The 127721-nt window shown below is 39.1% G+C and overlaps 3 protein-coding genes across 6 annotated transcripts; 1 reads left to right on the forward strand and 2 right to left on the reverse strand.

Moving 5' to 3' along the window:
- Nucleotides 1-4759: 4759 nt before the first annotated feature.
- LOC124160944 lies at nt 4760-27067 on the reverse strand. 3 transcript variants are annotated; one of them, XM_046537080.1, is made up of 8 exons: nt 25981-27054; nt 24088-24263; nt 21001-21242; nt 17931-18083; nt 16708-16866; nt 10898-11100; nt 7643-7805; nt 4760-4930 (listed from the first exon to the last, which is right to left on the reverse strand). In XM_046537080.1, exons 1-8 carry the CDS (start codon nt 25993-25995, stop codon nt 4788-4790), a joined length of 1254 nt encoding a protein of 417 aa, XP_046393036.1. In that variant the 5' UTR covers nt 25996-27054; the 3' UTR covers nt 4760-4787. The 3 variants fall into 3 exon arrangements, with proteins under 3 accessions (XP_046393036.1, XP_046393037.1, XP_046393038.1); XM_046537081.1 differs by lacking the exon at nt 24088-24263 and having other exon boundaries at nt 25981-27049; XM_046537082.1 differs by lacking the exons at nt 7643-7805; nt 10898-11100 and having other exon boundaries at nt 25981-27067.
- Nucleotides 27068-29231: 2164 nt separating this feature from the next.
- On the reverse strand, nt 29232-51417 carry LOC124160945 (chitinase-3-like protein 1). Of its 2 annotated transcripts, none has more exons than XM_046537084.1 (10): nt 51182-51417; nt 45293-45350; nt 42136-42351; nt 40771-40868; nt 39495-39620; nt 37653-37780; nt 35187-35268; nt 32566-32754; nt 30562-30693; nt 29232-29971 (listed from the first exon to the last, which is right to left on the reverse strand). In XM_046537084.1, the coding sequence occupies exons 2-10, from the start codon at nt 45345-45347 to the stop codon at nt 29831-29833; spliced, it is 1167 nt and encodes a 388-aa protein (XP_046393040.1). In that variant the 5' UTR covers nt 45348-45350; nt 51182-51417; the 3' UTR covers nt 29232-29830. The 2 variants fall into 2 exon arrangements, with proteins under 2 accessions (XP_046393040.1, XP_046393039.1); XM_046537083.1 differs by lacking the exon at nt 51182-51417 and adding an exon at nt 46753-46871.
- Nucleotides 51418-58264: 6847 nt separating this feature from the next.
- Nucleotides 58265-83236, forward strand: LOC124160946 (probable chitinase 10). The gene is made up of 10 exons (XM_046537085.1): nt 58265-58348; nt 59924-59991; nt 61477-61695; nt 66392-66480; nt 69479-69595; nt 71548-71675; nt 72153-72243; nt 74072-74260; nt 80423-80554; nt 82023-83236. Exons 2-10 carry the CDS (start codon nt 59943-59945, stop codon nt 82155-82157), a joined length of 1149 nt encoding a protein of 382 aa, XP_046393041.1. The 5' UTR covers nt 58265-58348; nt 59924-59942; the 3' UTR covers nt 82158-83236.
- The last annotated feature ends 44485 nt before the right edge of the window (nt 83237-127721 follow it).

Genomic DNA, 127721 nt, shown 5'->3' on the forward strand with positions numbered 1-127721 from the left:
GATCGGTCCATCCCTAGTTTAGTGGTATTCCTCACAATTACAAACATTATAGTGCAAAACATTGGAAAAAAGTGGATCGCATTGAACTCATCACCGCGCCGCGGATATTTTTGAAAACCGATTAAAATGCGGAAACAGGAATCGTCCTTCTATGGGATGGAATTGGGTCTTCTCTATGCAGTCCCCTTGGTTTTATCCATGTGTATAAAGCCTGAATCATGCGATCATTTATTTCGTCCCTCTTCGTGCCAATTTCCGCGATCGCTCTTTGGGGATGGGGGAAAGTGATCGCTCGGGATATCACTTTTTTGAATCGCAAGGTCATTATATCCATTACTCTTTGCATTACTCCGTCCGTCACTTTTCGTCGTTATCACAGCTAGTCGTTCATGTTTACCTATTTCGTTCCCACGATAGTCAAACGTTGCGTTGCAATCGACCTGTACGGCCCTGACGTCTGATTGGCTGATATGCGGTTTCAGGGACGTGCCGAGTGGTGTAAAAAGTGATGGGTATCCTCATCACTGCAGCCATGGGGAAAAACAATCGCCAACGACGATCATTTCCGAGTGATCACTATAGATCACAGATGGAAGATGGGACTTTCTAGTCCCAATCTTGCCCAATTAGACGTATTTTTATTATTATAGTGATCGCTGGAGTGAGCACTAGAATGGCCGCTGGAAAGCACTCGAAAAGGGCGAAAAAAATTATCATTTTACGCAGGCTTAACTCGAATCATTGTTGAATTAACGTGCACCCGTTGCAATTCGATAGTTATTATTCGTGTGGTGGCTAGAGTGTTGGCTTCCCACCCGGCGGGATCGGGCTAAAATCCCGGCAATGGCAGAGAATTTTCAGAGAGTGCCTGATCCCTGCTTGAATATTGTGTAGAGGGCTGTTCAAGCGCTACACTCCGTCTGTCGGATGGGACGTTGAGCTGTGGTCCCCAGGACGCCTTTCGTTAAGAGAAGGCTAATGCCGACGCCGGGTTTCTCTCCACCCTTTCCTTCTTACCCTTTCCGCTTGGGCAGTGGACTCATCTGTCGGTCGCCTCTTCCAAATACATTACCGTAGTAGTGCTGTCGAAATTCATCGCAATTTACCACCGTGTAAGTGTGTTTAGACGCTAGTGACATGGTAAGTCGTGGAGAAATTGGCAATGGCGGGCGGATGCAGTTCCCGCCGTGGATACGGGGACCTGCGATGTCCTAGGGCTGAGGGCTAATCAGCTCGTCCTTATCTCTACCTGCGTCTTAAATTTGTTCACACCGTCCTATGTACCCAAGTGTACTGTGAGCGAATGTTTCCTAAAGACGAAGATAACAGCATTTTATCTCGGGAATACGTTTAGTCCTTCTATTTATAATTATTAGTGAAAGACAGTTAATTTTTAAGGTAGATAATAATAAAATTATTGATGTTTTCCAGGTATCAGGTGAACTTAAAAGACTGTTGCTTTAAGTTGTAAATTGACCTGTTTTATTTAAAACATAAAAAAACATGCCCATGTAAATGGGTTATCACTTCTTTTGATGAGGGGTTTTACTTTTTGGGCCCTTTGGCCATCTCCCTCGTATAATTACGAAAGAATATTCACTCTCAAATGTGTAATACCGGCTAAGTTAGGCTCACATACGCTTTAGGCCACGCTCCCCTTAAAAGAGGGCTAAAATTTTTAATCTTCATGCTTTAGAAGATGTACGACCTCAAGCTTATCTAATGTTCTTTAGGATTCTCATGAGTATTTGTCATTGTATGGTAATTTTTTAGTCTATTTTCTCTATGCTGTGACTGGAATGGTTATCCAATTTATATCTTCTGATGAAGTCATTAAGACAATCAGGAAACGATTGCAATAATCAATTGGTGCTCAGCAGGTTGTTAGCGACTTCGAAACATGTATAAACTTGTATAGTCAACTTAGAAAACATGAATAATTTATAAAGTAACTTGGAAATTATTCTTCGGGTATATATATATAGTAAATTCTCAGAGCATTAGAACTTCATGATAAATAAAAATCATGTATTAAATTTAAATTCTGGCGTCAACATTTTTTTTTTTAATTTTACAATTTGAGCAACTTCATTATTTACTATTTAAATATTTCTAAAAATGAAATATTTTTGAATGCCCTTATTTCTGAATAGAATAGTACGAGATAAATAATTTTAATTTTACCATACATAATCATTATAGTTTAAGTACAACGCGGATGTGTTAACGTCTTTAACGAAGTGCCCAATTATTATTTGAAAATTTTTTATGGTAATTTTTAAATCTATTCTTCCACCACGTTTGATCGGCCACTGTGGTAAAAAATCACTCGAAATAAATTATTGCAAGGAAGAAATAATTTGACATCGAGGGGCCTTCCTTTACGGCCCTCCTTTCTTCCCCAAAAAAATTTCAGAAATGGTATGTCCGGAAATGGATAGTGACACTATTTTGGCACTTCAAAACCGGATAAAATTTAATAAAATTAACAATTTCGTAGGAAAAAATGCTGTCGAAAGTCAGAATTTTTTGTAGCTTATAAAAATTTAATAATACATTATGGCTCTATTATCTATTTAGTGAATTAGTGACTTGATACTAAACTGTAATCCGAAAAGAACGTCTAAAATAATCGTTTCGAATAATCCTTAAAAAAAAACATCAGGACCTCTTTATTCTTCTGGCACCTTTATTTTTTATATGATCCTTTTACACTGAGTATGTTTAGAGTAAAAAAAATGATGAAAAGGTAGAATAGAAAGAATTACGACCGCGACTGGTCCGCCAGAGGAAATATAGGGACAGAATTTACAGATTAGGAGCTTTTAAGACCATACTTTTTATTATCCCGATAAATTGCTACACACTCTACATCTCGCGGTCAACTGCCCGCTGCGAAGCCGCTTGCTCTCCGAAGTCCACCTTAGGCGTCCCCTTGTGATCGGCACTCACCTCTTTCATTCGCTGTCATTGCCGTGGCGTGAGGCTCGTAGGTCGCTGATGTTGCAGTAGTTATGGGTGGGAAAGGAGCGACCGGAAACCGAAAGAATGTTCAGGTGCAAGTAGAGGAAAAAACGGAGAGAGCGAGGGATGCTTAGGTTGGCGCTTTAGAACGAGACAAGCTAGAATCAGGCCTCTTACAGAATTTCATAATAACAAAAAGAAGTTTGGATCAAGTAATCCGAATATTTTTTATCACACCTTTCATATGCGCTTCAGGATAGACGCGAGCGTCGCGTCGTGGGGTCCCCTAAGCTCGGGGCCCTCGGCGTTTGCCGACCTGGCCAGACCGCCGTGCTCTCATTGTTATATTTGACCCACAGAGGACTTCGTGTTATAGGTATTAATGTAGTTATTATAATCCTTCACCTTAAGTCTATCTTTTATTTGTTTTTCCTTGTCTTAAGACCTGTTTACACGGTCCATTAACCCGTACGAGTTGTTGTCTAAAGGTATGAACGCGTTAATGAACAGAAAAATTACGCCGTGTAACCACGCAACTTGTTCGAACGAATGATCGGATAATAGAAGCTGTTTTAATTCGGTTCATGCATTCGTACATGTTCCGTTGGGGTCCACCAAAATCGTTCACGTATTCACAAATTAAATCGTACGTGTTAATGTAGCGTGTATCCAGGCCCTTTACCTTACTAACCCAGAGCTGCTGGTGGGAGAAATTGAATTTCGAGAAATTATATACCTTTTTGATGTTGCTTAGAAGGTTATAATGGGTTAAGGCCTGTCCTCATGGTACATTTAACCCGTACGAGATCATGTCTTAGTTAATGAACGCTAAAATGTGAATGAACACCGTGTAAACACCCAATTTGTGCGAATGCATGTACAGAAAATAGAAATTTGAAGCCTATTTACACGGTACATTAACACGTACGAGTTAATGCCTGTTTGCATGAATGATTTTTGTGGACCGGAACGGAACGTATACGAATGCATGAACCAAATTAGAACCTGTTCTATTTTCTGTGCATGCATTCGCACAAGTTGGGTGGTTACACAGTGCATTTTGGCGTTCACACTCGCGTTCATACATTTAGACATTAACCCGTACATGTTAATGTATCGTGTAGCCGGGCCTTTAGAATAATTTGGTTCACGAATTCGTACTTGTTCCGTTACGGTCCATAATAATCGTTCCCGCAAACAGGCATTAACACGTCGATGAAATCGTCTCGGGTTTCGCACCGTGTGAAGCTGTTTAAGGGCAACGTTACGATGAGAAACTCCCTCATCGTCATTAGAGCTAAATGCCTGTTAACACTATAGATTAACACGTACGAGTTAATATCTGTTTCCGTGAATAATTTCTGTGAACCGGAACGGAACATGCACGAATGCATGAACCAAATTAGAATAGGTTCTATTTTCCGTCCATGCGCTCACGAGAGTTGGGTGGCTACACGGTGCATTTTGGCGTTCATTCACGCGTTCAAACATTTAGTACGAGTTAATGTACCATGTAAACAGGCCCTATGACACACTGCCGTGTTTGGTCCACGCTGGATTTTTACATTGAGCTAGCCAAAAGGACGGTTAATACCCATTGTTGGCCAGCCGTTTCAAATTGTCTCAGGGGGGTTGGAAATTTAATTTTAGACTTTATCTCGTACGTTTTAATGTATCGTGTAAACAGGCCTTCAGTCTCCGTCATCATGAGATACAACACAAAATTTATCTGTGGACATTTTACTAGCTGACATTCGACGATAAACTTAGTTAGAAAATGAATTAAATGCTTATATTGTTTGGTTCGGCCATTTATTATTAATTCAATCCTCAGTAACAACTTCTGTCTTTCCCATCGAGGAGGCTCCTTGAACACGAGAGTCAACTTCCCCCAGCCACTCTGAGATCCATGTTGAGAAATTGATTTCGCGGGTGAATTTATACTGGTAGTGAGTTTTCAAAGCACCTGGGAATGAGATGAAAACATAAACATATAACAGCGACAAGGAGACTGTTGCGTTAAAATCATGTAGGTGAAACAATTGATTTCAGCGCAAAATATATTTTTATATCAATGAGGTGCCATCGTGCAAGTTATGCTCGATATCCGACATGAAATATAGTTTCCTGCGTCACTCGATAGAGTCATCCATCGCGAAGGTAGGCGAAGTTTGCACTGGAATTAGAGGTTACAATTCTACACCTACATCTGCGAGGTACTGAGCAAGCTACCGTCAAGGTGTGTGGCATGGGGTGATTCCAAACCAGGCATGTCGGTATATTTTTTTATAAAAATATTTTAATGTGGAAAATTTTGTGACTAATATTAGGCGGCCGGATGACACAAAAACAAAACATCAAACTGTTCACAGAACTTGAGTCGGACAGTTTGTAGATCGGGAGGGTAGCGGGTGCGGTTGCTTAGCACGCAGTCGTAAAGTTTTCTTTCAGATTAGCAACACTACAGCGTAGTGCATAGTCACGCATTCGCCATGGTGATGATTCGAACTACTAAAGGCCGTATCACACTAGCGACTGCGGCCGCCGCTGCGACCGCGATTTCGGCTGCGGCTGCGACTGCACCCCATCACACATTGCGGCCGACGCCACGATCGCGCATGCGCACGTATGAACGTTTCTGCTTGTGGCATGTTTGTTTACGAAAGCCCAAAGAATGGATAGAGAGCAGCAATTGTTAAAATTGTTCCTAAAATATGTTAAAACATACTTCATTTTCATTCACCTGTGTACTCGGGTGCAATATCCAATATACTGGGCTTCCATCTTCACTTTAAAAATCCGAAATTATCTCAGCGTTATCTTATAACCTTCTTGAACTTCCCTCGCTACGGTAACCAAAACAAACAAACAAACAAACACGTCTGCCGCAAGCGCGAGAGATTGAAATGGAGCTCTCTGATTGGCTGCGACTGCGACTGCGACTCAGAAGAATAGCCGATCGGCTATTCTTCGGAGTCGCAGTCGCAGCGTCGACTGCCTCGCTCTGATTGGTCGACGGGCCAGTCGCAGTCGCGGTCGCGGCCGCAGCGCCGGCCGCAGTCGCTAGTGTGATACGGCCTTAAGAACGAACGAATCTGCTGTCGAGGTGGTCTTATATTGTTTTTATTATTCATTTGTAGCTCTCAGTTGAATTGTTCCGTGCATTCGGTCGTTGCATATCACATCTCAATTGTGGTGGCTGCTTCTCGATTTTACATAATTGGATAAATATTACTTTTAGAATGGTGCGAGTATGAATAAAATATCACACAGAAAGCCTCACCATTTTGAACCGTTTTTCTGAACCTTTAACTGCTTGAATTTAACGTGCAAAAATGTTTTCTTTATGAAATATACCCAGAAACGCTTCAATTACTACATTTTAATATATTTTTTTGTTATATTTCAATTATTAAGGAAACATTTTAGTATGTATCACATATCATACGTTATGGTTATGGACAACTTTTGCTTTAAAAGGATATGTATCACAATTATGGCAATGTTCCACAAAAGGCTTCCTTTTCACGTACTCAGTGAAAACTTCTCAATGGCGACCATACCTTTACCAATTACATACACTCGGGTTAATCCTCTTACTCGTTTTTCACGCGGGGAGCTGACTTCCTTCAACATAATTAGAAGCTAAAATATGATTTGATGCTTTCCCGACGAATTTTGTAGGTAAACTGTTCTCGGGAATCCCTCCGGTTTAATTCTTTCACAACGGCCAATGTTTTAAGCTCCTTCTCGACGCTCATCATCAGGGCTAATGCCCATTAGCCCTGATGATGAGTGCTGTCGTGCTTTCCCGGCGAATAGACTGAGTGAAGAGTTCTCGGTATCGCCACCGGGTCAGGAACTACATAACTGCCGACGTTTCGATGGTCGAATCGGGCATGGACACGTGAGCAGTTATGCAGTTCCTGACCCGGTGGCGATTCCGAGAATTCTTCACTCAGTTTACCCACATGATTAAAAGCTGATCACCTTTCATACCTACTGACTGCTTCGAGAACCACTTAGTATAAGGACGGGTTGTATTATACGTAAATCATGTGATACACCATGTGTTAGAGAGGAAGATTTGTTCCCTTCAGAAAAAAACCAGCAATGAGTGCAGTGTGTCATTTATGATACACAATGCAGAGAAGGATTAAAAGTTTTCTGGGCGAGGGTCTCATGGTGTGGGCAACCGTTGCTTAGAAAGTATTGTTTCATAAAATACAATATCAATTGTTCTAACTGTGGGAGATCTATGAAACTTAAGATTATCGCTAAAAGAGCCTTAATCGTTAAAATTTTTAAATTTGTTAGAGTTAATAACGCGCGTTTAACGTTGGTCAATGTTTGAATTTGAGGTTTATTTGGAGGGGTTAAAAAAATCTACACCTTTATTAGTGAATGCACTAATATCTATATTTACCTAATGTGATAAAAATTAACTAGCCATTGTTAGTGAACTCAAAGTAAAAATTCAGGAAAAGGTAAAAAATTTTACGCTTAGAAAAAATCCCTAGGATTTTGCTTTTTATCGATAATATACGTACTACATCAATCGGAAGAAAATATGCTTTTGTTAAAATTCATTTTTGCTATGGGATCATGGAATATGTTCACTTTCATACTTCTTATACTTCGAATCGTAGATTCGCTCATAAACTGTAGGCATACTTACTGCTAAGTAATGCATGTAAAACGGTTTTCTGGAAGGGTGACTTATTTCCCGGTAGTCCAGTGAGACTGAACATCGACGCAAAATTTTCAGAAATTGCGTATTGAAGCATGTTTCGGGTGAACCTTTTAGCATTTCGGCCGCCTTTTTTGCTCAGCAACATTACCTGAAATTAAAATGAAAATCTCACTATCATTTCATTTGGGAAAAACTTCAAAACTTCAACAACAAATGAATGTATCCATATGGTCTCTGAATGTTTTTTTAATCACTCTCCATTAGAGCAATAATTATATTAAGGAATTTAAATTTACCCAGAAATGAGATGAAGTAAGCTGGCTAGTATAGGGATTCGTTTCAGGCTTAATGTGGTGGAATTCTAGCATATTAGTAAGCTTGGAAAATCTAGAAAAGTATTTTTACTGTCACATTTTGAAGATTATAAAAATATGTTGAAACGGGTATTGAATTGAGTTTGAAGTATTCGTGGAAAATTGCCAGTAACTTTTAGTATACTAAGTTGACTAACTATTCATACATCTAAAAAAGATGGTAATGCAATGGTAATGATGATGAAAAAGATGATGATCGCAGTGGTAAAATCTCTGTGACAGGATTAAGATATGATTAAAACTTAGGCTAATTTCGATGTGGACTTCCGTGAAACGTTTGTACGTGATATAAAACAAATTATCAGCAATATGGGAGAAATATGTCAATGTATTTTATGGAAAAGCCTTACGCAAAATATTTTCCATAAAATCAAGGAGAAATAATGGATCTAAGACAGTTGGGTTTAGAGATATAAGGAATTTTGTGATTCACTGCGCTTTAATCTAACAAAATTGTGAGAAATGCGCATAAATCGCACAAAAAACGTTTAACGCGAAACGGTCTCGTGAGTTATTTAAAAAAGGTGTATTCATGTTCTAATACCTCCAATTTTTTCTCTAGACTGGAAAAATATATAGAGTGTTATTTTAAAATGAGCGCGCTTTTCTTTGTGAGCATGTGACAGAGATTGCTGAACTATCCCCTATGAAAAAATTGTATAAACCTGTTTCAAAATTTTATACAATTTATACAATTGCCATGGCAATCGTATAAATTGTATAAAATTTTGAAACAGGTTTATACAATTTTTTCATTGGGGATAGGATAGATAGAACTCTTTCGGCATCGTCTATAATGAGAACTGTTTACGAAGATGTTTGAAATGACGACGTATTCCTTACACGAACAGCGTGCAACCATACGTTTTTTGAATTATCATTGCATCACACCATATGTAATTCATCGAGAGTTGAAGGAGACATGTGGTGATAGAGTTATGGATGTTTGGAAAGTGCGGTCATGTGTGTGACAGCTTAATGAAGGCAGAACACTGTGTGAAAACAAATCAAAATATCTAGGCGATTTTCCAGTCGTCAAAACAGACTCCTAAAGAAGCGATCGCCGCGTCCATCGAATCATGTCGTCGGCACTGTGAAAAATGTGTACGTCCGCAGGGAGATTATAGCCAGAAATAATACTCCTGTTTAATAGTTTTTGGGTATGTACCCCAAAAAAATGGGAGGCCTTAGAACTTAAATGCATCTCATATTATTAATTTTGAGGTGAAAATATCTGCGGAGGAATTTTTCTGAAGAACAGGTACCCTAAGTGACAATCATTTCTTGGATGACCCGAATGATCTTGAGCCGTAATTTGAACAGAAGAGAAGAAGCCAAGGGTAGCATTAAAATAGAGACGCAAAAACTCGTAGAAGTGGACGAATTCTGTTATTTGGGAAGCAGGATAACTAGCGACGATGAGAGAAGTAAGAAAGAAATTATCAGCAGAATAGCACAAGGTAAGAGCACATTCCACGAAACGAGGCTTACTTACAACGGGAAACTTAAAAATGGAAGTATATAAACAATTTGTTATGACCTAAATTTGGATTATGCTCCTATATGGGAGTGAGGAATGGACAATGACAGCAGCGAAGAAAGCAAGAGTAGAGGCATTCGAAATGTGGTGCTACAGAAGCATGATGAGGATCAAATGGATCCACCTTGTTAGTAAATAGAAAGTCCTAAGAAGAGTATGAGAGAAGAGAAGCCTCATGGAAACCCTAATAAGAAGATGGGACGACCTTATAGGCCACATCTTGAGACATGATGGTCTGATGAAGACAATCTTCGAGGGACATGTGCACGAATATCACAAAAGAGGATCCTCAAATCGGCCTCTAAATGTGTTGTCACCCATTGCGTATTTAAACGTGCTTACAAAAGTCGCCACTACTCTCGCTGAAGACAAAGTGATCCGAGTTTCACGGGGAATTAAGGTATAATTAACGGTATTAACCGAAATTTAAACACAACATTATGTGATCTATCCAATTCATTACTTTTCAATGCTATTGCCACTGTTGCATTTAAGGTATTTGTATGCATTCGAAGTCCTAAAATTTTTTAAATGCCGGCAATAGGCCGAGTGGATGTGATCAATACAAATATGATTTAAGGGGTGAATCATGTGCAGTAACTAAAAGACCAAGGTTAACATAGTAAAAACATCGTTTTCTTTACATGGGGCCAAAGTTATTTCATTCACTGCCCGCTAAAAATTAAAAAAATGAAATCACCATATAAGATGTTAAGACTTGCCTAAGACTGGCTTTTCTCAAAAGATATAATAGAGCATTTACTTTGGTGTTATTTCTTACAAACACTCATGTATTATTTGCTGCATTTTTATTTTCTTTTTTTGGCATACATTTTTTGTTATTTGATGGTGGCTCAATTCTGGTCCTATGACCTTGGATAGCACCTAAAGCTCTTTCTCTTTGTTATCTTCTTAATCAGCTGTAAAATCAAAATTTAGGAGTGAATAAGTTATTATTATCATTCTTCGTAGTTACAAATATTTTAATGCAATATATAGGAAAAATGTGGATCGCATTGCACTCATCACCGCGCCGTGGACATTCTGGAAAGGTGAATGATATGCGATCTAAGTGGCGGCAGAAATTCTCCTTCTATGGAATGGAATAGGGCCTCCTCTATGCAGTCCCCTTTGACAATTAGATAGCAACGGAAAAGAAAGGCCTCCAACAAAATAAATGGAAGGTGTAAAGAAGGATGTGATGGAGAAGAAATATTTCTGTTTGAAAAGATTAGCTGATAGGAGAATTGAGTGGAGAGCGGCTTCAAACCAATCTTTGAACTGTTGACCAGTGATGATGATGATGATGTTGGAGGAAATGCTTACCGCGCTGTCGGCAAACGGTGAATAGCTCTGCATTATGCTATCCAATTTTTCTAAATGGGCCATTGACTTCACTGGGAAGATATCAGTTCCATCGAAGTATACAGCATACGTGGCATTAAATCTCTCCTCCCAAACTTCAAACTCCAGCTCCTCAAACTTATTTAAGGCGTTCAGTATAACATTCTTAGTTTCGGAGAATTTATCTGTGGATCGAAAATCAAATAAATCTGATTCATGTATCACCAATATTCAGGAGCAGACGATATCCATAGGATATCTAAATAAGGTTGATATATCCAAAACATATTTTTATAACGTGATCCATATTTTGACAACATTACGTTGATATCCTAATTGTAACACCCACGAAAAGTTGTAAAAATAATTTTACATAGATATCCAAGTTGTATTATTCGTGATATTTAAAAAACAGTTAATCCAAATAGTATCCATAGGTAGCATAAGCTCTGTATAGAATTGAAGAGCAGAAATGTTTTTGTATGTATGTCTGGGGATTAACAAAAACCACAATATGCACACCCATTTTCCATTTATTAGATATTGTGAAGATATCTAAAAGATGTTGTAATATGGACCGACATGACCACTGTTGGACATCGCTGCAACGTTATTTGGCGGTTCTTTTGGATACTTGACATATATCCAAATTAATTGGATTAACATGTATATTGCGCGGATGTCATGCGTTAATGCCGAAAATGTTGTCTTGATGGTGTTAGGATATGATTGCTGTTTGGGTTTCGAAATGCAGGTACGATTTCCTATCCACATATTCAAAGGTACTGAAACCATTACCTCGGCTTTTCAATACATCATATTACTTTGTAAGAAGAGTGGGAGAGAAGAGGTGTCTTTTGAAAACCTTGGGTAGAATACGGGACAACCTAACCGTCCGCATCATAAGACATGATGGCAAAATGAAAGTTATCGTAAACACATGAGATCAATGGCGCAAGTATGGGGGAATTAGGGGAGAGCCCCCCCCCCCCCGAAAGCCTCAGAAGAATAATAAAAATTATTTAAAACTATTGTCTTGTTTTGACACATAATAACTGCATCTGCTTAAAGTAAAATTTTAAGTGCCAAAATGATGTAAATATATTTCCAGGCATGTCATTTTTCAAAAAATTTCCCAGACCCCTCGTTGCACGGGGAGGGTCGCCACCCCGGGCTATCCCATGCCCCCCCAAAGCCTATTCATAGTTGCGCCACTGCATGAGATACTTGTAGAAGATGAATAAAGAAGTAAAGCATAAGAATCGTTAGCATGTTACAAGATTTGCTGATTCGAGAGCTGAGGGGAGAATCACGAAAAACCAATCATAGGATTCATGGCCGCTGATGAATAAGTAATCAATGTTAAGAATCATTGCCGTAAATATAAGCATGAAAACTTAAATACCTGCCGAGTTAGCTTGATCTGTTTTGAAATTCTAAGAATTTCTGTGGTGCATTTCCAGGCAACTGTGTGGACAAGGGTAGTGGCATAGCCAGGAATTTTGTACAGTGGGCGGGGGGGTCCAAAACCAGGGGGAAAATTTTTGAAAAATAGGGTACTAAGTAGAGGGTTTAAACTAATTTTTTCACTCTTCAAAATCGAAAAAACTTTATTTGTTAAAAAATATATATATATTTTTTTTCATGATTATGAATTATATATTGAAGAATCATGAATGTAAATTCATGATTCTTCAATATTTTGTTTTCTTTTATGAAGGAAAATAATTGCGTTTTTATATTTCGGGGGGCGTCCGGACCCCCCTGGCTACACCACTGGACGAGGGTGAAATTCAGAGTAAAAATAACCTACTATCGGCGGAGAAAAGGTAGAACGCTAAACTTTAAGCACTTGTACGAAATTCTGCCGAAGCTCTAGAGGGTCGTGTCGTATATCAATTTACTCAGTGTTAATTAGACTTCAACAATAAACCATTAAACATTGTTTGAACGTAAAGTTTGAGTTTGTAGGGTCGAAAGAGTGAAGAATTGCACGCGAAAAACTATGAGAACGGCGAATCGGTCGTCATCAAGGAGGTTGTAAATATGTGAAGGCGCTGTTTCCGAGTTTTTAGCGTGGCCAAATAGGGTGGTTTCCTATTATTTTTATTGCCTAAATCGAGAGATTATTACTCCTGGAGTACGTATTTCACGATTTTAGATTTTTAAATGACGATACCTATTTTTCGCGATTAAATGAAAAGTGAAAAATTTCAAGCGCGCGAAAACGCGACGCGTAAGTAGGAATGATGGGAAAAAGTCCGTGCGACGCATTTCTGGTTCCCCCTCCCGCCTTGTGAGGTGGCCTTGATCGAGGCTCTGAGCGCTGATAGGACGCAGGATGCTAGCGGGTAGCTGAGTACCTTGCTGGCTGGTAGCGCTTGGCTTAAAAAAGGTTTATTAATACCTTATCAAACGAAGAAAACTTTCCGACCTTAGCCAGTTTTAATAGGTGATTATTAAGACATGTTTCCCTGAGCTCTGTGCCTCATGCATGCATTGGTAACCTCAGACGATGTATGACTCCTATCCTCTCGTGTAGAAACTAGGTCCCTGTGATGTCACGTGGAGTGGAATCGCATGGGCGCCAATCTGGCCGTTTTCAAATGAGGAAAAAAAATGGACCATAGCCATTCGTCTAAACCGGTATTTCTAAACCGAAGTAATTTGTATATTATGAATACAGTAATGGTGGGTAACGAATCGCAATCAATGCCTTTCGTTTTCTTTGATGAAGGAAACTACCCTATTCCGCCATCTTGGTTTGACAATTTTTGGACTTGGTATTTTGAGGTGGCTAAGTTTTGTTCTGAAAATGAATTACATTAAGTGAAAAATGCTACCATAATCATTAGCATATAGCCGGTAATTGTCATCGGGTTTTTCCCATCATTCGCGATGGGTACTTCAATTAATGTATAAACTCTGTGTCTGTTAGCCACTTTACTTGTGGGGATATCTTTGAAAACATGCTTTAATTGCTAGATTTCCGTGGCCTATAATAAAATAAAATACCGGTATAAGTGCAGGTAAATGGCTAGTTTACCCTCGTAAAATTTTATTTTCAGCTGAACTGATTGTAGAATATAACCGTGGTGGTTGATAATACGTTTTCCCTGGGAAAAATTGTTTGAGTCATAACTTAGCGAAGCCTAACAATGAAGTAAGAAATTAAGGTTTATATTTTGCGTTCCATAGTTTATTAAATGTGTTAACGAGTTATGACAAAAAATTTCACCAAATAGTTAGTATTAGCCCTCCTGGGTAGCACAAGCCCTTATAGGCTTGTCCTACCCAAGTACCCCACACTTCGGCAGATACTTTTTATTTATTATTATTAATAAAATATTTAGTTACAAGTCGACCATGAAGTCGGGTGGTAACATAGATTTAGGAAGTGCATTAAGACACAATAATATACATAACCCAAAATACAAAACAAAATACTAAGTAGAAAAATTTTTTTTAAAAGCCCTCAAAATACCATTTTTCACACTCACAATACATGTCCTCAAAGCACCAAATTTTTCACCAAATATTTCACACAATGAATATCCACATAGCACCAAATCAGCAAAAAAACAATACATGTCTACATACAACATCCTTGGAAGATACGTAAGAGATATTGTAATATGGACCAGCACGTCCACTGTTGTAAATCGCTACAACGTGTTTGGCGGGTCCTTTGCATATTTGATAGATACAATGTTAATTGGATTAACATAAACATTGCACGGATGTCTTATGCTAATGCGGACAGTGTGGTCTGGAGGTTGCTGGGTATCGATTGCGGTTTGGGAAATGTATCTTACAGGGTATACGTTTATAACTGCAATCATTACCCTGTAGCCAATATAAATCCATTACTATTTTTTCAACAAATGCATTAAATTGTGGAAATCCCTCTGTTTTTTTTCCATTTCGACACGTTTAATGTGTTGTGTTGAAAGGACCGCGCATAAATATGCTTCTTATTAAGTAATACGGCTTTCTATGACATAAATCATTCATAACTGTCGTAAAAAATATTGAAAACAATAAAGTGTTGACTTCAGAAACAGCAAGATACCAGCCTAGGCATCACAAATTGGAATTTATTTTTCAACGTTGTAGTCGTGTCGATAGGATTCGATTGCTTAATCTATTCACGCCAAGAAAACTTTGTGCTTGAGATTGTTAAGATATTTAGAAACGTGCCTTCTACCCAGTGGGGAAAGTTTGTGCAGATTTAAGTTTGAAGTACTTAATCGTACGTGCAGAGTTGCATTAATTCCGATTGAATGTGCTTAGAAGGTTCACAGAAAGTGCAAGGAAAGTGCACTAACTTTGAACATGATCAGTGGCGCCGACTCCATGGGGCCTGAGGGGGCCCTAGCGTTCTCAGAAATTCGTTATGGGTGTGAGGAAAAAATGTGTCAGGCTTGTCGATTTTCCCCGGAGTGGCTAGATACCGAGATTCAAGTTATCAGGGCTCTAATTTTTATCATATAAATCTTCTAAAATGCTTAAAAAAACTTAAAATTCACTACTTATAAAATTTCTCGGGGATGGATCCCCGGTTTGGGCCCCCCAATATTTTTTGTGAGTTGGCATCCCTGAACATGATCAAGGTGAACATTCTAAGCATATTCACTGAGCGAAGTTAGGGAACTACGGCAAAGATAGAGGATTTAGGACATTATTTGACTGATGTCCGCGGGTTTTTCGATCTGAGATGCAGGTAGAGCGCGGAAAACGCCTCCCAATCCACATGAAGTTCGAAGACAATTTAGATTCTCCTTCCAAATGCCTACTACAACGTTCGCATGAATACTAACAAATAAATTACTAATTTTACGGAAATTCTGAATGCGAAGACTTAAAAAAAAATTGAACCACAATACAATAAGTTACGTTTTATATTTGCATTTTTTATCTTTGTAAAAAATTGTTCATTTTGCTTAACACAATAATCGAAAAAAATGCGATAGGATTTGAATCCACATCCGGCAAAGCTGAAGATACAGAAGACTCGGAGTTGAGGTCGTGGAACGGCTCAGCCGATTTTTAAAAATCACACAACATATTGCGCAACCTTCCAACACTGTCCACACACGATCCAGTTATATTGCACAAACTTAGATATTGTACAATAATATTGACCGTCTCGGGGCCGCTTTAGAAAATGTACGTTTTACCTTGCTCTCGGGCAATCATGTTGATCGCAAACTGATGTGATTACTGCTTAAACTTAAATCGTAGAGCGAGGTTATTATTATCAACATCGGGTGATACTCAGAACCATCGAGCCCAGGAGGTTAAATTTATCTTTTAATTACTCGTAAAAGATATTATGTTTTGTGAGTGCTGATAATGGTGCACAGTATTAATGACCACTTATAGGAGCAAAAGTTTTTATTTATTCCTGGCTTTATTTTCTATTTAAGCCGTAAAACTTAGTTGTATCTCCCTTATCAATTGGTGTCTATGCTTTTCAAATAATACTATGCCGTGGAATATGGATAACTTTGAACCAACATTCAATATTCATTCAAATTTTCATTTATACCAACATTTTTAAAAAGTAAACGACGTTGTATTAGTAAAAATGTGAGGAAAAAGCCTGAAAGATTAAACAGAATTCAGGTTTATGTGACTAAAGTTGATATCATTTCCCGAAAAAAATCACACAAAGACAAAGTATAAATGTTTTATTGACCTAAAATTGAATCAGATGGAGAAATATTACTCAAAAACGTGATTAATTCTCCAAAATAAATGCAAAATACTCGGATATATTGTAACCTTACCTAGAATTGCTGGTTGCTGGTTTACTCGTTTTCGAATCGGCTTTTCCACCCTTGGCTCTGACTTCGTTGGCAACTCGTTCCCAGCAGCTGGCAAAAGTGTCTGCCTTTTGGGCGGAGGGGCATAGGGATACTGGGAATTCGGTCCATTGGACGGCGGAGCTGATGAAAAGAGCAAGAGCATAGTTTACAGCCTGAATGCCATTCTTAAATTCTCAAACGCATTGAAAGCGGTTGTTTATGCTGCATTTCAACTTCCATTTCGGAATTTGTTCGTAGTATATTTTGAGGGTGCATAAACTTTATTTTTTTAAAGATAGCTACTCATGTAAATGTTTTTCCAATGCCATTCTATGTATCTACGTAATGCCATTCATTGGGAAGATGTGAAGATCATCTCTCGAGAGAAGAAATATTGGGAAAGGATTACGAAGGAGGCCATAGAGATTCGGCTATATATGAGACGAACACTTTCCGAGGAACGACATTCAGCCCTAAGGATGGAGTACGACTCTTACTACGAAACGTCGGCAGCCATGAAGGAGATTACACGGTGGAGCACCCAAACGGCCTTCACTATCTACCTATGTACATAATACCTTGCGAGCCACCTCCAGGGTGTTTGACAGGGGGTGATAAATCGGGAACATCCAGCGTAAAAAAGGATTCCTACTTGCACACCACGCGGTCATAAAAATGTAACGTGATTTGACGGGTTTTTTAACTTTTTTTTTTTTTGAAGTTTCGAAATAAAAAGATGTGTGGAGTCGATATACCTCAGTGAGTTATCAACATGGAAAAATCAAAACTTTAAAGTTCAACTAATGGGTAAAAAGTGCATTTTGAGATTGTATTTTTCGTCAGAATTCGGAGAGACAACGTTTAAAATGACACCTCATTTATCACTGTAGGTGCTGTATTAACGGATCATACACGAAATGACAGGAAAATAATATTCTGTAATAATGTGCAGGGTGTCCCATTTATCTTGACCACCCGAAATAACTTTTTGTCCAGTTGCAAATCCAAAAATGTGTCAAGCAAATGTTCATTAGCCGTCAGGGGGACACTAATCAGCATGATTGCCTTCCTTGTAGCTTGTGGTTATACGTGGAAACTTGACCTTGCAATCAAGGCGCGTCGATACCGCAAAGAAAAATGTTTGAACACTCATATGAGTTCATTGGCTCAGTAATTTTGCGTCTTTGGACTTGTTATAAAGTTACCTTTTGCTGATGATGGCGGAGGGTGTGGGTAAGTCCTCTTTGATTTATGCGTGGTTTTCTTTTTAACGGGCTGTGACTGCTGGCATTCTCCTCCAAGGTACGGGGAACCGCTGATCACTTCCATTCCATACTCCACAGCTGCTTCATAACTATCTGAAATAGATCGAATTAATGATTTGTGGTGATATCGAGCGTCTTGGTCTTTCTGATGAAGAAATAAGCAGCTTGTTTCAATGGGCGCATCCAGGGGAAGAGTGGACTCAGATCTCAGTAAATATCCTAGCCTGTTGTGGGCATTCTCAGTCCCTCTCAATGAGTGTTCCACTTCGGGAATGCCTCATTCACATTACGATTGTTCCAGCGATTGTCGGAACTATCGTGCATTCACATGACCATGGTTAAAACCTGTGCTGCCCTCTAGTGCTGACATCGAAAGTGAACGGGAAATTGACGGTTAGCAAAGCTGTTGAGGTATGCAGGGACAAGATATTACTGTGCTCAACGTGTATTTACCGATTAATTTTTCTTCCGCCCACATTCTTTCTTCCTAGGACAAATCCATGAAAAAAATTGAGCTTCACGAGCTTTCGTCTTTCTCTTGCCGCTTCCGTTTCCGGTCTCCCAGCGCCTAACCATCGTAAAGTGGCAACGTTTGGAACTACGTGAAGTGTTGTCAGGACATGGATTCACACGGCTAGTTCGGCCAACTATCGTTAGGACGATCGCTCAGACAATCGTAATGTGAACGAGGCAAAAGGTTTCTAAATTAAATGAGTCAGTTCCAAATGTCGATTCTCAATTCAAAATATCGATTATTGATTGCAAATATCGATTATCGATTCATCGATTCTCGTGCCTTGTTCACAATACGATTGTTCCAGCGATCGTTGGAACTATCGTTCATTCAAGAAAGATCTGAGATTTTCCCGGCGTATGATGATGTTGAAGTTGTTTTGGGTTTCCCACCGGATGAGGTTCTCCATCTCTGTCAAAGATGGAGAACCTCATCCAGTGGGAAACCCGAAACAACTTCAATATCGTGCATTCACACAACGATGGTTAAAATCTTTGCTGCCCTCCAGTGCTGAAATATGAAGTGATCGAAAAATTGGCAGTTAGCAAAGCTTTTGAGGTATGGAGGGTTAAGATACTACCGTGCTCAACGTTTATACAAGGTATATTTTTTCTTCCGTACGTATTCTTCCTTGCTTGGACAAATCCATGAATGAATTGGAGCTTCACAAACTTTTCGTACTTCTGTTGTCGCTTCCTCTTCCGGTTTCGCAGCGCCAAGCCATCTTAAAGTGGCAACGTCAGGAACTACGTGAACTATTGTTTGGACATGCAGTCACACTACTAGTCCTGCCAAGGATCGTTAGGACATTCGCTGGGACAATGGATAATCTGAACGGGGCATCGGGCACAGAATCGGAATCGATAATCGATAGCCTGAAATCGATTCTCTATTCCATCGAATGCAGGAAGATAAATATTTTGAGAGTAGAATATTTGCTTGTAGCATAATGGCCGCCGAACACCTGAGGCATTGTGCACTTTACATTTTTAAGATTGCAAATTATGTCCAAAACAGTTAAAGTGTTTATTATTTTATCAAACGGTGTGTCCGTTGACCGGGAAAAGAGGAATTATGCGTGAATTTTTAGTCCCTGATATCATGCTTCAATTATTCATGAATTTATGTTAGAGCCTTGAATTTCAAAATCGTTTACTTCGAGTTCATTATGCATGAAAAATTTCCAGTTCAAAACCCATTTTATGGCATAAATTTTGTTTGACGTAATTTGTTGAAGGCAATGTTATTTTCATTTATGCTTTACGATGTGTTTGTTACATTTGAAAGCAAAGTTGCGTAATATTGTGTATAGAGTGATGTATTGGATGGGTGTGAAATATGAACGCTTGGAAGAACAAAGAATGATAGAAAACATTAGAGCCTCGCTTGTTGACGTTATTAATCCGTTTCGGAAAACCGATCACAAAGTGAATTCCATCGTCTGTTGAATTATTTACGGTCGAGTTGTAAATAGCATCAACCCCAAGTGATTACTCATAATAATTCGACTTTATAGGGCGAGATTGGGACTAGATAGTCCCATCTTCCATCTAACCCTCGTCATACATTAAATATTCACAGTTTAATGCATTGTCAAATTACTCTTGAAATCAAATGCACAAAAACTATAACAATAGAGACGTATAGGTATGATTTAAAAATAACAGAAAAATGCAAAGTGAACGAAATTATATTTACTAAGCATAAAAAGCTGCGAATAAACGTGGGAAAAACTTAATTTTACATATAAGCCATTCAGTGTTCGGGAAGAAAGAAGGAGAAAAAGAGAGTCCCCGGACGGGACACATTGGATACGGCTCAGGGGCGAATTCAGCATAAAATTTGGGGGGGGGGGTCATGATCTGGGTCTTGGGGGTATGGAATACCCCATGGAAGAGAGGTGCTTTTTTTAAAATTAGGGAGTGCTACGCTCTACGATACATATCAACTCAAAAATCTCTCGCGTTTGGGGGATTTTAACCATGAATTTGAATATAAACTCCCTGTAACACTTTAAAAAGGTAAAAAACGATATAGCCAATAAAAAATTAAAAATATTTGATAAAGCTTAAGGTGGGGCCCCCTGAATTTCGGCTATGGCGTTTGAAACCTGCTAATTTGAGACAAAAGACATCATGATGATGATAAATCAAGTTTAACACTTTGCATGCTATGGGCGTAGTATTACGCCACTTAAAATCCTTCGATTTTTCCTACGAGCTTAATAGTATATTACGCCATTCGTCTTTTGATAAATCGTAATTTGCCACTTTTTTTTTGAAGAAAGGTGGTACCCGGAAGAAACAAATGAGAAATACAAAAGCAAAATTCATCCTGTAAAATGATACCAAAAACCTATTCCTCTCAGCGGAGGTTGGTTGTTAAGAAATAGCACAAAAGTGTTGATAGTGGTCAGCACTGGGGTGCATAGTACTAAGGTCAGCAGGGTAAGTGCTAGATTCCTTGGATGCATTATGATGAAAGATATTTATTTACCAAATGGACCTCCAAGGATGTTTGTGACCAGGTGCTTCGGCCATTTAGTGTCAGGATCAACGCAGTTCTCTGTGTAATGCCGAATAAGCTGACAAAAGTTGGCCTTTTCAGGAGGATAGTAACAATGCGTCTGATTATTCTCTTCCACAGTCCAATTTAGAGGAACCACTGCATAGCGTGCTCGATGAATGGTAACTGCTTCATCCACATATTCTAAGAAGAACCACGAACGCATTTCTGACCTGCAATGATGGAAATTAAACATGAGTTATGAATCAAACTCAAACGTAGGTTTCGTTTTGGTCGGCGTGCTTCCGTTTACAAAAAAAAAAGAAAATAAACCAGATGGAAAGAAAAAAATCTAATAAAGAACTAGCATTAGTTATGGTAGTTTAGAAAAATCGTATTGTAAACCAAAACCAATTTTACCTAGAGGTAAGGACTAGAGACTGTAGACTATATAAGGAATAAGATACAGCTCTTACTCTGTCATACAACTCAAATTTCTCTCGCGTTTGGGGCTCATAGCCATTCACTTGCATATACACTCCCTTTGCTCCTTTACAAGGGTACAAAACACTATTTCACCAATTAAAAAAAAATATTCGATAAAATTTGGGGGGGGGGGGGGAGTGGAGTACCCACAGGAGTTATGGGAAAGCATATACAAAGCGCTATGCTGCTGTGGGAGATCGTTTATTGGTGAAAGACGCAGAAATACAATGGCACAAGAATTTAATATGTCACCGAAGAGCCTCGATAAGAATAAACAATTCAATTTTACTGCTGGTCGGGAGTACATTAGGAGTGTTCCGAGGCATAAATTTGATTTCGATAGGACCAAAATGATAACTAAGGAAGATCGAAACTGTCCTAAGAGGGTTGTACCAAAAGTAAGGTTCCCAATTAATTACAATGTTGAGGGAAGGTGCTAGGCTAAATCCCACAAAAGTGCCGTGCGCAGTGGTTCCCCTACTGAAATTTTCCTGGATATACACAATTACTTATACCACTTATTTTTTTAAGATGATGATAATTCATTGAAACCAGGGTCACGCTCTGATATAAAAAAAATGAGTGGTATAAGTAACTGTGTACTGTATATTCAGGAAAAACTTATCATGGAATACCGCAAAGTAAACTAAGAGTTAGTGAAATTAGGTTTCCCGTGCTCTTGAGTCCACTCGTCTGCGAATCACTATGTCGCTCATTATTGGCTTCGCTACCGTCAACAATGGAAGGGTTGATCCCCGTTCCCGCCAAGTGTGAGGTTCAAGCGGTAATCCGTTTTCTCCACGCAAGGAAGTTACGGTCAGTGGAGATTCATCGGCAACTGACTGAGGTTGATGGTGAAGAGCGCAAGCCCGTTCAGCACGTCCGCAAATGCTGTAGGGATTTTGCTGAGACCCTGTGATCGCTGGATCCCCTGGATGCTGACTGACGGACACAAGGAGCAATGCCTTGACTGTGCTCGCAAAAGTCTTCAACAATGTGAGGCGGGAGGTAACAAGGAGAAGTTGCTGGACTCTTATCGTCACGGGAGATGAAACGTGGGTGTTCCATTACACCCCCGAAGTAAAAAACTTAGGTGTCAAACGCTTCAAGAGCGACGATGAAGTCCGAGCAGAGGTCACACGCTTCATCAGCGGGTTGGCGGGAGACTACTTCAACTTAGGGATACAAAAGCTGGAGAACCGTCTTCAAAAGTGTGTCGAAAAAAATGGAGAATACGTTGAAAAATAGGCAAAAGTGTAAGCTTTTCAACGATGGGAAAATTAAAATCAATTAACAAAGTTTCCTAATTGTAAAAAAATATGGAAACCTTACGTTTGATACAACCCTCGTATATTAATTGGGGAAGCGGTCATTTTATTCCCATTAGTTTCGTTCATGTTCGCTAAAACTTGTACGCAAAAAGGAGGACATGATTGAGGAAATAATTGATTCTTTTTTTTACTCTAGCTTATTTTACTCTCACCAGATACCAGAATTGATGGGTAAGAGTCATTTTGCCATTTGGGGTGTTATGCACGTGATGTATTCCTTAAAATATGACTCTTAAGGCCCAAGCTGAAAGCCAAAGCCCAGTTAATATACAAAGTACTTCACGGCGAATCTGCAATACTCTAGGAGGTGGTAGGGGAGACAATTTTAAGCTTTTTTGTCCATAAATGTGGGTCGCAACCCCGCAGTTACTGAGCTGTGACAATGCAAACATTTTGTTGGATGCATTTCGTAGTTATCGTGAAAACGGTTTTTCTTGTATATTCAGCCTTTTCGATATTTTAATACTCTGGATTTTTAAGGACATTGAATGATTAAGGTTGGAAGTAAATCCGTGACTTTAATTGTCTAAAACAAATAACGTTTGAGCTGAATTAAACGAGAGCGTTGAGCGAGTATCAGCAATACGATTGCGCAATCTCACCCATATTGAGATGCATTGTTCCAAACAATTGAAATCGCACATTTTCGTCCAATATTAATTATTTAATTTTCCTAGAAATCCTGAGTTTCAAATAAAATGTCTTAAAGGCTGGATTCCCTAAATAACCGTTTTCATGGTAACTGCAAAGTGCATCAAAAATAAATATTTTCGTTCAATGGTATCAGCCTCAACTATATGGAAGTTGATCACGAATGAAAATAAGACTTTGTTGAATTCCACTGATTTGTTTTCTTGGTACTAAGTGAAATGTTTTCGTTGCCATAGCTCAGTAACTAAGGGGTTGCGACCCCATGTTTACGGACGAAAAATGCTTAAAATTGTCTACCTTCTTGAGTATTATAGATTTCTCCCGAATCACACTGTATTAATGTTAATATTTATCTTTGTTATTCACACGTTGAAATGAAAATTGTTTAAAATTTTTACTGGAAATATGTTTAAACTTTCCTGATTATTTACAATGATGGGTTAGCCATCATACCTGGTCCGATTGGGGTCTTGCCTTATTTTTATCTCAAGCGAAGTGGACAGCTATAAATAATGGCTTTTCTCATGATGACCATCGCGTCTAAGGAAGCTTAGGTCGCCGTTTTCGGCTTGGCCGAGATTTATGTTGAACACCTACTAGTAGTACTTACATAGCCATTCTTTCATAACTGTTATTGGAATTCAAATCCAAAATGTATAGGTGTCTTTTCTGGCTATTCGTCATGTTAACTCTTGCACATTGCTTGATCGGATGAGAAAAATCGCTGCACAGCTGTTGCAAGTTTGCCTTTTCCAAGATTTCTCCAGTTCCCACCGGGTAGTAATCCTTGGAAGGTGAATGGAAATGAATTGAAGTTAAACTTAAGATAGAATAAGTTACTTATAATGCGGTTAAATCCTGAAAGCAGTGCTTCCAAGTCTGAAGTTACCTATTAGTTCCGTATCAATGTATACCATACGCATTACTTACGTCTTTATTTCCATGATTAAAAACTGCAAATTTTAAATTCCACTCTTTAATTCACAACTCAATTCGCGACCGTGGTCTCAACATTTTATGTCATTTCAAAGACTTTATAAAAAGACATAATATATTGAAACCATGGTCGGTACTCGCGTTTTATATTAATATGTGGAATTGACCATTTTCCGTCTTTATCATGGATTTATCGAACTTCCACCAAGTTAAGCCCAAAACGATTTTATACTTACCTCTACATATCCTATAATTTATGCTAACTAAACAGCCACTTCGGGGCCTTTTATATAGTGTTGTAAACAGTCAAGATAAGCCAACTCTCATCCATCCACTAAAATTTGAAAATCTCAACTAGGCGGGAATATCGAACCCACGACCTTAGGGTGGTTATACCTGGGCGCTAGTCTGCTGTCATCTTGGCCGCGAATTTAAAAGAGTGAATTTCATGAACATTTGTTTTATCCAATATGCATCTCAATCAAATTTCTATCCATACAATGACTGTATGATCAAGCGCTAGGAAATAAACTTATATTATAACTAAAATACGTTATTTTCTCATTTTGAGGCATATTTAGTTCTCCTTTGTCGGCAACAAGGACATAATTTTCTTTAGCATTGTCTTGGAAACTTTCAGCGGTATAACATTAGGAAAAATGTTCATGGTATCTAATCTCCACTTAGAGACAACGAACGTTTTGGAAGTAACAATTTCAGGGCTGTAACACCTATGGTTCATAAATACGAGGCGTGTTTTTAAAGTAAGTACAGTTTTGACATAAAATAAAACAACAAATAAATTTTTCCAAAAAAATGTATTCACTTAAAAGGCCATACTTTACTTTTATACATAATTCCCATTACTATTGAGGCATTTATCGTATCTTGGGACCAGCTTTTGTATGACATCGTCAAAGAAGCTTGCCGCCTGATTAGACGATCACTGCTTCACGGTCGTTTTCACTTCGTCATTCTTGCCACCCAGCGTGAGCACAATTTCCGATAATTTAAACGTTCAGACACAATTTCGTAAAGAACACTTCTTGAGACAGCGGGACACTTTTCAGCTAAGGACGGAATGGTGAATCGTCTGTTCTCTTTCACTTCACAGTCCACTTTTTGAATCAGCTCATCGGTAATGACTGAAGGTCTCCCACTTCGTTCCTCGTCATGAATGTTTGTGCGGCCATCTTTAAAGGCCCTAACCCATTTCCGTACCATTCCATCACTCATAATGTTTTCACCATACACTTCACTGATTTGGTGATGAATGTGAAGCAGTGGTTGTCTAATCGGGCGGCAAGCTTCTTTGACGATGGCATACAAAAGCTGGTCCCATGATACGATAAATGCCTCAATAGTAATGGGAATTATGTAGAAAAGTAAAGTATGGCCTTTCAAGTGAATAAATTATTTTTTGAAAAAATTTACTTGTTTTTTTTATGTCAAAACGGTACTTACTTTAAAAACACGCCTCGTAGTTAGGAGTACTACGCGAATGTTGCAAATTATACTTTCAGCTGAGCCGAAATAAACTACTGTATAAATAGAAATTTTCACTTACCGTAATGTCCAGCATTCGCTGATTAATGTCGCTGCTTTGTTACGATGGAATCGGTTTCACTACTCTCCGCTCAAGTACGTGACTGAACGGATATGCCGACAGAGATTCATGTATTTATATGACTTCTTCATCTTGCAGTCACTTTACGGGTGACGCTAAAACTAACTGTTTCCGGCACGTGTTAGGGTTTAGCGTTTAAAACATCCGTGTTTTGGTTATAGGGCAAACGTGTGCAACTGGAACGTGTATTGGGTTTAAATCGAAAACTTTTTTTCTTTGAAAACTTATATTGTTGCTTCTTACTTCGAATTCCAAGTTATCTGCCCGTGATAGTTGTTTAGAGTTTTATAAGCGAGTACTTATCCTAACGTGCATGACACATATTTAGGTGACTCTCTTATCTGCCTATGTTCTGCCGTATCAAGGAATGGCACGAACTGGGGTAGGATATGACTTAGCACTTTAGTATATACACGTGTTGTCTCTTTGTATAGCTGGGCAAGGTGACCAGGCACTATACAGCGCAGTATTTCTCGTCCATTTTTGAAAATCTCGAGAATAATTTTAGAAATTAATATTTCAACGGAGGGTAAGAATTAATTCAATTATTTCAAGGATATAATATTTTACTCAAGCGTACCTATTGTCTTTTATTTTATTATTTTTGAAAGACGGACAGCATGATATACTATCTTCTGGAGATTGCATTTCCTTGAAATTTGGTTCCATCATCATCATCATCAGTTTGCAATCCGAAGATTGCTTTCACACAGTTCTCCACTGTCAGCTAATATTTTAATGTACACAAGCCCTCCGATTTACATCCTTATTTATATCTCGTCTCGTCCACCTGCTCTTTACATCTCGTCCGAAGTATTCTTTCGCCACTCATATCTTCCAACTGTCCTTCAACCATAATGTTGATCAGACCAACTTGTCTCATGAAGGAGCCAAATATTGTCCCGTCCTCATACGAAGTTATTCAAAAGACTCAATTACCACTACTCTTCTAAGAACTTCCGCATTATACCCATTAACGTACTCGATCTATCCATTTGATATTACTGATTCTTCTCTAAAACCACTCTTTCTCTATGGAGAGACCCTGTGGCGGAAATAGGAATATGCTTTAGGCGGGGAAAAAGGGCGTGTGGGGACGACTTTCCCCCCTTCGGCAACGGAGGATCCGAAAATTAAAAAAATTACATGCTTGGAATTGCAGGTATTTTACAACATTTTAGCCCTTAAAAAATCCGCGGGAAGTTATCACAACAGGAAAACATTAGTATACCATAAAATTAGTGTACTATTTTTTTATTTCTCAGCGGCTTTGGGGGTGGATCTATCCCCTTATCCACCCCATTGTTACGCCACTGGAGAGACCAATGAGAGAATTACTTTAGAGATTGCGACGGGCAGGGCACATCATGAGAAGAGAACAGGAGGTCCTATTAAAACAAATCTGGGCAGAAAACGCTGATGGAAGACGACTTCCAGGAAGACCGAAGAAAAGATGGAAGGATGAAGTGTTGATTGATATGGGGAGAACGGGAGTAGGCGAGGAGGATATAGTAGATAGGTAGAATGGGGGCCAAACAGATGGCGAGGCCAAATACCAACTTGGGTATAAATGGTGGGGAGGAAGAGTAAAGCACCTCATTTCGAAAGCTTCAAACCCTGAGATATCAGCTTCTGTCATCAACCATGCCTCATTACCATAAAGAGGCATGCTCCAGATATTAATCCCTAATGAATTTCCTCCTTCAACTGTTATATTCCCACAAAGGGTAAGAAAATGACTTTGCTGTTCCACAAAATTAAATATATTTGCGACCGGTTTCGATACGGCCGGTTTCGAAGGAGTTCCACCATGTTAAGCCACCCACCATCGCGTTGTATTCCCAGGTGTTAAAGGACTCCTCAACTTCGGTTCTTCATGGATATATTTTTAGGAAGCTTATATGCGTGTGAGAGATTGTGGAGCATTTCCATTCAAGTAAGAGCTGTCAGTCTTTTTCGTTGCAGAAAGATCTACCCTTACAATCAGAGTCAAGGCATATAGTGAGCTGTTTGACAGAAAATAAAGGCTTCTTTCAAGCTCCGAGTTTGGACATTAGAATGCAGGTGTCATAAAGATTAGCTGAGGGCGAGAGGGGTACCTACTGCTTGTTTTAAAGTCAATGCAGCCTGAATGGAAAACCAATATTCTTCCAATCCCAGCGATTGTTTGGTTACTACTGAATTATGTTATCAATTCAAATGCCTGGAGAAATGCTCAAGACTTATTCAACCCTAGCCACTTGTCTATTTATGTGTGCATGTGGTTACTGTTTTTAGGTTCCGTTAGATTGTGAGAGAATAGCTATTCGTATCCAATTGTTGGCTAAAACCTACGCGATTGCCGATTAAAATTCAGATAAGTGCTAAAAAAAAGTATTGTGTGTGGAGATTATGAAAAGGGAATCTATTGCAAAGAGTATTACAAGCGTACTACCATTGTTAAGTTGATCACGGTTCATATGACGTCTCGAAATCAAGCACTAAAGAGGTGACATGACGTCTCGAAATCAAGCACTAAAGAGGTATTGCATGTGAATGATGACGTAACACATGCATTTATTTTGTGATTTATAGTTATTTTCGAAGGTATGGTATGGTATTTGGAGGAGGCGACCGACAGCTAAGGTCATTTTTGCTATAAGGCTAGGATTAGGAAGGAAGCACGGAGAGAAACCCGGCGTCGGCGTTACGCTGCTTATAACGAAAGGCGCCAAGGGGACCCAGGCATAATGTCCCATCCGACGGACGGAGTGCTGTACTTTAAGTGCCCCTCCTAAGGCACCCAAGCAGGAATCGGGCAGTCTCTGAAAACTCTCTTTCACCACCGGGGGTTTGAACCCGAGCCCAGGGGGTATGAAGCCAACATTCCAGCCATCACACCAACCCGATCCCCGTTATTTTCAACGAGAGTGATAGAGTAACTGGAGAATAAGTGCTGAATCATGTGCCTCAGGACAGCAAAAACAGTGATTAATTGAGAAAAATATTAATAATTGCATGATGTATACAGATTTTTGACGATAATAAATGGAATGGCTATAATTGCAGCTCTCATTTTTATCGCTGGTGGCACAGTTAAGTTCATCTAATACCATCAAGTAGAAGCTTTGGTTTTCAATGAAGACGTCGTACATTCATTTTATTGTGCTGAGAGAGAGTGATAGTCTGTTAAGGTTCAGGAACAAAAAATGTTTTGTGAAAGCCAGTTTTATTAAGTCTCGTAAGCAGGGCCGGATTTTCCTATAACATAGCGGTCTCAAGATCAAGAGTGGCATTCGTTTACTCTACATCCTTGACTTTTTTTTATTATTCGTGCCACATTTTTTACGAAGGTAAGTGCCATTCACAACATGCATAATTTAACAAATTGGTATATATCACAGTAACGATGCATTTTATTATCTCTCATGTAATTTACAAACTTGAAAATAGGAGTTGAAATGGAAAGTTAGAAAAAAGAAAATAAATTAGTGCAGTAGCCTAGGTCCTCTTTTAATCTAAATCCGGCTCTGCTCGTAAGCGGTAACCGTGACGTGATACTGCCGTTATCTCAAATTGATAGCGGTTAAAGTTATAATTAATACAAGGTAGTTCAGATTTATTATAAATAATTGGTTTAGAATGGAATATGATGAACTTTGGTTATTGTGCTCTAACAAAGTTTAACTGAAAGGAAAAACCTGGCCATAAGTGTTTTTAAAATTTTGATGCGGGCATGAATTCCTGTTTTGTTGAATGGGAATAGGTTAACCAAATTATATTTTCTTAAGCGTCATAAGAGAATTGCTAATTAATGCCCGTTTAAAGCGTTGTAAGCTGTTCTGGTTATCGGGAATCCTTGTCCATTGCCGGTGTATCGGCCTCTGAAGTCCTCCATGTTAGAGTTCACGATGACAACACCAGCCATGTTCCTTTCCAATGCAAAGGCCACCTGCAATGAAAGAAAAATTCAGAATGCGTCTCGGATAGATGACAGATATATTTATAGAGCAGCTGCGATTGGCTTTTGAGAAAGACTCAAGTAATTCCTAATCCAGTTCAGCTATAACAGCAAGATAAATTATAAATCTCGCACCTTAAACTGCAGGATTATTCCGAATAAATTCAACCGATTCAGGTGTGATATAATAGAAGTTCGAGATATGTGTCCGGTTGTGATGTGCTCATGTACTGTGATGTCTTGTACTAGATGATTGCGTGGAACGTCTATTTCATCTCGTCGGCATCGGTTGAATTAATATTATTATTACGGATTATTGATAACCTTGTATATTTTTCCGCTATTCAGCATCACCTTATTAATAGGCCACTTTTCTTCAACCCGTTCGGAGGCCACTTTAACAGCTTTCATTGTACTTTTGGCCGTAGATGTTTGATTCAAGTGAAATTGGAAGTCGAATTGTCTGGAAGATTTCTTTTTGATATTTTTATGTACCTTCCTTAAAAAAATTCCATTCACTCGATGTGCAAATGGCTTTAAATTTGTCAAAAATACTGTTCACAATCCCATTTATACTTTACCTTCTGCCTGATGGAAGTGTTGTCCTCGAATGACGCCCATTGGAGGGACTTGCTGTCACCATACAACATATTTGACTCGGGATCCTTTGTCAAAGACCAATTCTCCGATGTATTTGCAATCTTCCTCATCAGCTAGATAAAATGAAATTGGTAATATTAGAATTTCTGTCCTGTCTATATACATTAAGTTTTTAGCGTGTCAGTTTGTCTGCATTTATCGCAGTCACACTTTAGGGCCTATCTAAGTCGTACCAAGTGCTACAGGGCTAAGGTTCAGAGCGTTTGACGCAGAATCTCTGTGCAGTGCAGCAACGGACCAAAAATTAACCTCTCCACAAAACGGGAGACAAACGGTGGCAAGACACAATAAATTCCTGTCTCCCCACTGCAGTGGTTCTCCTTTGCAAACTATAGCAACCAGCAACAGGTTCAACACTAAGACAGGCAACAGCGTCACAACGGTTGGCGACAAGGAAACTACCGGTAGCACAACGGAGTCAGCCTGGCTGTGGAACAGGCTCGTTGGCCCTGCTTGCCGTTTCCTTTTGGTTTTGCGAGAAAATTGAAACGTATTAAAATTGATGAGAGATTGGGGGTAATGGGGAGCCTTTCGTTCTTCGCTCTTCAGCCACCATTCTTACGTTCCTTTTTCATTTCGATTTCAGGCAGATGGTAGTCTGAAGTGGTGAGTTGGATTAGGCTATGTTGTTTAGGTAATTGTCAATATTTATACGAGGTAATTCCAAAGTATAGGCTCGAAAAGTCGTCTTTGAGAAATTTTCCTAAGAGTAAATAAAAGGCCGGAGAGAATAAGTTTTATCAGTCGCTATTCGTAGCGTTCTAAATATTTGTACTTATTATTTTAGATATACATACAAAAAAACTTCAACATATCCCGCAAAGACTGATATATCAGATTAGTGTATTTATAGTTTGGTAGTAATTGAAAATATTTCATCGGACTATGTTCAGTTGCCTTATTTCAACATATTGTTGCAATGTGTCATTTCAACAATATTACGAACTTCCACCACATCGTGCCTAATATCATACAAGTTATTTCAACATAATTAAAGGTACTTCAGTTCGGCTTTTCTAAATATTTATTATGCACATAATTTATCCATCATATTTTCAAGTTCATGTCAGTACTTTGTACTATAAATTCTGCCTCATTTTTGTACATTCTCACAGTTTCACGTCTTTTTTGGCCTTTTTTCTACCATTGGCAATTAAAAAGACTACAGTCTGAAAACTCGGGGATAAGCCTGATTTTCGTCATTTACATATTTTTCCCGGAATAAATACTGATTGCTTATGGAATTACTTGACATATTTTTGATCTACGAAGCTTTATATACACGGTGGATGTATTAATTAGCCGTGCAAATCAAAAGTTTTCTTTAAGTTTACTTCAATTAATGGTGACGGAAAGTTCTCATTTACCGGTAAATGGTTTGTGTACCTGTACAGCTTTGTTGTTTCCTGTGTCGTCGTAATTTGAAAGTAAGAACGGTGGTAATCGAATTCTCGTGGATTACATTGTTCTGCAAAAAAATCAACAATACTCGGCTACAATTTTAGGTGTGTGTAGCTAATTTTTGGTCGCTGAATCCGAAAATGACCTCGTAAAACCGGAGGGCGATAGAAAAAAATGGAGGTAGGTAATTTTCGTATTCAGCGACCCAAAATTAGGAAGCACCTAAAATTGTACCCAAGCATTTTTTGAACTTTTTTTTTTGCTGAACAGTGTTATCAGAGATTCACAATTCATTTCGGGATAGCTTAACCCACGAAAAAGTCCTGGAAGAACAATTGAGATATGTTAGTCTATTGCATGAAGAGGAATTATCATTCACTTACGACGGGTCGTTATTGTGACTCCTATTTAGTGACGAGTCACTCGTTTAAAACTTGTTGGAACACCCCTTATATTTTAAAGGTAATGATTCTGGCGAGTAGACCCTTTGGTGTCAATTATGGGGAAAAAAAATCCGTCGTTACCTCTGAGCTGTGAAGGATGAAACTCGCTCCGCGGATGTGGATTCCTTCGCTTCCCACTCCACAAGTTTGCACGCCGACTTCCGTATGTTCGCGGTCGCACAACTTGTAGGAGAACGAAAAAGCTGGGATGGCCACCAGCAGTTTTTCTGCTTGGACTCCGGCGGCTATCATTTCGTCAACAACCCTTTCCTAAAAAATGAAAGAGCAAGAGAGATTAAGCAATATCTAGCGTGTATTTAGGGTCTCATTAACCACATTTTTTCTATGCTGAGTTGACGTGTAAGTTTTTGGTGGTCAGCCAAGGCATCTAGGAAATTTTTGGACGCTAAGAAAGTAAATTTTTACGCAGTAAAATTGTATTTTAAAACTTGCTTTCCGGTATAGTTTTTGCCAGGTACAGATAGATTGTTACGGATTATTTTCAATCTCATTTAGAATTCATAACATTTCATAGCACTTCATAAGAGGCAATGTGTTTGTTGATTTACGCTGAAAAATAGTTCTTTTTACTATTGACAAGTAAAATGGCTGTGGCAAATAGTCAGAACTGACCTTATAACTTTATAACGGAACTTAATTCAGCCTTTGAATTCATAAAAGTTATGCCTGAGTTGTTTGCAGAAGTTTCGGCTTCGTAAGGGCATATATGCGATATTTTTGGGTATAGCCGAATATCATTGATTTGATGCCGTATTAAAGAAATTTTAATTTTGAAATTAGTGGCCGAATGCAGTTAATTTTATATGGTAATTATTCAGACAATATCTGAATCCGATATTAAGATTTCAATGAGATTTTTCTGTTTGCATGGATTTCATTGTACAAGTTGCATTTGTTTCCATAATGCGATTGGTGAATTTGAGGAGGCACGAGTATTGTGACTCTCACGTGTCTTCTGTTATTTACAAAATGCATAAGCTATCAATCGCGACTGATAATCTGCGAAGCTTTTCCGTTATATGGCTGAATGCAGAGAGTTATGATGAAAATTTTAGCATCATTCGCGGGAATTCTATCATGATGTGCCATGCATGGGCGTACCCAGTGGGGGGCAGGAGGGGGTAGCTACCACCCCTAGAATTAAAGTTAATTCAAAACGAACGTTTTAAACAAATTTAAATAAATAAAAGGTCGTAGCACTCTTCCCCAATTTTTTTTACTGCGTACATCGCGTTTCGGCTCACTGAGCCATCATCTGGTACAAGAATCTGAGCCATCATGTGGACTTGTATCAGATGATGGCTCAGTGAGCCGAAGCGCGTTGTACGCAGTAAAATATTTTTGTGGAAAAGTGCTACGATATTTTATTTATTTAAACATGTCTAACATCCACCAATTGAAGCCTGAACCTGTTGAAGTGTTTTAAACAAATTTTCTCTTAATCCAAGAAAAGTGATATTAGAATAAAACATGTAATTAAAATAAAAATATTTTGTTTTCGCGCAAGTAATTTTAAAAACTAATAAAGTGCTGTTATAATTTTCTTGAGCTTTTAGGTTACTTTACCTTTTTTGTGTAACAATTTGAACAACCGCGGCTGGCCTACCTCTAGTTTTGATCCTGGGCACGCCCTTGGTGCTATGTAGCGTGTTTGCCACTCTCATGAAGTGTTCACTTGGCAACGGTTCGCAAGGCCCCTTGTTTGAATCCTGGTTGAAGCCTTTGGGCTACCCTTTATTGATTCTTGAATAATAAAATAGCCCGGTAAAAAGAACTGACTCACCTACCATGAAGGTGTGAGATTCACGCGCCTTAGTGGTCTTGTATGAGATACACCCTCACCAAACCCAACAACTTAAGGGTTGAAGCACTTCTTGAGTGAGGTAAAACTGCCTTCATCAGCATTGGTCAACAATCCTAAGATTGGTTTGAATTCTCCACTCTATTCTCCTATCAGCTAATCTTTTCACACCTACGTATTTCTTCACTATCACATACTTCTTCAACTGTTCCATATATTTTGTTCGAGGTCTTCCTTTCCCCTTCTTGCCATATACGTATCCCTATCTTCATCCGGCCAACTTATCTCCACATATGGCTTATAAGGTTGTTCCGTCTTTTTGCTAATATTTTCATGAGGCTTCTCTTCTCTCCTACTCATCTTTGGACTTCCCCTTTACTAACTCGGTTTATCCATTTGATTCTCTATCGATTTGATTCTTCTGTAGCACTACATTTTGAAGGCATCTAACCTTTATTTCTCCGCTTCTATCATTTTCCATGACTCACATCCGTAGCGAAGCATGCAACAAATGTAAGTTATGATGAATTTCTTCCATACTTCTATATTCAAATTTACCGCAAGTAGATCATTCTTTTGGTGGAATCTCTCTTCACATAAAGCTCCCCATTTATGGTGAAAGCCTGTTTGTGAGAATTATAGTTACCCATTTAGCCTATATTTCAGCTTTTGTCTTCTCTATCTTTCATGTTTTTGTAAATGTGCGTGTTAAGGAATTCGAGACTGCGCCGAAAAGAGACCTTTACTGTGATTAGGTTGCATGAATACATTCAACTTTTAATTCAGTATTGTGATACTTGAGGAAATGAGATGCACACCCGTGAACATTTTTGTGTAAGGAAAACAACTAATACAGGGAAACATTAATATATACACATACCAGTTTTCTTGGGGATGACGTTATTTCAGTTTTCTGCTCGGGCAGCACCCAGTACGAGGCTACTGCAATCAGGTCCAGGTTCCTATGAATAACAATGGTTTACTTTAGTAATGCATAAATATTCATGATCTAGAGTCCTCATCACCATTTTCAGCTATGGAAAAATAAACTTTGGCCATATCATAAAAATAGGACTCAGCGCAAAGGGCATCAGGAAGAGAATAGGTCCCCTCTGTAATCGACTGAAACATTCGGATAAATTTTCGAAACATAAATTTTCTATCCCGTACAGGCAGTTGCGGATCCAGGATAGGGATAAGGGGGGAAACTAAGATTACGAATCTATCTAGTGTAAATTGAATACCCAAAGGGGGTGGGCTAAAGCCCCCCCTATCCCCTATATGGATTTAACTCTGGATTGTTATATACCAAAAGTATGTCAAATAGGACCTAAGTTTAGGGCTAATTTTTATTTCATTTCGTTAAAGAAGGTAAATATGTAGGAAAGTATAAAACTAAACACTTTTGTGCAAAGTGGTAACACCAAATACTTCGATTATACCTTGTGTGTGTTTCGACCAAATGACCCCTTAGCCCCCCTTCGTAGATCCGCAACTGAGTACAGTGTTGCCAACTGCTTCTATGCCTCCACTTACTGGGGTCAAAAATCGATGGCTGGGAGGAATTTGAAGGTTGCAGAGATGTTTGCTGAAGGCACCAAAGTCATAACACTCAAAGTGATAGCCAAGGAGACTGTATAGAGGGGGCCCAATTCCATCCCACAGAAGGATGATTTCTGTTGCCACTTCGGTCCCATTTTAATCATTTTTCAAAAAGGTCCGCGGCGCGATAAAGAGTGTACTGCGATCCACTTTTTCCCAATATTTTGCAGTATAAAGTTTGTAATTGCTAGAAATAGCATGGAAAAGTTATGAATTTGATATATCAAAACATTATGTATAAAAATTTCGGTGAACACCCCTAATTATTCCTTATTTCCCCGTAAAACTCAGATCAATTTGCCCTTCAGCGACGCGAGTGGCCATTTTTGAAACTTATTTAAATGCGCGGTAGTTGAATACGCATTTAGAGACCGACTTGAGGATCCTCGTTTGTAATATTCTTGGTGGCAGCCATTAGTCCACATCTTTTACCGTTCAGTCAAAAAGCGTGGAAGACAAGAACTATTTGGTATTCCTAGGATACAATTTAAGTAGGTTAGATATCACCGAAAGAAAGTATCTTCAAGGAGAAACCTTCAGACAAAAGAACTGTAAAAACTAGCAGAGTGACCTGTCGCAAGGGAGTACTTAATTTGCTGTTTGCTTGTATTATGATTTTCAAACCTCATCCTCTTGTAATCGAAATCACCTTATAAGTGCATTACTCTGTATTGAGTAGACATTGTTATTAGGGATGGTCGGATCGGACACCTTGGATCCAAATATCCGCGGATATTGTTTTCCATCGGATACATCGGATCCAAAGTCGCGGAAGACATCGGATCTGGATCCGAAGTTTAAATAATAGCTTCAGTGATGCAACGCCCGATAAGGGTGGAAAGAGTTCCGATTCTATCTTCGAATGCGCCGTCGCATGCGATTCTTGTCCTACTCACGAACCGTTTTGTTTGAAAGCTCTCGCAGAGGTTACGTAGGAGAATTTCAGCCGTGGAAAATAAAAATAGCAAAATACGACCGGCACATAGTGTGACTCTTCCCAAGAGATTGAACAACCATCGGGGGAATCTCAGCATTAGGAATTTGAAAATGCATTTGGATCCGAAAATATCCGATCCGAAAGATCCGGCTCCGAAAATCAAGGATCCGATCCGATTCCGAATCCGAAAAAATCCTCGATCCGTCCATCCCTTATTGTTATTATGCAAGCGTTTGAAGAAAAGATTAGTGAAAAGTATGATCTAGAGTGTAGCTGTAGCGGAAACGTGGACACTAAGGAAGGAGGACGAGAGAGGACTGGAGGCATTTGAGATGTGGGTGTGGCGAAGAATGTTTAAGGTGAAGTGGACGGAGAGGAGGAGGAGCGGCGAAGTGCTGCATATGGTGGAGGAAGAGAGGCAGCTTCTAGGTGAGATACCGAAGAGAAGGTATGGATGGGAGGAGTACTTAGCGGAGAGGGGATGTTGAAAATGGTGTTAGAAGGTAGAATGTTCGGGAAACGAGGGAGGGGAAGGAAAAGAATAGGATTTTTAGATATATTTAAAGGGTGTAGGTCTTACAGTGAATTGAGGAGGGAAGTGCTTGAAGGCTAGGGAGGCTTCTAGAATGCTTCTCAAGTACTCCTACCTTAATCGGTAGAATACTGTAATAATAATAATAGGCATTGTCCCATGCTCCAATTTCTCCGTAATTCCGGTGCAAATTGGAACCTGAACACCGCGGAAACCTACGTACTCACATTGTCCCATGCTTTTGAAACTTAATAATTTAATAGAAAAATACGCACTGTGAAATGGACCCGGTGATGTTATAGTGAGTTTCTCTCGGATATCCTTCAGGCATCACAATGACCATGAGCTTGATCCCATGTCGTTGAAATTCTTCGTGGATGATGGAGAAGAAAACTTCGGACCCCTATAAAATAAAATAGAAGATTTAAATTCGAGCAATACAGTCAGTACTATAGATTGAAGAGTTTAATGTTGTTTAATATTTTAGAAATTTTGAAGGAATTTAAGGCTTTATTTCTCGCTAAGGCTGCCTTCGACAAATCAAAGCATCGGAAATTTTATTTCAATGTGAAATTTAATGCATGAGCAATGAATTTTGTCTAAAACATTTAACATTCAAAAAAGAAAAAAATGGCGATGAGCAATGTGGGTTACGCAAGGTAAATACTTAATCCATTGCCGTCCAGAAAAGATTCTGCTTTCGATTGTGAAGCTTGTTAGGTAAGTAGATCCTGCGGACGTCTTTAGTAATTTTAGTGAAATATTTTGGTGATACATCAATTAGTTTCTTTAGAATGACGCGTAGTCGTATAGCTACACTATGGTGGTAACGAGGTCAGAGTCTATGTTGATCGATTTCTACAAATTTGTACAAATGACCTTGATGGGAAGGATGAACCTTCATGACGAGCATATTTTTTGATGAAGGAAGGTTAAAATAATCTCGGAGTGCTGTTTCCCGTTTTCTTTTACGATACTTGCATGTAATTTTCATGAAGTAGGCGTCCATATTAAATTTCCATTTCGTACCTGTCTGTTTCCGTCAGTGAATTTTTTTGACTCGATTAGAATAAACTAATAGTGTTTTAAGTTATCGCAAGCTTCAACGACATACTTGGTACAATTCGACAGCAAAATGGGGTGCGGATTTCCTTCAAAAGCCTTATATACTCATAATGATCGGAGGAATGACGAGTTACCTTAGAAAAAGGATGAACCTTCATGGAAAGCATATTTTTGGACGAAGGAAAGTGAATGTAATCTATACAATACCATTCCCTGTTTACTTTTATGATACTTGCTTCTGATTTACAGATAGTAGGGGTACATGCTGAATTTTTGTCTCAAAAAAAGGAGTGGGGGCTTTCTTCAAGAGCCTTGTATGCTCAGAATGGTAGGATGTAGCCACTAGCCATATGGCTACGATGGGCGGAAATGGGTTATTTCCATCAAAGGAATTTGACAATTATCATTGTACAACCAAGTACCCATTGCTAACAATAAGTGAAGTTACCATTATGTATGTATGAGGGTAAGTCAATTAGTATCCGCAATGCATTCATAAAATTTTATATATGTAATACTATAAATACTCGTAGGAAAAACCGTGACTAATTTTCAGACGATGTTTTCACTTCGTCAATAGTTACTCGTCTGTCTAAGAGAATCATTTCACGTGAACGCTCAATGTTTTCTTCATTTGTGGCGGTAAACGGTCGTCCGCCTCCTCAGTCGTACGCAACATTTGGGCGACCATTTTGGAATTTTTAAATCCATTAGTAGAAACTCCGTTGTGGCAAAACAATGTTCCCCTATTGTACCGAAAGCCTTCGATGAATATCCGCCCCTGATATGCCTTCCGACTACAAAAAAAAACCGGATCACTGAACGTTGCTCTTCTTTGGTGCAAATAGAAAGCGGAGCAGACATGATTAGCAGTACCACAGCGATAACGAAACTAATATAGAAGCTTGAAACTTCCAAAGACATTACAACAAATCAACTAAGCATTCGTCATCGACTTAAAGACGACAGTATTACCAATATAAAGTAAGATAAAACTAAATTGCGGATAATAATTGACTTGCCATCTTATTTAATGAAAGTATTGCTCGCACCTGCATGGGAGAGTCCTCCAAGGCACCCGGCGACAGACGGATGTTCATACCATCGAATCCATGCCTCTTGACGAAGCTGACAGCGTTCTTGGCGAAAGTATCGGTTCCAGAACGATTCTCCGTCCTCTGAAGTCCAAATGGAGATGGATGCGAATAAGTAAATTATTTTTACACTTTAAGATGATGGAATCATATTGTGAACAGTACAAGAGTATCACAATAAAGGTATGAAGGGCAACTTGTAACAACCCTTTCCAGGACATTGATTTACTTTAGCAATCTCACGGGAACTCTCGAGTCAATATGCCTACGCCAAGGCCTTCAAATTTAAATGCCTGACAGCACCTATTGGTGAAGTAGTATCATTTAGGCTGCCTCGGCCATAGATATAGCAGCTAATATTCTTTAAAAAAAGTAAGTTTAAGGTTCATAAATAAATAGAACACAAATTAAGTTCGACTGAGAAAATTACTTACAACTATAATAGTGACCGCTGCAGATAATTCCAAAATGGATATAATGTTTGTAAGTAATTAAACTTAATGTGGCAGAAATGAAAAATGGGACAATATTGGCAACTCTAGACAGAAAGGTGACTGCGAATCACATAATAAATAGATATTCCTTTTAAGTTTTTCAAGAAGAATTATGAATTAAAAGGATAATTAATATTGAAAGCTATTTAAAAATCAACAAAACACAAACAAAATGGTAAATACTTGTGATTTGAAAAATTCTATGACGATGCCGAGGACAGGGAGAGTTGCAGTTGGCTTGTTGATGAGGCCAAATTCCACTTAGGGTATCCATGGCCATGGAAGTGAGTGAGTGTTAGGTAGTGTAGGGAGAGCCTTATATCGCTTAACTCATTTTTAATCAACTACAACAATTAATGATGTTGAAAACGGTGTTAGAGGGTAGAATGTTGGGCAAACGGGGGAGAGGACGGAAGAGAATATGATTTTTCAGATAGAATGAAAGGGAGTAGGCCTTATAGTGAATTGAAGCGTGAAGTACATGAAGGAAATTAAGGCTCTCAGACTGCATCTAAGTACTCCATGGAAACCTACTTTAATCGGTAGAATACTTTCATAATCATGTTACATATTTTGGGCTGTAGAACTCAATTCCCCTGCTTTCTACCATGAATACCGTTTAGTCATCATAAGAGCACTATGTCAGATACGGAAGCAGAAAGAGTGAACGTATAGTTATTGTCGCGTGATAACGCGGAAAGGCACAAAATCGCCGTACAGAAGACATTACTTTTCCTTACCATAGTCTCTGCGAGTTCTCCAAATGGATCGCGAACATCGATGAACACTTCTAGTCCAGGTTTTTGTTCCTTCAGGGAAATAGTCCTGTTAATGATGCCTGATGGAAAGGAAACCATGGGACCAAGCATAAGTTACACAGTCAATATTTTTATGCATAATATGCCCGTAAAAGGCCTCCATTTACATGGTCTTTTAAGGTATCACCTAGTCAAGCTAAGACCCTTATGGGAGAGCCCTTATGAGAGACCCTTATAGATGGTGTGAGGTGGGAGAGGAAACAACTACCCATCTAATATGCGAGTGCCCCGCAATCATGAGGACTCGATACAGACACCTGGGCTCACCTTTATTAGAGCCCAATGAGGTAAGAGATCTTCCCATTGGGGACCTCTTGTCCTTCACTAAGGACATAGGCCTCTATGGGTGATCTGTCATCGGTGGTCAGCACAATGGACATACAGATCTAAGTGCCCTGGGAGCTGATCCCCCACCGCATCATCAATCAATCAAGGTATCATCTGTGCTGCTGTTATTGGCTCTGTGTAATGTTTGGAATGGTCAAGAATGAATTTTAAACCCGCGTATTACATTACATGAAACGAGTGACTTTGTATGCAGTCACGCGCACGGGTGCAGAGTTAAATACACTAAAGGATAAAGTTTGCCATGAAAAAAATGTTTGAATTAGTCGGTATTCGAACCCGGATCTCCCAGATGCCGGTCATGCGTCTTAGGCAGACACACCACTAAGCCTTTTTCTCAGAGTGAACTTCGAGACGGGTTTTACCCATAGAGTTCTTACCGAACCAGGTGTTGACGTCGAAAGTCTACTCTGTGGCTCATATGGTGATGGTGGTGCTTACTAAGCCACAGTTGGAGTGAAAAACCCTACTTTGTCGCTCTATTCGGCAGCGACGAATTTCAAAGCTCTGCACGAAAACTGACCGTAGTTTAGTAAGCACGACCTCAGCCACATGTGCCACAGGGTGGACTCGTGACGTCAACAACTTGTTCCCTAAAACCCATTCCGAAGTTCGCTCTGAGAAAATGGCTTGGCGATGTAACTGGTTAACACGCCAATCGGGAGATCCGGGTAGAATCCCGGGTAAGTAAAATGTTTTTCATGGCGAACTTAATCCTTTCGCGGATTATAAGTCTATTGCCAATAAAAGGATAATCAGCTGCGATTCATGAATGCCTTTCCAGTAAAAGCGTTGTTAGGGTAGAAATATTGAATTTGTTGACTAATGGTACCTATTAGTGAAAGGACGCACGAGAAACCATATCCCCAAAATGTCGTAAACATTGAATTTGTTGACCGATGGTAGGTACTTAATAAGTGTGGAAATAGAGTATTTTTTCACCTAGTCCACCATCCTCTTGCAGATCCACGGCATGGTACCTCTCGTCGATGTCTAAATCCCTGCCAATGATGGCGTAGCTGTAGAGTAAATGCGTGCAGATGGTCACGTTTAAGTCCTCCGGGACGAATCGTACTTCTTCGTCCTCACGAAGGGCGGAAGCGGCCTCGAATGCGCACATCACATACTTTCCACTCTGGCCACCTTCCCCCGTGGTTCCTGGAATAAGGATTGAATAGAAAGACGTAGATTAAACGTGATTAGTCAATTTCTTGTCACTAATCAGACTAGATATCCCTCCCTCGACACCCTCATCAGCGTTACGCAGATGTTATGAGAATTAAGCGAAGCGAAATTCGTCAAGCGCGTGTGGGTAGATGTTTGGATAAGAAAGTAAAAGAAAGATGCTATTTCGCACTTGTCCGCTCACACCTTGAATATGTAGTGAGCGTATGCGATCCGCTGCAGAGAGACTTAATCCGTGAACTGAATAAAATACAAAGGAAAACTGCACGATTTGCCAAAAACTGCAACGGGCGTACAGGCAGCGTTACCCAGGTGCTAAGCGAATTAGGCTGGGAGCCGCTAGATACTCTAAGAATAGATATCTTTAGGAGTGATATGGAGCCCCTTTATAGCCCATGGAGCCACATGGAGCCCACATCATCTTAGATTTCTGCTTACCTAATATTCTTCCCTCTGACACGGTTTTTAGCATTCCCTCCCCTTTCAGAACTCGTTCCATCCAAATCTTCTGTCTCCTCTGTATCTCCGATAGTTTTCTCTTATCTCACCATGGTAAATCATCGTTACTCTTTTTTTAAATAAATTATATTATATAACTTATTCCACTCTTAGTCAATTACACCATACCCTTTACAAAAGCAGTGGAATATGTAGGTGCCCCGTTTAGTGAATTAGGCTGGGAGCCGCTGGCGACTCAGAGGCTGCGCGCTAGGCTTAGATTGCTTGAACGATTGAGGATGGGTATCTTTAAGAGCGACACGGAGAACATAATATTAGAGCCACACTATATTTCCACGTTCGCAAGACGCGATAAATTAAGAGAGGTATTTGCCTAACAGATAGATATGCGAATTCCTTTTTCCCCGAACCATAAAGACTTTAATAAATGCTAGTCGTAATTTTGTTTCAGAATTTGCTTGTCCTAACACCCACTGCCACACGCCTTTTTTAGGCGTCTTGCGGGGTATTTTGTAGATGTAGATACACAGGGTAAGGGCAGGTCCAGATTTTTTTCTGGGGTTGTCAAGGGTCTGACAGACAAATGGTCTCCTCAGATTCGATATAAAAAAAACTTCATGCAACAATTACTGTGCGAAATATTCTCTTCTGTAGCATTGGCAGTCTTAGTAGAATTTGGCGTTAGGGTGCGTCGACGGCTAAGTCATTCTGTACCGCTACTCTATCATTTGATTCAAATCGTGTAAAAAAAGGATCGTTGCTGCATAATTTATTTACATAAAATCGACGGAAAGTATTAAATTTTAATAAACAGACCTATGTCTTTGAGAAACAAAATTTTACTATTTAAATGAAGAAGGTCTCGTAGAAGGGATTCTAAATCTCCCCCTACATTGAACCGTATCCGCGTGTTACGGTACAGGTCACACACTGCCAGGATATATGGGATACTAAACTACATCTACACTCATTATACTGAGGGGCTTGCTTCTCTTAATAAAGAGAAACGCATGAGTCAAAGGGCAATGCCCTATCCTCAACCTTGTGATTACTACTTCTCCCTTTACTAATATTATTATTGTTATTTTAAAATGACAGTTATTAATATGAAACTATTAAAAGGTACATATATAATAAGGACAGTTTTCGAGCCTGTTCCCCACTTGGGCTGCTTTATTTTTCGAGCGCTGAGTGGAAAATGATAGCCCGGTTAAAATAGTCATTGACCCTTGCATAAATTGCCAACAAGCTGAAAATTTCCTGAAAAAAAAATTAAGATTTATCATTTCTGAGATAGAGCCATTCGAGCAATACGCGTGTTACGTGTCCAATAATGTTCAGAGAGCGCAATAATATGGTTATGCATATTACTGAGCATACAGTTACGGGTAATTTCGAATGGCTCTATCTCAGAAATGATAAATCTTAGAGAAAAGAGTATGCCTACAATTTTGTAGAAAATTAACTGCTCTACAATTTTGAACTGAGCAATTTTTATCGTAAAACCAACCGTTTGTCCGAAAAATCCAAAAAACCCATTTTTATGACCTTTGACCTTGAATACAAATTTTTGCACTCACGGGATCGATGGGGACTTTTCAGGATTTCATTAGAGTGGTATTCCTAACGTTCCTGGAAATTTTCAGCTTGTTGGCAATTTATGCAAGGGTACCCCCTTTTTTGTGCTAATTTGACCGGGCTATGACACGCAAATCTGTCTTCTTGACTTGGGCGCAAGACTTGAATGATTATGAGACTCTGTAATGCACAAAACCAAACGGACGTAATGATAACCGCATTTAAAATCTTGTCTATTTTTTAATCTTTTTTTAGGAGGGGGGAACGTGCTTCCCTATATCATTCTATGATACAGGGTGTTTCAGGAGGAATATGCAATCCTTCAGGAGGTGGTATATTTAAAAATAGATATTTTTGTGCTCTAGGATTGTCCTTTACTATTATTGTCTCTGGAATGGGGGGACCGGGAAAATTTTTGAAAACATGACATAACTGTAAATACATTTTACATCATTTTGGCACTTAGTAGCTGTGGTAGTAGAGATATTTTAAATTATGTTTTGTATATAAAAATGGAATCGCGTGATCTAAAAAATAATATGATGCTGAGGGATTAATAAAAACCCTATTTAACTGCAAAATATTTGGTAGAAGATAAGAGCCCTATTGGGATAATTTTTGAGTATATCTTAAAGTGGAGTATGTAAGAGAATGCACTATGTGAACGACAAATAAGCAATTCCGTTACAAAGATGAAAATCAGTGGACTGCATTAATAATGTTCACTGTTAATTTATGAAATACGAATACTTTTGTAATTCGACTCCAAATAGGAGCACGTTAAATGTGAAGTAACTCGTTAGCTATGCAATGAAATTTTGGAGGGAATGAAATTTCCCGTATTACGAATACTCAATTAACTAAATCAAATACATACCGTAGACTGGGAATATCAGGAGCAGCAAGCTCAGCACTCCAGAGAAGATCTTCATATTCTGGGGAACAAAAGATATACGTTAACCATGGATTTTAAAACAAGATTTAAAGTGTGTTCTCGATAGCTGCCATAACAATCTTCCACTTTTGGCGTAAATTAATATGATATGATCTGATATGTGGTGATGGCATAACTGAGAATATGCTTTGTGGGAGACGGGGGCAGGGGTTGTGTTGCGACCCCCCAGGAAATTTTTGAAATATGCAATAGCTAGAAATGCATCTTACTTTAAAGCAGATGAAGTTATTATATGTCAAAAATAGACAATACTTTTAAATATTTTTTTATTTTTCTGAGGCTTTTGGGGAGGGGAGGAATCTATCCCCACCACCATAGTTACGCCATTGATATGCGGTGTAATAATGTGGGCCATATAATCATTTGCGTGACTTTTTATTTACTTTCTGGATTAGAAATACTTAATTATACATATGGTTGATTCTAGAGTGTTAGTTTATCCTAGTAGGTAGATCGCTTGACTACTAATTGTAGGGTCCTGGGCTCGATCTCGGGTCAAGCCCGCAGGCTTCGTCAAGTAAAATCTCCGAAGCGTGAGGGGGCCCAGGGTAAGCATCTTCGGTAAAAAATTTACTGATACACGCAGTGTTTTCTAATAAGTGGAATGCTCAAACCACTTGGAATGAAATCCGTCGTATTGGTCTCGGGAAACCCCTTCAGTTATCATATATCATACTTTTTTTTCCCTGACGATCTTTTGAGAATACGTCATCTTCTGGTTTCAATAATACACCCGTGGAATTGAACCCCCATTGCACATCTACGATTTTGACATTACAGTTCCAACATGATCCGATGATTATAACCGAAACGGACTTCAAAAGCCGCATGTTTTCTAGTCGAGAGAGAAATATATCATGATGAACCGAATAAAATGCTTTAGAAAAGTCGAAGGCTTCATTAAAGTGACTCTTATTCGATCAAAAGATGACCTAATGTCATCTGCCATTTAATGTGGGCCGAATGGGTGATGTATCTTTTCTGAAATGTTGATCTTCAACGTTCATACCAATATATTATTCAGAAACTGGGGAAAAATTCATTGGAAGACAAAAAAGTAAGAACCCATTGTAAAGCAGTGGCGGATACATATAAGGGGCGCGAGCCCCCCCTGGTGGGGCCGTTCGCATTGCCGAACATTGCAGAACCACAATTGAAACTTTTTTAAATCATAAAATGTCGTTGTATTTTATGTGTGCATAATCAGTTTGAATAAAACTTTCTTAAAATTTGCTTGTTTTGATTTTTGATTATTTTTCTATGAAAAAAGTAAAGGTTGGTCAAGATACCTTTTGCGTCCCCTTAAGTTTTTTCTGTATCCACCACCGTTGTTAAGTTTCAAATTTTGTTACGACGTAGCTTCATTATCATTAGAAACTAACCTTTTCGTTAATGCCCGATTACACGATTGGAAATCTCTCTGTGAGTGCGTTGGTAAGACACTACTGAGTGAGGAAAACTTGCAGCAGATGTGAATGCATACAGCAATCGTCGGCCTTATTCGCTGCGGCCAATTGCCTCTTTTATTTTCTTTTAATCTCTGAAAGGAGAATAATTCCTTGACCTTGGCTCCATCCGTATCGTCCGACTTCGTTATCTCTTTAAGTTCATTGGAGTTCGGAGAGGCGGAACCATTTTTACGCGATGTTATTTGGGATCTCCTACGTGATCCTTATTGCTCATGCACACTTTTTTCAAAATTTTTATTTCCATATTTTAATAAAACATTTTCGCTTACTTTGGTCAAAATAACTAAAGCAGGATGAGCAGTTCGATTACTTGGGCAGCTTAGAGGAAAAAGGATGCGGTAGAAAAGACATTATAATAACAATAATAATATAATTTTATTGTTCTCAGATTGTTACATCCGATTTGAACATATTTTTAAAGAACAGTTTATAGCTCAGCAATGGTTTTTATGCTTAAGTATGATAATAAAATTGAAATCCTGAACAAATATATATCAAAGAAATTACAAATATTTTCATAGTAAATAAAATTTATGCTGATGAAATTCATATTAGACATTATTCTGTCATTAGGTAGAGGATTGCGTTAGCAATGGAGGATTTCATGGATGGGTAAAAGATTATAGTCTGTTCAAACCGAAAAGGCGGGTTAGAGGGCACCGCTCTAGATCTCAACCAGAGCCGCGTACCTGCTGTCCGCCAAACAGTAGCCGGGGTCCGATCGATTGCGTGCGCTAATATGAGGCATTGATCGCACTCCATTCTGAAAAATTGTCACTTTGTAGAATTTTTTATTACAGTTTTATTTCTACGGGTGATTTAATGAAAAAAATAGTCTAAACGCGACGTACTTATGTCAGTCATGTAACACTTACTGGTAGAAAAATATCGTATTTTGATTTTTTTATAAGGATCACGCTAAATGTTACAGTACAAATGCGATAAAATAGTCATCCTAGAGAAAGAGCGAATTTTATCTTTTCTGGTGGAAAAAGTCACCCTCAGGTAGACAAAAGCCATTCCCCGGCTATGTATAATTATGTTATACATATATGCTAGATGTATTATCTTACTTTGTTGAACGAACGAGGACATTTCTGTGGGGGAGTTACTTCTTACTACGAATTCGTACGTGAGAACAATTAAATTCGAAATTGGAACGGAGGATTTGTGGACGCGAAAAACCAAACATTGAGGCAACACATTGTTTATCACTTCCACTAACGAGCATAGAGTGGAAGGCGATCGTTAAAGGTATCGTTTTCAAATTGCAATTTATCTCCTCCCACGATCGCTTCCTGAAGGTAAACAATTGTAGACAAAGCCATCCCAGTTAATTTACCAGCTTATTCTTGCAGTTGCTAGTAAACTTTTTTTGTTTATTTCGTTAGTGTTATTTTAGTTGCCATATCTGAACTAAAGCTCGTTAAAGCTCACACCTTGATTATACATGCATTTGATTATTCAATGTTTTTAATTGCTATTCCTTCTCGTAGCATGATAACAGCGATGCATATTGGTGAACACTGATCTCTTCTGGTGACCTCTTTGTGTTAGATTCGGGTCCTCATAGGCCTCCCCTACCAGTGGTGGATCTATGGGGGCGAGGGGAGGCTAAGGGTGATTTTGAGAGAGACATAGGCAGGAATAGAACCCACGACCCTGGGGATAGCAGGAGACAGTGGCGTATCCAGGATTGGGACAAGGGGTGGGGGGCATAAGATTACGATTCTATCTAGTGTAAATTGAATACCCAAGGGGAGCTATAGCCCCCTATGTCTCTCTCAAAACGTCTCCTTTATAGAATTGTGCGATGTTTATATCCGTGTTTCGATCAAGCGTACAACGTCGCAGTGTCATCTCGCTAAAGGGGATAACTTTGATGTTCATCATTCACGTAGTTCGCACTATAGCCCGTAGAGGGCATATTCATTTGTCTTATCTCCTTGCATGTTTGACCGCTCTTTCAGTACTGACCTCTCTCGTCCTCTTTCGATTCCTGAACTAATACTGCGAATATACGATGCTAAAAAATTATATACTATTTGGCGGGTGCTTTTCGCAGTTTTTCATGGCGCGATGGCGGAAACTCCACAAAAAAGTTTTTCGTTCCAATACGCGAAAAATCCACCTCAAGCGAAAAATTGGTCTAGCGCGTGGTGTTGTAGGTTATTTAAATCACTCCTAAGGTGTTGATCACCCAATGATGTGCCCAGTACTACTCATGGTGAGATGTGAAGAAATGTAAAATACGCGAAAAATCTGTTACAACTATGATGCATGCATTGCGACGTGGCTGAAATTCAATTGATGCTAAACATTTGATTTGAACTCAGTTAATGTTTACATGTTCAACCTTTTTTAATTCAAGGGCCAAAAATCGATTTCGCATCGTGCAGAGGGCCACAATGCCCCACGTCACTCAACCACTACATCAATGAAATAAAAACATAATTTCGAAGTGCAATACGCCTTAATGGTTTACAAGTTCAATCAATCAATGCGATTTTTGTAATCATTTTTTTGACCAGCGTATCGTTATTTGATTCGCGATACTAATATTTTCTTCAGCCTATAGGGGCCGCAAGAAATAGGCCGCTGGGCTGTATGCGGCCCTGGGGCCGTGGGTTGAAGACCCTTGATCTACATGATACCCTGCGTGCCCCATCTAGTGTCTATGGCAGGGAGTGAATTTTTCTCCCAAACATGCCCTGAGCGACATGTAGGTGTTATCACAATCAAACATATCAAGGGGTTAGCTCTTACCAAGTCATCAAGCATATTTCATACATTCCACCACCGCAGTATTTATGTCCAGATCTCCGTGCATCAAAAAAATGTTCGCGCGCAAGAAAAGCTTTGTGCATATCGTCATGTTGAGCGACGAAGTGCTGGGCAGGGTGGGTGAGTAGAGGCATTTTTGAGATAAGATACGAAATAGACAGAAGAAGGTATGGATGGAGGGAGTACTTTGTGGGGAGGGGATGTTGAAAACAGTGTTAGAGGGTAGAATGCTAGGCAAGCGAGGGAGAGGAGTCAAAGAGAATTGGAGTTTTAGATATAATGAAACAGTGGCGCCGACTCCATGGGGCCTGAGGGGGCCCGAGCCCCCCCAAAATTCTTTGTGGGTGTGAGGAAAAAATATGTCAGACTTGTTGATTTTCCCCGGAGTGTCCCGATATCGAGATTTAAGTTTTCAGGGTTCTAATGTTCATCATATGACTCTTCTAAAATGCTTCAAAAACTTATAACTCACTACTTATAACATTTCCCGGGGCAAGATCCCCGGTTTGGGCCCCCCCAATATTTTTTGTAAGACGGCGTCCCTGTAATGAAAGGAATTAGGCCTTATTGTGAATTGAAGAGAGAAGTACATGAAGAGAGGGGAGTCCGCCAGAATGTTTCTCAAGTACTCCATAGAAACCTACCTTAATCGGGAGAATACCGAAATAACAATGATTTTATTGGTATGAATAAATGTACTGTTCGGTATTGCCGATTAAGAACTCAACTTAGTACCTCAAATAACCAACGAAAGACCAGCTTTTAAATCGCGGTAAATGCTATTCAGTTTTTTTATCGCTCTCGGAAACTATTCATTTTCGAACTTCTCTTCGAGTCTAATTCCTCCAACTTTTAGCCATCCGCCAATATATTGTAGTACAATCTGCTGTATTATATGCTGCTTATGTATGTATTGTAATGCAATCCGTGACATTGCCTGCTAAAGGTTTACCGCGGAAATCATTTAAACGATTAATTATAAGAGTTAAACGTCGTTCAGACAGTGGTGCCTGCCACAAATATTGCACTTTATTCGTATCGTTGCAGAGTTTTAATTTGACGATGGTAGGGTGAAAAAATGATACTTTAAGTATCGCGCTGGTTACATTATCATATTGGCTTTTAATATGTCTTCACAGGGTGTGCAATAAATTTGAATATCGAAATGACATCGATTGAAGTACTCAAGGAGGATATGTTGAAAATTCTTGATACATTTTTTTCTGCAAAACTGGTGAATGTACTTTTTATTTTAAAGATCTTCTGTTAACTAAACAAATCAAGGGGAAGTGTTGCCCTATAGCTCATACCCGTTGAATAATAATTATTAAAAAATCAACTGACTCTTTTGTGAACAATCTGGAAATATCTACTATAGAAATGACTGCCTGGCAGAAGTTTTAGACCAATATTTACTTAGAAAAATAATGCGCAGGTGAAGTACTTCTGATCATGTTTAAAAAGCATTTGAAGACACTCGACATACTACAGTGATTATAATAGGTGTGTCACAGATAAATACATGCGAGGAATTGAAGTTGCAAATATTCGTACTTACCTCAGAACTCTACACCAAATTCACCGCAAGGGAAGAGCTGGTATAGCTCGTGGTAGTGTAGCTATTTAAATGCCTCCTAAGGTATTGATAATCCAACGATTTGTCCAGTACTACTCACGGTACGATGTGAAGAAGTTGTTGGAGTCGTTGGCTTTAAATCCGTAACCTACCAATCTGTGGTCAGTAATGTACGAGTTATTGCGAGTGTCCAGCGTGCATGGGAGACTGGGGCACGTTAACAATCGGTGTACCCTTACTGTCTCGTGATAGTTCAGAACCCGTGAGGTAGAGCGCATCACAAGACAGGCTCTCTCAATCATGTTTTTCGTCTGACTGCCAACTTTTACTGCGCCACAAACGCGAGCATCTTAGTTCGAGGTGAAGGCTTTGGCCGAGACAGTACATGGGTACTCTCCAGTAGCGGATACAGAGAAAACTCAAGGGGAAGGGCGCAAAAGATATCTTGAGTTACCTTAACTTTTATCGTAATAAAAAATAATCAAGTCATTTGCAGAGCTTCAGAAAATTTTAATGAGTGATTATACACACATTCAAGACAAGAAATATGAGGGTTCTAGGTGAACCCTCTTAAGGATACAACACATCGGGGCCGGGACCCAAGCCCGTGGCTTGATTCGCCCGATCACCCGGGGAGGGGCTGGAGAGGTTGGAAAAGGGATAGAGGCGCCACCGCGATGGGAGCCCGCCGACGCCTCTGGGAGGGGATAGGAGCGGAAGGGAGGGGACGGGGAAAAACACCTTAACGCTATAGAAGCGAAAAGGGCCCACAAAATAGCGAAACCTAGCATATGCAATTAATTTTCTACCAATCCTAGTGGATTTCTCTATGAGGAAGAAAAATCCATCGATCGAATCGGTAGATACACATTCAAGACAATGCCCTCTTATGATATTAAAAAGTTACAATTGTGGTTATTCTATGTTTGGCAATACGGGTGGCCCAGCGAAGGGGGGGGGGGGGGCTGGGGGGCGTGCCCCCATCTGTATCAGCAACTGGTACTTTCTTGCATTTATTAGGGTACGTTGATTAGTATCTTGAGGTGAAGATCATTAATAATTAAATGCGAAATTTTTAGCAAACGTTTCAGTTTATTTATATGCTAAATCAGGGCTATGAACGGGTATGATTACATTAATTTGATACATAAAGGTTATTATAATGTTTTTTTTGCCATTATGAAGTGAAAACGAAAAATAATTCGATTAGTGGAGAGTGAGTAGTGAGGGAAGAGGTGGGGTCCAAATATCGCCATAATCCCTCACATAGTAAATGGACGCCCCTATCAATGCGGACGGAATTTTGGGACAATGTGTTTTGAACGGGGCAATGGACTCTGGACATCTTCTCGGATTCATGAATTTAAATCTACCTACGAGTAGAGATAGGTATTCATTTCTCTTATAATGTCCTTTCGGGAGTGGTGGCTACGTGTTTTCAGCTGCTTATCCGCATGTGTACAGCAATACCTCCGTAGGCCCGACACTCACGTTAGGGGGTATCAATTAATAACGTGAGGTGTTTAGAGCGTAGGGGGTCAAGCCGATTCTCACCCAATCTCATTTGAGGGCGAAGGGGGGTCCTGGCAAGTATCACGTAATTTTCTTCCGCAAGAAGCTGTGTAAAATGTGATTCCAGAATACGATCTTAGTAATCTTAAATACCAGTCCTTACTAATCTTTAATAAAAAAATTTAAAACATTGTTTTTATTTGTTGAATTCAACTCAATGAAGCATAGATTAACGTATTTACACTGAAAATACGAATTCTGAACAATCTCACGTGAGATTAGTGGGAGGGGGCCCTGGCAAGTATCACGTAATTTTATTTCCACAGTGTAAAATGTGATTCCAGACTACGATCTTAGTAATCTTAAAAACCAGTCTTAACTAATGTTTAATAAAAATAATTAAACAAATTGTTTTTATCTATTAAATCCAACTCAGTGATGCATAGATTAACGTATTTACACTGAAAATACGTATACTGAACAATCTCACGTGAGATGAGAGGGAAGAGTGTCGAGCCAAATCTCACGATAACTCACTAAAAGGGTCCAAAAATCGCCGAAATCACCTCACGCAATTGATGGACACCCCTTACGGTATACCTGTCTGGTAAATATTTACAGGAAAGGTATGCCTGTGCAGGCTAGAGTAAAAATACGCTGCGTTAAACCGGGAGATTTTAACTCATTATCAGTGAAGAGATGGCGAGCAAACAAGAATGCGATGCGATCGCTTCATTCGGTTTTTTAATGGCATTAAGTGTAAAAAGAAGCGAAAACGAATTACCTTGAGTAAAGGTCAGATTACAAAGAGAAAAAAATACACTAATACAATTTTCCAAAAGAGTTTAGTTCACATCTCGCAAGTTTCCGTAATAATATGCGGACGAATGCAGAAGTCTACTTCAAACTACTAAACGGTTGTAACTTGTTACTTGTCTAATAAAAAAGAAGAGAAAACAGTGGTGAGAACTATTTTTTATTCGTCCGTTTTTGGGCTGACAAGATTATTAAAAATTCAATTGTACTATGTTAGCGTAGTCACTTGTAAAAAGTATTTTACCCTCAACTAGAAAGACGACCAAAGCCGTTTTCTTAAACTGACAAAACTAACCTAAAAACTGTAAAGGCGTTCCGTAGTGATTCACACACAACGCTAAGGCCCACAGGCCTGAACAGGTAGAAATAATTGCATTTAGATTCTTCTCTAGTCGCCTGTGCAAGTTATTGGGCAAGCGCAGTTTGACCTGAAGCTGCTGGCACACACGCTCCGGTTTACCTGTCAATTACAAAGCTTTATTGGCAGGTGGCCTTCATGAGTATTTGGTAAGTTTTGTCTTTGCATGAATGTGTAAGAATAATTTGGTCGTATGCGTAATACTTTTATGCCTGTGGGGTGTGCATGTGGGAATCCTCTATCATACTGGTGACTGATCACCCCCTGCCAAGCACCCTAGATGTGGCTCGCAGGGTTTTATGCAGATGTAGACGTACAGGTGACCTGTACTTGGAAACTTCACTGGTATACGGGAACATGTGTGACGGGCGTTACGAAAAGCTATAATTGAGAAACATTCTTCTCTCATGGAGGAGTATCGAGAGGAAATTACTTACTTTTTTTTTAATTCACGCGTTTATCTTATACATTCGTATTTTCTCTGTAACGGTCACGTTTTGTATTTATTTGGGTGCTGGTTATTGGGTATGGTATGGTATGTGGAGGAAGTAACCGACAGCTGAGGTTATTTGCGCCTTGAGGAGGGATAGGTAAGGAAGGGTGGAAAGAAACCCGGCGTCGGCATTAGCCTGCTCTTAGCGAAAGGCGATAAGTGGACCACGACTTAACGTCTCATCCAACGGACGGAGTGTTGCGCTAGAATTGTCCTCCACACAACTTTCAAGCAGAGATCCGGCAGTCTATGAAAATTCTCTGCCACGGTCGGGATTTGAACCCGTGCCCCCCGAATGGGAAGCCAAGACTCTAGTCACCACACTGACCCAGAAATCAATCTAAGAACAAGTGTTAAATCGATTTCTATAATTATCGAAAAATTTAATCGAATGATAAATGCAATAAAGTTGAATTTTACATGGATAACTGACTATAGCGGCCAATTTTCTCTTATTTTAGGTCATATCAAACTTCATATTTGTTTTCCTTATTTTACTCGTGAGTGGTCAATATGGGATGATTAGGTCCATGTAATTTTAGACGGCCCGCCGAACTTTCCTGCTGAGCTCGGGAAATCCCATTCTCCTCGGCGGCGTGCTTATCTCTCGTTTGCACAACTTCGTATCCCGGAAGTGTTTTCCAGCTAGAGACACACACAGGTTTTAACCTCAATCGTCCTTAGGGTGGCAACGGCTTAAATGTTCTGGCGTCAATTTTTTATCGGTGAGAGGAGAAAAAATGAACAACCGTAGCTAAGGATACGGCAGAGAATCGGCTCAATTCATTCCCATAATAGACTGATTTCTTTTGCCACTTCGGTCGCCTTTTAATCGGTTTTCAAAAACGTCCACGGCGCGGTGATGAGTGCCATGCAATCCACTTTTTTTCCAATATTTTCCATAACAATGTTGATCACTGCGAGGAATAGCATTGAAAAAAATTAATAGATGAAATCATCATGTGCGTGGTTTTCGGTTGATTATACCTCTATTATACCTCATTCCCCCGTGAAACTCGCAATGCGATCCACTTTTTATTTTTTTAAAGGATAGAGAACCATTCACTGCATACAGTTGCCATTTTTTAGTGGCCAGGTGATTTCCAATACTTTGCTGTTTGATGTTTGCCATTGCGAGGAATAGCCTTGAGAAGAGTAATCAATTTCGATAGATCACATTATGATGCGTATAAATATCGGTTCATACCCATAATTGTACCTTATTTCCCTGTTAAACTCGGATCAATTTGTCCGTCAGCGACAAGAGTGGCAACATTTGTAAAACCATTTAAATACGCGTAGCATGACAACACATTTAGTATTCGTGGTCCCAGCGATGGCAAAATCTGTAGACGATTTTGGGATTGGATGAGTCATATTTTTTAAATAAATATCGGTAGTCACGGGTGGAAGGGTGGCACTGAAAGGCTGTGTATGATGTCCATTGCATTCTTTGAAACTCGTTGCATGCCTTCAATCAGGGCAAAATTTAGAGTTGACAGGGCCCTAGCCTATTTAATGGGTCTATGGGGTATGGGGCTCTTTATCAGTCCAGATATTTAATATAATTGCCAATTTAATATCCCTAAGAAACGAAGGAATATGAGTGGATTTTTTTTTTATTTTTGGAGGTAAGTACTCATAATGGTTGATGGGGTACACAATATCGTAGTGGCAAAGGGTTACATGTGAATCACTGATGAGCATATGCATATACATTCAGCGATTTACATGTATCTCTTTGTTACAACAGTATTGTGTACCCCACTAACCATTATCTGCAATTGTCTAAAAAAAACTGTACTTTAACCCTTGGCTTCTATGGTCCTTAAATATCATTTTCAGATACCTTGAGAGCTAAGCTGAAGTGCAATAATAAGTATTTAAAGTGTGTGTGTAGTATAAAAAATAGAGTAGTAAATATTTTTAACTTAAAATAGTTAATATTAAAGTTCAGAAAATAAAAACAGAATTTCTTCGTTGAAACTTTCGCGGCTCATTGCAGCTATTGATGTTGTTTTTCGGGTTTTTCCCATGCAATTATTGGGTTTGTTTCTACTTTCATGCATTTTGTTTAACCATTCCTAAATGGTGACTGTGAAACGCCACGCGGCAAATAGCGTTCCACAATGTGACGCGACGGACGGGAGTTAACCCTCATAAATACCCTCTATGACAAAAATATCCTTATTCCCTGAGAAAAGTGACCGAGAACGACTGCGATACGTCGGCCGACAAACCCAAAGGTACGCGGGGCGCACACGAAAATTAACAGCTGCAGCAACACGAACAGAAGTTGTTAAATTAGCAAACTCATACGCTTATTATTTTATATCTTGCAAATTCTGTTTCTCGGTAATGCGATCACTTGGCACAGTAGGGCTTACTGTCGGCGTCAGAATGATATGCTGCGGTACTTAGCAAATTTATATCTCGGCTTGTACGCATGCTAAAATAATGAGTAATTCGTCATTTTCAGTAATGCGAACACTTGGCACAGTAGGGCTTACTGTCGGCGTCAGAATGATATGCTGCGGTACTTCGTAAATTTATATCTGGGCTTGTACGCATGCTAAAATAATGAGTAATACGTCATTTTAAAGAAAATTATATTCTTAATTCTGATGTACTTATTGTTGTATGAAAAAATTAAAAATGTAGACACACAATAGTGCAATAAGTGACTTCGCGCACCGTAAAATTAGCCGTTTTGTCAACTTCATGAACTTTGTAACTCAACCTAGGGAAAACTACTGCGTCTACAGCATCCATCTTCGTCAATAAGTTGCAAACGTTTATGTAGATCAAGAAAATGGCATTTTCGTATTTTTGAACGCATTTATTTAAACATTATCTAGTCCTACAGTTTACCCCGAAAAAGGAAAAATATAGTAGAGTAATTCTTCGAAAAGACGGACTAAATATTGGATGATCAGAATGGGACGCTCCGGGCGTGCGGCATTGGGACAAATATTGCCGTAGCATACTCAAGCATCATTCAAACGAACAATTTGTTGAGGGCCTCTACGAAAAAAGGGGAAAAGTTTTCTATAGCCTGCATAACTTATGGGTAAATCCTGCATTGCCTTCAGTGAATTTAAATGCCTCCATCTACACGCCGAATTATTTTATCTGCATTGTCTTGGGCGTTGTCCCTTCTATCATGAATTGCTGAGTAAACCAAAACTTCGATGGATGACCAGGCCCTGCATCAAGATCCATATCAACATAATACCCAGCGAGCCACTTCTAGGGTGTTTGGCAGGGGTTGATCAATTACCAGCATGTAAGAGGATTCCCAGATGCACAATACACGGTCATAAAAATGTTACGCATGCTAACAAATTATACTTCCACATCCAAGCTAATGAAAATATTCCAGCTTAATAAAACCACTTGTCTGTTTCCTCACGCATTTATTTACACCGACCATGGTTTCGGCAACTTGTGCCATTATCAAGGTACAAGGCACAAGTTGCCGAAACCAGGGTCGGTGTAAATAAAAGTGTGTGGAAACAGACAAGTGGTTTTAATAAGCTGAATATCAAAGATTTCCACCTTATCACGCCGGACACTATATATTTTATTGAAAATATTCCATCTGCTCATGAAAGAAATCTGCCAATAAGGCTTCATTGTTTTTGTGAGTTGAGAAAATTCGAAATGATTATATGTTACGGATTATGCGATGGGAATGATCGCCGGTGCTTCGTGTGACGACGCAATCCTTTTGTTTGATGCCCTGAACCGTTGTATTTCATGGTGTAATCTTCAAGGTCAGCCAATCCAAAGGCTTTTCCTTACTGTCTTCCGAATCTTTCCCCTCCTGTCTCAGCGCCCTTCCCCTCTTCCTCTTGCTTAAAAGGTAACCGAAGAAGTCATTACACTCTCGGCGGGCCTACGAGACGGAGTATACCTAGTTGTGGTTCTTGGCGCATTCTTTACTGTTACCGCCCGGAAGGAAACTTAGGTGAGTGAATTAATGATAACTCAGTTTTTATAGAATTCTTTCTGTACTGCAAGGAATAGTGCTCTTAAAATCAGTGGCATAACTAGAAATATGCTTTGGGGGGGGGGGGGGGGGGGGGGAGAGTTAGAGGGCTTTGGTGGGCGACGAGAGGGGTTAGTGGGGGCTACGCCCCGAAAATCGGGAAGTTCAGGAAAATTATTGAAAAATAACATGCCTGAATATGCATTTTACATCTTTTTGGCACATAAAATTCAATTGAAAGCAGATGCAGTTATTAAATGTCAAATCCAGACAAGATTTTAAAATATTTTTTTGATTTCTCTGAGGTTTTGGGGGGGATACATCCCCTTATAGTTACGCTGCTGCTTAAAATCATGATCTTGTTGGTCAAGTACTGGTAGCACCATAACTCTCAGTAAGTACTTTATATTCCAAGGGCTCCACTTATATTCGAGTATCGGGTTGGTGTGGCAAGAAGGTCGTTGATAAAGTCTTCAGAATAGGTGGAAAGACATATTCTTTTGGGTCAAATTTTTATATTTTTTAGCTTCGTCTCCTTTCAGTTCTATGCAATTTTAATAGCATTTTTATAAGCATTTAAAGCCGTCCGAGGGGAAAATTCGGGATCTCCTCAGAATACGTATTTTTTATGCGGCGATGACCTACTTCTTAGACGTAAACTTTTGTCTGCCAAGACATTTCTTTAAGTTGGGAAGTGAGATAAAGTCATTGGGGATCAAATCATGTAAATACTGCGAATTTTGCAACAGTTGGAACTTTAATTCCGTAATTTTGTCAGCTTTGATTCTTCAAACAGCACAGCATTGATTCTTTCGGCGTTGATCCTCTTAAAAAAAATGTTTGTTCACCGCTTGAAACTCACTTTTATCTATTTTTATGAACAAATGAAAGTTGTTCACTACAATTGGCAACAAAAATTAAACAACGCAAGGATACAGATGAAACTCATGGAAACAGCTGATTAGTCAAGTCTGCTTCTTTATGGGAAAAAAATTATTTTTGATATTAAGAGAGCAATCTATCGGAAATTCTAAGGACATCTTGAACGACCCGCCTACTTAGAGTGTTGGTTTTCCACGCCGTGGGCCTGGGTTCAGATCCGGGTGGTGGCAAAGAATTTTCAGGAACAGCAAATGTTGTTTGTTGGTCCCTGTTTGAATGTTGTGTGGAAGATATTTCAAGCGCAACACTCCGTCCTTCATGTCCTCAAAATGAATATCTGTACTTAGATTTTTTTTCCTCATATGGGTTTCCCAGAACATCGATAAATCATTCGTTCATTCATACAATTAAATCAAGCAATTTGACACCCGAAACATGGCGAAATACGACCGAGCGATTGGCAATCATGCGTTACCTGCAGTATCTAACCTAATTGTAAGAAGCCTATTGTGTAAGCTGGGTTAGCGGGAAAAAATTTGGTGGAACTTGTAAAAAAATTTATAATAACAATTTGCTTATAAATTCCACTAATTTTGTCTCACTGGACTTTGTTTCTTGCATTTTCTAAGGTTGGAATTGAAATACTAATTGTGAACTATATCTCTCTGACAGGGGTTCCTATCTTTCCATCATGGATCGGGCTTTATACTTAAGTGCGCTGTTGCTGTTCATCAGTGGGGGTGAGTGTTCTCAAATTGGAGTGGTTTTTGATGCTTTACCTTGTGCTTGAATACAGTTTTGAATATAATTATATCTATGATAATGATACTCGGCAAACGAACATTTTTTGGTTTTCTATGAGATGTTTTTTCATGAAATTTATCAAGACGTATTACTTTGCCGCAAGGAGATTCTTTTATCTTTACTCTTTTATATTAAATCATCCAAAAATGTGTGAAATGCCACTGAGTTACTGGAGAAAGTGTATTCTTCTAAAGCAGCGATCTCTAACCCGTAAAAGTCTGTGGACCATTCAGTCTGAAAGTGTCTCAGTATGTACCAATCCCATTCAACCGCTACCACAAACCTTTTTCCCTATAGGAACACATTCCTCAGCGGACAGCACCAAATTCAAAGGTTATTTAAGGGAAAAAATGATGGCTTTTATTAACGAAGTTTTAAAAATAAAATTGCATTATAAATTCAAACCATTTTATTTAACATGATTTTGTATCTAGTTTATGCAGAGGCTTCAAATAAAAAACTGCATTCTCTCCGACTTCCAATGAAGTACGGACAAACCCCAGTTTCACCACTAGTCCTATTTCAGTGCCCTAGAAGTCAAGGCGTAAAAGTGCAATGTGTATACTTTCGGAGATAAGTAATTGCAGATAATGCTTGGTGGGGCACATGAAATTGCTGTGGAAAGGAATAATAGTGAATAACTGCATCTATATAAATATACTTATAAGTGGTTCATTACCTGCACTTATCTCCGATATTGCATTTATACCCCTTGGCTTCTAGGGATCTCATTTGCACACCTTCCTTAGCGCGCGTAGCCTAGTTCAAAGATTATTAACTGAGTACTTCCTAAAAAGAATCTCTAATTGCCCAGAAGTGGGCCATTGTATACGGAATGTACTCTAAAAAGAAGTTTGCTGGTATAAATGAAAATGCCGCTCCTTATTTAGACGAACAATAAGATTTAAACTAAAATTTGATTGATAAATAATAAGCATGATTCCACCAGTGTTATCAAAGAAATTTAGGACGTTGAGGCGATTTTTGATTACCTAGTTATTTGCGTTGCGTGCTACCCCTCTGGGTATGTGATCCGATTATTATCGGTTGGGAACTACTTGTACTTACACTTACTTACTACTTACACTTACCGTGCTGACCTCAGTACAGTAGATCTGTACTCCAGGGCTGGCCATTTTCTTTACTTTTGTGTTTTTTCTTGACAACCAACCTTTGATGCGAGGAATAGGTGTGTGATGTTATTTTTAGGAAATAATTTTTCTTTTATTTTTTCATTTGTTTATTTAGAGGTTAATTCCATTTTGTTAAAAAAAGGCAAGCTACGATTTTTTATAAAAACGGATGACGCAATATTACTCCCGTAGCCAAAATCGAAGAATTACATGTGGCGTATGCCCATGGCACGCAGAGTGTTGATTGCTCTAATTTTCTTAAACGTCTTGTATTTTCTCCTCTCTCAGTTTGCGAGGGTCGGTCTGATAAACCACCTTTCGTGATTTGCACCGTCGGAAGCACACTGTGGGCCGGAGGCCAGAGCGGAGCCGGGGAGAGCGGTCAGGACTTCGAGCCGGAAGACCTCAACGCACAGTACTGCGACCACTTCCTGTTCCTCATCAAAGGTTTTGAGTTTATCCACGAGACAGGTGGCACGGTGACACATCGCCAGAGGATTAGGAATGGTGAGCTTAGATAACAAAGAATGCCATGAAAACTACCTTTCATTTACATTCATAATAGGATAGTTTCCTTCATCAAAAAAATCATTGATTGCGATTCGTTACCCAACTTTAGTGTATTCATAATATACAAATTATTTGGTTTTAGAAATAACAGTTTAGACGAATGTTAATGGCCAATTTTAACCTCATTTAAAAAAGGCCAGATTGGCGACCATGCGATGCCACTCCACGTGACGTCACAAGGACCCTGATGCTACAAGATTAGGCAGGAGTTTTACATCGTCCGAGATTACCAATGCATGTATTGGCTCAGAGTTCAGGAAAAATCTCTTAATAATCACCTATTAAAATTGCCTATGGTCGGAAAGTTTACTTCGTTGATTTAAACCAAGTGCTATTAATAATCCTTATTTAAGCCAAGTGTTACCTGATAGCAGGGTACTCTGCTCGCTGCAGGTAGCCTGCAACATAGCGGCGCTCATAGCCTCGCACCAAGATGGCCTCACACAGCGGATTCCACAACCAGAATGACGTCACACGGTCTTTTCCCAAAATTCATATTTAGCCGTCGTGTTTTCGCGCAATTGAAAAATTTCACTTCCATTTAATCGCGAAAAATAGATACCGTCATTTAAAATCTACAATCGTGAAATACGTACTCCTGGAGTAACAATCTTTCGATTTAGACAATAAAAAATAGAAAACACCCTATTACAAGGGGATCTATGCAATCGGCGCGGGATAACCTAAAACTAAATTTGATTGTATTTAATCGTCAGAGGATAAGGAATGTAGAGCTTAGATAACAAGGGTTGCCATGAAAAAAACAAATTTCATTCCATCCCCTCAAGAGCATTAAAAATTACGCGGTATATATGTACAAGAGTATATTAGTGTGTGTATATATATGGAAGCTAGTGAAGTTGAATACCGTAAATACCTTCATGAAACACTTTCGACGTTTGTATTGCGCTGAGGTTAACTTAAATTTCATTCCTAATTATGTTTATTAGGTGCACAGCTAAGTTCTCGCTTTTTTTAAATGAAAACATGACTTAATTGTGAAAACATGGCTATAAATGAATCAAGTTTTGTCCATCGCTAGCTACAACGTTTTCCTATCATTGTGGCAGAGCTTGAATACCTTAACAGTAAAAGTGTTTATCTTTTGAGGCTACCCTCGAATCAAGCCATTTTTTGATTTCTTCATATTAGCTCAACTGCTGATCAGCAAGACTATGAGCCATCGAAAGGAACAAGTAATAATCGGACGACGCAATATCTGGGAAATTTAGCGGGTGGTTAAGGACTTCCCTTTCCCGTTTCGAGGTAGGTAGGTTAACGAGTTTGGCAGCTTTAGGTCGAGCGTTGTCATGCTGTAAAAACACATCATAAAGAACTCAACTTCCTTGTAATTGCATAAAATGGCATGATGGACAACTCAATGCACAAGCAACCACGTCTTGGGTTTGGCATGGATCTTCGTCGAGTAATGCCTCCAATTTAGCGTCTTTGAAAGATTTTAGTCTTCCTTCTCATGGAGGGTCGTCAACATTGAAATGACCATCTTTGAAGCGACGGGAACAGTCACGGCACGTTATTTCATTTTTAGCAGCATCTTCGTAAACTTTTTGGAGCTCTTAATGCGATTCAGTCATGGTATTCTTCGAGTAAAAGAAGAAAATCAACACTTCCCGTAAATGACGGCTACTTGGTCCAAACTCTGACATATAAACACAACAATTAGGATATGACGCCAGGACAAACCCACCATTGTAGTATAGCGGTTTGTTTGCCATTGGTCTCAGCTCAGGTTGACGTTTCCAGTCAGTAAATATCGACCAGAAATCACTGCTAGAGCCATATATTATAAACAGCGGGAACTTAGTTGCGCACCTATTACTGTTTTAAAATTTTATTTGGCGACTATTTTGCGTAAATAGTAAGTGGTTCGAAAACATCACTTGACTTCAGCCAATATTTATTTCGTTCAATAATATCAGGCTCAACTATGTGGAAGTTGATATTTGAAAATGAAAAGAAGACTTCGTTAACTTCCACTGACTTATTTCCTCGGTACGACATGTTTCGATACATATAGGTCATTATCAAGTACCCTCAAACTTTGTACTTGATAATGATCTCTATGGATCGAAACGTCGGACAGTGGGTTAGAATCAAAAGCAGCTGGCCAAAACCTCAAAATCGATTTTTTTGAGCAAGGAAGTTGAAACTTCGCATACACATTCTCAAATTAAATGTGCATAACTTTACAGATTATTTTGTTCCTGTGTTTTCACGTTAACAATATATGTGATGTCAAAGTTGAACAAATTTAGCGAATAACGACCACCCTCGATTTTTTCTTAAAATTGCCGACTTTATCCTCGTGCAGTGGTTTCATGAATAGTTTTATCGACAAAACTGTTATACCACCTTAATTTAAACTTGTTTTTCTTTTATTTGAAGGGTTTTTAAAGATTTTGTTTCATCAATAATCATAGATATATAACAAAATGGCGGAGCCTGTTTTCAGCCCTTTTTTACATAAACGTAGAGAAAAAGTAGACATTACCCCGGACCTCCGCCAAGTGACTGATACTACGTCGTTCTCTGAAGCTTCTACATTGTGGTTCTAAGGTAAAACCTTGCACCAACTTGCAACCCCGAATTTTAAATCGTTTTTTCGAGCGTGTGGTCGACTCCGGTTCTGGCCGGCGGCGGCGGAGAGTACGGCGACGCGGCAAGCGTGTGGATGCAATATGGTCTCATTCACTTTTATATGTGGAAATAACAGTGATAGAAAATAATCACCAAAAAGTAAAGATAATAAATATTGCTACGAATGGCTCTTTTTATGGAATCGCTGGGCACGACAAGAGGTGCACAGATAGGTTTCTTTCTTTGAGCATTCCATATACTATTTGTTTTATATTTATATAATTTATTTTGTTTATAAGCCCAATATAAAGGCCTTAGTGCTGTTTTTGGTGTGACATAAATAAATAAATAAAATACTACTACGGAGAATGGAGTTAAATCGTGTGCTTAAAGTGGGGAAACGGACTCTTTTATTCACTAACAAACTCTATTTCTAGGCATGAGCCCTCGATGATCCATGGCCTCCACTTCCTAACCTCCCATACATATTTAAAGGCCTGCTGACAACGGTCGTTTTGTAGTAATGTTGTAGTGCGGAGCCCTTCGACCTTGTTTTTGGTATTGACTCCTGCTAGCTGTAAAAGTTTCGAAAGGCATAGTACTCACATCGGATAATGTATTCTTTCAAAGAAATACAATTAATTTTAATTTATGCCTTATGCTCAATTTAAAATATTGATTTAAATATCTTACTTATATATCAACGTCATTATTCTTAATAAACTGCGCTGCTGACAAAATCGTTATTTTTAGAAATATATTACCATACAAACAATAAATAATCAAAAGCAACACAATTTACACTTTTCCCAACTAACATACTGCAATTAGCCTTTTCAGCAATAAAACGTTACTGTTTTTCATTCACTATCTGACGAGTCCTTATCACTTTCACTATTGGAGCTCAAGCATTGTTTTCCTTTTTCAAAAACAGATCCATTACATTTTTCGGCAAGCTATATGTTTATTCCAATTTAATTGGCGTATTTTTTGTAATTATCAGTTATGACATTAGAATAAGTTCAAAAGATTTAGGCTTCAATTGGTGGAAGTTAGACATACTTATATAAATAAAAGATCGTAGCACTTTTCCACAAGATTTTTTAGGAAAGAAACCTTCCAGTGCACATCTTGCAGTGCAGGGGAAGCAATAGAGGCGCGCAATAAGGACGCGAAAAAGTTCTGTGAACGATTGACTAGAAAAATAGCACGAGTGACCACAAATCAGGATTTATTCCGAAACCAACTCTTAATGTCATTCTTAAATAAATAAAAGATCGTTGCACTTTTCCACAAGATTTTTTAATGCGTACAACGTGTTTCGGCTCACTGAGGCATCATCTGGTACAAGACAATTCAAAACATTTGTAAATCTCCTTTAAACCCTTGAGAAAGGGGAGTATTTGACATCTTTGAAAAAGGGGGGTGGGAACGGGTGTACAGAGTAGAAACAGTGGGAAAAGATACAACTACGGGATGTGGAAAACCCACGCTGGAAGGAGGACTCTAGTCATAACTGTAAAATAACGCCACGTGGGGAAGAACCACAGAAAAACGGGAGGGGGGGTTTGAGATAAGTGAAAAAGGGGGGGGGGGGGTTAGGGTAAAAAGAGAGGTCGCGTGTCTTTAGAAAGGGAGAGGAGTATGTAGCACATAGTATATTGCACTTACCAACAACTTGAAAAAAAATAAATAATCGTCCACCTTGTACATGATGCCATTCCGCAGTGAGCGATTCAAATTTATATTATATGAATAAAATTTCCTAATTCAAAAGATTTCCTTAAAAAGGCGACTAGCATCGGTCGGGAAACGTTTGGGGCCACCCGAAAATTGACGCGGCGACGTAACCCAAAAAATTTTTTAAACTAATATTTTCAAGTGTCTCGTATATTTAAAGTCCCATCTTATGAATTTTAGAAATTTTCACAAAGAGGCCGCAAAGAAGTTTTCATTGAGTCACGATATGAGAATTATTTTTGCTCCCTATTCACGGGGAAGTTTTGTAATAATGTTATTTTTTTATCTTTTTCAGATTTCATTGCTAAAGGTGTTTCTCTCAGGGAGGGTCCACTTGGTATGCAAGTAATGGCGTATATTAACTTGGATCATCCCCATGTCATGGTAATGTATTCAAGTCATTGGAAGTGTAATATGAATGCATTTTGTCACAGGAAAAAACGTAAATGTGTTCAAATTAGATGCATGTCTCGATTTAGTATACATTGCAACTTGGTTATTACGGCCTCGGCCGTAAAGTCAGCACGGATGTATTATGGACACGGATGAAAAGGGAGGGTAGGGATAAAGAGTATAGGTTGCTACCTTTCCCAGAAACTGTTTATTTCACTCTCTCTTTCGCATGCCGACTTAATCTCTTAATAATACTTCAATATCCAAAGCATACTTCTTAAACGTAGATTGGTTCGGACAAAAACCTAATCCTTACTATCTTCCCTAGAGTAATACGTTAAACGGTCAAGTCGATCGAAGCATTATCCTGGTAACAGTGTTTTAGGTCAATGCTGACTATGTGCCATTCTTCACATGACGGTTTTAAGGAATTCATTCTGAAAAAAAACTTGATAAATCGACCGCAGTTACCGAGCCTCAGGGTCCCGCGTCGCGTAGCTCAGGCTTGACGCGCTATCGAAAAATCGCTCTCATTTCCTTGGTCGCAAACTTTTTTCCTAGATTTGTTAGCAGTGTTCTTAAGAAATGTCTTTTTCACAATGTTATGTAAATTTCCCGATTACCATATTTCGTAAACGAAAGATAATGTCCAATTTATTTAAAATTTAACGTGAAAAATGGGTACGCCATTTTGTGTTGTAAAACCATGCAGATGTGAATCTTCAAAATCTCCAAAAATCATGGAAAATGTAGCCAAGGCATCAGGTCAAAGGAATATTGTGTTTTTTATTCCATAAAAATCATACAACTGCAACACTACCTGCTAAAGTTCAAAGATTTTCGGAGAAAAAAGAGATCGCGCGCGTTTTTGAAAAATTGGTCAAGTTTTACAAACATTTTGAGCTTCTGTATCTCAGCAACGGATCAAATGTATGTAAAATGGCATAGACATCCATAATCAGCCATTATTTATGAGTATTTATGCTAAGTTTTAAGTCTCTATCTAAAAAAAGCCATTTTGGACTTTGTCCGGCTTTTTCCGATTTCAGTGGCATCATACTTTTTAGTTTTTTAAATACATTTTAATCAACTAAATTGATTGTTGCAATGAGAATTAGCAACCACAAGCATATAAAACAACACTCTGTAGCGCTGAGGATGAGCCCTAAGTCGGAGGTTGAAAAGTTGTCTAATATGGATAATTTAACACGGTGGGAATCCCGAGAAGAGTGCCCACATTATTCGCCGGGAAAGCATCAAATCATATAATATAGTGTTTCAAATTACTTTACCATTTTGAAAATTTATATAAATTTATTAAAAAAACTAGCCGGCCATCTGGCATTGCTCGGGAAGGATGGTACCCAGAGAAGTGGGAAACTTGGAATGCACGATTAAGAGGACAGCAAGGTACTCGTGGGCCCTTTACCTGTGAGCGGTGAAGTTGCGAAAAAAGGCAGTCTTGGAACTGGAAGTATCCTAATTGGCCTTCACCTCGCACACAGAGTGCACAAAGATATACAAACATGGCAGAGTGAATGGGGATGTTATCGGAAGGTGGGAGAGGAAGCAGCGGGTGGGGAATGGGTGCAAGGTGGCACTGAGCACACTTGCAGGTTTTGGTAATGACAAAACTATATAAAGGATGCGTTGGAAGCCACCGAAAGTGGCACCACGTGGTTTGAGAGCATCAGATGTACCTACGTACTAACTTTGGCCGCAATCCATGTAGCCGTATGGAAACGCATAGCGGACAGACAAACAGACATCCTCTCTACCGATTTTCCCCTTCATTACTTGTACGTCCACCAATATCATTCACCTCCTTCATCGCAATTTCTGCCCCGCTTTCTATGTCGGCCAATGCAAAACTCCCCTCAACCTCAGAATTAATAATCACCGCGCCTCCTGCTGACCATCATCCCCCCACGCATCTCTACCAATACCTACGCATTGTTTGTCGCACGAACGCTACGAACGCAAGCATACTGCGGTAGATCAAAGCATATAAATGAAATATAGCAATGATAAAGTATAAATAAAAACATAATAGAAGAGATGTATTCAGAATGTAATTTTTCCCGCGATCAATAATACTTACTATAGCGACAGCGTTAGAAGTTACAAAAAGGTTAATTCACTTGTAGTTTAACATACTAACTTATGTATTCCTTAATGCATGTTTCTGAATTTTCTCAGTATTACTAACAGCATGTCTGGTGTGTCCTAGCTTTATTGGCAGATTGGCTTCATGAGTAGTTGTTGCAAGTTTTGCCTTTGCATGAGCGTGAAAGTCGCTCTCGTTTCCTTGGTCGCAAACTTTTTTACAAGATTTCTTCTTAGTATTCTTAAGAAACTTCTACTGCACACTGTGATGTAAATTTCCCGATTACCATATTTCGCAAGCGAAAGTTAAATCTCTACTTTATTTAAAATTTCACGCGAAAAAATGGATACGGCATTTTGTGTTGTAAAACCATGTAAATGTGAACCAAAATCTTCAAAAATCATGAAAAATATGGCCAAAGCATCTGTTCAAAGGAATATTGTTTTTTATTCCATAAAAATCATACAACTTCAACACCACCCGCTTAAGTTCCATGATTTTCGGAGAAGCGAGTTCGCGCGAGTTTTTGCTGTGTCTCAACAAGGGATCAAAATTATGTAAAATGTCATATAAATCCATAATCAGCCGTCATTTGTGAGTATTTGTGCCAAGTTTTAGGTTTCTATCTCAAAAAAAGCCATTTTTAACTTTTGTCCTGCTTTTTTCCGATTTCAGACCACTGTGTGCCGGTGCGGTGTGCATGTGAGAATGCTGTTGCATTCTGCATGCTGGTAATTGATAACCCCCTGCCAAACACCCTAGAGGTGGCTTGCAGGTGAATTTAGATGTAAATGTAGATGTGGAAGAAAAAATAAAAGGTGTGTGCAATTTTCTACCCATTACCATTCGCTAATGGTTCTATTTTCTCTTTCCTGTCTGAAGCTGCCGGACACCGATAAAAAGATAGAAGGATTGGTGGGACACATCGTGCAATTTCTGAAGAGTCACTCTCTCAATGGTCTCTGTATAAGCAGCAATGATCTAGCCGATGGAAAAGCAGTAAGAAATATTTTTATTCCTTTCTTAGAGCTATATTTTTCCGATGGAAGTTCTTTTGCATAAGAAATTAATGGTAAATTGACTTATTGATTATGAATCATGGAAGAATTTTGATAAAATTTCTCTTGTTAGGAGCTAGGGTTCTCCATTCAATATTTATTTTTTTTACATCTGCTGGAAACCTGGCAGACTTGTGTTTCACCGAAACCGAAAGTTCGCGCGGAAGCTGAATCCTCTCCAAATGTGATCGCTAATATCCTAGAAATTACACAGTACTAATGAGAACACTCGATATTTAATATTGATTTTGAGTTTGGGAGAGGCTTTTCCTAGCTCTATTTGTGACAAATAGCTCACGTGACTCTAACATCTTGCACTATTCAGGGCAGGTAGAGCCGTTCTTGTTCAACATGATCCTCTATCGTAAAAGCATGGCATCTGAGAAAACAATGAAAAGGTATAATGCTGAGGTGTCTTAGGTGGGCTGTGGGTGACAATGATGGTCAGACTCGGGTCAAACAAAATCACCTTGCATTCAGCCACACAATTCTCAGATCGCAAAAGCACAATATCAATAAAAAAAACCGTGTACTCGGAAGTGGGAAAGCAATAAACGGATACAGGGCAATACAGAAGTGACTTATATAGAGTGAACAAACCACACAACAACACAGCATAGACGGAGATGCTAGCAGTTAAGGACACTGTGCATGGAGCGAGAAAGTTTAAGACAAGTAAAGGATTGGTTTTTTAACATAAAATTATCAAATTTGGGATGCAGGCTAGATCTAATGTATTTACCCTGAATATTTCAAGGTGATAGTAAATGTTTACAAACGAGCCATCCGTCATCAATAAAAATTCAATCGAGCAGTTGGCCTTCGTCCTCTTTAAGCCTGGAGCTATCAAAATGAGCAATTTTGAGGCTTGTAGGAAAATAAAGGGAATTTTCCTTTGAGTGTCGATGTATAACTTCTTATCAGGAAATGTAACTCGTTAGATAATTTCTATTTCTGAAGATGCTGTAACATCTTATCACGATGAATAGATTTCTTTCGATATGTAATAAAGATCATACATAATAACATACTCTTAAAATGATCGTGACATGAAGAAAAATAAATAATGTTATTAATGATGTAGCAGATATTAGTAACATTTGCACTGAAATGATTCCACAGTCGCACAAGCTAATACATCGTTGGGATTCTCATTCCATACAAGGGTAGATCTGACGACGAACGATTTATGGAACATTGTAGTTCCATGTGATGGTGAAAAGAATTTAGAGAGTTCATTCAGTGCCATATCATGGTTATGGTTGAAGGCGCGTATTGAAAAAGGTCAAGTAAATATTTTGGTGTTTTGTTTTTGAATAGATAAAATAAGAAATAAAAAGAAGGTATTTCAGCCGAGAGGAAATATTCAGCCAATTCAATTTTTCCCTGTGAGGGAAATGTTCTCATCCCAGCGAAGTTTTAGGACAGGTCAATGGCGGGTACAAATGGGGACGCGCTCCCCTCCCTTGCGGGTCCGCCCGTATTGCCAAACATTGCAGAACCACAATTGTGACTTTTTTATATCATAAGATGGCATTGTACTTTTCATGTGTATAATCACTTTAATTAAAATTTTCTTTTACTCTGCCTGTGACTTGATTATTTTTTATTGCGATAATAGTAAAGACAGCTCAAGATATCTTTCGCGCACCTTTAGTGTTTTCTGTATCCGCTACTGGGACAGGTGGAAGGGAAAAAGTCCAAGGGATGGCCCCGAATTAATTTAATAGGGGCAGTTATTAAGGATGTAAAAGAAAACAAATACGTCGCTATGAAAAGGCTGGGAGAGCGGAATGGAGAGCTACGTCATACCAATATCAGGATTGTTGATTAATAACGCTCTACCGATACCACGAAATTTTTAATTTACAGAATGTTCACCTTCCTTTTCAGAGTCGCTACTTGAAGCTTCTCAAGGCTCTCCGCCTTCCATTCAGCAAAGAGGGACTTCTACTGTCTCCTTCTCTCCCTCCGAAGCATCTCAGCGTGTACACTGACGGAGAACTTGCAGACATCATGAGGTAAAGCAGTATTAAATGCATATTATATGCTCTAATGGTAGTTAGGCTCAAATCGAAGTAAAATATTGTAACTTGTTAATTTCCGAACAACTTTTTATTTGGTTATTCCCTTCGGGTTTTAGCACTCAAGCGTCTTTCTCAGGGTGAATAAAATGATGGAAATAAAAAAGTTTCGATGCCTTAAATTAACCATGTATTCAAGGTTCTACTAAATAATTTCGCATTCCGCGATGCCATCCTTGATGGACCACAAACCCCTAGTATAACCTAGCTAATATTGCAATCAGATTTTAAGAAGATTGATGGTGCAGTGGCTTGGAAAGTAAAGGGTTCGTGGTTCGATTTTCGGACCAAGGGAATTTTTTCTCGTGAGATTTATTGTGAATTTGTCTCTGAAATGTTTTTTTTTCTTCCAACTACATTTTTTCAGCATGGGCAACTTAATAATGTGCAATCATTTTTTATTTTTTTCCATAGCTTGGCTAATTACATCCTCGTCGACTCCGGGTACGAGTGGGATGCAAGCAGCAAACATGTGACTGGCCTTCATGCTCCAGTGAGCGCTATGGTAGGTTCCCGTTTACAACGGAGGCTTTGTAACCCGAAAGGGGATCTGTTCCTATCAGAGAAATGAGCGTAATGGATGGGTGGTTACGAAGTATCTTTCTACGACAATTTACTGCTAGAGAAATAGGTGCTCTGCATTATCCTTTCATTGATGAAGTTTTCCTGCTCTTGTTTTAAATTTATTTTCTCGTAACTAGTCAATCAAATTTCCTATTATTTTTACTAGTGAGCGTATAAGGTTGGTTTTAGATAACTTTTGCGATAAATTAATCGGATAGTCACGTGAATTAATCTATTTTAGCGTTTGTGGGTTGTACATTATTGTAAAGAGGCGTACGAGTAACACTGAATCTGAGTCGGATTGAAGAAAAACTCAGCTCGAATACTTTTGCAAAATTAAAATCGAGTTTTCACATAGGTACGAAGATGGGGACTGGTAAAAGGTCACCGCATTGCAAGATCATAAATACGTTTTTATCTGCGTGTACATGTGGCTAGAAATACGTTTTTTTATGACCGTGTAAATTTAATTTTTCTATGGCCGTGATTCTCCTAATAAAATATCCTCAGTTTTTTTAACCCTTATAGCGCAAGCGGGCCGATCTATCGGCCCAGGGGGGAAGGGGGGGGGGAAGGAAGGGATCCAATGGCCAATCGAGCAATGGCAAATCGCGCAATCGTCAAATTTTCAATAATTTTAGCGCTATTCAGGGGAACATTATAAAAATTTTGAACGTTTAACAATGTGTAACGTCCATAATGTACATAAAGAACTCAAATTTCATGAAATATGACGCATTGTAAGGAATAAAATGGTTTTATACGAGTTTCGATAGGTTCATCGATGTTCTCACTGGAAGTGTGTTCGTTCGTGAACAATACGAAATTATAATGAATTATTATTTCACTGTCCTACGTTGATTACGAACCACAAAATATTATTTCGTAAACTACCATTACAATTAATAAGGACCACAGAAAAAATGAATTGTAGAGGATAGGAGCACAATAATCAGAAAATATATCGAAGTGGATGGGGATCGGGATGGTGTGGTGGCTAGATTGTGGCTTCCCATCCCGTGGGCTCGGGTTCAAATCCCGGCAGAGGCAGAGAATTTTTAGAGATCCCTGCTTGACTGTTGTGAGCAGGACATTTTAGGTGCAACATTCCGTCCGTCGGATGGGACGTTAAGCCGTGAACCCCTTGGCGCCTTTCATTAGGATCAGGCTAGTGCCCTCGCCGTATTTCTCTCCACTCTTCCTTACCTATCCTTTCCTCATGGCGCAAATGACCAAAACTGTCGGTTGCATCCTCCAAATACCATGTCGGAAGGGTTTAAATAATATAACCCGTAAACATGCTTATACAAAAATCTGGTATTTAATTGTTGTTAAAACGTTTTCATCTGCATTCTCTGCGTGGTTTTCGGTTCCCTAAAACCTCAGTTAGGTTTCTACCATTCGGAAAAAAATAATTGCATAAAAATTGTTTCACCAAGTGGCCTCATGGTTTTAATCTTTAATGATTAAAATAATCTACTACGGTGCAAACTACTTTGGTTTATTGTTTATTTAAAATTTCATTAGACTTGTGGGTGTAGGCTTTACTAAAAAGTAAAATACAGCATTGTAACTCTTAACTAAGCTCGAATCTTGTGTGGTTTTTCACAAATCGACTAATCTGATGCGAGTGGATATGTTCTTTTCAAATGCAAACTCTTAAACAAAACATAGCTACTGGTCTGATATGATAGTAACCATTGTTGCTGGACCGTTATCTGTTTTTTTTAATGAAGCAATACTTTAAAGAGACGTTCTTTTCTGTGAAGAATTCTACGGTCCGCTGGTATGAGAGCCGTGGTGTCCCCCGCCAAATGATGGTGCCAATGGTGAACCTGGTCGGTGTCACCGCTAAGCTGAAGAATAAGGACCAAGCAGGGTTGGGAGCGGCGATTTACGGACCTGGGTTCGAGGCCCCCAACTCCTTCAATGGTGACGGAGTTATACCTGCCTCTGAGGTGATTGAATTTTTGGACTTCTCTGCGTCCTGGAATTGTATTTTTAAGCTATTGTTAATCATATTGAACACTTCGACGTTGGCTTCTGTGATAGTAACTATAAAACAAAAATTTGAGCCTATTTTCGGCGTAAAAGTTCCCCCAGAGTCCGGAAACATGTCTATATGTTTGTAGTTAAAAAAGTACGGAAGTACCGATGAAATATTTCTTATTTCTCCTCGTTTTTTGAGAGAGTATACTTAAATTTTGGCTTACGTTTCTTCTCTCTTAATTAGAATATTGAAAGGGCAAGCTTTTGATAGATTCCTGGCTTATTCAGCAATGTAATAGCAATTTTTTAACACTCCCAAACATGTACAATTAATAGATCAACACATAAATAGGGAAGCTCTAGGTTATCCCTAAGATCAAAACCTGTGTAGGGGTAACAGAATACCGTTCAAATACTTATAAGAAAAAGAATGTAATATTTCAATGATATAAATGGTGCAGATTTTTACGTTAGTTAGCCGACAGCAGATTTATTTTACAGATTTACTTTACACATTCATGTTGATTAGTTCCGTAATCAACGCTGTCCTTTGCATTACATCAATTCTGTTAGAACGTAGGTTTCCGCAGCGATGTTCTGATCTCTGCATTTCTTCAGGGTTTTCTTCCGCGTCAGCTTGTTTATAGACAACAGTCATATGGTCTTCCGTCCTCACCCCCTGAAAAACTTGTGCCTGCCTCTCAGTCACATAGATATTTGAAATGAACTTTAGTGTACCCCAAAGTGGATGGGAATTAGGCCGGAGTATAATCCCGTACCGCACATCAATTTTCTCATCATAACCTCAATTTATATAACAATGAACGTAATTAGTAGTAATAATTAATCTTCTTCTTCTTCCTTCCAGGATTAGGCTACTAAGCCTGTTCCGGCTCCACATCACCATCTTTTCCTTGGTCTTCCTATACTTCTCTTGCCAAATGGTTGATATTCCATTGCTTGCTTTGGAATTCTTTCATTTGGCATTCGAAGTAAATGTTCTTTCCATCTATGTTTGTATTCTTTTAATTTGTCAGTGACTGCTTGGACACCCAGTTCATCTCTTATTTGAGTGTTTCTTATTTTATCCAATATTGTGCAACCTTTAACTGATCTTAAAAATTTCATTTCAGACGATTCTATCTGCCTTAATTCCTTCTTTTTTGTTACCCAACATTCTGATCCGTAGAGTACAGTAGGGACTGCCATCACTTTGTAAAATTTTATTTGTGTTTCTTTTCTTGTTTTGTTCTTTAGAGTTCTTCTGATAGTGCCACATATTCTCTGGAAAGTGTTAACCTTATTTATAATATCTTTTTCCTCGTCATATGTTATGTCGCATCCTAAGTACTGGAAGTGCGACACTTGCTCCAGGACTTGATCCTCAATAACAATTTTTGTTCTTATCGGGTTGCTTCCTAAAAATGCCATAGTCTTTGTTTTGTTTTTTGAAATCCTCAGGTTGTATAGCTTGCTCAACTCGTGTAGTCTGTGTACTGCCATCTGGAGTTTGTCCTCTTTATCTTGTATTATAACCTGATCGTCAGCAAACAGCATCGTATTTAAGTATTGAGATGGTCCTATTTCTATGCCTGGTGATACATTATTCTCTTTCCACATTCTTAGAACGTCATCTATGTATAGATTAAACAAGGTTGGGGATAGGCTGCAACCCTGTCTAACTCCTCGGTTAATGATAATTTCTTGGGTGATCTGTTTCCCTGTGTCAATTACAATTCTGGTGTCTCTGTATAGACTCTGGGAAGCTTTTATCAGATGTCTAGGAAACCCTCTTTTCTGCATAACTGACCATAACATTTCTCTATTTACATGATCGAATGCTTTTTCAAAATCTATGAATGCCAGATGCGTTTCCAGATTGAACTCTCTTCGTTTTTGAATTATTTGTTTTAAAGTAAAAACATCGTCGATGCAAGATCTTCCCTTCCTAAATCCAGCCTGTTCTTCTAATAAAATGGCATCAGAGATAGCTTGTAGTCTAGTATTTATTATTCTACTGTAAATTTTGTATGCAGTATTTAGTAGGCTTATACCTCTGTAATTCTCTGGATTATTTCTTTTTCCTTTTTTAAACAATGAAACAACCTTCGCCACATTCCAATCCTTTGGGATTTCAAGCTTTTTCCAACACATGTTGTATAGATGGAGGATTCTTATTTGTAGGGATGTGCCTCCATATTTTATCAGCTCTGATTCAATTCCATCTATGCCAGCAGCTTTCCTATTTTTTGTCTTATTCAGAGCACATTCTAGTTCTTTCAAATCAATAGGGTCTACTCCTATTGTTTCCTCTGGAGTGTTGATCGTATCATCTAATGTTGGATCATACCATAATCTCCTATAGTGTTCTATCCATTCTTCCTTCGGTATAACATTTAGTTGGGCAGTATCTTTCTCTGATTTGTTGAGTTGTTTCATCAGTTTATATGCTATTTCTTGCCTACCATGAATATCATCCTCTACTCCACTTATAAATCTATCCCATGATATCATATGTGCATTCCTTATTATTGCTTTCGTGCGGTTTCTGACCCTGTGATATTTTTCTTTCGTTTCCTCTGTTTTTCTCTGTAGGTATTCTCTGTATGCTTTGTTTTTATTTTCGATGGCCTGTGCTATTTCTTCGCTCCAGATTTTTAAACCTCTTTTCCGTTTCTTTTTATTTCTGGTGCCCAAAACATCATTAGCTATTTGTAAAATAGCTTTCTTAAGATTTTCCCATTCCTTATTGATGTCATGTTCTGGTTTTATCTGTTCGAGCAGTTGTGTAATCCTGTGTTGGTACAGTTTTCGAATACTACTCTCTTTCAAAAGGTATGTTATGAAGATTTTCTTTACTTGACATTGTTTCTTTTCCGTATTATGCTTCTTCCACCTTGCCCATAGTTGTATTTTTGCCTTAACAAGGAAATGATCGGTGCATATATTTGCTCCTCTATATACATGTGTATCAGTTATCCTCGAGGCTAATTTTCGGTTAACAATTATGTAATCAATTAGGGATCGGTGACCCCTGGCTGACCAGGTGAATTTATTGATATCTTTTTTCTTGAAAAATGTGTTCGTTACTTTTAATTCGTTGAAAGTTATAAATTCTCTTAATTTACTTCCATTTTGGTTCAGATGGTCTTCTCCATGTACTCCAATCAATTGTGGAATTGGCTCTTTCCCAATTCTAGCGTTAAGATCACCAGCTATTATTACGTAGTCCCTGTTATTTAACTTCCCTATTTCTTTTTGCAGTTGCTCATAGAAAATCTCCGTTTCTTCCTTTTTCCCATCTTCAGGTGCATATGTTCCAAGTATTGTTAAATAACCCCTATCAAATTTGAGTCGCACCGTTATTATTCTTTCGTTTATGAAAGTGTATTCCCTGATATTATTTTTCCATTTTTTGTCTATTAAAACACTCACTCCACAACGTGCTCTTTTATTCTGATCAACTCCACTGTATATCATTACGTAATCTTCCAAGTCTTTTGTCCCTTTGAGTTTCTTCTTTGTTTCAGTGATGACCGCCATATTCACTTTGTATTCTTTAAGAGTGTTGTTAAGTTCTAACTCGTGATTGCCTAAGCCTTGTACATTCCATGTGGCTATGTTTAATATATCCGTTATACCCGTATTCATGTCCTTACTTTTGCCTAGTCGTCGTCTGTTGAATCCTAACCTATTCCGAGGCTCTCTGTAAAGCTTATGAGTTAAAGAAGGTTTTACATGGGCAGGTTACCGGCCTGTCGCACAACCCCCAACCTGGAGGACCAGTGGGCTACACTTAGTCAGTCCCCTACCCTTCGACCTGTCTGGCTTGGGTGGCCCTACCAGGAGCATACGCTCCCGCCAGCATAGCTCTCCGGGTCATTGGGGCACTCAAACCTCTCCACCACGATAAGGTGGTAGCCCTGGGAGAGGAGTAATAATTAATAGTATTTATTAATAGTATTAATTGATGGTAGAGTAATAAAATTAATAGAATAAACCGATATAATAATTCTTACTGCGGCCTAATTCCCATCCACTTTGGGGTTTACTAGCATAGGCGGATCTAGAGGGTGGGGCACGGGGGAACGTTCCCCCCCAGACCCATAAAAAATATGCAAGTTATTTTATACGGTCCTATTATCATTGCATTCGTTTTGTATTACGAGGTATCCTTGTGCCCCCCCAGAAAGAAATCCTGGATCCGCCCCTGTTCACTAGAATTCATTTTAAATATCTATGTGACTGAGAGGCGGGCACAAGTTTTTCAGGGGACGGAGGGCCACATACTTCCTGAAAACCGACCAAAATGAGATAGGCGGAGTCCAGCATTCGGGAGATTCAGTCACTTTCAGACTTCCGTGGTGCACGCTTCGTGAATAATTTAGCTGTGTTGCCAAGTGGGAAGAGAGTTTTTGACCCTGTATTTCGTTTCTATTCATCGACGAAGTCTTTTGTGAAAACACGGCAACGCCCGCCTTTCTCTCTCTCGCTATCAAATATCCCTCCTGCCGCGACGCCGCTCGAAATATTCCGAGCTTGCACGACTGGGCCAGTCGCAAAGACATTTGGCAGGGATCATAGCAATTCAGAATGTTCCTGAACGAGGCCAAATGCTGGAATACCGATTGGTCCGTCAACGAACTATAAACCGTTAATCGATTTCCTCATTGTAACCTCAATTTATATAATATTGGATATAATTAATGGTATTAATTAATATTATCGCAAAAATATTAATAGCATAAACAGTAATTAATTATATTATAATTTATTGTAGCAATTATTCATAAATATTATGAACATATTAGAAAATATCGAAACGTCGGCTAACATTTTGAATTTCATTTTCCTGACCTATACTCCGAGATTATATTAATTACTACACTAAAAATAGCAAATTACTTCGTGCTGCGTTGTTCTGAAGGATATGCATTAAACTTATGAATAAAGATATTAAGAAAATAAAACTCCTCAATCGTTCTCTCTTCCCAGTGCTTTGTGGTCATGTCCACACGTAGTATTTCATATCTGGGGTCGTTGATTGATTTGACTCATCTATCTCAATATATTTTTTGATTTGAGCGCTTCTATTGGTGCTTATCCGAGAATAAAATAAAAATGCGTAAATGTTTATGGGAAAAGTCGTTTACACCTGTACTGTAAATTTTTTAAATTTTGTTCATTTCTCACACAACCAATTCAAGCCTTATTAGGCGTTTTTACCGAAGAAATGACATTTAAGGCAAAAAAGGGAACTGTATAATATATTCGTGGCAAGTGAAATGAATGACGGTCCGTAATATTTTGAGTACCGTAAACGCAGGCAACTTGAGCCCTGTGGGCTAACTTCAAGCAAATCGAGCTCAAAACTGAAAAATGAAGTTTGTTTCTCTGCGTGCTCTCAACATCAGTGTATCGACGTAACTCAGTGCTTTGCTGGTAGGCATAGGCAGTAGGTAGACAATGCATCGAGTCTAGGAGGTTAGAGATGTTACCACTGTGATCTGTACTGGTTATATAACTTACAAACTTGTTTGCTGTTTACTTCACTCGGCAAAATTTCGTCTGTATAGACATCAGGAATAGCCTAAAACTGGATATAAGTGCATATATTTCGTACTAGGTTTGTTGTCCAAGCAAATCGAGCCCTTTTCATCTCCAAAAAAACTCATTAACTGCAAAGTATGTTTTTAAGTGCAACTGGTACACATTATCTAAAAACCCGGGTTACTTGAGCCCATGGGCTCATGGGAAGAAAATGAGCACATTTTTGAAAATAATGTTGAAGGATTCAAATTTTCGGCTCAAGTAGCCGGTGTTTACGGTACCTTCAAAGTAGTTGATCATCTGAGTTGGTGTATGCACCCTAGAAATGGTGAATGATTATGTTTTAACTTTATAAATATGCTAAATTTAATGTTTTTTAATTAATAAAACGCACTGCACTCCTTTTTCTCTCTCTTTCCCTCTTACCGAGTTACTCTTATGTTAGAAAATATTTCAATTTAAAAAGTCTCAGTTAATTAATTTATTATTTTTGTAACAGTAGGCATATGGTAGTAGTAGGTATAATCATTCCCAAAAAGCACATTTTATCGTGCAATTTTTATGTAATCCCTGCTTTGCAGATGTTGCGGAGACTGAAGAAGACCGAGGAAAGGTGGGCTGTCAAGAGAGACGTAGCTTCCAACCTTCCATACGCCGCCAACCGCGATGGATTGTGGGTTTCATATGAAGACCCTTCATCCATGAGGACCAAGGTATAACTATTGTATATTATCGATGGCCTAGTTCTAACAACGCGTATCTCAAATTCGGCCTGTTTGAGACAGGTATCTTAAACATAGCGTAATAACATAAAAAAATAAAATACAACCAAAAAACAACTCTTCGTTTGCAAATGGATGCTTCTTTTTTAGTTTTAGGACCTTTTGGTTTTTTATTTCAGTGTACAAGTAAAATAAAATTAATCGTTTTTTGCTCACCTGAAAAGATGCTATTTTTGAGATACGTGCTGTTACAACTTAGCCATCGTTATGGTAATTCCTGAGGTTAAAGCTTTGTTAGATTTAAAACCTCTTCTTCCTTTTTAAGGTTTAAACCTTCATGTGTGAGCCTCAAAAAATGCTTTGATATGATCCGCAATTCGTCTTACTCATAGAAATTGTTACATTGCTGGCCTCTGTGACGGCGAGGTAAAGTCATTGCCTGCCCAGCAAGATATATTGCGAGTTCGATTCCCTGGGCAGGCTTTCCCTATCCAGAGCTCGGTTTTTCCTGCATGTGTAATTGTTAACTTTTTGAAAAACTCCGGTATAAAAGGCCAATATTTGATGTTTTCGGTTCGTTTGGAAAAATAAAATAAATAAATATTGGAACTTAATCATAGTTTGGCGGAAAAATATTTTTATACTATTTTATGGTGGTCGTGAATAATTCCTCTTATCCATGTGGTGTCATTAATATTTTATAAATTATAATAAATGAAATTCACAATCACTTACGCGGATCGCAGATTTTGAAAAATAATCTTTATCAGCGTCCATCTTCCGGGTATACATCGCGTCGGTTGAAATTTTCGCGTGGAAACGTGAGCTGAAGCCACTAGCCCAGGGGTCTCCAATTTACTAGGCCATGAGGGCCAAATTGCAAGTTCCGAATCGCCCCACGGGCCGGATAGCAAATTTGCCGATGACTGAAGTATTCCTTACCAATGTCTACTGAAGAATCCGGTGGCGTATTTCTTATTTACGAAAAGTTGAAGGCGACTTTGACGTGACAGTACAGCGCTAAAATGCTCCTAGCGGCGTCTCACACAGTTAAACGAGCGAGAATCGCGCGCTACTTGAAACGAGTGCGCGGGCCGGATCCGACCCGCGGGCCGTATTTTGGAGACCCCTGCACTAGCTTATCAGAAGCATGGGTGGGTAAAAATTCAACCGGCCATCAATATATACGTGTAAATATAACGGCCAGAATGCAGCGACGATCGGCTCGACCTGTGGACGTCTCTAAAATAGAGGGAAAAACTGTCGTCACGAGAGGTATAACGACGCGACTTATGCCCGGAAGATGGACGCTGATACTAGAACTCGCGGAAGACTGCAGTATAATTTTAATCGGTATGTAAACTTAGCACTTGCGTAAGCGTTTCCCGGTCACCACTACCATTTGTCTCAAATTGCGATGGGAGTCTATTTGTTTTTCCTTCATTTCATTTATACGCAGGCTAAGTTCATTCAAGAGAATGGATTGGCTGGTGGAATGCTGATGACTGTCGAGATGGATGACTTCCGGGGTACCGCTGGAAAGGGGCGATACCCTTTGATCAGCGCATACGCGGAAAAACGACGACGCTCCTAGAGTTTGATGTGTTTTTCCTTGAAACAATCGCGGTCTTTCGTTGAACACCATGTGAGAATGAGTTCCTTGAAAACTTATTGACTCTGTAAAGGAATTCGGTTAAGAATATTTTTTTCCTCTATACATGGTGTTAGAATTTAAAAAATTAACGGCGTGGATCATTCAAATATTCGAACCTTCAAGGCACCTATTCGTGATATCCCTAAATAAATTATAGAATCGATGTATTTATTTTAGGATTGATAAACATGCTCTAGGTCTTACGAATAGACTGTATAGCTTTAAAATTATTTTTCCATTCTTATTTGGGTGAGTGAAAAATATTTAAATATTATACGAACTCAGAGTTCTGTTATCTCGGTACTTATATAATTACGGTTGATCAATTGAAGTAAGTAAGTGTTGTCCCTGAAGAGTAAAGTGCCTGTTTTAACCCAAATTTTGCTCCATTATCAAGTAGTTAACGTTTTTAGTAATCGTTGAAAGGAAATTTATTCGACACAAGTGAAGAGATAAAGTATTTCGATATTGTTAACATTCAAATTATTTTACTACCACGAAAGCTATAAATCGTCATCTTGACACTAAAAGATTATTTGGTTTACTGTCGTATTGTTTTAATGCCGGTTTGAATGATCTCGTTCAATATTCTCAAATTGACCAAGACACAGATATGGTGCCCTAAATAACCTTGGGTGACCTTTAGCCGCCTGTACTATCTTCTGATAATCCATTGAATGATCTTGAACAACTTTTTCTGATTTTGCACTTTCAACTGTGAAGGAAATTTGCGGCATGTCCAAATATGTAAATACCTCAATTAATGATACGTCGGCAGAATGGAGGGAGACCACCCGGCTGGAAGCCCGAATAGCCTTTTTTGAATGTAAATACCTATTCCCGGTTCTGTCGAAGTATCGGCCAAGACGATTGTGTTCAGAATGATATTTATTATTTGCGGCTTAAGATCAGGATACTTCCAGTTTATATTATTTTTAATTTTGTCATTTCCATATTGTTGACTTGTAAGTAGTTTCTGCCGAATAATTGTATTAATCTGTAATTAATTGGTGGTTAAATCAATAAAATAAAAAAATAAACAAGGGGTAATGCTTTATTACTTGTCAATCAGGTATTCTTAATCAGTTTTTCAATATTTGTATTTTATTTAATAAATTAGAGGTAGGTTATCAATTTACCCCGGAATTAAATATGTGTGCATAGAAAATGGAAATCAATTTCTCTTGGGAATTTACTCCTAATAAAACATGCACATTGCATTCCAATGAAAATTACTCTTGAAATAAATCTTAAGCTCTCTCTGAATTACAGTCTCGTGGAAGTCCATTACTTCGTAATAATCCCTTCTCTGATGTTTCCCCTCCAGCTTAATCCTTCATGGGAACATGCACGAATTATCACGAAAGAGGAGTCTCAAGTCGGCTTCTAAATGTGTTTTCGTTCACCGCGCATTTAAATGGGTTTACAAAAGTCGCCACTCTTGTCGCTGACGGACAAAGTGATCCGAGTTTCAATTATTCGGGGTTTCAACACAATTTAATGCATGGTGGAATGATCTATCAAATTCATAAAAGCTAAATAATATTACTCGTAATTACAAACGCTATACACAATACTGGAAGAGAAAGTGGATCGCATTGCACTCATTGCCGCGCCGCGGATATTTTTGAAAACCGATTAAAATGCGACCGAAGTCGCATAACAAATCAGCCTTTTATGGAATGGAATAGGGTGGTTTCCTATTATTTTTTTACTGGCTGAATCGAAAGATTATGTCTCCTAGAGTACGTATTTCACGCTTTTAGATTTTTAAATGACGATATCTATTTTTCGCGATTAAATGAAAAGTGAAAATTTTCAAGCGCGCGAAAACGCGACGGCTAAGTATGAATGCTGGGAAAACTCCGTGTAACGTCGTTCTGGTTCCCGCTGCCGCAAGTGAGGTGATACGACGTAGGATGCTAGCAGGCAGCAGAGTACCCTGCTAGCTGGTAGCGCTTGGCTTAAATAAGGATTATTATTCCCCTATCAAACGAAGGAAACTTTCCGAACTTAGGTATTTTTAATGTGTGATTATTAAGAGATGTTTCACTGAGCTCTGTGCCTCATGCATGCATTGGTAATCTCAGGCGATCTAAAACTCCTATCTACTCGTATAAAAACTAGGTCCCTGTGACGTCACGTGGAGTGGCATCGCATGAGTGACAATCTGGCCTTTTTCAAATGAGGACAAAATTGACCATTGCCATTCGTCTAAACCGGTATTTCTAAAACCAAATAATTTATATATTATGAATACACTAATGGTGGGTAACGAATCGCAATCAATGCCTTTCGTTTTCTTTCATGAAGGAAACTACCCTGATGGTCTCCTCTATGCAGTCCTCTTGAGAACATGTTTTAGCAACCGTTGGGCGGCCATCAGAGCGGGAATCGATTGTATATCGGGGGGAAGGGGGGACCACTTAGGAAAGAGCCCCATTCTGACCATCAACCCTCCTTCCTGCATGTTTCGGCGAGGCGATAAGTGACCCCCTCCCCCTTTTAAAACACCCCCACCTCCACCATCTCTTTCTTTCCTTTTAGGAGTGGAAGGTTGGCGAAGAATAAACACCGCCCTCAACTTCCCATCGAATCGCATTAAACATGGAAGCGTCCCTCCTTTTTGGGGCGAAGGAATATGGGGACACTTCACGAGTGTAGGGTGACTGCATTAAGGGCTGGGACGTCCGTGTGGCGCTCTAGCACCTCATTGCCGCACCCATTATTCTCTTCCGATCAGTCCTACCTCTACGCACTGCCCCGGAAGCCGTCCCTATGGGCGTGTGGTATTAGAACACCTGCCGTTAACGAGAAATGACTGAGATCCTACGTACTCGAATGTGGTTGTAGAAAGTGACAGTAAAGAATATATTTAAACAATTTAAATAAAATTTGTAATCCAGGGGGCATCGTTTCAGATAGTGTGGCATGCGTATTTATTCAGGATAGACATGGAATTAAGGAAGAAATTTTTATGTACACGGAATTTGCTTATCACTTACAATGAGGCTTGAACTGCGCGGGAATTTGAAAGTGGGTAAAGCAAAATTTCAACGAGACTAGGAGATTAAAGGATTATTAGGCTAATATGGCATATGATGAATGTGGTGCTGAGGATATGAAACTGGCGTATGGAGGCGAGGGCAAACGAGTATTTGGGCGAAGATCAGTTTGGTTTGAAAAACGGAAATTCGACTGGTGTTGCAATAGCGGTAATGTAGACACTCATGGGAAGTAACCTAGAATATGATCAGGACGTGTATGCATACTTCGTGGATTTTGAAAAAGCATTTGATAAAGGGGAATGGGTAAAGTTAATAGATATTTTCAAGGAAATAGGTGCAGAATGGAGGGATAGACGACTAACTCGTAATCTGTACATGGCCCAGACTTCACAAGTGAGGGTAGTGGACCGAGATTCTGGGTCTGCAAGCATAGACTGAAGAGTGAGGCAGGGCTGTCCCTTATCGCGGCTGCTTTTTAACGAGTCGCTGAGGGATTGGTAAGAGAAGCGTGGGATGAGTTGGAAGCTGGAGTAAAAGTGGGAGGGATGACTTTTAAAACAGCGAGGTACGCGAATGAACAGGCGTTGATTAGCCAGTAAGCAAGGGGGCTGCAGGCTCTAGTGGATGCGTTAGACAAGCATTGCAAGGAGTATGGGAAGAGGGTTAATCACAAGAAGACAAAGGTCATGGGGTTTTGTAAAGCATCGCAAGCGAGGAATGTGATACTCATTGATATAAAAGTGGGCGGGAATAAACTGGAGCAGGTAGAGCAAATTCAACCATTTCGGCAGCATGTTAGAGCAAAATGGATACAGCTGTAAGGGCCTGAGGAAGAGAATTGCGTTCGCAAATGAGGCCTTCGTGAACAGGAGGGAGCTTATGACAGGATCGTTACGTAAGAGTTTAAAGAAAAAGATAGTGAAGCGTATGATCTGGAGTGTAGGTCTTTACGGTGCGGAAACGTTGGCACTAAGGAAGGAGGACGAGAGAAGACTGGAGGCATTCGAGATGTGGGCATGGAGAAGAATGGGAAAGGTGAAGTGAACTGAGAGAGGAGGAGAAACGACGAAGTGCTGGACATGGTGGGTGAGGAGAGGCAGCTTTCAGATGAGATACGAAGGATAATAGAATAGAATAGATATTTATTCATGTTCTGGGTATACCCTTGGAGCAAAATACAATTTACAATAATTGGCTCACCAAAAGCACAAAGTTCATGAAAATATCAAGTAATAACAATAAAGTTGTTTAATACACAAATAATAAAGAAATGACACGTAAAAAAGGATTGAAATTTAATAACACACGGAATATGTTGGCTGTATTTTATGTAGGAGTTTATTTTCGCTCTTTATGGAGTAAAGCCATGTATAATTTATATTTAATTGGAGCCCTTCTGTTTCAGATCCTCAGGGAGAGAATTCCAAAATTTAAATGCCGTTACTAGAAATGATTCCTGGTAGGTAGTTGTACGTGGAGTAGGATAAGATAAATAGTCCTTTTTGCGAGATGACGTGAGTGGTTAGTGGTTACTGATCTGTTCATAAAGATTTCCCGGACATAATTAGGGATTCTCTCTCTGAAAATCCTAAAAAGAAGAGCACCGAGTACGTATTTTCTTCGGTTATAAAGATTTAGCCAACCAAGGAGACAGAAGGTATGGATGGAGAGAGTACTTAACGAGGAGGAGTTGTTGAAAACAGTTTAGGAAAACGAGGGAGAAGAAGGAAGAGAATAGGATTTTAGATAATAAGGAAGTAGGTCGTATTGAGAGTTGAAGAGGGAAGTAAGGTGAAGCAGGAAGCTGCCAGGATGCTTCTTGAGTATACCATGGAAACTTACCTTAATCGATGGAATACATTAGGTGATTGGGCCCGATTAATGCTTTGGCACCATTGACACTTCCATCCACACCCACACCTTGCAAATTAATAAAAAAAGGAAAACTGCTCCAATTACCAAGTCGAGTATTTGCGGCTAACAGGAGTGTATGAGTGAGGTGGAGTCGGGGACTTGAGAAGGGGTTTGACCTTAAACACCAAAAAACACCACCCACGCCCACCTCACCACTTTATGTACCAGCCCACCTCTTTAACGACACCTACGCCATCTACACACCGTCCGCATACGACCCCATTATATCTACTTCCGCGCCCGGAAGACCAAGGTCGCTTCGAGTATACGAGCACTACCCCTTCCGCGCCTCCAACCCCATTGTCCCCTTATAACCCCACCCCATCACGCTACCCCACCCCTCCACCTCTCTCTCTTACGAACGAACCGTGGTGTTGTAGTGCCCTCCAGGGTGAGGCGAGCGAAGAGGACGAGTTCTCGCGTTTTTAAGTTTTTGGTCTTCACGGGGCCAGTATTGCTGGAAGCACCTGACGGAGCTGTCGAGTGTCACCGCAGCGCGTCTCGCGCGTGTTTTGTTTTTCTCTCCGCGGAGTGGGACGAAATTAGCCGTGCGGAATGTGATGATGCTAGTGTTCGATTCGTGTGCGGTGCTGGGACGCGTGCGTGTGATTTAAGTTGGTGGTGGAAGTTACGATTGGTATTCGACGGTGGCTGAAGTTTTTCCGACGTTTGCCGTTGAGAAAGGTCTGGAGAACATCTTGTGAGTTTTGTTTTCGATTTCATTTCACAGTCCTATTAAAAGTAAACTAGTAAACAGGGATGGCAAGTGAAACGTAACAAAAATGTTTTGTTTCGACCCGGGGAGAAACGGAAATACGAGGTCTTGGTGTAGTTTCGTTCCCGCACCAAATTAAAATCACCACGGAGTATAGTTTCGACCCGGGAACGAAACGAAATTAATCGAAACCCCGCTACTCATTGTTAAGTTTCGATCCTAGGTGTTGAGTGGAGGGGGTAAAGAGCGAATAGTTTCGACCCATTAAATGACAGAATGTTGAGAGGTTAAAGTATTTAGCTACGTCGTATTGCGACTGAATACTGCGGTACGCAATATGTGTGGAAAAGTGCCCTATGCATCTGGATGCGATTGGGTGAACCTCCATTCAACCATACTTCGTACTCGATGTGTGGGTCGAAACTAAACTGCTCGAAGGTGAAGTACGTGGTCTCTCCGGTACGAAACACTATCTGTGTTTCGTTTAGCCCCAGAGGTTTAGTTTAGTTTCGAACCGAAGTAGTTTTGACTCAGATTTCGTTTCGGCCCCGAGTTTAGCTCCCCGGGTTTAAATCCATTTCGTTTTTACATATTGCTCCCGGGAACGAAACTATTGAAATTTTACTGTTTTTGACTTTCGTTTCGTATCACTTGCTATCCCTGCCAGTGTGTTGTATTCTCACCCCATTGGCTGGGGTTCGAATCCCGGCGGTGGCAGAGAATTTTCAGTAACTCTGAAGCCCGATCTCTGCTCGTATGTTGTGTGGAGGACAATTCAAGCGTAAAACTCCGTCCGTCGGATGGGACGTTAAGCCGTGGTCCCCTCGGCGCCTTTTGTTTATAGCAGGCTAATGCCGATGCCGGGTTTCTCTCCACCCTTCCTAACCTACCCTTTCCTCATGGCGCAAAGACCTAAGCTGTTGGTGCCTCCTCCAAATACCATGCTATTTAGAATTGATTGCGCGAATGACCTTACCTGTCGGTTGTCTCCTCCAAATGCATTGTCATCTATTGTTAAGTACTTACGATTGCCGTTATATTAGATTTGAAAAGAAATTCAACTTGAGTGTAGTAACGAATTCATTTCTTATACTTATCCTGGATGGATTTTTGCATCGTCACTTATGCTGCTGCAATTATGATACTCGTGCAGAGGAAGCTTTATATGTAAACTTCTTATTGAAGTGAAATACCTATTTTTTTCTAAGATATCTATTTCGAATTGATAGATGCAAGCTCAAGCAAAAGTTTATCATAAAAAATATGTTATCTCTATTTACAATGATTAGGCTTGCCGTTGTAAAGGTTTTTATGAAATATTTATGTTGAGTTTGATTTTGTTATCATTTCTCATTAGCTTTTGTTAAATTTTTGTGTTTCACTATTTCTCTTACAGAAATGTGATGTTTGCTTAGAGCTAATTTATTTTATGTGGCCATTTTATGAATTTAAATAGCTGTTATTGTCCGTATTCATATATTCCTATTCTAAGCCATAGGCTTGTACTGAGGTGCCAACTTTAGCAAAAATTTTAGTATTTCCATTTTAATTTTGAATGATGGCACTGGCATCAATGACAGAATAGTTAGAGGTATGAAAGTAGAAATATTTTGAATTCTTCTGAATAGATAAAAAAGTTTTCCCCGTCCATTGAAAATGAGAGTTAATTCGTACGCTTTAGTTAGTTGTGACGCATGCATTCCCAAATCGTGATTGTTGGAACATTTGAAGCAATTATCATCCCCGCTGAGCTAAAATCCGTCTTAGTACCGGAAACTTTCTTCCTAGCTTTAATAGTCTAGTTATCAGGTGGGTGTAACTCTGAGAAGAAGCTCTCATACCATAGTTAGCGCGCGAACGCAATTATTGTACCCTAGCGAAATATAGCCATATTTTGTCATATATTTTTATCACTTATTAAAAAAAGAAGATATTACTGCTGATGTATGCACCGAAAATGACAAAATTCATCTCTCAAAAGTGGTATTTCTATTGTATTCATTTTGATCTAAAGGAGGTATGACTTAGAAGTGTTTTCCCTAGTATTTATACCTAATTCGAATATGATCATATCTAAACGAAGAAATCATTTTGAAGCATTGCATCATAATTTACTGGAAACTACTTTGGTACACTGCTTTGAAAAGTAAGTATTGCCATAATTATAACTTGTCATAGTTTGTCCATAGTTACTCTTATTTCACCCGGTGATATTTCAGTGACGTCTTTTTTCATCATTAGTGGTAATATAAAAATTTGATGTTCACGAATTGTTTGATAGCACTATTTTGATATGATGTCGTTAATATTGGTGCCAAATTTTAATATCCGAAAAGATATCAGGCCTTTAGTGGTTATATCGAATTGACTTCGAGTAAAAATTCTTACATATAGGTGTAACTCACCGGCCATGGGGAGATCCGGGTTCAAATCCCGGCTTGAGCAAACGAATATTTCGTAGAGAATTTTGCTCTTTTGGTTTTACTCCTCTTACGAATGAGAAAATTGCTGTTATTTTATTGCTGAGAATTGAATTTCCATGCGGCGGAATTCTGATATGAAGTTCGTTTATTCATAGTACCGGTTGTTTCAAAATAAATAGCCGTGTTTTAACGCTTCCTAATATTTATTACACTAAATTTACCGCAACAGCAATAAATGATACATAAAATGAAACATCAATTCAAAACGTTTTACATATAAGCCTACGAGTGATCAATGTGGGTACCATTCGTCGCCATTAGGCCCATTATTACACTATTTCCTGACTTTTTCACGGATAAATGGTGGCATCAAAATCCAATCTCGTAAGTGCATGAAGATAGCGCTGTTGTCCGCTCATAAAACATGAAAAAGGAGTTACTAAAAAGATTGCATTGACTACATTCGGCACACCCAATTTTATTAAAAAAAATAATTTGATGCCACTTACGCGAGTATTAAATGAAAGGAATCTCAAATCGGCCCCTAAATTTATTGTCAAACTCCGTGCATTTAAATAGGTTTACAGAAGTCACCACTGGCGTCGCTGATGGACATATTGATCCGAGTTTCGCTGGGAAATAAGATGTAATTATCGGTTTTATCCGAAATTTATATACATGATTATGTCATTTATCAAACACATAAAAGGTCAATGCTATTCCTCGAAACTAAAAACATTGCACTGCAAAATATTGGGAAAAATTGGATCACCTTGCTCTCATCCCCGCGCCGCGGTCGGTCATTTTTGAAAACCCATTAAAATGCGACTTAAGTGGCGACCTTCTATGAGGTAGAATTGGATCTTCTATTTGCAAGCACCTTGGCTACACATATATAAGCAGTTTTTTTTACAGTGCTAGAAAAGTGTGTATTGAGTGGTTCAGTGGTAATAGAATGTTATTACATTCCCTTACGACGTCTCGTGTTTTTTTCGCTTTCTAAGTTATCTTAATCATCTTGAAATTTTAGGATACATTAGCTGGACATTTACGCAAATTGTCTTGCATGTCAAATTTAATTTTTTTCATTTTTGAGAAAATGCCAAGGCAAAAAAATCAAATTTGATTTGCTGGTAAATGTTGGCGAGGGTCTTCTTTAGTAAACCCGTTAATTTCAAGATGACGTCCAAAGTTTTCGCAGCTGTGATGCGTCCTCTTAACCATGAGATTCGCTGACATTAATTTTCAAGAAGTGAATACTTTTCTCTGTCTCCGTCGCGAACTTTTTGAGTGAGCTACAACTTTCGGCACTTTTTATTTTCCAATATTTGAATGAGTTGCTTAGGGGAGCAGAAGATTTATTTTCCTCTCCATTGATCGAATTTATGAATCAAATAATGATTTATGGGCGGAAATGGAAACTTTTATTCTTGTACTCGGTCAAATTCTTTTACCACGTAATGCTGATAACGGGAATACTACTGCAACTACCACCCAGTGTTGACCTCGAAACCCGAAACATCCACCATTATTAATAATGGTCTAGCCTCCTGGATAATTATTGAGATTTTAGGGTATTAATTCACTCTGAATAAAAGTAACAGAAGCAGGCGAAATGTAGTGAAATGACATCCTATAAGTATCAAAAGAAAATAGAGATGACACTTTTCTACAGGTTTATTGAGAGTACGACGCGTTTCTGCCCTTAGGTCATTATCAAGTACAATGACACAATGATACAATGTACTTGATAATGACCTGACGGTTGAAATGTGTCGTACTTTAAATAAACCTATGGAAAAGTGCCATCTCTATTTTCTTTTAATACTTATCAATTCACTATTAAAATAACGCACTCCATTTTTAGTGATTCTCAAAAATATTTAAGGAAATACGATTTTTACATCGTTGCTCTTCTTCTTATTTCTCTGCAGCTTAATCCCCGTTACTTTATTTTGATGCCGTTATTACAGCTTATTTATCACTCCGGCGAAAATGAAATCCGGTCTTTCAGTCGTATTGAGTGTTCTTAGACATTGCATTATTCCTCCAATACTCTATGCTGTGACATAAATTCCAGCATTTGAATGATAAATCTGTTAAATATTTCTTTTTAGTTTTTTGTATTCAGAATAGGGTATTTTTGGTCCAGAAATGAATAGTTAACCGATAAAAACTTCCATTTTACGGTCTAGATATCATCATGACGGGTTAACTATCCTAAGATTGATTCGACGCAGCTCACCACTTAATTATATCAGCTTATATTTTTAAACCTTCTTAATGCTTCTCTTTTACATCCATCTTAACCTGCTCAATATTTTCTAGATCTTCCTTTTCTTTTCTTGAAATATTCTCCTTTGGGATTTATCTTCATCGTGCTAAGTACATTCAAATTGAGGCTCGTATCTCATATTTACTCAGAAATAGGAGCAACTATTAGTCTCGGTCATAAATCTATTTGCGTGACGGCGGGTAAGTTTGGCTGGCGTTGCTTTACTTGATGAAATGCTTCCTTTTTGCGGAGTTCTTGCTACAAGTTGGTCAACTTCGTCACCTATTCTTCTTGACAGTCCAAATCTTCATCCTATATTGATTGACATGCACCATGTTAGTTCATGGAAGCCGCTCAGCCACACAAAATAACTTTGACGACCGTATGCCGAGACCTCGTTTTAAGCCTGTTCCTCTCGGGAGAACTTCACTCACATCAAAACCAGAAGCTTGACCCCCAAAAGCGATGTAGATGGCCTATTTAATGATTATATCACCATATAACTGGAAAAATATTCATGCGGATTTATTATCCGCATTGATATTTTGCCGGTAATAAATCAAATATCCATAAAAATTTTCGTAATGCGGTTACCTCGGAGGCTACTTTTAGTTAAGTAACTTCAGTCGTTTAAAAATTTCAGTAGAAACATTTTCTAGAGTCATCTGCATAGATTATGTTGATGTTCAGGATGCCTCCTTTAAAAAATGAAAAAAGTATTATAATTTCGGATTCGAACCCTCACAGAACTTTACCGCTACTACCGCGCACAGTATAGACCTACTCGGCCACGGAGCGATGTATTGGTAAGAGATAAACGGTGAGTCCAAATATGAATATAAAGATAGGAAAACCATGCCACGGAGCCCGTAAGAAAACACTCCGACGGCTCAAAGTGAGTGTGGACGTGAGTTACCCCAGTACATTCCATCCGCTAATCTTAATTCTGATTGGCTCATGCTCCTGTAGTTTGACTCCGGCTTCGGTGGCTAGGTCGCGTCCACCTCCGTCCTCGTCAGCTCTTGGTGGCATACGAGTGAGGGATGCGGGTCGCTTTATGTGCCAACCTCACAAGTATTCACGACCCGGCCCTATCAGTTAAGTGGAACAATGGGGTGTCTACATACTTTTGAAAACGATAGTACATACACCAGCCTTGTGCTTATATATGTACTAAAAATTGAAGTGCGAGTTGGTAGGGTAGTGTTACGGATTACCAGTTATTCGAGTGCATTGTTGTTCAAAGGAAAAACGAATTCCTATACCTATTCGTTCGGCGAATTATCTCTCTTCATCGTTCATCGTTTTTGTCGCACCTGGATATATAGCGGACCTAAATGATGACCTAGAGATGTGCGGACACCAGCCTTAATGTAAATCTACAAACTACACCGCATACAGCCTCATTAGGCGTGTGGGCGGAGGTGTTAGAATACCTGCCGTTTACGCATGAAAAGTAAATGCTGTAAAAAAGTTGCATTTTGCATTTATTAAAGTACTTTATTGTACGGGGGAAAAACAAATTCCCAAACCTATCCGTTCGGCAAAATATCTCTCTTAATTTATCGTTTCTGTCCGATCTGGAAACATGGTGGAGTTCTAATATTAAGTACTCCTTGTCACTATGAAATATGCCCATTGCACTAATTGCTTAGTTGCTCTGGCAGTCTAAACCTAGCTCGTAGCCTTCAAGTAAATGGCGGCTCGTATGTGCTTGCCTGTGGGGGAACCCGCGGCGGAACGAGGTAAGCGATTTTTAAGTGCGAAAAAAGCGCCAATAACTATAACTGGTCCAGATTGGTGTTACTTAACTTATAAGCAACACCGATCTGAATTATATGTAGTTATTGCCGCTTGTCCAGCACCTTTTCTCGCACTTAAAAAATCGCTTACCCCGCTCCGCACCGCCACCCCGTTACGCCCCGGGTTCCCCGATAGATGTTCTATATTGTAACATTAAGGTGCGCGTTGATAGCGTAGTTCTACGGGTCAGTAATTACCTACTTAAGTCCTTTGTTATTCGAAGGGAAAACGAATCCCTATACCAATCCGTTTGGCACTTTATTTTTCTTATATTTTATCGTTTTTGCTGACTTGGAAATGTGGTATTGCGATTCTTAGATCTACAGGGGAGTAGCCAGGAACTTCGTTCGGGGGGGGGGGGGGGGGGGGGGGGGGGGGGGGGGGGGACCCAAAACCAGGGGGGAAACGTTTTGAAAAACGGGATACTAATTGGGTTTCAAACCAATTTTAACACTTTTCATTATCGAAAAAACTTCATTAGTTAAAGAAATATTTTGTAAATTCATGATTTTTCAATATTTTTTCCTTTTATGAAGACAAATTATTGAGTTTTTATATTTCGGGGGGTAGGGGGGTCTGGACCCCCTGGACCTCCCCCCTGGCTACGCTACTGATGATCTACGTTGGCAAAGTGTAGTTGTTTCAATGATTGAGCAGTTTATTAATTAATTCAGTTTCTTTTCTTTAAGATAACCACGACCCAATGTAACGTGATAAAGCGAGGGAAATATGAAACATCGTATCCTGGGTTCAAATCCTGGGTAAAGCCTTTGGAAATTCCCAACAAAATCCTTTCTTTGTGAGGCTACTCTGGGAGGTAATGGGGCTGGCGCCCCGATCCTGAGTTTGGATTTTACTAGTTTACTGCTCAGTCTGGGATGAGCTCCACTTTCCCTAATATAAACCAACCTTTGGGTTGAAGCACAGAGTGAGACAATGAGGTGGCCATTATGAAAAATGAGCTGTGCAGAGAAATTGGTCTTCTCTCATGGAGGGCTAGTATAATTTTGATTCGGAATTGAAGCGCCATTTCCCCGGTCTCTACTCTCGACACCTCAATAACCTCACGGTAAAAGCTAATATGATTATGATTTTTTTCCGCATAGGGAGCGGTCTACAAATAAAAAAAATCGCAAAGTATGCTTGTAGGACGAATAAGATGAGTCGTACTTCCTGAATAAGTTAGGATTCGTCAATCACATTGTGGGAAGATTTTCGGATGACAAAGTAAAAGAAATGTGCTGTTTCGCACTCGTTCGACCACACCTTGAATATGCAGCGAGCATGTGCGATCCGTTACTAAAAGACTTAACCCGTGGACTGAGTAAAATACAAATGAAAGCTGCGCGATTTGTCAAAAACATCCACGGGCGTAGAGATAGCGTTACCTTGATGATAGGCGAATTAGGCTGGGAGCCACTGGAGACTCGGAGGCTGTGTGCTAGGCTTAGATTGCTTGAAAAATTGAAAATAGATATCTTTAGGAGTGACATGGAGAACATCATCTTAGAGCCCCAATATATTTCCAAGTCCGACAAAAGCGAGAAAGTAAGAGAGACATTTTGCTAAACGGATATATATGGGAATTCGTTTTTCCCGCGAAAAATAAAGGACTTAAATAAATGCTAGTCGTAATTCTTTTTATTTTTTTTTAAATTTTATTCCCAAACCTCCGAATACAGCTCTCATAGGCCATTTTAAATCGGGGTATGCAACAAAGTCAACAATGAAATGACACGAACAACCATGCCCTGGATAAGGGTACCTTACCCAGGCGGGACACGAACCCGCGACCTCATGTTTGGCAGGCGAGGACTTTACCCCGCCGCCACCGAGGTCGGCGAGTATTTGCTTTTTATACGTAAACGGCTGATGTCTTAATACCCCCTGCCGCGCGCCTCTTTCGGCGGCTTGCGGGGTAGTATATAGATGTAGATCACTCACTTACTCCACTCACTCACTCACTTACACTCCTAAAACTTGGTTTAGATAGCTTGGATGTGAGCTAACCACGAACTAACCACAGGCTTTTGGTATAAATAGATTGTAAATTCAGGGAAAAGGAGCCTATTCCTTATCCCTGGGACATCTTTGAACTCGATGGTTTTTGTTTTCGGGTCTCTGAAGGCATTATCTGGGATTTGAACCCAGTATTCGTCGATTAGTGGTCCTTCATTATTCTCACTAGGCCACTAGGGCTGCTATTAGACACTGATATCCTTCCAGGTAGAAAATTGGAGCCGATTTGTCCGAAGAGGAAAAGAAAAATCGATTAAGTCAGCATTTTTGCTGCAGGGAAGGTGAGGAAAGAACAAAATGAGGAACTTCATGAAATACGGCACCAAAATTATCCCTGAAAAGAACCTAGCTGCATATTGCTCATGTGATATGAGTGAAACTTCATTGATAGAACCTTACGCCATGTTGAGTCTTGAAATTACATCCCTACCCTAATAAAAAATTTTAATAGCATCCTCGAATATTGCTTGTACCCACTTAGGCTCCCATGGCTGTCGCAGGAGATCAAAAGGTTGGATACAAAGGAGGGGAGAATCTTCAGTAAGACATCTCTTTCATCCAAGATTGTCCTCCCTGGAGCATAAGCAAAGGACTCCCCACGCTTCAAGGCACGCAATCAATATCTTATTTCCCTTCGTCTTTTGTCTTCCCATCCTGTATTTTCTCATCGGAATTTGAACCGAAGATTAAGATCCGAAATTCATTTGCCGCTTTCCCTACGACGGCGGTATAAATAGTCTTCCTAATTTCCATAGCTCCCTATTGTTACATAACTTGGTAGTTGTATGGGTCTATCTAAGGCAGCGGTTCCCAGCTTTCGTTTCTCCCATGCCTCTTCTATGAGTGCTTCTGCTTCTACTGTATGAGTGAAAAACTAATATTGTACCCATAAAAATGTAACGTGCGCATTTTACTACATAATTTCACGGGTGGGAGACACTTTTAGTAGTAAATAATTGTATGCATAGAAACTTTGCTGTAAATACCTCATATTGTATGCATATATATTTCCTGGTTAAGACTTTATTTTTCTCTATTTCAAACTGTAGCTTTTTAATTGCCCAGTTATAATTTATTCTGTTTTGTAATTTATTTTTGTATTTTATTTTCTACTGCTTCTATTAGTAAGTATACATACTCAATATATTATAAGTGAAATACTAAATATTGATTGAGATCTCACTTTTGTTTATTTTTAAACATGAAGATGCATAATAGTTTAACCGCCATCTTGCAGGGTACTATTAGGGAACATAACGTCCGTCATGAACGATTCAGCGTACTCCCGACTGGTTCGTCGCGTACCCCAAGGGGGTAGCTACCATACCACAGGTTGGGAACCCCTGATCTAAGGTATTTGTTTACAGCAAAACAGAGGAGACTGGGAATAACATTAAACTGGGAAAAAAATTGAAAACTTTAACGAGATTTGCTACATAGGAAGGCGGTTAACCAGCAATTGTGGAAGCAATTAAAAAGTGGTCAGTGGAATAGCACCGGCGGGGAGGGCATCCTACAAAAAGAATAATGTACTCGCAGTTGAAAATAGAGGTAGGGAAGTAAGAGAACAATCATATGCTACAGATGGAGTATATTTCTGTAAGGGAGCAAGGCTTGAAAGTTGGCAGCAACAGAAAAGTCAAGGTTGGGTGCATTCCAAATGTGGTGTTAACGGGGAATAATGAAAATGAAATGGAGCGATCGAGCAAATAATGTGGAAGTGCCAAGAAGAGCTCGAGAAAACAGAAGTCTTCTAAAAATGTTAAGGAGAAGACGAGAAAACTTAGTTGGCTACATCATGAAGTATGATGGCCTGATCGCAATCATCGAAGAATAGGTAAATGGGAGAGAGAGCCGGCGAAGGCTAAGGACAAGTTCCTAAGCATGTTCAAGAGAAGTACTGTTATGATTGTTGACTCTTGATGATGAGAAAATTATCTGAAATTTCCACAACAAGATATTGCACATGGATTACTGATAGCCTAAAATGTATAATATACATTAAAACTCTTAATGTAAAATATAAATAATGTATTATTTTAGATAAAATTATAAGGCCTTGTTTTTTTGTTTGATGATGTAGTCCAGTTGTCTTAAACCACATATCCGCCGATGAGCTTTTGATTGAAATAAATATTGTCCTTTTCGAAAAGTAGACGAAACGGGTACATCAAGAGTAACAAAAATTTTGGCTCACTAAATTTTCTACTGTAATTATTGGACTCGCTTACGCTTGTTTTGGGGCTCTTCCCCCCCCCCCAGATCCCTCCGGAAAAACCTGCAGCCTTTTCAGGTCTAATCTGACCGTTCATACAATTTAGTTTTCGTTTGCTCCTAATGGATCGTTTTTATCGGTAATATGTGATCTTAGCTTGATATAAAAATAGATTAAAGAAGTAGTGTTTCGAAAACTTTTACTAGGAATTTAGAGGATTATAGAAGGGGTCGATTCGATGTTTTTTGTCGTATCTCGTCTCGTTCACCACAAGTATTTGAATTTACAATCGGAAGAGGGTTTTATAGTATAGAGATCCTTTATTGAAATCTCCATCGAAAAAGAAAGACTAAAGAAATAACCGAGATTAGGTCTCCTTTTTAATATCTTATGGATTCAACCGCTAGTTCACAGCTTGTGGAACCAGTGGCGTAACTATGGGGGGAGGTGGGGAGTTATATCTCCCCCCCCCAAAGTCTTAGGGAAATTGAAAAAAAATATTTAAAGATATCGTCTAGCTATGACATATAACAACTGTATCTGCTCAGAGTAAAATCTTTAGCGGCAAAATTATGTAAAAATATGTTTTTTAAAAATTTGCCGTTTACCCCTTCCTCAGCCCCCCCCCCCCCGTCGCCACCCCTGGCCATCCCATCCCCCCAAAGCATATTCTTAGTTACGCCGCTGTGTGGGACAAAAACACGAATCGAAAATATTATCCTACTTTTTTCATTTGGATTTAAAAAATTGAACCAGGTCACCCAAATCGCTCCGCGTGCTTTAAAAATAAAATGAAGCTACCGAGGCATCTACTTCACCTCCGGATAATATAAGCTTGATTTCCTGGTAACGGGGGCACATTTGCTGAAAGGTCAAGGTTACATACAAGTTGGCAGAGGGTTTGGTAAAGTCTAGAGAGAGAGAGGTAGGGGTGGTTGGATACGAAGAAGCGGATGTTGTTGAGCGTAACAGAGGAGCAAATTCGTGTCGGATGCGCTGTGTCGCCGCAAGAGGGCCCTCAGCATGCACCGAGTACAGCAGGAAGTGGCCGGAAGACGAGTACGACAGCGTCGCTCGTCGTACGACGTGTCACACAAAAGGTTTAGAGGAAGCGCACCTAGGACAAGGAGTCAAAGCATTAAAGGTCACAGTACTCCAGGTGAAGGTTCCTCGACGACTAACTTCATTTACGACCAACCTACCCCCGAACAAGCCGTGCAGCACAGTCTTAGCGATGAGAAAATGTCGGTTAAAGTCGAGCTTTTTATTTCGATTAAACTTTAACAAATCGAAATTTAAGGATTGAATTTTTATCGATAATCTAAATTTGAACCAAAATATCGATTCACTGATTATCGACTGTTATTGAAATAAAATATTTTGACGACTTACTTAATATATGGCCAACCAGGCCGCCAACCTACTCCCGAACCAGTGCAGTGGCGGGTACAGATGGGGGGCGGAGGGGACGCGCGTCTCCCCCCTTACGGGGCCCTTGCCGAACATTGTAGAACCACAGTTGCAACTTTATTAAAACGTAGGATATTATCTTATATACGTGTATAATGAGTTTAAATGAAACTTTCTTCAACTTCGCAACGTGGCTTGATTTTTTTAATTACAATAAAAGTAAAGGTAATTCAAGAAATCCTTTGCGCCCCCCCTTGAGTTTTTTCTGTTTCCGCTGCCTTACCGAACAAGCCTTGAATTTCGATAAAAATCGACTATTGATCGAAATTGAAAGTTCGAATTTTCAATGATAATCTAAATTTGAACCAAAATGTCGGTTAATTGACAATAGGCGGTTATTGAAATAAAATAGTTTGACGACTTACTTCATGTACGGCCAACCTACCCCGAACTAGTCCTGCAGAAAACTGTTAGCGATGGAAAAATGATGGACGGCAGAATATATTTGGGCGAAAATGGGTTAATGGTATCGCCCTCAAAATAATACCCGCAAGATATTATGCAATTGTGTCGGCGCTTCTTCGTATCCTCGAACACTTCCCAAACGCGATCACTGGGATAGCCTTCAGCTATGTCAGTTTGCTTTGCGACGAATTTTTCTTTTATAACTTACGCCGTCACCTTAAAATTTCCTTATTATATAGAGTGAACTTTTTTGTAGAATTGATCTGTTTCTCATTTTTAAAACTTTGACAGTAACAGATAAATATAAAAGTATTAAAAACGGCAAAGAAGCTAAGCTACGGTTTTTGAAAGCCAGAAGTCACTGGAACCAAACCCTTGGCTTGAAACGAGCAATCCGCTGCGAAACAGGAAAAAGACCACAGTGATGCACCCCTAACAAGAAGAGCTACACGACGTGTAGTACACGTTGTACCTAAAAATTTCCTTATTATATAGAGTGAACTTTTTTTTAGAATTGATCTGTTTCTCATTTTTAAAACTTTGACAGTAACAGATAAATATACAAGTATTAAAAACGGCAAAGAAGCTAAGCTATGCTACTTCTGTAGTACACGTAGTTCCATCTTGAAAGCATGGGTAACATTGAAGTTTCCACGTAATTTTACGTTTCTCGATTAGACCTACCATATGCCAGAGTACCCATGCATCAAGCTGTTAGACATCTCACTGATTTTTCTCTCTTGAATTTTTAATAATGATTTATGCTTTATTAGGATGCTACAATTTTCTTCTGCATAGAATTTTTCACGCCTGCAGGTTTTTATTTTTTATTTTAGCACCTTAATGTTTAGTATCATAACTCGTCCGTTTTCCTTTTTTATTGGAGTAGAAGAGGCAGAATGTCAGAGATTACTGCACGACTTAACCCGGTAGGGACATAATTCATGGGTCCAATCGTCATTTACTTTGAAATCGATTCGCTAATTACACCGTTATGTGTTTGATTAATTATTCAATTGGCTCCTTTATTTTGAATCCGCGTTCCACTCACTGCATGCATGTTTTCGAATGAACGCTATGTAGTCGTATGCAGTAAATACATAGCGGAGGTTTCTTGGTCATGAATTTAGCTCTTAATAAACGTCCCTGGTGTTTTAATTTTGGCGGGAATTCCACGAATTACTTATGAACCTCGTTCTATTGAATTAACAAGTTTGGAAAAACAAACTCTGCTCGCGTAATGAATTCGATTTAAAAAAAGATAAGATTGTATTTCATCCCCCTAGCCGTCCCACTCTGGAAACAAATTTTGGCGAGAAAAATCTTCATTTTGCTAGAAAATAAGGAAGAGAACAGCTTTGGGGGAAACACTTAAGGAAATAGCAATATCAATAAAGATAAATTTAATTTTGTGTCTGCCAAATACACTCAAGCGTTGGAGACAAATAAAATCCCGCTTTATATTTGTTTTCTGTCGTTTCTGCGTAAATTAAAGGGACATGGAACTCCTATATTCCCTCACCAAATTTAGCCTCGAGCGAGTTTTCCTGAAGTGAAAGTTTACATTATAGTCTAGATTTCCATTGTGTTATGAAAACAGCTTCTTTATAGTATTAGATTATACCACTGTTACAAACATCGGGGAATAAGCTCAGAGATTTGGAGAAAAAGTTGTGAACTTGGAAATGCTTGCTCAAAATACGGAATTTATATTTGATGTTGATATTTGGAGTACACATGTGGCCTCTCGTGGCGTATTTAAGATTTTTTTGACAGATAATTACATCTAATATCATTAACAGAAAATTGGTTGGTAATAATACATGTTTAAATATTTTTTAATAGCATTTAATTGCCAAATTACTTATAATGATTGCTGAATTCGTTTTAAAAACATAATTTTAAGGCTTTCTGCTTTTTTATGGGACCTTCTGGAAACACATTCTCAGAAATACAGTTGTATTCACGATCTTTATTTTGAAATTTTGTTCTGAATGTAATAATAACACCTGTTTTAGCTTGACGAAAGCTTTTTTACTTAGGTGTAAGTTCATCTCTCTAATTTTGGCATGTTACTGTTGAACTCTTCTGAGAAGAGATATGATAACAAAAAATGCGATCAACTAAAAGTTAATAGAAATTTTCCACGAATAGATAACTTTTACCTCACGACTTGTGTCAACACATTGTACATTATCTTAAAAAAATTCATTCAAACCGTTCGGGAATTAACCCGGTAACGCCTGAATTAAATATTTCATCCGAACTTTTTCGTAATATTCAATTTTAAAATCTGATTTATTAGATGCAAATTTAATACTTTTTGCACTAATAGTCTTGAAGATACAGCCTGGTACAATGTGGTACCACTAGGCCCTTAAGGGGTCAAATTAGAAATCAAATAAGCGCTAGTAATTTCACATTTCAATGCCAGAAACGTTAAAAAAAATTCAATTCAATTCGTTTTTCAATTTTGTACAAGAATTTATCAAAATTACTCAAAAATGTCATATCTTGCTTAAAGAGCAAACTTTTCTGGAAAACGTAATTATAAATATGCTTATTAGTTTAAAACGCTCAAAATCCCAAGCAAATCACAATGAATAACAAAAAAGGCTCGTTTAGAATGCACTACCAGCTGGTACCATAAGGTACCGCTAAGCGTTAACGGGTTAAAATTAAAATAATTTCCCATAAATTTTAATTTACTTAAGTGTTAGCATTCCACTAGGTTAAGCCCGAAGCAACTCTCAACAATAGAAGACGTCTTCGTTGCCTGGACTCGGGCTATCCGAGATTTTGGCTTCCCAAGCACGATCACAAATGGATTCTCTACCTCGACCGCGATGGTCCCGGGTCTAATCAAGACGAGGAACCATCTGGGTCACCTTTACCTCGTCTACCAATCACTCTTCCGCCTCTCTAACACACCGCAGAGTCCGTCCTGTGGTCTAATTTGGAAGGGATTGAGATTCCAGTACTTCCACTTCCGTGGTGATTTCACTTATCTTCGGCCGTGTACGTATGCCGCTCGTTTCGGGAGAACCCACCACCTCCGGTCGATCGGGCGTAGTTTATATTTTTCGTGACGTTCCGAGGCCGGCTTACGTAAATAATTAGCGAATTAGCTATAAACATTTAATTTAGTAATCAATTTACCCCTAACCGCATGAATTTCTAAATACGTGCAAAAACATTTCCTCATAAAATATATCCAAAAACTCTTCAATTCAATAACTTTGTCGCTATTTTTTTAAATTATTTAGTAAAATTTGAATACGTATCACATATGATAATGTTTGTTCTTGTTTATAGGCCCAAAAGTGTATAAATTATTACCTGATTCATGTCTGAAATCAAAAAATAATAACGCAATTATGAAAAATATACAGTCTTGGTTGTTTTGAATGCCAAGTATGGAGGATATTTTTCTTTGATATAATACCATGTAATATATTTACGCACTTACTTCAATTCAAATGCTGCGCTTAAAATGTTTCTATGTCAGCATGACCCTTTGTAAATGATGGTAGCCATAAAACAGGTTGTCCTTAATGGCTACCTAAAGTTACTCCTTTTTATGTAATTAATTCTATTCTGTACTTTTGATTTTTTTGGAGTAATAAAACAATTTATTTATAAATACTATTTATTTATGGTTATAGACAACTTTTAAATCAGTCGAACATTTTTAGTGGCTCCTTTGAGGCAAATCCTCGTTTCTTCTTCATCTGTTATTGTTTTTCAGTATTTCTAAGTCTTCATGTTTTAGAAACACTTTTATGTCCCAATTTGCACAGGCTTTTAGTGACTTCATCACTAAAATCTGCGAGTCTCATTTTGTCCCCATGGATTCTCCTATTGAGCAGCAATGCATTAACATCAGACACATCTACTAAATGGCATAAGATTCGGAGAAACCACTTCTTTGAACGCATTCTTTTCCTGTGCCTCCGTAGAAAGCTATCAAGCAAGTCAACACCACCCATGTTTTTGTTGTATTGCTTGATAATAGTAGGGCATTCGTTCTCAAGAGATGGGAATCTTTTCCCTCATGCCACTTGCACACCACCGATTTTGGACGGCCGGTGAAATATCGGCCGTCCGCATTGCAATAGTGAACAATGGGAGGGCATGGGAGGTTGCACACTGTCCGACCACGCACCGGCACCGAGAAAATGCCGGTGAGCTTCCGGCCATTGCCACTGTGGAACACCGGCGCCGGAATAACAACCAAGCAACTGATTGTGCTACCGGAAAAAATTCGGCGTGTGTGCAAGCAGCGCTTCAGCGGTAAAATATCGGCCGGTTTATTACCGATCTTCCAAAATTGGTGCGTGTGCAAGGAGCCTCAGAGTAGACAGAAGTACAACTACTTCATTGTGTCTCCATACCACACATGAAACTTCTACTCGGTCGACAGTGGCAACTTTTTCAGTAGATGCTCCTCTCTCTGCGCCTGGAACTCAACTACGATGAGCATCCCTGTGCCCCTCAGAAATTACCGGCACTACAAGTGTAGTGTCGGTATGTCGGTCGGATACACTATTATTATGCTTGAACGTCGAAGTGTTGTACATGGTGGGTGAGGAGAGGCAGCTTTTAGATGACATACGGAGGAGATTGATGGTATAAATGGAGGGAGTACTTGGCGGGGAGGGCATGTTGAAAACAGTTGTAGATGTAAGAATTTTTAGTAAACGAGGACAGGAAGGAAGAGAATAGGATTTTTTAGAAAATAGAAACTGTCAAACGTTAAAAATCGGCGGTTGTAAAACGTTTCGCAACGCACTGTACTTTTTCATAATTTTGTGATCATTTTCGATTATGTTAATGTGAAAAATGCTGTTTTTAACCTTTAATTTTGTTTATTAATTAATTTTGTTCCCTCGTTTTTCATTTAAAGGCCTGAAGATTGTTTAAAAATAAACCGAAACGTCGGCACAAAAGTTTTGCAATCTATTGACCTAAACTTCAAGATGCCCATGATCATTAAAAAATAGAGGTCAAGACCTGGAAAAGGCAAATCTAATGACACACTGTATTGTTATAATAGGGTAGTTTCCTTCATCTAAGAAAACGAAAGGCAGTGATTGCGATTCGTTTCCCTCCATTAGTGTATTCGTAATATACAACTTATTTGTTTTTAGAAATCCCAGTTCAGACGAATGGCAATGGTCAATTTCAACCTCATTTGGAAAAGGCCGGATTGGTGCCCATGCTATGCCACTCCACGTGACGTCACAGGGACCTCGTTACTATACGAGTAGATAGAAGTTTTACATCGTATGAGATTACCAATGCCTGCATAAGGCACAGAGCTCGGGGAAACATGTCCTAATAATGACCTATTAAAACTGCCTAAGGTCGGAAAGTTTCCTTCGTTTGATAGAGTATTAATAATTCTTATTTAAGCCACGCGCTACCTGCTAGCAGGGTACTCTGCTACCTGCTAGCAGCCTGCATCGTAGCGGCGCTCAAAGCCTCGCACCAAGGTCACCTCACACGCCGACAGCGGGTACCAGAATGACGTCACACGGCGTTTTCCCAGCATAAATTCTTAGCCGTCGCGTTTTCGCGCGCTTGAAAATTTTCACTTTTCATTTTATCGCTAAAAATACATATCGTCATTTAAAAATCTAAAAGCGTGAAATACGTACTCCAGGAGTCATAATCTATCGAGTTAGGCAATAAAAAAATAATAGGGAACCACCCTATTAAAGGTACCTACTGGATCATTGTTGACCCCCTGCGCTTTGAAAACTCAGTATCTCCGTATTTCCTTTGGAAAAACATTCCGTGAAAAGTGAAAGCAAAGTGGGGAATGCGAATAGGATTGTGGGGAGCGTGAATCGAGTTGGAGTGTGCGTCTGCAGATTGTCGCTCCGCCCTCAGTCCACCCCCTCCCGTTCCGATGTCACCTTCTCCGCTTTCAATCCGATGCGTTCCGTTCCGCAGTTCAGCTCTCGTTCTTGACGCTGCTTCGCTGAGATAAGGAATGAATGGCTTCCATCTGCAGTGGTGCGATAACGTAAAAACGTCCCCCTTTGTGTTTTCTTTCCTTTTCTCTGGGAGCAAAAAAATAATAGTTAACGGGAAAGAAGGAAGGTGAAAGGTAGTTTTTTTTTTCTTCCGAAGCAATATTAGAAAAAAAGTTACTCTGGCCGTTAGGTATCGGAAGGGCTTTAAGTATAAGTGTATTGGAATGAATGAAGGAGGTAGGGTAGTATAAAATGATTGCTGAAGATATTCTTCTGGTTGAACGACGAAGTGCTGGACATGGTGGGTGAGGAGAGGCAGCTTCTACAGAATCACTTTAGCGGAGGAGGCGGATTCAAAAGTATTGCCACGAATTGCGCACCGCAGTTTAGAAATTGAGTTTTGGTAGTTTATATTGTACCAGTAGGAGGGAAATTTGAACAACATTCCAACCTCCCGCAATATTTTTATAAGAACATCATTAAAGAGAAATGTATGCGGGATTTGTGCAACGATTAATACCGCATAAATTATATTGATAGTGATAAGTGCGAGGTATTAAATAACTGACGCTGAAGCTTTTCGATCAGGAATAGGGAGCATAGCACATATGTAAAATATCCGCCGTAATATCACAGCAAATTATGCCACTGCGTGATAAAATTCAGTTTTATTTAGTGGCACTCAAAGACTGGTTCGTTCCGTTGCACGACTTGACAAAGCTCATAATAAAATACCGTTGAATTCAGTGCGTGAGTTGGCATAATGGTAAAGGAGAGGATCACGAATGCAATATGATTTCGGTGGTTCGAACATCTCCGAAGATTTGTTTTCAGATACATAGTAGGTATGCCAGTAACATATTTTTCTTATCCACTTAAGCGCATATTAACTTAATTATACACTGCTCGTTATAAAATTTTGAATGACGAAAATTCATTTTTTCCGTGGATTTAATTATTCGTTTTTACTGAAATCTCAATGCACGAATTATAGGGAAAATATTTCAGTCAGGTATTCTGCTCCATCAAGTCTTTTTTCGCATCACCGAATGCTCTATCGTTTTCAATAATATGTAGACACTCACGGGACCACTTAACTGATGGGACCGGGTCGGTGAAAATTTGGAAGGTTGGCACGTTAAGCAACCTGCATCCTTTGCCTTCAAGGGCAGCAAGAGACGACGAGGACTGACGCGGACGCGACTTAGCTACCGAACCTGGAGTCAAACTCCTGGAGCATATGCTCAATCGAAATTGAGATTAGCGGATGGAATGCACGAAGGTAATTCACGTCCCCGCAGACGTTGGGGCGTCGAAGTGTTCTTTTGGGCTCCGTGGCGAGGTTTTTCCTATATTTAGAATCTTATTTGGACTCACCGTGCCTCCGTGGGCGAGTAGGGTTATACTGTGCGCTGTATAAATGAAGTGGATTCTTCTAGAATGCCTTAAAGTACTCTATGTTAACCTATCTTAATAGGTAGAATAGTTAAACAATTCTTCTGGTTAAATGGCGAATTTTTCCAATTGCACCACATAATTACTATTCAATGGCAATGAAACTAAAAGGAAATTGATTGTAACGGCCGATAAAATATTGAACTCCATAGTCACAGAAAAGTGAATCAACTCTATAAATTTTCGCTCACAATCAGTAGGTTAGTAATCTATTCAATTCTACATGTTTCACTGCTCTGCAGCATCAGAATACATTCAGTTCTGTTGATGCTAGTGCCGTGAAACGTGTTTAGTAGAATGAATTATGAATTTATTTAATGGAATTTAGGAAAGCTTAATTACGTTCTTGAAACTTCTTACATATTTAACAGCATTTCTATATTTATCTTTCAAACATTTTGCTCGATGTGCAACTGCGGAAAAGAAGTACACAAAGCTCATTGGCGTCTGATTAAAGCCACCTAAGGATTTATCTGATGACATCCGCCCTACAAGATTTTGTACTCATAATGTTCTCAGGTAAGAGGAAATTTCCAAAAGTCAACACAGACGACATTTTGGACGTTGAAACTTCTAGAGATCACAAAAATCCCACTAGTGTGATGAGTAAGGTGTCGTGCCATGAATCATTGGTTCCACGGATCAAATCTTTGTGACGGATGACTGGGTGTTGCTCAGACAATTAGGAAAATTTTCTAAAATTTAAAACTTTTCAGAACCTGGCATGAATTATGGAGGATATTGCATGACTATTGGATCACTAAGCGCTTATTAACTCTTTAACGCCCAATGTTGCTTTGAAGCAACATATATTTTAAGGACCTGAAATTCATAGAGAATGAATGATATTTAGGCAGCTTTAATATTGCTTGAAACCTGTATCTTCGGAGTTAATATTTACGTCACATGATGATGGTTTGTGCAAATCTCGATTTAATAGGGATCAATGATATGAGATTTGCAGAACGATTGAAATTTATCCCTGACACCCTTGTAGTTAAAAAGATTTTTTTGTCATTGAATATCGTTCAATCATATTTTACGCAATGTATTATTAAAGTAAATGCTTGAATTTAACTATCACAAAAGATATAGGCTGGTGACACGATGTCTATTACCTTTAAATTTGATCCGAAGTTTCTGTTGCTTCAAAGCGACAACGGGTCTTCAAGGAACGATGGGTAAATCTGGTACACTTAGTAATTCCAGATTTTTAATCTTATTGAGTAAACGTGAAGTGCAGACGTCTGCAAAAGGAGAAATACATTACTGACATCCTAAAAGTACTCGGTCATGGCAACATATCTGAGTACAGCAACGACTCCATCGACTTCAATTGAGGTGATGAGTATTGGCATTTCTCGAATAACAAGCATCAAAATCCCAAGAATCATCATAAGCATGACAAATTGTATAAATTGAGGCCTCTTTTGAATACCATAGTACCAACATGCAGCAAACACCCCTCGAAGAGTGACATTCCATTGATGAGCAAACGATTCCTATCAAGGGGAGTAGCCAAAGTAAACAATATAGCTTAGGCAAGCCTTAAACCCAGGGTTTCTAAGTTTTTATGAGATCTGGCCAGTAGGGACACATTCTCAGTAGGGACTATGCACAACTTTGAAATATGTACTGGGAATGGAACCTGTGAAGACGTACGATTGAAGTTTTCGTGCGACATTGTAATGGCTCTCACTAATCTGCTGTCGGAATATCAAATTTTCAAAGTATACTTCGATTGGTTTTCATCCCTTCAACTAGCAATAGCTCTAAGGGAAAAAGGAATATTACCTATGCCTACGCACAATTTGCTGTAATAAAATGTGAAGTTGTCCTCTGTCCTCTGAGGTTATCCTCAAGTCATCTGAAAGACGAAATTCGAACTGGCGAATTTAAAATAATATTAATGTTGCCTTAGTTCGATGGTGTAATAGAAAAGCTTTTATTGATCAATATCTTGTGGCTCAGTGCATTTTACTCCTGCATCAGTGCAAATAAAGCACTTCAGGCATGTAAGAAGTTTACATTTGAAATAAATATTTAATAATTATAATCTTCTTGGTAAATTAATTTAATAGTAAAAAATAAAATATTTAATGATGTGAACGGTTAACAATAGTTACATCTTGAAAGTATTAAGCTTGATTGAGATACTAATTTACAGCGGTTAAATCTGAAAAAGTTCCCTAGCGGCCCAATGTTACTCTGAAGCAATATGCTGTAAAATCTACATGTGTGAGGGAAATTTGAAAGAAGTTGCATTAACGTATTCTAATGATTATATTTACGTAACCTATCTACAAAAATTAAAATAAAATTCACGGAAAAACATATGGGTTTTAAAGGGTTAATTTGTTGAAATTCAACTCCTGCCTTGCATAAACACTTGGACAGTTAACCTTAGAGTGAATTTTGACCGCGTTTTCCGAGTCACCCAGTCCCGCTTGAGTGCCCCTAGCCATTAGGCTCATGTGCAATGTATTACAGCCTCTGCTTCCTTCATTATTTCAAGGGCAAATTTCTCAAAGCTCGGCAGAACTGAAAGCAAAGGATCGAGTCATCTACACCCTTAGTTTCCAGTCTTGAATTTTTGGGCGTCCATGGGTGTATTTTATTAGGAACATTGATCAAATCATTGAGTGAGCAGAGTATTCGGCTTGCTCATAAATTTTCTTATAGAAGCGCATTACTCTTAGATAGAATTTTAAATGTTCTCTTACTGCATTATTGTTTTCACTAGATATTGCCTAGCTCCATCATAAACTATTCAAAAGTACTATTGCCATTTTTCCTTTATTACATCTATTCCTGATGGCTGCGCTTGGTATTGATACTATTCCATTTCAGACCCTCTTTCGGGAATAAGATTCTGCTGTTGACATTATTTAAATATAAGTGACAGTGAAACATATCTTAAGCGACCACCGGATTGGTTAAAGAATAGCGATCACTTAAGGAGGTTATCGCGGAATGATTGATTCTCGCAATCATCAACGGACAGTCCGAATTCCTGAAGACTCCTGAGTCATGAAATTTACAGTCCTTATATATATATATCTTTGTCTATAGACTCGGTAAGATAGGATTTTGGGAAAAACAGTTTTCTCCCATAAAAATCATCGAATTTCGTGCGGACGTCTTATGTTACGCATATTCAAGTTACTTTCACTCGAAACGTTGAGTGGAAATTTGCATCATTTGGCGGAGAAAGGAATACTTTCGTTATTTATTCATGAAATACATTCATGTCCATTAGATAGGGTAGATTTCTCTTTATGTGGAAATCCTGAATAGTTTCATGACATCCCGATTTGCTGGCGTATCCTGTCAATATGAGTTTCGGAGCAGTTAATGGCTTTAGAAAGAGACAAGTGTAATAAAAGGATCACTGTAAACTTTACTGCTGTCAATTTTCTCAAAAAAATAGGAAAAAGTTTTTGAGATCATTTTAATTTTTTATATCTTATTTTTATTTACATGTTATGTTTATATCTTATATTATAAAGCAGGAAACTTGACAGAAGTTTCCTGCTTTAAAAATAAGATATAAAAATAAAATAATTCCAGTAATGTGTTCAATGATTTTCCTATTGTAACAAAATATCATTGTTCGTTCCAAAATTAAAAGCGAAAAAAATCATTTTCGGCCAGCATTTCTGATTTCGGCCCACTGTATGTCATAATTTTGATGTAATGTACGATAGAAGTTCCATATAGCAGTATCGCTTTCTTTATGCTGGTTATATTAAGCCTTGCCGCACTCGGTGGCGCCGGGGTAACTCCCCGACTGCCAACCTTGAGGTTACGGGTTCGAATTCTGCCTGGGAGGATCTATCACCGCCCAGGGCATGGATGTATGCGATTGTCAAACAAGTTAATTGTAAGAAAGGACTATCTACTCTTAAATTCGCTTGCAATAAAGATGCCGTTATTATTATTATTATTCTCGATGCCTACAGTTTGGGGAAATACAGGATGGTTTGTATCTGCGGTTGCCTTTAAGTTCGCTCGAGAATTGAGGTCAGGTTGTTTGCTACAGCCCCGATGGCATGAAGGAAGGAAATAAGAGACATCTATGACGGAGAACAGCACGAAGCGATCATCTTCCATTTCTCGTTTTTTTTTTCCTCTCCCAAGCGTCCATTTTTTTCTGCTCTCTCCCTTAGACTTCTTTTCGCCGAACTCCCCCAACCCATCGCGTACGTTTTTTTTAAATCATTTATTTCGGGTGGGAGAAGGGTAGGGTGGCAGGTCGCATTGCGGACATAAGAAGATTCTCCCCAATCCTGCAGTAGCATACAACATCCTCGATGTTTCTCCATCTCCTCCCTTCCCTCCCTTCTCCCGCCCTTTTCCCACTGGCCCACTAATCCCATCTGCCGGACGATAAACACACCATCTCCCACACGAGAGGCCTCCAGACCTCACGCTCGCCTCAACTCTCGAGCACGCCCCGGATGAAGGGAAGGCGGCGCATTTATTTCCGGCTCCCATTCATAGATGGCGTCGTGTTGCGGGTGCGAGGCAGAACGCGCGCGCGGCCGTTATGGCACTCCTCTACGATCCTCAAGGCTTCTCTCTTCTCGCTAGAGTCCACCTTTTGTGTCACGTATTATCTACCATGGAGGCAAAAGATCGATTCCCATTCCTCAGAATCCCCGTTGCTCTTTTTTTTCCATATTCTCTTTTTTATATGTATTTATTTCGCATTTCTCCGGACGTCCGCAGTTTACGCGGCTCATTTATTTTTGCCCTACCATTTAAAGGTTAGATTATTACGAAAGTATTTTACCGATTAAGGTAGGTTTCCATGGAGTGCTTAGGAAGCATTCTGGCTGCCTTCCTTTCCTTCATGTACTTCCTTCTTCAATTCTCCGTAAGGCCTACTCCCTTTCATTCTATCCAAAAATTCTATTCTTTTCCTTCCTCTCCCTCGTTTACCTAACATTCTACTATCTGTTTTCAACATCCCCTCCCCGCTAAGCAGTGACGTAACTATGGGGGTGATGAGGGGATAGATCCCCCCCGAAGCCTCAGAGAAACAAAAAAGTTATTTAAAACTATTGTCTAGTTTTCACTTTAATAACAGCAACTTCAAAATGATGTTAAATGTATATCCAGGAATGTCATTTTTCAAAACTTTTCCCGAATTCCCCGTTGCCTTGGGTCGGGGGTCGTTACCAAGGGCCATCCCATCCCCTCCTCAAAGCATATTCCTAGGTACGCCGCTGCCGCTAAGTACCCCCTCCATTCATGCCTCCTGTATCCTCCGTATCTCATCCAAAAGTTGCATCTCCTTACCCACCATATCCAGCACTTCGTCGTTCCTCCTCTCAGTTCACTTCACCCTCTCCATTCTTCTCCACACCCACATCTCTAACGAGTCCATTCTTCTCTCGTCCTCCTTCCTTAGTGTCCACATTTCCGCACCGTAAAGCGATACACTCCAGATCAGACTTTTCACTATCCTTTCCTTTAAACTCTTACATAGCGATCCTTTGATAAGCTCAGTCCTGCTCAGAAACGCCTCCTTTAAATAGAGGAATGAAATTCTCGTCGTGGGTGTTCCGTGTAAGGTCATATTTTTTGCATTTTCATGTCCTGATCGATGAACAATTCAGTATATTTTTTGGAATTTAACGAATCTAGCGATTACGATTACGCAATAAATTTGGCAATTCTCACAAAACCTCCTTCCAGTTGACGAACGCCTCCATTGCTTACACAATTATCTTCCTCATTTCCTTAATGCTGCATCCGTCTTTGCTTTGAAAACTTCGATATTTTTTAATGAAAGACCTATAGCCTTCTCGAGATTAATTACTTTTTATCACTATCGCTGAACAAGGTGTAATTCCTATGCATGCATAATCTTATATGTACGCTACTTCTCAGGTACAAATCCCCTCAGCCGACCTTTCATCATTATTTTAATTTACATTAGCGTCAATGTTAAATTAGTTTTTGATTATTTTTTTCAGGTTTTCAATCACTATATCGTCGTCTTCTCCCGGAGTGCATTCTCACATTTATTTTGAGCTGGCTCCTTAATTTTTTCTTGGCAACTCTCAAATAATTTTTGAACCGTCTGCCTTCTCCTCTCTTTAACGAGTATCGTGTATCCTTAAGTTTCTGTTTTTATTTCGATTTTTTCGAGCTTTCACTTTTTTACTTTGCTTAAATGGTTAGCTTACGTGTATCAGGCTGTGGTCAGATATAAACAAGAATTTCTCATTTTCCCTCGTGAAACAAGCCTATTGAAAATCTTTCCATTAATTTTGCATTACTAATCAGTGAATTTCCTGGACAACGAAGCTACTATGTATGATTAGCTGTAATTAATGATATATTCTGGCTGTTATGTATGTGATGATATTTTAATCTTTTATTCCTCATTTGTTTATGTAAATTTGTTAATACAACTATGTATACAATTGAGGTCTGGAAGCACAATGATTGAACTATTCTGTTCTCTATTCCTAGGTGTTGCTTTGGATGCCTTAAACCAAAGCTGATGGAGGTAAAGGAGTGATAACAGCTGCTCTTCAAATTTCAACGAGGTAATGTAGAAAACTTGATAAAATTTTCGATATTTGTATCGTAAATATTTGTAATCATTCATCGTTATTTAATTTTTACCTCGATTGTGACGATTATTTGGAAATATATGGGGTGTAGTCGTTGTGTTATTATAGTTTTGCATGGGAGAGCGCAAAATATCACATTGCCTTCAAAAGCTCTCCGCCGGAAGATTAATGGAATCATAGTTTCCTCTCATTTGATCTAGCTTTCTTAGAAGATGAATAATTAGATGCACTCTGTAAAAGGCAGAGAGAAAAGTTTTGACTTAGATAGAACCTGAAAGAGAATTTTCGCAGGACAATTTGAGTGGATATATATGTATATACCCGGGGAGGATCGCTATGTAAGAGTTTAAGGAAAAGGTGGGTGAAGTGTTTGATCTAGAGTGCAGCGATTTACGCAGCGGAAACGAGGACACTAAGGAAAGAGGACGAGAGAAGACTGGGATCGTTAGATGTGGGTGTGGCGAAGAATGGAGAAGTTGAATTGGTCGGAGAGGAAGAGGAGCGATAAAGTGCTGGAGATGGTGGGTAAGGAGAGGCAGCTTTTAAATGAGACAGAAGGTACGGATGGAACGCGTACTTAGCGGGGAGGGGATGTTGAAAACGGTATTAGAGGGTGGAATGTTAGGCAAACGAGGGAGAAAAAGGAAGAGAATTGTTTTTTTTAAGGTAGAATCTAAGGGAGTAGGCTGTCTTGTGAATTGAACAGGGAGGTACATGAAGGAAGGGGAGGCTCCCAGAACGCTTGTAATTACTCCATGGAAACGTACCTTAATCGGTGGAATACTTTAATAATAATATAGCCGGAACACTTAAACAAGAAAATGGTGAAGAAGGACACGTGCTACGCTCCCCTTTAAATGCGCAACTAATTAAAAACACGTTAGGAAAGGTGAGAGTTTGGTTGAAAGGATCGTAGGAACGTTAATTTTTTCTGGGGTGCCCACATTCCTCGGTGTGGAACATCCCCACAATTCTTTTTACCGCTAGTGACGGACATAAATGGAAATGTGGTTTAAGAATGGTTACTACGTTTAATTAAAAACCTCGACTAATTAAAATTCACTGAATTCGTAGTAACGCCTATGTTTCTATCTCATTACCTGCCAAAGGTACTAACATTGTTTTGATGCACCTACCCACTCAATCCTCTGGAAATAAGAATGAATGGAGTAGTTGCGAGTGCTAGGCGTAGTCCAATGTCGAATTACCTTTTTTCGTGACTTTTTACTCATATAAAGCTTGCGATTGCATGCGTAAATTTTCAATGGTAGAGTGAGCAGTGATCACCATTTGCGCATTCTTTTCCAAAACAGTAGAAAATGCACTAAAAAGTAAGAAATATGATTTTCGTCACTTGGAGAATAAAACGTGGGTGCTGATTACGTTTATTAGCAAAGAGTGTAGAAAAGCGTCATAATGTGTTGGTGGTATTTCTCTCGTCTATCACATCGCAGTACTACAGCCGTTAAAGTAAATGTTACTTCGCCCGTAGAGAAATATGTGTCGCTGTACCGACTATTATGGTGTCCACCTTCGCACATATGGGAAAGAGCTGATGACCGCTACCCAGGGTGATGGGGGCATAATTATCAGCGGCCTCCTGTGGCTAAGTAACGGCATCTTCATAGTTTTCAGTGTCATTTTAATGGTCCACTTTACCCTAGACTAGACCAATGCCGTCACTAGTTGTCCACAACCGTTTATTCGACGAGTAAACTCGCTTATCATCAAGCTAACCTGTGCATCTAGAGATCAACCTACCATCCGCAACCATGTGGACGCATTTAGTGGCTATACGATTACAATTAGTCGTGAGATATTTCTTTCTATCTAGTGTTAAATAAAGCCTAATTTTGCTTTTACAATATAATTTTTCTATAGGATTTTTATCAAAGAATTGCTCGGTATTTACCTAATTCTGTCCAAATTATGTTTTTTTCTGGAGTTGTGTTTTTTATGATGTAATGAGTCTTAGAGAAGCTAATTAAATACGGTAATTTCCACACTTTAATACAAAACTCAACTACCAACCACGGTTTCAACATGTTCTGCCAATTTCAAGGACCTTGAAAACATGTCGAAACTATGGTCCGTAGTTGAGTTTTGTATTAAAGCGTAGAAATTATCATTTGTAGTTTTTATCGTGGATATTTCGCTTTTCCACCAAGTTAAGCCTGATACGATTTTTATACACTATTTTAAAAGTTCAGAAATATTTTTAAGGAAACTATTTACCGACCAAGGTTTCGACATGTTATGCCATTTTCAAGGATCTTGAAAACATGTCGAAACTATGGTCCGTAGCTGAGTCTTGTATTAAAGTGTGGAAATAAATTACCATTTGTAGTTTTTTTATCAAGGTTTTAAAATAATATTTTACCCATGATTGAAGTGAACGTCTTTGAACACTCATCTCCGTTGGCCTTGGCCCTCGAATTGTTGCCACTAAGGCATTTGTATTTAATCAAAGTCTTAAAATTGTTTTATGGCAGGAGTGGCAATATGCCGAATATATCGGATGAATGTAAATCTAATTTAAAGCTTAATATAAACTTTGCTTTCTCGTCATGGGGCCAAAGATATTGTATTTAATGCCCGCTGAAATTAAATTAAATTCTCAGATAAAATTTTAAGATTTGCCAAAGACTGGCTTTTCTCTCAAGAAATGATTGAGCATTTATTTTGATGATATTTATTTGACAACATCTATGTAATATTTACTGCATTACTTTCTGGCATACGTTTTTGTTATTTGGTGGTTGCTCCAATCTGATTTTATGACCTTAAAGGCCACGTAAGGTTCCTCTCCTTAGTTATTATCAGTTGTACAATCAAAATGTTGGGAGTAAATAAATCATTGTTATTATTATAAGCCTTCAAGTCAAACGAGAGCACTCACAAATCTCGAGATGGCAGATAAGGGATTTGATGTATTGCAGCGATCCTCCATTTATTTTATTCCTATTAGTTTCCGCAAAATTGAATGTGCATCATGTTTGTCGGAGGATATGGCCCGTTGCCACGAGAGGCGTCCAAAATTCGATGAGTGACTGCGCGAAGGGTTTGTGCGAGCCTCCATGCTCGAAGAAATGTCTTCTGCTGCTGATACTGTTATATTTTTTTTACTGCGATACGGAAGAGTTTTCTTTTGAAGCAGATGGGATCATTTGGTTTTAAGGTTTCCGCAGCGATTTGCTGCACTATCACATTCCATTTTTCGGGTGTACGTCTGCGTGCTTGATATTTAACTCGACGTTTCGTTCCTACTGCTGGGAGTCTCCTGACGACGTTCCCAGCACGAGGAACGGAACGTCGTAACTAATTTACTTGGCTTGAAAAAGTTTTTTGCCGGTATCTTTAAACTATTTAATTTTTTTTATAGGATTGAAAATTTTTATTTTGTCCTTATTAATTTAGTGTATAAAAATAGTACGAACTGATAAAGAACAATCTTTATCTTATGCTTTCAAAACATATGCTTCTTAAAGCTTATTAGTTTAGTTGAGCACAGGTTTCCAAGTGCTGCTCAATGCATATCCGGAATCTCTGTTGACGGTATTCTTGGCCAGTCTTTCTCTTAGACGGTATTCTTCCGATTCCGGTTATGCATTGAGCAGCACTTGGAAGCCTGTGCTGAAGGCTATCCAAAAGGCTAGGCATAACCATCACGCCAGCCAATCAGCAGTCACCTGACCACCGGAGTGACTGGATACAAGCAAGTCAAAATTCTCACTCGACACTCACAGCCCTGAGGACGATGACCGAGTCGGACATCGAAACGTCGGCAGCTATGGAGTTCCTGACCCGGTGGCGATCCCGAGAACTCTTCACTAAGTCCAATCGCCGGAAAAGCACGAAATATTTCTTCTCCAAGAAATTACCTCTGCTGCTGATACTGTTTGATTTTTTTTACTGCGACACGGGAGAGTTTTCGATTGAAGCAGATGGAATATTCGGCTGGTGTGGTATTTGGAAGAGGCGACCGGCAGTCTTGGTAATTTGCGCCATGAGGGAAGGGTATGGAAGGAAGGGTCGGGAGAAAACCGGCGTCGGCATTAGCCTGCTCTTAACGAAAGACGCCAAGGAGACCACGGCTTAACGTCCCATCCGACGGACGGAGTGCTGCGCTTGAAATGTCCTCCACACATCATTCAAGCAGGAATTGGGCAGTCTCTGAGAGTTCTCTTCCATCGCCGGGATTTGGACCTCAACTCATGGGGTAGGAAGCTAACATTCTCTCCACTACACCAATCCAATCGTCGTTATTTACGAGGGTAATGAAGTAATTGGGGAATAAGTTTTGAGAATATTTTTGTGTCTCAGAGCAGCAACAAGAGTGCTTCGCAGTGAAAAATTTATTAATAGTTGTGCGATGTATACATATTTCTGGCGATCATAAATGGAATCGTTATAATTACAGCTCACATTTTTATCTCTAGTGCCACAGTAAAGTTCATCTTATACCATCTATTATAAGGTTTTATTTTCCATGAAGACGTCGTACATACATTTTATTGTACTGAGAGAGATAGAGAGTGACAGTCTGTTAAGGTTCAGGTGCAAAAATGTTATGTAAAAGTCAAAAAGTAAGTATGGTCGGTAAGTTTCTCGAACTTCTCTGCCACTACTGGGATTTGAACCCGAGCCCTAAGGGTGGAAAGCTAATACACAATTCATCACACCAACCCGAACTTTAAGGGAAGCAAAAAAGAAATGACTTTTGCTGCTGATACTGTTATTTTTTTTACTGCGATGCGGAAGTCTTCTTTTGAAGTTGATGGAATATTCAGGGAGAGAAAGTGAGTTTTTCGTAGTACTTCTACGATAACGTCTCTATGAGTTACCACGTCGATTATACTTTCCAACGAATCCAATGGGAAATTATTAATACTACGCATCAATACCTTTCGACTGATCGTATCTTGTCTTTTTTTCGTTACTTGTTACTCATATGAAACTTACGATATCGTGCGAACATTTTCGATATTTAAGAGTGAACCGTTGTCACCATTTGCATGTATCTCAATTACGTCAATTATACCTACGGAAGATGCCGAAGGATTTTTTTTTCAAATTTGAAATAAAGGAAAATGTAATAAAATAATGCTTCACGAAAAAATACCGGTTGAGCATGAGTGACGAATATATGTATACTTTAAACGCTTGGCACTTGGCACCATAGTCGTTGACATGGCGGAACTTAACATCTGGCCCTATGATTTTCAATGATAGTGTAATAAAGGCAATCAAAGTATATCTTGTATGATGTTAGGCACGATGTGGTGGAAGTTCGTAATATTGTTGAAATGACACATTGCAATATTTCCACTTATAGATTTATTTTACACTACGCGTTTCGTCGTTACAGCGACATTTTCAAGTGTGAAAAAAGTCTTAAAGATTTTCCTTATATATCATGGTGCTTGAGGGGAGGGTGGGAGTAGGATGGAGAATGGGGTTTGGGTGACGAGAAGTGAGCATATTGAAGGCTGTGGGGGAAGGATGCTCACTTCTCGTCACCCAAACCCCATTCTCCATCCTACTCCCACCCTCCCCTCAAGCACCATGATATATAAGGAAAATCTTTAAGACTTTTTTCACACTTGAAAATGTCGCTGTAACGACGAAACGCGTAGTGTAAAATAAATCTATAAGTGGAAATATTGCAATGTGTCATTTCAACAATAAAGCAATCAAAGTACTTTACGACGGAAAAAAAATTAAATAACATCGGATGAAAATTCTGGTCAAAAGTTTCAAAATCAAACAGTTTGTCTTTTATACACTCGAAAATTTAAAGGTGTATACTTATATAATTAGCATTTTGGAATGAAGAGGGGTTTGGTCACGCGCACTTGTCCCAAGCGGAGTTTTAGAGAATGTGTTGATCATTTCTTATGTCTCCCTTTTTTCTTGATGTATTATTATTATATTTTTAATATTTTTTATCATATATAAAAACATAAAGAAAACCAAGATATAAGTGTGTGGAAGAAGAGAAGAAGTCAAAACTAACATTAAAAAAGGGAAGGAAAAACTGGTAGAGGTGGTTGAATTTTATTACTTGGAAGTAGGATAACTAGTCACGGGAGAAGCGAGAAAGAAATTATCAGCAGAATAGCCCAATGGAAGACAGCATTTCACCAAAAAGAGAGACCTGTTTACTGCGGGAAACTGAAATATGGAAGTATAAGAAACAATTTATGGGAACTTACATTTGGAGTATGCTCCTATACGGAAGTGAGGTATGGAAAATGACAGCAGCGGAGAAAGCAAGAATAGAGGCTTTCAAAATGTGGCGCTGCAGGAGAATGATGAGGATCAAATGGATTGACTGAGTTAGTAATGAGGAAGTCCTAAGAAGATTAGGAGAGAGGAGAAGCCTAGTATGATGAAAACCTTAATAAAATGACGGAAAAACCTTATAGTCTACATATTGAGACATGATTGTCTGATGAAGTCAATCGGCGAAGGACGGCAATCAGACAATCATGGCAAGGATGGAAAAGGAAGACCTCGAACAAAATATATTGAACAGGTAAAGAAGCATGTGAAAGGGAATAAATACGTAGGCGTGAAAAGATTAGCTGACAGGGGAATTGAGTGGAGATCTGCGTCAAACCAATCTTAGGATTGCAGAAAAGTTTCTCGGGTTTTCCACCGGTTGATGTCGTCCATGTCTCCCGACGTTTCGATCCGCGACTTGCTGGTCATCCTCAGGGGATCTTCCGAAATGATTAGGAAGATCCCCTGAGGATGACCAGCAAGTCGCGGATCGAAACGTCGGGAGACATGGACGACATCAACCGGTGGAAAACCCGAGAAACTTTTCTGCAACAGATACGCCGGGAAAACCTAAGATCATACATAATCTTAGGATTGTGGGCAAGTGATGATGATTAATTTATGTTATTTTACCTATTGGCCGAGAGGCCCTGGGATCGAGTAGCCTAGGGAAATGAACTGAAAACCAACTCTGAATGTGTAATACCTTAAGCGGTGCTGTAGTTAACGTTAACTCTACATAAAGCCCCTTATTCCACTCCTGGCTATTCCCAAAACTCTTCGCCAATGCTGAGATTTTAGCCCCGGTCTTCGGGCAAGCCGAAACTCAAGCCTCTTCGACAGCCCTAGGCCACGTATCTGATATTTTTTGTACGTTTAGCATAGTAGGTACTAAAGTGAAATTGAATGTTTTCATTTTTATGATTCGAGTACTAGAGTAGCTGTAAAGGTTTTTTGAGTCCATTCCCCTAATTATGCTTGTTGCTCTCACAATAATATATTACGCTGGTGGTGGATTTTATTACCCACTGGTCAGGAGTGCTGAGGTCCAATTTTACACATACCTACGGTCGGGGTGGACCGTATTGATTTTAAATTAGGTTGTCATGAAGTATTCTGAATTTAAAAATTTTTCATTGCTTTCCCCCTGAAAATTCTTAGGGCTGGATGAATTTTTTCATCACTTGATGAGATGCAGACACCTCAGTGAAGTTCACACCATATGTATTTGCATAATTTCATGAATAAAGGATGCACTGCACCTATGGGTTACCTCACGAGCGATAGGATCTTAATTTTCGAATATTAGGATGAGGAACTCTTGGCTTACGGGGAAAGAATCACCGTTTCTTTTTTTACGGAAGCTCAATAAGCTGCGCCGCGTATCCACTCCAGTTCTGCCACGAACTAATATTCGTTGAATATGCAGCGGTATCGCCCTCATGTTGGGTGTTGTGCTGACATATAGCACGGCTCTAAAGGCGCATGATGATACACCAAAAAGGGCTTCAACAAAGGAAATGCGTTAGAAATGGAGGCGTTCGTGATCAGGATAGAGCTAATCAGAGGATCGTTATGCATGATAAATAAAAGTCTAGCGAAGAATCTGATCCAGAGTGTTGGGCTTTACGTTGCGGAAATATAGGCACTTAGAAAAGAGGGTAAGAAAAGACGGGAGGCGTTCGAGATGTGAGTGTGGTGAAGAATGGAGACGGTGAAGTGGACGGAGAGGAGGAGGAACGATGAAGTGCTACAGTTTTTTTCTCCCCCTGCACGAGGTGTGAAAACTTTCCTAGTAGAAGGTGGCTCATTGACTCATCGGGGTCATTTGAGTCGAGTCATTCTTCTTATGAGCTTATAATAAAAATAATATATAATTATTTCTGCACTTATTCGAAACAAGAGGTCTCTGTTGCTTCCAGGGTAAAACATACCACATTTAATATTCTCAAACGGCACGATATTGAAGCTTTTTTCTTTTCACAGTCGTCTCATTGGGACCTCTTTTGGACGAAAAAGTTATTTTGGGGACTAATTTTATAAGAAACGAGGGGCAATTTAGATAAATTTCTGGAGAAAGTCAAGACAAAAGATTAATGTGTTATTTTCGTTAGTACCTTGGGGACAAATGGGGAGATTTACTAAAATACGCTCAGTTGCAACGGTAGAATCGTGGTTTTTATGTCTCGTAAGAAGCGAGACTATGAAGTGGTCTGCTTGAATACGTTTTAGAGAGGAAACGGTTGACACGTGCAGGAATTCCCTGAAAAAATTCTTTTGTCTTTAATTTACTTTCTTGTTTTGTCCGAGAAACAAAGTAGGCTGATGTCATATTGATGAGTATTTCAAAATATAAACTTTTCTAAGTATTTTATAGACAAATGGCTGCAAAAGAGGCTTTCTGTGCTATAATATCTCGTAATCGATTTTGAAATTCCGCGTAATAGGGTGGTTTCCTATTATTTTTTTATTGCCTAAATTGAAAGATTATTACTCCTGGAGCACATCTTTCACGCTTTTAGATTTTTAAATGACGATATCTATTTCTCGCGATTAATTGAAAAGTGAAAGTTTTCAAGCGCGCGAAAACGCAACGGCTAAGTATGAATGCCGGGAAATCTCCGTGTGACGTCGCGTCGTTCTGTTTCCCGCTGCCGCTAGTAAGGTGACCTTGGGGCGAGGCTTTGAGCGCTGATACGACGAAGGATGCTAGCAGGCAGCCGAGTACCATGCTAGCTGGTAGCGCTTAGCTGAAATAAGGATTATTAATACCTTATCAAACGAAGAAAACTTTCCGACCTTAGCCAGTTTTAATAGGTGATTATTAAGACATGTTTCCCTGAGCTCTGTGCCTCATACATGCATTGGTGATCTCAGAAGATGTAAAATTCCTATTTACTCGTATAGAAATTAGGTCCCTGTGAAGTCACGTGGAGTGGCATCGCATGGGCACCAATCTGGCATTTTTCAAATGAGGATAAAATTGACCATTGCCATTCGTCTAAACCGGTATTTCTAAAACCAAATAATTTGTATATTATGAAGACACTAATGGTGGGTACCGAATCGCATTAATGCCTTTCGTTTTCTTTGATGAAGTAAACTACCCTATTGCAGAGAGTCTTATCTATTTTTCGGTAAAATACTTAATAGTAATTGGATCTCAAATTTGAAGGGGTTGCTCATTTAAGTTTCGGGTAAAAAATGTTTTGTTGAGAATATTGATTTTCATGAGCTATGTTATATTCTATTTTTAAATATGCTATTTGTTGAGATAAATTTTTATGTAAACATGATAAAATACGATGAAAGGCCCTTGTTGTGAATGGAAGTGGGATGTCCATGAAGGGAGGGAATACTGCCAGAATGCTTCTTGTATACTGCAGGGAAACCTAATCCTTAATCATTAGATTACTTAAGAATAATAATGCTCACTATAATTGCATTCATATATCGAAGCGGTCTACTAATAAATAGTAGAATGAAAAGGCTTTTGAATGAATTGCCCGTATTGTGGTTTGAATAGGGAAATCCATAAAGGAAAGGAAGACCCCCAGAATGCTTCTTAAATACTCCATGGAAAACTGCCTCAATCGGCAGAATACTTAAATAATAATAATAATTGTCGCCCACATGGCGGAAACCTCCCCGTATTTTTGGTAGTTATAATAATAATAGCTTCTTAAATATTAAGGTTTTGTTGATTTGTCTCGTGTTTAAAAGTTTGTGTTGGGTATTTTGATTTCATTATATGTGCTATTTTATAATCTAACTTTGCAGATAATTTTCTGCGTAAATAGGATGAGATATGATGAAAGGATTGAAATATAGAAAGATAAAATGAAGGAGATTAGGCTTTAATGTGAATTAAAGTTGAAAATCCATGAGGGAATGGGAAACTTCCTGAATATTTCTAAAGTACTCCATGAAAACCCTCCTTAATCGGAAGAATACTTTAACAACAATAATGATGATAATAGTAGTCGCCCACCTGGCCGGGAGATCTCCCTGTTTTTTGTTGGTGTTGGCCCAGGGAGAGAGGTGGGGTCACCCGGCGCGGGAGCGTGCTGGGTCGGGGTCAAAGGGGGTGGCGGGCTGTGTTGTCCCGAGCGCGTGTGCTTGGTCCTGGGAAAAGCGTGCGCGCCGCCGTCGACGGAGAGGCGTGGCGGGAAGGGAAGGGGCGGCATGGCTTAGGGAGGAGGGGGATGGAGGGAGATGAGAGAGGGGGAGGGGGATGATAGGGACCGAATCGGGGTAGCTACCAGTCCGCGGCAGGTCTCGGCCAAGATCGCATCGTCCCAGCGGGAAGACTTAATATACGGGAAGAGGAGAGGAAGAAGCCACAGAAAAGGCGTTGATATAAAAAGGGATTTTATTCGGCCTCCTCCTCCTCCAGGTGATTTAACAAAGGGATTGGAAGGAATATAAGGAACCTTTTGATACGTCGTCGGCAACAGTTTTATTCCTACTCCCCACAGTGAGAATTTTTTTTTTAATTTCTTCGTGCGACCCCAAGCGGCGTGTCTTCCGGTGACTTGTCAAGGGAATAATAGGGTTATAAGAGCATTTCCAACAGTTTAATTCCCACGTGTGAAGATTTATTTTTTCGTGTTTCATTTAAGAGCTTGGACGTTAATAACAAAATAACCCTTAAAAAGTCGTACTTTCTGCGAATTGGGCGTAATTCATTCCTGGAAAAGGGTCTCTTCTACCGAATGTGCCGAAATTTGTAACAACCTCGTCGCGGTCTTAACAGTTTGATGACCTCTCTCTCCTGGTGAGCGTTTCCTTTGTTCGTTGTGCGACCAACATAAGCGTTTTGGCATTAATAAATCCCTAAAAAAATACGCAAGGGTCTCTTCTTCTGAAAGTGGCGAAATTTGTAACAACCTCGTCGTGGACTTAACAGTTTTATGATTCCTCTCCTGGTGAGCATTTATTTTTTTTCGTGTGTGCGACCAACGCAAGCATTTCGACATTAGTAAATCCCTTAGAAAAAAGGCATGCGTTCTACGAATTGAGCGAAATTAAGTCCTCTTAGAAAGTAAAGGAGGGTCCTACCCTGAAAGTGGCGAAATTAGGGACACCCCTCTTCTTGAAGATTGGGAAGTTCAGTTTGCCGGAACAAAGTGAGACGTGCCTCGCTCTGTTTCACACCCCCTAACCCCTCTCTCTGACGTAAGAGGAAAGAAAACTCCGCGCTCTTTTTCCCCGGCGAAAGGCTAAATCCACAATTTTCCGCTTCCCTTCAGCCTCCCGTAGAAAAATCTCATAGACACGGTGTGAGATTAAGACGGTGTGTGTACAATATTCCCGGGCTTCATTCCAAAGTGTTTATGCAGTGTTATAATTTCATTCAATGCCATAAAATGTTTACGCTCGAAAGAGAAACTTGAAATCGCTTAGCCAAGGCCATCCTCATAACTATTGACCTCCGTTTAGGCATCTGTTTGAGTTGTGGTTGAAGAAATTGTTCGGGTCGATATTCACAAAAGAGCGGTACATAATAATATATAGCCTTTAAAATTTTTGGAACTGTTTGATGTTTGGAACTGTGAGGGAAACGTAAGGAGATAGGAGATAAAAAATATAATGAAGTCAATTTTCCTCGATCTTTGATTATTATTATTCCCGGTTTCATCCTCGGGTTATAGAAAATTAGGCATTGCTGAAGAGCCGCTGCAAGAACACGTGTGTATTCTTGAACAAATAATAATTGTCAATTTTTTATGCATTTCAATTTATTTTTATGTGAATGGATGAAAATTGAAAGATTTTGAAGCAAGTAATATATAAAGAAATATTGGACAGATTAGGAAAATTCATCATTTTGCTTCTGGGCGAGTTAATAATGTTTCCGTGAGATTCCATCAGGGTGGTTGCTGGAGTAAGAAAAAGGAAACGCCAGAAATGTCTTAGGATTTCATTGAAGGAAATAAAAAAGAATCACTTTCCTTGTTTCTTTCTGGATGACACTTCCTTCCCTTCCTAAATCCCTGTACGGTTGGGGTTTAAGGGTGTAAGCTGCTCTCAGTTTTGACTTACGTAGTCGGAGGTGTAATCCGCCCGAGATCCGGATTTTTCTCGGCTTGTTAGACTTCTACCCAGCCTAGGAAGATTTGACTGCTCGAATCTTTTTCTCTCCCAATCTTTTGCGAGTGTGTGTTGGAGTGCTTCTACCACCTTGGCGTCTCAACACCACCTCTGACATCTCCCCCTTCGTCTTCGTTTGTTTGCCATTCGTAAATTGTCCATTGAAATATTTTCCAAGCGCTTCAATACCTACCTTAAAACACGTTACATTTGGTACTTTGGTGACCTTGGTGGCAGTGCTGGTGCTTAACGGTGTTGGTGCTTGTGTTGTTTTCATGTGGTGACCCTTATGGAAATAAATAAAATCAAATAAAGAAACATCTCCTACGTCTTGTGTGTCAGTGGTCAGGACTCAAAAATTCCTGCGACCCATATTTTTGAGCTCTCCGTGAGATGATGAGGGATATGTCGGAGTCGAAGCTAAGAGGATCCTCAAGCAAAGGCCCTGGGGAAGGATTCTCCGCGTAGCCATCGCTTGTTCGCGTTAGTTGAGCCCCTCCCTTGCGGCCGGAGGACCCTCACCTCGGCATCTCCCGGATCAACTCCCGTCTGAGGCCCGCTCCTTCGAGACGGGTTGCATTGTTCGCGGTCGGTGGCAAGACAATCCGCAACGCTGGATAGGAAGACGAGTGTTGTTGCCGCCGGTAAGCTGCAAGTTAACGTTCGGCCCTCCATGTTGTAGAAGACTTTTGCTACTTTTCCATGAAATATACCTATATCCAATATTATAGTATTTACAAATTCTTTCTCACCTTGCTTTAAACTGAAAAAAATTAGTGCATGATGGCTAAGGATATGTACAAAATGGGCTATCCGGATATTAATAATAAAAGGCAATATTATGATGCACATT

This window comes from Ischnura elegans, chromosome 6 (genome assembly GCF_921293095.1).
Source record: "Ischnura elegans chromosome 6, ioIscEleg1.1, whole genome shotgun sequence".
NCBI classification, from domain to species: Eukaryota; Metazoa; Arthropoda; class Insecta; order Odonata; family Coenagrionidae; genus Ischnura; species Ischnura elegans.

Excerpts from the sequence above, each read along its gene's own strand:
- LOC124160944 (XM_046537080.1), bottom strand. Across the intron at positions 18,084-21,000 it reads CATCCTTGGAGGTCCATTTG|ATAGTTATGAAGCAGCTGTG; the intron begins GTAAATAAATAT and ends GATCTATTTCAG. Across the intron at positions 7,806-10,897 it reads CACCGTTTGCCGACAGCGCG|GTAATGTTGCTGAGCAAAAA; the intron begins GTAAGCATTTCC and ends TTTTAATTTCAG.
- LOC124160946 (XM_046537085.1), top strand. The coding sequence starts at position 59,943 with ATGGATCGGGCTTTATACTTAAGTGCGCTGTTGCTGTTCATCAGTGGG. Across the intron at positions 59,992-61,476 it reads GTTGCTGTTCATCAGTGGGG|TTTGCGAGGGTCGGTCTGAT; the intron begins GTGAGTGTTCTC and ends CTCCTCTCTCAG. Across the intron at positions 66,481-69,478 it reads TGGATCATCCCCATGTCATG|CTGCCGGACACCGATAAAAA; the intron begins GTAATGTATTCA and ends TCCTGTCTGAAG.
- LOC124160945 (XM_046537084.1), bottom strand. The coding sequence starts at position 45,347 with ATGAAGATCTTCTCTGGAGTGCTGAGCTTGCTGCTCCTGATATTCCCA. Across the intron at positions 39,621-40,770 it reads GAGAACTCGCAGAGACTATG|AGGACGGAGAATCGTTCTGG; the intron begins GTAAGGAAAAGT and ends TTTGGACTTCAG. Across the intron at positions 32,755-35,186 it reads CGTCATCCCCAAGAAAACTG|GAAAGGGTTGTTGACGAAAT; the intron begins GTATGTGTATAT and ends TTCATTTTTTAG.